Below are 118,208 nucleotides of genomic sequence, written 5' to 3'. Positions count from 1 at the left end.
TTAATGGCTGTAAGTAGAGTTCTAAAGGGGATGAACAGGTCATGGTAAATAATTCTTGTGCTGGCTTCTAAAATAAATCTGAATAAATACATATACTATATCTAGTTTACTCTAGTATATAGTATACAGTGGGGCAAAAAAAGTATTTAGTCAGTCACTGATCATGCAAGTTCCCCCACTTAAAACGATGACAGAGGTCAGTAATTTGCACCAGAGGTACACTTCAACTGTGAGAGACAGAATGTGAAAAAAAAAAAAATCCATGAATCCACATGGTAGGATTTGTAAAGAATTCATTCGTAAATCAGGGTGGAAAATAAGTATTTGGCCAAAAACAAAAATACAACTCAATACTTTGTAACATAACCTTTGTTGGCAATAACAGAGGTCAAACGTTTACTATAGGTCTTTACCAGGTTTGCACACACAGTAGCTGGTATTTTGGCCCATTCCTCCATGCAGATCTTCTCGAGAGCAGTGATGTTTTGGCGCTGTCGCCGAGCAACACGGACTTTCAACTCCCGCCACAGATTTTCTATGGGGTTGAGGTCTGGAGACTGGCTAGGCCACTCCAGGACTTTCAAATGCTTCTTACTCCTTTGTTGCCCGGGCGGTGTGTTTTGGATCATTGTCATGTTGGAAGACCCAGCCTCGTTTCATCTTCAAAGTTCTCACTGATGGAAGGAGGTTTTGGCTCAAAATCTCACGATACATGGCCCCATTCATTCTGTCCTTAACACGGATCAGTCGTCCTGTCCCCTTGGCAGAAAAACAGCCCCATAGCATGATGTTTCCACCCCCATGCTTCACAGTAGGTATGGTGTTCTTGGGATGCAACTCAGTATTCTTCTTCCTCCAAACACGACGAGTTGAGTTTATACCAAAAAGTTCTACTTTGGTTTCATCTGACCACATGACATTCTCCCAATCCTCTGCTGTATCATCCATGTGCTCTCTGGCAAACTTCAGACGGGCCTGGACATGCACTGGCTTCAGCAGCGGAACACGTCTGGCACTGCGGGATTTGATTCCCTGCCGTTGTAGTGTGTTACTGATGGTGACCTTTGTTACTTTGGTCCCAGCTCTCTGCAGGTCATACACCAGGTCCCCCTGTGTGGTTCTGGGATCTTTGCTCACCGTTCTCATGATCATTTTGACCCCACGGGATGAGATCTTGCGTGGAGCCCCAGATCGAGGGAGATTATCAGTGGTCTTGTATGTTTTCCATTTTCTGATGATTGCTGCCTCCCACAGTTGATTTTTTTCACACCAAGCTGCTTGCCTATTGTAGATTCACTCTTCCCAGTCTGGTGCAGGTCTACAATACTTTTCCTGGTGTCCTTTGAAAGCTCTTTGGTCTTGGCCATGGTGGCGTTTGGAGTCTGACTGTTTGAGGCTGTGGACAGGTGTCTTTTATACAGATGATGAGTTCAAACAGGTGCCATTCATACAGGTAACGAGTGGGGGACAGAAAAGCTTCTTACAGAAGACGTTACAGGTCTGTGAGAGCCAGAGATTTTCCTTGTTTGAGGTGACCAAATACTTATTTTCCACCCTGATTTACGAATAAATTCTTTACAAATCCTACCATGTGGATTCATGGATTTTTTTTTCACATTCTGTCTCTCACAGTTGAAGTGTACCTCTGGTGCAAATTACTGACCTCTGTCATCATTTTAAGTGGGGGAACTGGCTGACTAAATACTTTTTTGCCCCACTGTATATAGTATATGTATTTAAAGTTTCACTGATATGTCACTGTAAGTTTCTGTTGGGTCCTAACTATGATGTATATGCATTGCTGTGCAAACATACAATTTCTTAGGAAAAGGCACACGCCTGTTTATTCATTCAATTATCTAATCAGCCTATCACGAGGACCAACATGTAGAAAATCCTTTAGATACAGGAAAGCCAGAGCACACCAATTTTGATGGTGACTTCGTTGTTGTTAGCAGATGGAATCATTTGTGATGAGCAAAAAACATCAAAGAATACACCATCGGGCTCTGATGTCAGCTAAGAGCAAAGATTACTATCTGTAACATGCACCAGCTCACAAAGAAAAGCTGTGTCTAACTGGATTAACGATTCACTGAGGTCAACGAACGGCTGTCATCGGTCATTTATTGAAATTATTCAAGGTACCCATTACTATCAGAACACTTTATTGATCCCAAAAGAAATTATTATCACTACAAGTATCATTATCATTAAGCACTGCCCAAAATGAAGTGTAACACCTAATTACAAGAACTGCTGGAAGCAAACAACAAGGATACAGTCAGTACTGTAAGGTTTTTAAGGTGCAGTGTAAAACACCATTATGTGGCTAAATGGTTTGACTTTTATTAACATAAATGAATTTACTCAAACCTCATTGTTCAAATACAATTTTAACATCAGCAAAGGTTAAAGTCGGTTTTCTTGTATGTGTAGCTGGAGTTAATATGGGAATTGTTGGTGAACTAGAGGGCAGGGTGCTGAAAGGATGATGATGATGATGATGATGATGATGATGATGGGCTCATGTTCAAAGACAGTAGATACAGAAAAGTGGCTTTGATATCTTCTGGGTGGGGTGTCTGGGAGGGAGACGGTTGTTTACAAAGGGGATCTAATCCCACTCGTGATCTGCTGTAGCATTCGTCATCACATCATTAACTTCAAACTGCATCACTGCATTAACCAAACAACCTGGATATGTCTGACCTTATATGGTCTGGTGGCTTTTCTGGTATGAACTTCAGTGTGGAGTGGGCCTCAGAGTTATCTTTGCAAGAAGATGGGCCTCTTCCTCGATTATGCTTATCATGATTCATTTTCTGTTTGTTTATTCTTTTTTTGTGTGTTAATGTTACATTATCTCAAAAGTATACTTTCATTTTTGTTTATAGATTAGTTTCCACACAGAAACTGAACAACGGAGGCAGTCAATGGAAAAGAAATCTGTGCTTTCCGGAAAGTGCCTGATTGCACCATAGTGATAAAATTCATTTAAACATGTTTTTCTCTTCTTAAAATAGCAGCCAGTGATTCTTTTTCTCAGACCAGCAACATTTCAACTATAGTTGGAGCTTTATTTGAAATGGGTGTAGGGATTGTTAACAGGACATCCACCATCACATGGGCAGGAAATGCTGTTCAGACAGAAATAAACAAGACATATAAGGGAAACAGAGGCACTGCTGACATTACAGCTACTGCACATCATTTTCTCACCAGGAGAGAGGAACACCATCACTAACGTCGCTTACTGATATCCTCAATAAACAAAAATTGTGCCTGTATTTTAAATCACATACTTTTTTCCTCAGAATACTCTGTTGCAGCCTTTACAAACTCTTTACTGCAGTAGCCGCAAAACTGAGAAACACTACTTCATAATACCAGCAGGCTTTAGACTTTTACTACGCTGGTTTATGTGTGGCTGGATTACATACTGAAAAATTCAAGGTACAGCTGTTCGTATTGCCAAGAAAAATATTCTCATATAGTAAAGGAGAAGTAAATCGTTACATATTTCACACTGTTTTCATAATTCTATAATTATACCTGATTTTTATTGAATGTCCTCGAGCTACCTATTCCCTGTCGCCATTGCTTTAACTGACCCAGGGTCAGTGTAAAATACAATCCTAGCTGTGTGAACAAAGCCTGGCTCCTTTAATCCTGCATGAAAAACCTCAGGATGCAGGCTATTATTACTCTTTCCTGCTGGCACACCTGTCACACCTGAGAGTCAGCTAGAAGCAGACTGCCAGACTCTGTAATACTGCAAATGATCAGTGACTCAGGTTAACACTAAACTTTAAACGGCACCTCTGTGTCTCTGTGTGCTGAACATTTAGGATTGAGTCAGGCTGCATTGACTGTGGGACTTTAATGTGTTGAAAGCAGGTTGAAGACGGCTCAGAAACATTTGAAGATTAAAATTTAGCATTATGGCTGCTGGTGGTTTGTAAAGCCTCTACTCAGCTGTATTTTTGTTACTAATTTATGTTTGTTGTTGTTTAACACAGATTTCAGAAGAGCAAATATGCTTAATAGTTTAACTAGATTTCATTTGTCAGTGTGGGACTGCTGAGTCACCTGAAGAACTCATTTCATTCATTCTCCACATGATGTTCATTTACAGAAATGTTTCACAGGAACTGATTCCTCCCAAAGGTTGAACTAGTGTGTTTCCATAGATTACCTCTGTATGAATGTACTTCTTAAATGAAGGCAAGTGTTTGTCCTTTTTTGTTCCTCAGGTACAGTACGTGATATCAAGGGCAGGCGGTCAACACTGGGGGTAGACAAGAAGCAGATGTACTTCCAAGAGGGAGCTCCAGTGAGGTCAGAGGTCAGAATCTGAAACAGCTCAGGTTTATATTTTAGGGGTTATAAAAAAATCAAAATGTATTTATAAAGAAACCTTTAAATAATAGTCATAATTATGATTATTATAAGAAATATCAAACATTTAAGTGGATTTTCTGTTACACATATTGTGTTAGCCCTGCGATAAACTGGCAGCCTGTCTTTGTCCTGTATCAGCTGGGATAGGCTTCATCCTCCCGCAACCCTGAATTGGATACATTGTATTCCAATTATGTAATCTGATCATTTACAAACTCAAGGTATCTAATCAAAATGTAAGTAATAATTATAAAATGGGAAAGCAGAAATAAGTGTGACATAAATGTAAATGTGTGAGCTGACATAGAGGACAGCTACATGTAGTCTGAAAAACCTTTGTTGTCAAGTTTGCAGGTCTATCAGCACAAGACATTCTTACATAGAAGAGTCTGTTAAAGTCTCTAACTCAGTGAAGCATTATTGGTCCCGTCTGTTTGGATAAATATAGTAAGTTGATGTTTGTCCATTTATTGACACATTTTCTTAAGTGCTTATCCAGTTCAGGATCACAGTGGAGCTGCAGCTGGATATGTTCATTAAATAAACCTTACAAAAGTTAACAATAAACCTGCATCCATGTACGTTGTTGTCCACAGGATGAGAAAATCAAACTGGAACACTGTGGAACATGTTAATAAATGTTTGTGTGTTTATGCCTGTGTCTTTCACAGGAGGCGCTGGAAGGTTTCCCTAATAGTTCCTGGTGAATCAAAGCAGAACCATAAAGGTTGCTGGACTGCATGATGGCCTTACCCCTGAGCAGTCATCCTGTTAAAGGAGGAACCACTTAGCTGTTTTCAAAGTAGCTGATTAGATTTAATCTCAAGTAAGCGATTAACTGTTTGTTCGTTTGTTCTGCCACTTAAAGAGCATTTAAGGACGTCTTTTGAGTGTCCAGTTGAATTAATTCTACTGGCTCTCGTGGTCATTTGTTATTATAGACATATTTTTCATATTCATCCAGCTATTTAGTAAATTCTGTCTATTTAGTAATATCCGTCAGCTATAAAATGTAAAATGTAATATAAATATCCCTGCTGCTGCGGAGTCGGGGCGGTCTGCCTCCCCCCACCGCAGGGAAAAGGGAAACACCACCTGGGTCTGGGCGCAGTTCCCCCCTCCAGGGGCAAGGGTACCTAGACCCGGTGTGTAGAGTACGCTTGGGGAGTGTGATCGTGTGTACAGCGTCTCTTTATGTCTGTCTCCACGTTGGTTGAGTGTGGAGTGAGTGCATATGAGAGCATGAGGGTGGGAATGGATGTTTGTATATGTGTGTGCCTGTATTTCTGTGTCTATATGTCAGGTTGGGTGTCAGGCGCCACCTCTCTGGGGACATCTCAGGCCCTCCAAGGTTTGGAGACCTATCTCCCCCTACCACCACTTCCCCTGCCAGTGGCGGACTCCCTCAGACATCGGTGCGTTGGTGGTTCTTTGTGTCCGGGGATGGGCGTCCAGGTACACACCGGCTCACTCCTTGGCAGCCGCTTATCGGGGCCTGGAGCCTGGGGCTTGCTCGGGCCACTTCGGAGGTGGGGTGCCCCCGGCCTCTCGGCCTGGGGCTCGGTCACTCAGGCACGGCTGGCTGCCGGCGGAGCTCAAGGGCGCGTCACTGCAACTCCCCCTGGCTTCTGCTCTGCGGCTGCTGAGTGAGCCCTCATCTGGGACTCTCCTCAGCTCTTACTGGGACAGTGGCGCGGCTGCCCCTCTGTTGGTCTTCCTTGGTCTCTTGTGTTCTGGGGGCCTCTGGATGTCTGGAGTTTTGATCTCCTCCATACCTGCTTCATGCCCTGGAGGACGGGGCTGTGGCCCCCCCACACCCTCTAGCAGATCATTACATGAAGGAACCTTTTAAAAAAAAACAAAAAAAAAAAAACAAGCGCGTCCATGCTCACAGGCGTACACACGGGTGATCACACCCACAAACTACACCCTTTTTGGCTCCTACCTCAAAGCACACTGTGTTCTGTTGATCTTATGTGCTGCACAATAATGTTTAATATTTAGTATTTACTGTCATATTCCCATATATCATTGTGATGTTGTTTATTCTATTACTCTTGTTCTCTTCTGCTTGTTTTCTTTTTTCTTTCTCAGCAGGTGACCCAGGTGATCGATATATGCATTTTTTTTTCTTCTTTTTTTTTTCTGCTCATTCTGTTGGTTTTTGTCTTTTGCCCTTCTCCCCCGTCCCTCTTCTCAGCTGTTTCTCTTTCCCTCTTTCTTTCTACCCTTCTTTCCCCCAGTCAAGTGTGTCCTGTATTCAGTAAGTGAAAATAAAATGAACAATAAAAGGTAAAAAAAAAAAAAAAAAAAAAAGCTATAAAATGTAATATAAATATAAAAATATCTAAATATCTCCTGCACTTTATATTTTAATGATGTAAGTCTGTTATCGTGTTACATTAGCATTCCTCACATATCAATGAGATGCTGTACAGTACAATCCTACTGACACAGCAGAGGGATAACGACAGCTATTCAACATCGTTACACGACACATTCGAGCTGCATGACACAGACAAAGTGACTAAATCATCTTTTTTGTGGTTTATTGTCTTCAAACCAGCAGACAAAGCTGATTGCAGAAGATGTCGGAGAAGAACTTCAGGCCGTGTACTGAAAAGGTATTTTTTTCTTGTTATCAAAAGACATTTGGAGTGGCAGCTTCTACAACTGGTTGCACTAAAGTAAAGCTTACAGTCTAAGAAATCACAGTGTTGATGTTCAGCACAAAGAGAAAAGCTCACTTGTTTGAATTTATTTACAATCATAGTTTTATAAATTCTGACTGTAAACATCTTTTACAGCTTTGATATTGTTTGACACTCGATATCAGGTGATAGGGTTTAATTTAAAGGTTTCTGTGTCCCAATGAGCCATTTACACTGATCAGTGCCACTTTAACTGTAACACATTCATTATTTAGATTCAACAAAGAAATAACTGAATGTAAAAATGGCAGCCCTCAGGCAGGTTTATAGAGATATATGCATGCATTATGAAATTTATGTATCCCAGATAATTGTTATTCATCTAGTCATGGCATACCCACCTCTTCCTCCCAAGTTAACTGCAACCCAAAAGAACTAGTGGGGCTATTTACACACTCACAACCAGTGTGGGGTAAAAAGAGCCACCAAAAAGCTGTCAGCCACAGATGTGCTATAAGAGTTAGAAACTCTACTTATGGAGAAACTTTCTAAGTCTAACAGGGGACAGGTACTCCTGCCCAAATAACATGATATAACCCCACATACAGCCCAGCCATAAAGTGAACCAAGTCATTTAATTCAAGACAGCATGGGACCAAATGCATGTAACCAGCCTGCACCAACCTGGCATTTCTTCCTCCTGAATTAAATGAATGAATGGATGAAAGTTAAATGACTACAAACCTAAAGCCACTAGTTCCCACACTGGAGCTCCCTGATACTGTGTGTTAACCGTATTTAGCTTGTATCAACAGTTGTAACAGGCTAAGCCACTTGAGACACTGCATTGAATTTGTTCCTGTCTTAATGGTTTCAGCTCAGATGTTCTGCTTTTTCATTTCAGTAGATCAAAGCAGCTCGTGCTCCTTCTGCTTCCAATTTAGAAGAAGAAGAAGAAGAAGAAGAAGAAGAAGAATGCTTTCAGCGAAGTGGCGTTCATGGTCTCAGTGAACAGTCATGGTCACACACTGCATGTGGTTTTAAAAGCAACATGTCTGTTCAGTACAACGATCGAGATGTGTAATATTAGTGCAGCTACGGTTTGTTTTTGAACATCAGTTCTGTTTTCTACTTTGATCACTTAGACCAAAAAAGTGTTGTTTTCAGATTCCTGTTCCTTTTTTTAATTACAATTAGTTTCACATAAATGTTAGTGTTTCCTTTTATGATCTTTTAATGCTTACACTACACTGTACATGTCTACATTAGAGACATTTCTGTTTCCTGTTTCTGTTGACTCAGAGTTGTGAAATGTTCTTTTATTTGATACACAATATGAAGTTCATAATTTTCTTACAAATAAAACTCTAATGACAAACATGAACAGCTGTGCTTATTTCTGAGACATGAGTTTTTGAATGTGTTCATATTTAGACAGTGTGCATCTGTATGCTGAAACTGTAATGGTGAACCTGAGGTGATGGTCAACAGAAGGCAAATATACATCAATATAAAACAATATTGAAGTAATGTCTTTACCCTCTGCAGAGTGTGGATGCTGTGCACACAATCACCTTATTCACTGTAGTAAACATGCACCGCTAGCTCACGTGACTGACTGTCTCCATGGTTACATCGTATATTATTAGCTGTGTAAACAGCTTCCAAAGATACCGCCATAGCTCTCTGCAGCTGTAACACTTTCACACTTTGCAAATCATTTCATGTTTTTGATAGTTATGAAGACAGAATATGTTTTTAAGGTCATGCTAGGCGGTTGCTATGGTGGTTGCTGTGGACTTGGGTGGACTGCGTCCGATTCCTGTTATTAGCTGTCCGCCGCAGGAAGGCTGCGTTCCACTTACAAGTAGTGACAGTCTGCCGCAACTCGAACTCAAACCCCTCTTTGTTCTTTAATTATAGGCCTTTTATAGCCATTCATGACACGCACACACACACATAAAGCATTTTGCCTCACCATGAGAATGGAACTTTACCTAAGCTAACCTTTAAAATATCTGATATAGGATAGAAAAATGAAGCAACCAGAGATTTAATGATGAAGACTCTGTAGTTCACGTTTTACAGTCCTGAATGACTCTTTGCATATGATTTATTGAAGAGGACTTTAGAATGCACTTTACATTTAGACTGTTGCTGTTTCATTTTTTACATTGTTGCGGTGTTATGTCATGAATAAGGTTCACCTGCTGGGGGTTTGATGGATCAGCTGGACAACAGTCAAAGACAGACTTCATTCATCATATGCAAGAATCCTAGTTGGATTTTTGTTGTCACTCATGTTTTTGCACCAAATATTGAAAACAATTCTGACAGACTGGATACCTGGTCAGGGTGTACATTACCTTGTACTCAAGTATTCCAGGACAGAGCCCTGCCCCACCATGAGCCTGGGTGGATACGTGGTTATTAGTATAAAAGGACCAATACTGAATTTGAATATTTCATGAAAATTGAATTAAAATACAAATTAGTAATAAGGGTTTCTCTGCGCCCTTATCTACTCCATACTCAGCTGCGGGCAGAGAGGGTGACAGGAGAGGATGGCACTGAAGAGAAGATGCTCGGTTTCTGGAGTCTCCTGGTCCTGTCAGTATTAGTAGGATGCATCTGCTGTGTCTTCTCGTGGATGCTCACCTACCTTGACTCATTCCAGCCTGGTATGGATTTCCCAACACTGTGGACAGTGGCCCACGTCAGAGACGTTTAATATTGAATACATATGTCTGAATTGCTAACCCTAACCCTAGCTCAACAGACCACAATGCCCTGGACTGTCAGTATTATTACATGCTGTGAACATAAGTACCTTTGATCACAGTTTATGTTGTAAAAGAGAAGGAATATTGAAAAAAAGATCAACATTGTGATATTATTTCTTCCAAACTGACCAGAAACATGCTTGTCAGACTCTCACAGCAAAGGATCAGACTCACTGTGCATGACGGCTCAGGCCAATGATGTCTGTTAGATTGTCAGTTGTTTAGTGCTTCTGTACAGTTAGGGTCACCTTCTCTATTTCAGAATAATTAATATGTGGAAAACACTAAAAGTTGATTGTCTTCCAATATTCTAGCATAATTAAAAAACTTTGACTTTGTAAGTACATATTATTAGTCCTAATGCCAGTATGAGTCTTCATAACTCCTGCTTTGAAATACTGAACTTTAAAATTTACCTGATGAAAGATCATTTACAGTGGCACTCTGTCAGGATCATTCTGACTATAAGATCACTGTATTAATCTGAATCCTTCTGAAATGTGCTGTGAATGAATGCTGATGCAACTCACTGTGGGAAAGCTGTTAATAAAATGAATCTGTGACACATGCAACACATTCACAGAGGAAGAGGACACAAAGGGAGGACACGCAGAGGCTGTGTTGAAGTCAGAAATCCAAATCTTTATTAAAAAACAGGCGGCGGTTACAAACAGGAAGACAAGCAGTCCATCAAACAGTCTACAGGGTCAAACATTCAGAGAATTCAAACAGCAGTAAAAAATAACCGGACACTGAAAAACTTAAAGCAATGTGTGACGCAATAGAAAGAAGCAGCGCAGACTGAATTATCATCAATTACAAAAGAGAAAAGCGCCGATTTCTAAGGATTATTTTCTTAAATGCAGTTAGAGTGTGGCTGGTAAAGATGGAAACATACAGAATGTAAACTGTGTGAGTTTGTGAACTTTGTTAGTAACAAATGAGGTAAAAAAAAAAAAAACAACCAAAACAGACAAAACACAGAAAGAGGCTCTCAGTATTCATTCATAATTAGAAAGAAACATTCTGGTCGTGGATTTTTACAGTCTTAGTTCCGCTCGCTGTCATCATTATAATCATCATGATCAATGGCGAGGTCCTGAGGTGGGTGGGGCTGTCTCTGGTGATGCCACCATGAAGGAACAGCATCTGGCACGTGTTGGTGAAACATCCCAGTACACTGGTGTAGTTTCCTCTCCAGCTGTTTGACATGTGACACTTGAACATTAAGGGGAAGAAGAAGAAACAGTGTTAGGTCAGGTGACCACATGGTTTCTAAAGTAACTGACAGGAAGTAACCAGGCTGTCAGAAATGGATGGCATGTGTTTAGAGTTACTGGAGTTGGGTAACTCTACTTACCAAAAGCAGAAGCACACAGATGAAGGATCAGATGCTGAATGCTGCAGGAACATGCTTATGTGCGGTGGTCATTCAGTGCTGCTCCGGCAGGTTACACAGTCCAAGACTGATATGCTGCCCATCTGAGAGTTTGAAAACACACATGCAAAGATTTATTTTGTGTTACAGTCAAAGTTGGATGTTCATTTTTGTCCTTTAAAAATGTTTGTGTATTTGAAAGCACTAACATTTAAGGATGACTTGGATCGTCTCCTTTAAAGGGGAGACAAGTGTATCCACTGATCTACGTCACTTTACCTGGATGATGACTCCTCTCCCCCTCACTCAGAAACACTCCTAATATAACCAAGCAAATAAATAATATTGAAGATTTACTTACATCATTACAAAAACATCAAAAACATCTCCCTTTGATTCTATTTCTCCATTCCTGCTGAACATCAGGCAACAAATATCTCAATAAATCACAGTAAAATGTAAAGCACATGTTTTCTCTGCTTTGTCTAACCTCTGCAGAGCCTCTGTCATGAAAAACATATCTGTAAGCATAAAACAAATATACATTTCATAAACACGTCACTGGACAAACCTCGGTCAGTTGATTTCCTCTGTGCAGTGCAGACGAACATCAGTCAGCAAGTGACTCTGCTGGTTCTTCTGAGGAAACACCACCGTCTCTCCACACCGTCACCATCTGTGAGCACAAACTGCTGCTCTGCCAGCATGTAGGAAATCACATATCACACACACAGGGGTGAAGAAACATCAGAGCTCAACTTTGGATACTTTAGATCTAAACAGATCAAAGTAGCTCTTAGTTTCAACAATCAGTGAACAGACAAACAATGATACCATACTGATTCTGTATGAATACAATATGGTATTTTCAATACAGGTGTCAAATTAATTTATTAAAACTAATACAGATATATGTATATTTTTTTTGATAAATTCATTTGCTAAATTATAAGAATATATTTTTTTTCATTTAACAATTGCAACTGAAAGAAATTAAATATTGAACAAAAACATATTGTCACATTCTGAGCATGCTCAGCACGCTGACAGACTTGAAGTTGCTACAGATTTTAAGAAGTGATAATTATAGGGAAGAAACTTCTCTTTTTCATCCGTTTAATCAAACATTTGATGCCTTAGATGTCTCAGTCCTATAGCATTCTGCAACTACAACTAAGCTGAAGCTTGGATTTGGCTGCAGGTGCCCCTGTACATCCTTCTCAGCAGCACACATGTGGGTACCATTTAATCGCACTTCTTCCTGAGCTTTGCTTCATCACAAGACCAAAGGTGGCATCCTGTGTCACAGTCTTATCATCATCCAGAAGAAACATTTGAAGAAACATCATGGAGAAGAAACATTTACGCGCCTCCTGGTTTTGTTTTCTGATCCTGCAAAAAGACTGAGGACAACAAAGCCCAGAGAACACGAGATACACAACATCCAACATTCAGACTCAACAGCCTCCATAAATGAAGAGCACCAGGTTGGTTCAGTTATAGTAGATATGAGCATACTTCACATTCCTGGGTATGAATAATAATCAAGAGACAAACTTTAAAGATGCAGAGCATGATGTCCCATCATCAGACTGTAAACAAACATCCACCAGGCTTCTTTGCTGGCAAAATTGATGATTCTCCTATCAGGGATCAGTAGCGTGTATTAACCTGTGGTACAAGCAGCAGTCACTGAAATATTACTGTTTCAGATAAGAAATCTAGGACATGGGTGGGAGGGATCTCTGCAAACTGACTTAGGTCTGCAAGTGTGAAGCTCAACAAAAATCTGACTCTCCAGTCACAGACAAACAAAAACTCCAGCTGGGAGATAGAAAATGCTGTCTGGGTCCTGCTGGATGTTGCTGGTCAGAGTCCACACATTAGCAGAGTGCTTCTTGGTCCCACTGACCCATGTGGACAGCGACTGTGGAGAACTGTTCTGGAAAACAGAGAAGAGAATTAAAATAACAAAAAGTAGCAGCAGTTCAGATCTGATTTAATTTAATTTCCTTCACACAGCACATTTGTCCAGGCTGACAGGTAAACATAGAATAACATGACAGGTAACATGACTCATAGTAGAGATTCAGTAAGAAAGATTGCAGGCTCTAATATTATTACCACACAATCCAAGGACACACCAACAGCTCAGATTTGTAGAACTATTTAAACAAATGTCTTCTGAATATTCAATTCAGGTTCACAGTGGGAGGGTGGGAGGTGTCGTGGAATTTTTTTAAATAAAGTCTGCAACACAGAAAGAGCTGTGATCAAGCTATTTATTACTGCGCCAACACACATCAAACATCACAGTTCAGTCATGTCAGCGCTGCCACAGAAGTGGTGCTCCTACTCCTTTATGCATTCCAAGGAAGAGGGAGGAAGTTACAAATGGATCCTACCACACTTCAACGGATCAATGGTTATGCTGTTTTGTGGCCTTATCAGCACCTGTAAAGGGAGTTGTTTTCTCAAACTCCTGACGCTGAAGTAAGTTCATCTAGTTTTAGAAACTTTCACTGAACAGTAACAGTGTCACAACTAAGCATATGCATAAGCACTTAAATACTTTAAATGAGAATAACAGAAAATTTCTATTACAGGAGCTAGAGCCTGTCCCAGTAGTCATAGGTAGAGCACACCTGGACAGGTCACCAGTCTGTCAGAGGACTAACACAGAGACAGACACCAGAGTAACAAATCTATTTAAAATTAATGTAAGTTTGCTGCAGCTGTATGTATGAACATGTGTTTCTGTGCTCACAGTCCACCTCTCAGGAACCTGCAGTTCACTTTAAGTCTACTTTAAACAGACCTCACAAAAGGCTGATGTGGCTGGATCAGTAGTCTGATTTGAGTACGATACCTTTGGCCAGGGATTAATCTGGTGCATCGCTTCACTGCAGTCTTACGTATTTTCCCCACACCTGAATAAAAAAATACTGATATATACAAATAACAGCTTCAGCTGATGCAGCCTGACTCAATCCTAGATGTTCAGCACACAGAGACACAGAGGTGCCGTTTAAAGTTTAGTGTTAACTTGAGTCACTGATCATTTGCAGTATTACAGAGTCTGGCAGTCTTTGCATGATGTCCACGTCACTGTACGTTTCTAGCTGACTCTCAGGTGTGACAGGTGTGCCAGCAGGAAAGAGTAATAATAGCCTGCATCCTGAGGTTTGTCATGCAGGACTAAAGAAGCCAGGCTTTGTTCACACAGCTAGGATTGTATTTTACACGGACCCTGGGTCAGTATAAGTATCATACAGTTTAAACGAAGCACTGAAACTTGCACATATTTATTATAGATGCACTGAAGCTAATCGAGATATTTGCTGTCAGTCTGTGGCTGCGATTAAACACTTTACTGGAAACTTTATTAACTAGTAACTTCATCAGTCATGACAGAAGCTAATATTTCTGTGCTAACACCGTTTAAACAGTAACAGCTTTACTCCAATATAAGCTAACGTTTACACCGTAACTTTAAGCTAGCACCATAAAGACGGTAAAACACGTAATAATATCTACAAATGCATCTTAAAGCTGTTATATTAGCACTCTGTGTATTACTAACATAACCACATTAATATTATTGACACTCGCTGACTTTTAATAGTCATTCTATAAATGCTGTCCGTTTAAACGGTCTTACCTGTACACTAGGGGTGCAACGATACACAAAATTCACGGTTCGGTTCGGTTCGGTTCGATACTTTGGTGTCACGGTTCGATATTTTTTCGATACAAAAAAATGTTCATGCCTTTTTAATTTGTCATTTATTAAAATTATAAATATATATTTTAACTCAAAAGTACAGTTTTTAAATTTAATGTTGCTGAAACAAAAGTAATTAAAAAAATAAATATATCTCAGGGCTCGCAAAATTTCAAAATCCCTGGTAGCCCTTCAGGCAGGGACTCTTCAGTTTTTGGTAGCCCAAAATAAATGTAAGTAGCCCGAATAAAAAAGAGAGCAATTTTTTGATTGATGTTTTGTTTCCTGTTTTGTTTCCTTTACAATATTATACATTAAAGTATAATATTGTAAAGGAAACAAAACATTAATCAAAAAATTGTTGAAAAACAAATTACAACATTGTATAAAAATTACAATCATCAACTCAAATACTTGGTTTTAATTGAACAGAAATTTCTATGAACTTGTAAGAACTGTGTAGGACATGAATCAGTCTGTGTCAGATCCTGAATTTGAAATTTCCACTGAAGTCATGGGTAAGAGACAAGTGGAACCAAGATCGAGGGCATTTGCTTTTTGAAGTTTGCAAAGACTGCTAAATTTTGCCAGTGGTAGTTCACTCTTTGCAACATAGTAGCTGTTCTAAACAGATTTTCAGGTTTATTTTTAGTATGTTATTTGCAATTGGTGTTTGTTCTGGGAAAGATATTGCAGACTGAGCAATAATGCATTTCTTGCATTTCTCATGGGTTCTAATGGGGCCTTTCTTAAAATGACTGGTCCCAGTAACAAAGGCGCTTGTCGACTCAGAAATCGAGAGAAAACCAACAACACACCCGGCAGAACATTATGTTATTTACACGGGTGCACATAAGTGGTCCGCATGTGCGCATTCGCTGTCAAAATAAAAGACACGCACCAGATAAGAAGTTGCAACGCGCGTTTGCGTCCATATAAAAAGCACTGTTTTTGTCCGCTAGAGTGGGATTTTCACGGCACATTCCGCACCACATCTCTGTGCGTTCATCATTTGTTTGAAGCCAGCTCACCTCCTGCAACCACTTTTCCGAGAATACGCGCTTCTTTTGTGGTTCGGACTCCTTCTGACATTTGTTTGGAGGTGGAGGAACACCAAAGTAATTGCTTAAAGGAGCTTCTTCGACATCTTTAAGAGTTCTAAACAGATGTCTGTCCTCCTCCAGAAAATCTTATTTATGCAAACACGCGTTGCAACTTCATATCTTGTGCACGTTTTTTTTTTGTTTTTTTTTTGACAGCGAATGCGCACCTGCGGACCACTTATGTGCAGCCCTGGTTATATAGCTCGTCATATTGCAGCCACAGAAATTCTTTTGTCCATGAAACCATAAAGCTGCAGTTTCTTTTTGCCTTATAGTCTGATTTGTCATAACTTTTCCGTTTTGTGGTAAGCTTTTCTTTGGCTGTCACTTCTTCACCCTGACCTGTCTTATTTGGCTCAGCAGAACTAAAATATATATCCTGCTGCTTTTACACACACACACACACACACACACACACACACACACACACACACACACACACACACACACATATAACAGTCAGCGATTCTCTGTGTGATCAACCTCTCATATGTTTAAGCTTGCTGCGGGAGATTTCACTTGTCATGTTTGCATAGTAAGCTAACGATTGATAAGACGATGTCAGAGGAATTGGTGCGCAAATTATCATCACTCACCAATCAGTGCTGTCGCTCTCTATACACAGTTCACGCGATTGCAAAGTGAAAGCAAAAAACAAGCGCAAATTCTAGCTCGATTTCAATATGTCACATATTGACAGTGGCTCACCGATGCCAATGACATAATTACCCAGCTACATTTCCGAAAGAATGCAAAAGCATTGACATATATTTTTCCTTCCTACAATAGCCTGACGGGCAGGGCAGAGATAGATTTTGGTAGCCCGACTGGAAAGATCGCTAGCCCCAGGACGTTGGGCTAGCGATTTTGCGAGCCCTGTATCTGATTGAGGAATCACTCATCTTTGGAAAAGAGAGTTTATTACAGAGAAATGGCTCTTTCCAAAATAAAAGCTATACTATACGCTTCTTCTGGGCTATATTCTGAGCAGCATATTGTAGCGGGTCAGGGCTGTTCGGGGTTCTGTTTGTACAGTTATGTTTTGTTTATGTTGCCATAGTGACGGGTGACGCCCTCTCGCTGCGATGGTGTGTCCTTCCGGGGTCAGAGGGCGCCCTGTGTGTTGTTGTTGTTGCTGCTGTGCGGTTCCCGCGCTGAGCAGTTAGCTAGCGGCAGTGTTCTTCTGCAGATGTCAACGGTTGTGCTCCCTGGCTAGCTCATGGGAAGCAAGACCAAACGATACCTCCGTCTCCTCCTTGTCTGAGCTCGCCACATTGGTGTCAGAAGTGGGATGATGGTGGCACCCCATGCTCTGACCCGAGTGACTTTCCCGCAAATTCAAACGCGATTTCAATATGTCACATATTGACAGTGGCTCACCGATGCCAATGACATAATTACCCAGCTACATTTCCGAAAGAATGCAAAAGCATTGACATATATTTTTCCTTCCTACAATAGCCCGACGGGCAGGGCAGAGATAGATTTTGGTAGCCCGACTGGAAAAATCGCTAGCCCCGGGACGTCGGGCTAGCGATTTTGCAAGCCCTGTGTTACAGGCATGGCCCTTTAAGGATGAAGCCTGATGGGAAATGTATTCGGGATGTGTGTAGCGGGACTGCCTGGTGTGTGTGTGAAGAGAGAGAGCGGAGAAGGGGAAAATGTAACGGTTAGCTACAGAAGAGACGAAAAGAAAATAAATAAAAGGAATATAATAACTCCCTCGACAGCCAGAGTTGTGTCGGCGATGCTTGCTGTGAGTAAACTGTTTCAGCCCACTGTACGCGGTGTTCGTGCCTTAGAGAAGAAATAAAGTTCGGTGAAGCAGTTTCCTACGCCTCCTTCGATCTTTTTGCTAGCGGAGTTGACCTGTATAGTAAGCTGTTGCCGGCTACGAGTCAGTTACGGAACCTTCAAGTAACTGCCAGAGGTTTCCTTACTACAGTTCGGGGCCGCGGATCTGGCGCGGTAACACCTGTATCTGATTGAGGAATCACTCATCTTTGGAAAAGAGAGTTTATTACAGAGAAATGGCTCTTTCCAAAATAAAAGCTATACTATACGCTTCTTCTGGGCTCTCAGCAGCATATTGTAGCGGGTCAGGGCTGTTCGGGGTTCTGTTTGTACAGTTATGTTTTGTTTATGTTGCCATAGTGACGGGTGACGCCCTCTCGCTGCGACGGTGTGTCCTTCCGGGGTCAGAGGGTGCCCTGTGTGGTGTTGTTGTTGTTGTTGTTGTTGTTGTTGCTATGCGGTTGCCGCGCTGAGCAGTTAGCTAGCGGCAGTGTTCTTCTGCAGATGTCAATAAACGGCTGTGCTCCCTGGCTAGCTCACGGGAAGCAAGACCAAACGATACCTCCGTCTCCTCGTTGTCTGAGCTAGCCACAATATTAAACATATCAGGTCCCCATAAGGAGAATCATGTGCTAACGGCTGTCTAAATGACTCGGGTAAAGTTTGTAGCATGCATGCTTGTTGTTTTTGTCTGCTTCCACTTGTCTTTGCACTAGGATGATGTCGGCGTAAATGTGCAGTCATATTCGTTGTGTTCCCACTAGTGCTGTCAGCGTTAATCTCGTTGAAATGACGTTAACGCCACAACACGGCAAATCTCCATTAACGAGCTACCCCTGCGTGGGGCTAGACGGCCAACACGTTAACGAGCTAACTGCGCTAACACACTAGTTCCCACCCATGTAATTGAGCATTGCGTGGCACATCCAACATACTGTTTTATTTTAGTCCATGACGCACTTACCTTCAGGGTCATACCTCACATGAAAACCAAAATAATTCCAAACGCCAGATCTGGGGCCCGTTCTTCGTACCTCGCTAAGTAAGTTAGTTGGATTTGATTGTTGACGATTTCGCCTGATCTTGGATTGTTCGGTTCCCCGAAGCTCATCCGGGACTTGCTGTCATAGCAACAGAGCCGTAAGCGTAAACCTGCTCGGGAGCAGGTTTACTTTATGTAAACAGGATTAGATCGCGGCCACGCAGGTATGTCCGCTTCATTTATACGAAAGCAACAGCGATATTCCACCACTGTTTCACCATAAATAAATATTATCAATGTAACTAAAGATAATGCAGCACCTGATCCTTTTATTGATTTCACACAGATACATACAGGTCATTTCCTAAAAAAGGGAAATGTACTATTAACATTCTATTACATGTATGTGATTATTACAGATGTAATTCATATTTCAGAGAAGCAATTGCAAATTACTTTGTGTAATCAAGATGAGAGACCACGGCTATAAAAGCGAAGGTGGATTTGGGAAGCCTGTCGCAGTCATATCCTGTCCGTTTACGCGAGCAATCCATTGCGGAAGGTGCAAGATTGATAAGGAGAGTCCTCAGAATTCAGCGTATATTGCGGGATAGACAGGATCCTTTAGCTCAGCACGACAGTGTGCTCATTGAGAGATATCGATTTTCCCGTGAGGGTATTATTTACTTAACCAACTTGTTGACGAGGGGGTGCAGGACCACCACCTGTCTTTTTTTTGCTCTGCCCTTTTCTTGGTTGCTGTTATAAACAAACAGATTATTCCAGGGTCTCTTTCCAAGAGACTAAAAGCAATATAAGTGATAAATATTACCAGTCTGTAGAATATTCTTATATTTCACTTTTACTTGTTCCCATGTTCTAGTGGGTCCTGTTGTGGCTCTAATGTGTAAGGGGATATAATATAACATAATATAATATAATGTAATATAATATTGGATAATATAGTGTAATATAATAAATCTACCCTACCGCCTACTGGTGTTGGCCAGAGGGGCCGATGGCGCGATATGGCAGCCTGGCTTCTGTCAGTCTGCCCCAGGGCAGCTGTGGCTACAACCGTAGCTGCTTCCACCAGTGTGTGAATGTGAGAGTGACTGAATAGTGGCATTGTAAAGCGCTTTGGGTGCCTTGAAAAGCGCTATATAAATCCACTCCATTATTATTGTTATTATTAAATTACTTACGAGTTTAATTTGTCAGCAACTTTCTGCCAGCCCTCTCTCCTTGTTTTTGCAGCCTTTGCAGTGTTCCCTTGCGTTCTGATTAAACTCTGAAATTCCTGAAATCCCTCACTCACGAGTTCTTGCTCTGCTGCCGAAAAATACTGAGCCGAGCGCGCTCCGTCGACATTTTCGCCGACCAATCAGAGGGTTGCCGATCAATGTTTCTACTATCGATGCGTAGCCCCTTTTATGACACCCAGTGATGTCACATTACTGCGTCCAGCTGTACTAATCGTCAACAGCAGGTGTGTTCGGAGAACCGGATTAGCGAGCTCACGGTTAGCGCGATGGTTTGGTCTTGGATGTGTCATTTGATGTTGGATGTAGTGAGCGACGTACGAAGAACGGGCCCCTGAATGAGGGTGGGGGAGGTTCAATTTGCCATGTTGCAAGGAGAGCTTAACTTCTGTCTCGCTAGCTTGCCCTGCGCTCTTCCTTCTGACGATGCTGTCTGTGTTGAGCGCTCAGTGGATCTGCGCTCGACAGTGCAGCCTAGGCGGAGTAGTCAAACGCAGATTCACTGAGCGCTCAACACAGACAGCATCGTCAGAAGGAAAGTTGATAAAATAAATTACAAATTTTGTATTGTTCGATACATATGCGTACCGAACCGAAAGCACTGTATCGAACGGTTCAATATCGATACGAGTATTGTTGCACCCCTACTGTACACACTGCTGTATCCACCGGATTCCAGCCAAAGTGGATTCTGGAGTCTTCCACGCTCCCGTTAGTGATCATCTATCTGGATGGATGAGAACAACCTTCTGAACAATCTAGCAGGAGATGGCCCATATCTATGGGACTGATTTGTGCTAATAACGCCCATTGTATGGACTGATAACAGCCGAAGCGGGTGAATAAAGTCACCCAGTAGCTAGCTGTGCCATTACCCAGCATACATCACTCCCTCTGTAAATGCAATAAACGATACAAAAGTAATAGCCTATAATTAATTCCTCTGCTGTATCTGCTGTTTCTCAGGTAGTTGTTTACATAATATAATTTATTGTGTTCTGTATACGTCACTACAATGTGATTTGGAAAATGTCTAAATATACCGACAACAGGCACTTCCGCGGCAATCTCTTCAATCGGAGGACCCTTCACGTCAATTCCCGACGCGAGGGGGGTACCCTGCGCGTCCATAAGTGAAGCAGAGGGAGCCTGACCATGCGTCACACGTTTGACGAGTTGGGAGTGAGAACGTGTTGCGAAAACACATATGTAGTTTTTCATTTAAGTTATTATATTATACAGTGTTGGTGATATCCAGGCAACAAAACACAGAAACTATGGGCTAAAAATCAAGTTCTAATTTCATCTGTGTGATGCATCAGTAACCTCAATTTAATAATTAGAGTCTATTAGTCTAATTAAAAGGAGTGTTCTTTAATAGCAATAAAAGTTAGAACAGATAATCCTCACCTGCAGTCACCAGAAAATGGACCTCATGGTTGTATATATAAATGTGTGTGTGTGTGTGTGTGTGTGTGTGTGTGTGTGTGTGTGTGTGTGTTCTCTTTTAAGTGATTTTATATATGAAGAAGCACCCCTGTGGTCACAGGTTGTCAGAAGATCTGGAGGCCATAGAGTCAAGTGGGGATTCATCCCATCATCAAGTGCTATTATTTTAATCATAGCTGCATGGGTTTAATTTCAAAAATATGACTAAAGGAGAAATTCATAGGAAAGACTGTGGCTGGGCTTAGTGCAGTGCGATAGCAAATTTTGAAGTGTGATTTTACAGGTTTTAATCTTTTGGTGTTGTGACTTGTATAACCAATAACAACACCAAAAAAATCAAAATGATCTCAATCAGACCTGATTGCTTTTATTTTCATAGTGGTGTCATTTTGTTCACCTTGCATAGCATTTGGCTAAACAGAGTGAAGAGGAGAGTGACGACCTCTAATATAAAGAAACCAGGATGGTCACACTGGAGGAGACCAAGTAAAGAGAAGAAAATGATCAGATTTTTTTCAGACTCATAGTAGTAAATGAAGCCCAGAAGAGAACAGCACAGACAAAACAATATACTACAAAAACATTGCAAAAAAGGAATTCACAAGATAGATATAGAGATATGTTGGACTCTTATCATTTAAGTCCAATGTACAACTAGCTAAAATTCTGTGAGATGGAAGTTTACTAATAGCATGTTAGATGGTAAATGGACTGGTTCACATATAGCACTTTTCTACTCTATTTGAGCACTCAAAGCACTTTACACAACTTTCCTCATTCACATTCACACACATTCATACTCCGGTGGCTGCATCAGAGAGCAACTTTTTTGGCACGCATGCTGGAGCAGACTGGGATCACACCAAGCTTCTGATTCATAGGTGACCTGCTCTACACCCGAGCTACAGCTACCCCAAATTTAAAAAAAGTTAAAGTTGAAGCTTGATTACGAATGGAGCTGATGACAAGTGAGCAGCAGTTCATAGAGAGAAAGAACTCTACAGATGCAATATTTGCTTTGAGTGTTGAAGAAGTGTAGAGAAGGTCAGGAGTAGTTGCACTGTGTCCTTGTAGATCTAGAGAAAGCAGATGGTCAGGTACCAAGAGAGAAACTGTGTGCATACAGAAGTCAGGAGTAACTGAGAAATATTTGAAGATGTGAGGCCAGTGTAGGTCACTTTTGAGGACAACAACACAGTGGTAAGGTGTGACGGATGGGTTCAAGGTGAGTGTGATATTACATCAGGTACCTTATTTATTCAGTTTTATTTCAGATAGTTTCCAGAGTGTGTTTTCTTGTTTAGAACTTTTTGCTTACTTGAAAACTGAGTTAATAGTTTGTCTGTCCTTTTGGACTTTCAAAGTCTGTATTCCAGACAAAGTTAAAATAAGATTTTTGAGCTTTGCAGATAGGCTCCTTCTTTTCAGTGCTAAAATTATGGATGTGTAGCTTTAGTGTGCAGAAGAAAACTTAAAACTAAAAAAAATGTAAGTGCCCTAACTATGAGAAGGGACATAGATATGGCCCATGTGGGGAGAATACACGTTTTAACTGTGGTGGGTAGCACAGCATTATAATATTAACAACAACTCTACATCATGTAGAGAAAAGTCCATAAATGGATAACATTATTTTTTCACTACATATTTAATCAACTGTACATATTAAATTAAACACAAAAAAGAAAAAAGAAAAAAGAACTGTGTAAAGGTAACAGAGAAGTTGTTTGTTTTTTTTGTTGCATGGATATATATAGATATAAAATATGATGTTGATAAAGGATGGGGGAAATTCAAGAGGACCAGTAGAGAGGATCATCTGATAATGTTACAGTGGAGTGCTTGAAGTTTATAATGGCAAAAACTGAGTAATGGACACTAATTAATGGAAATTTAAAAAAAAAATCCTTAATGATGGAAGTAACACACGAGTAGGGATGGGCAAAGCGAGGCTTTTCTATGCAGCTGTGCAGGACTTGGATTGAGGTTTTGAAACAGTCTGACACCCTCATCCATAGCGACACCTAGTGGCTTTTTAAAAAAAAAAAAAATCTATCGCCACATCTTGGTAACCGTGTTTGGTGAAATAAGGACAAGCTATGCATAGTTCTCAATAAGGCCACTTATTAGACCAGTCTATCAATAGTTATTAAGTGATTAGTGATTAATCATTGTTTTGGGGGAAATCTCCATAAAAACAAGTAAAGAAAAACACCAAGATTGTTCAATATCAGACTCCTTAAACCTGGATGACTGAGAGCTTACACAGATATATGAGAAAGATAGCAGAGGATCAAGAGCCTACTTAAATTGAAGTTAAATTTGTTCTTTTTTTTTAACTTGCTGTAGTACAAAAGAACATTAACAAAATTCTAAGACAGACAAATTTGATTGAGAGCATAGGAGGGGTTTCCTTAGTGTGTCTGTCTGTGTGTGTTATTTTTGTTTCTTGAGAAATTCTATTCCACTCCATTCCACATGGCGGCGCTAGTGTCATTTTTGGGTGGTTTTCTGGTCACTCACCAGTGTTCGAGTAACGCGGAGAAGAAGAACAAAAGAAAATACAACGAGGAAGAAGTGCGTGTGGCTGTAGTCTGCGTTAAGAAAAGATTGTTAAGCGGATCTGGTAATAATAATTTGCTTGTAAAACTTTTTTAGTCCCAACTGGCCTTTTTGTTTCTTTTTATCTGTTGCCCTCTTTTCAATCGTTTGGTTTGGCAGTGTGTTTTCGAAGTTTGAAATAACAGCTAATGTTAGCATAACAGCTAATGTTAGATATCTCTGCTTATATCATCAGCTGTAACAAAATAGTTTCCCAAATATGAGACAAATTATGAATTTTGTCATTTAAATTAGAAAAAACCCGAAGGACAATGACTCGCCATGGAAAGAACTGCACAGCTGGAGCTGTCTACACATACCACGAGAAGAAGAAGGATACAGGTGAGACATCCTCAGTGCTGCGAGTTCTTGTCTTTGTTCTCTCAGATTAGTCCGGTCAGAAAGAGGACATGATTTTCTGTATAATCTCTAGTCATGTCATTATGTAACTCTGATCCTGCTCAGCGGCCTCTGGTTACGGGACGCAAAGTGTTCGACTTGGCAGAGATGCAGTCAAAGACTTTGACTGCTGCTGCCTGTCCCTGCAGCCCTGTCGGGATCCTGTTGTCACGTATGTTTTTTACTCCAACACACAAACACCTGCACACAGGGGATCAGTTCATCACTAACTGAATAATTACAGTAGAATTTTGAATAGAGTGGTATTCCTTTATCCTTTATATATAAAAATGTGGAAGGAATTTTCATTTTATATAAACTCTCAACAGCCTTAATAAATGAATACATTCATGAATTTATTTATAATGAACCTTAGATCATACTACGCAGTTTCTTTAATGAATTCAGTTCTTTTTCGTCACGTGGTTCTGTAGTCTTTAGGTGTTTGGTTTTTATAGACCTCTAGCATCTGACAGAGAGGAGCAGAGTGATCAGGTGGTTTCTTGGTGGAGACGAATTCTAAATTATATTTATGGATAGCTACAGGCAAGAGGCTGTGTCAGTGACATAGTACAGGATGTGTATAATGTTCTGAACTGATTTAACAACAACACTCTGCACGGCTTTTTTTATTAGCTACAGAGCAAATTGTGAACTACTTGCAATAGAACAGGAGGAGCTGCTGTGACAGGTCTGTAGGGGGAGCCGTCATTCTTTAATACAACTGTGTTTGCAATCCTGTGGAGCTCCAGAGTTGATATTAACATATTCAACTTTTAAATGATTTCATTCATCATGGGGGGGGGGGGGGGTGTCTCTCCGAGCCAGCATGGCCTTACGTGGAAAAGTAATTTCCCCTCCTAGTGACACCAGGCCTGATTACTGCCAGACCTTTTAAAACAGGAAGTCAGTTAAAATGAACTTAAATAAATAGAACAAAGTGAATTTGGCTAAAAGTTCTCAAAAAGCAACACAGTAGTGGCAGGTTTAAAACATGTCAACAATGTCAAAAACTAGTAACAAAAGCATTTGAAATGGTGGGTTTGTGCACCAGATCTGCGTAGTATTTTTGTGAATAAGGCTTTACTGCAAGTGACCTATTCTTATAATAGGACAAATGAATCCAAACCATCGTCAGCAGAATGACTCCACAGCACAAAAAAACAACCAGATTCTTTCACTGTAGACATCAGACTGTAAGATTTTTCCTTTGTAATTTAAACGAAATTAGTCCGTCTAATCCAGGGAGCCTTGGTATCAACCAGTTACCACAGTTAGCCAGGTCAAACAGATCTGGCATCATGCTTGTTTGGCAGTCGTGCAGTCTTGCAAGTGATCAGCAAACACACACCAACTCCATCTTATTACAGGTCAGGAGACTTCACCTAGTGGTCAAGTTCTGTGCCACAGCATTCTACAGTTTCTGACAAATAGACCTGAGCTCCCAAGCTTTATATATTTTTAATTAGTTATTAATCATATTTAATTGAACTATGAGTAATTATAATAAGCTCTAATAAACACACACACATTAAAGCATACGATCTAATGTTAGCATATGTGTAACACTGTCATGTTTCTGTTTGTGTGACCAGTCCAGATGGATACCTCTATGAAAAACAGGCCATTCTTGAATATATTCTTCACCAAAAGACACAGATTGCCAAAAAGATGAAAGTAAGTAACTCACTTAACTGTTCTTAATTCCTCACAGGTGCTTGGACAGTCACGTCCACAGCTAAACACCATGGGGTTGTTTTATGAATCAAGGCTTAATCATCGGGGTGTGTGCTATTTGTCACTGGAATCTACATGTATTCATTTGGTGATGTAGAAAATGTTTGATATTTTTGATTAGACAGAATTAACAGAGCTTGTTTGATATTTAATACCAAAAATACTGAGTAGAAAGTTGAATTTGACTTTGGCAATAAGGTGATTTCCACATCAGACCAGAAGACAATGAGTAAATTTTAAAGTTTAAAGTTTCAGAGCTCTAATGTTCAGCTGTACATGTTACACAGCATATAGCATAAAAAAACTCTATTTAAAATATTAACTGTTGATGCATTTTGTGCAGGACAAAAGTTAAATGACTTTTTATACAAGTGCACACAGACCCTGAAAGAGCGCACTTAAAAAAGAAGGTTGATGAGCGCCATTGCGACTGGGTTTTTTTAGGCTTTGCTAAGCCAGCTAATCCAAACAGAGCTTGGATATGTTGAACTTGCTTCATAGTCACTCCTGTAAACAATGAAACAAACAACATAAAATCTACACTGCAGCCAACACATATGAAAGAGCTTTCTCTAAGAAATAATGGCCTCTTGTCTAGAACTGTGAGTGCTTGGCTTTATTTTCTTCCTTGATTTCTTCAGGCGTACGAGAAACAGAAGCAGGCGCAGAGGAGCAGCAACCAACTTGAGTCCAAGTCAGAAGAGCGAGAGAGAGTGGAGAGGTTTAAAACAAAGGAGAACAGCATTGTATCTAAACCTATCAACCCCTTCACATCTGGTGCGTGCATGACTGTCAAAATATACCTTACGATGTTGGCCACAAGAGGGAACCAAAGCTCAGACTCTACCCCACAGACTCTGCGCTATGGCTGCTGCTGTCGTCACTTGTGTTGTTTTAATGCACCCAAACTCTTTTTAAGACATTTTTTATAATGAATACAATTCTGTCAAAACTGCTTTTTTCTTTTTTTCAGGTAAGAACATTGGAAGTGAGAAGGACGGGACACAGAGCAGCCCTGGAGAATTATCCAGTGCTGCCACAGCTGCAAGTTCCAGCCAGAGCCTGCCCAGTTTTTGGATTCCCTCACTGACACCAGAGGCCAAGCCCACTGCTCTCAAGAAACCAGTGAGTGACTGATGATGTTTCTCATGCCGAGGAAGGAGTTGAGCTACACTGGGTTTTTTTGTTGTTTTTTTTTAAACAGACCGGTGAAAGAGAAACAGGAACACCTCTTTGTTAACTACCCGCCATGAAATTACTTAAAAATGCTGGTGTAATAGACCTTGGAGCACAAGTGGGCCAGATTTGTGTGTGTTTGCCAGGTTTACCTGTTTACTTTATTAGTCAGTGTTTTAGTGTATGAATGTTTACTCTGCGTTCCTCTTTTTGATGTTGACCCTCTTTCAGAGGCCAATGTCAGGTTGACCTGACATCATGATCATGTGGAAACATCTTAGGGTGTCACAGAGTTCCTACAGCTTAGTGACTACGCTTACTCAAATATATTTACTGCTAAATTTGAGTATTTATGGGAAGTAGTTATTAAAAATGTAATGGCATAATTTTGTAATGGCTGCACTTTTCTGTCCATCTCTAACATCTGTCAGAGCAAGACTGTGTTATGTCCAATGTCTGGAAAACCCATTAAGATGAATGAGCTTATCACAGTGCGTTTCACCCCCTTGGACCCAAGTCTGGATCGAGTTGCCCTGCTCACCCGCCAGGTCAGTTTACTCAGCACACAGAAATAGATTGTCAGGCTTAGAGCATCAGAAATTTTATCTCATATATGCAAGCCCTCAGACTTGGTAGCTGTTAGCATGTTTTTCTAAAACATTACATTACACGCTTCTTTGTAGCTGTGAATACAAGTTATTTAAATTGAAGAATAAACAAAGCAGGTGTAGTCAGAATTTGAATTAGAAGATTCACACAGGAAGATGTTAGCTTTCTCTATGGCAGCTCCTTTTAACAGCTGTGTGTGTTATTGGTTAAGTCAAGTTGTTTTGTGTCTTAGATGAAAATTCTGTGAGTAATCAGTCTGGTAACTTCACTTTGTCTTGAGGCTGTATAATTTTGTCATTTCTTTCCAGGACAGGTACATATGTACAGTGACCAAAGACGTCTTGGGCAACAGTGTTCCCTGTGCTGTTCTTCGACCATCGTGAGTGCCACCTGTATTTGTTTATGAACAAATTTAGAAGTCCCTCTGACCATGCGTACCAACAAATGACAGCCTGGCTGTCTTGAGAATTAGAGCACAAGTCTTTAAAATTACTTTTACTAGTACAAATTAATACCAGTAAGCCCAGTCCCACCTGTCCTCAGCAACCTCCGTCCCTCGTCTATAAGGGTTTTTCATAAATCTGCTTGTCTGGGGGATCATTGAACACTTTGGTTTTAACACTCAGCTCTCTCTTGACCATGACAGACCGTGCGTTTGTACTTCTTTCTCCTTAAACCTCGGGTTCCTGTTATTCCATTTTCTACAGTCAGGCTTCTCTCCTACAACATTGTCAACGTGTTTCTTTATATCGAGAAATGTGGGCAGGGCAGTGTGCAAATTGTGTGGAGTTTTCACATGGCTGCTGGTTACGAACGATTCCGAGTTACAACAGAATCAGCTGCTACGCGTCTTTCATAAATCAGACAGAAATTTTGAACACAAATGTATGTTTTGCACAGGATAAAATCATTTCCACCCTAATGTTAGTAAATGGGGTCCAATGTTCTCTGGAGTGTGAGGGGATATGTAACATTAGGGCTGTTCGATATAACCATATATATCGGATGACGATATAAAAACATCTATCGTTTCATTTTACACTATCGTTTGTTTCGTGGTGTCGCAAAATAAACTCTTTTCATCGTTTTGATGGTCACTGTAGTGGCTATATTCATTTCTTAAAGTTCTCTCTTTCTCTTATAATATAACCACGCTAAGGACGGACAAGCACCTGTTTTTATGTGTTGTCGTTAGCAACAACGACGGTAAAACCATTACGTGTCCGCTTGTTTATTTTCCACATAAACCTTTCAGAATAAAGCTCAAGATCCTGTTGAGACTTTTCAAAATAAATTGAATCACGTGAAAGAGTATGCAGAGTATTTACAGATGAGAAGCAAAAAAGAGCCGTCAGGTGCTAAAAAATAAACCTTAGACTCAAACGTTAGAACAGGCTTTTCCCCGCAGCACGCCGTGTAATAAATACTAAGTGTAATAAGCGGCCGTTACAACTTATGTCTAAAAATGTATAGTTTCATGCATCGGTTAAAACACTCGACTCCAGCTACACGACACCCAGCTGGAAACACTTCACGCAAGTCGAGCTGCCCGAGATTCGCAGAACTTTCAGAAAATGTAAAATGTTTGTGATTTATATCGTTATCGGGATGATAGATGTCTTATATCGGGATATGAGATTTTGGTCATATCGCACAGCCCTATGTGACATGTGTCCTGTGTTCAGGGGCGCTGTGGTGACGCAGGAGTGTGTGGAGAAGTTGATCAGAAAGGACATGACTGATCCTCTGACGGGAGACAAACTTTCTGAAAAAGACATTATTCCACTGCAGAGGGTATGTGAAAAATAATTCTAACAGTTTTTTTTTTTTAAAGGATTTCAAATGTTTATTTTTGAACACTCATCCCAATGTTATGAATTCTGTTGCTGTCACTCAGAAATCAGAGGTGTCATGCTGCAACCTGGCAGACACAGAAAACGTGGTTCGCTGTTTGAAAGCTGATTTTTGAGGAGCAGAGACTTTTTCTCTCTTTAACTGTACTGTGGTCCTTTGTGTTTTGAAAGGGTGGAACCGGCTTTGCAGGTTCTGGGATTGACCTCACGGCCAAAGAGGCTCGTCCAGTGATGCAAGCGTGAGGCGACCGAAGACTCCACAGTGGTGCTCATTCTGTAACTTTCTAACTTACTTTATAATGTCTTATGACTTTTTGCTTGACAGTATTTCCTCCTGAATGTATTTTTATTTTGCTGGAAAATGCTTCCGCTGACTGTACAACACAGATTTGCTGAAACTGCCATCCAAATGTTTCTTACAGATTAATGTCAACAATTTCCTTTAAATAAATCAGCATTTAAGGCTTAAATCCATACTATTATTATTTGGTTTGATTTATTTTGTGCTCAGGAGGCACCGCAGGTTGTGAACTAATCAGAAGGTTAGTGGTCCACACACTTTAGTGTCTTTGATCTCCAAATTGCTCCTGATGCTTAGCCGAGTGTAAGGATGTGCATAAATATGCTGTATGAAAGTGTGTGTGTTGTAGGAAAAGTGCTTTGAGTAGTCAGAGCAGAAATGTACAAGTACCAGTGTATTTACATTTTTTCAGCTTTTATGGACTACAGGTAAGTTTAGTTATAAATAAAGCAATGTCTCAATGTTTTTATTGTGTTCATATCATAGATGGAATTTACAATCCAATGCATTGTCTGACAAACTTGAGTGGGTGCTCTAAACATGCATGAAGTCCTGTTCTAAGCAGATCTGTTGTTGTTTAAATTTGAGCTGCTTCACTGTTCATGATGGAGATCTTCACATCGGGCCTCATTCACTTAGATATGCACAGTAATGTTCTTACTTTGAAACATGCTTTCTTGACATTTTTGTCACTGTGTGTATGTTAGTGAATCAGTCAACTGGGCTGTGTCCAAACCTGCAGTCTCCATAGTACCACAGTACCACACCCCCACTTCCCACGCTTTCCTCGGGTGAAGTGGAGAAAGCAGTAAGAGAGTATGCCCTGCTAAGGCTAAAAAGTAGATGAAACTCTGTAGAAACTCAAACAGTAGTTTCTTGTAACACTCCCTGTAGCTCAGAAAATGTATACAAAATTTAAAGAATTGAATTATGAATAAAAATGTATTACTAATAAACATGTACCCCAGTTTAAAGATGAGTCAGTTTTGTAAGATAAGTGTGGCCTTAAGTGTTTTAAATTTGTATAGGATGAATCAATTCAGATAAGAAAATATTCACAAGTCATAGATTTTTGTGTAAAACATTTGTATATGGGACCAAACTGAAGTCACAGTTCATCACGGCCATCCACCCTCATCCCTCCATAGTCGGTCATTGTACTGGTCTTGATGAAGTCCATCTTGTCAAGTATCTCAGGTAGACTCAGACGGCCATCCTGATGAGCAAAGTAGAGGGATGCTTGACGCAATTTGAATTGAACTGAATACTTTATATTCTTATGGAGTCTAACAGTAAAATCTTTACTTTAGAACAAATTATGTTTGTAGGCTAATCATTTTTACAATGTGTACTGACCAAGCGCTTCATTAGATATGATTGTTTGAACATTGTTATAATTATGTTACAGTACAGAGAGATACATTAGCATTTCCAGATATCCGCGGAGGCTCAGTTTGAAACTTCACTGTGCAGCGCTCTGTTCCTGTGTTTTGTTTTTTTCAGTATTAAGGCAAAGGATGCGAATTCATGTTGCAAATCAACACACATTAAAAACTAATGCAAAACAAGCATCACCTCATCTGTTCCCAAATAATACATTTTAGTTTTAGCAAAGCATATCCTGCACGTTATTCCAAAAGGCTTCCTTTCAGTGTTTTTGTTTGGACTTGATTTTTCTTTTCACTGCTGTGTAGAATTGGTCGGGACATTATGAAATCTCAAAGATCTATTTAAAATTCACAAAATTGCTGAAATTGAGAAAAGCAAAATGATACGTTTGAAACTATATGCATGAGAAAAAAACTGTATACAATCTGAGAATATAGCACAACTACTCGATTGTCCAAGTGTATATGTATATTGCTGTCACATGACATACATTCAACAGCCACTTTATTTGGTAATGCCTGTTCAACTGTTTGTTAAAGCAAATAACCAGTTGGCCAATCTCATGTCAGCAACACAAAGCATTTAGGCAGGTGGACATGGCCAAGTCAGCCTAAGAATCACAATGGGGTAGAATATGATTTATGTGATTTTGAATGTGGCGATTGTTGATGCCAGACAGGGTGCTCTCCCAACTCTCAGGTTTATGAAGAATGGTCTAAAAAAGAGGAAATATCCAGCGAACGTCAGTTCTCACCGCTCACTCAACTGCACCTTAAAGCAGATCAACCAGCTAAGAACAGGAAACTGAGGCTACAAATGGACCTGGATAAATGCTGTACTCCAATATACTCCAGTCCTCAGATCTCACTTAGAGCAGAACACCTTTGGTATTTGGTAGAAGGGGAAATTTGGATGTACAGCTGACAAATCTGCGCCAGCTGTGTGATGCTGTGAAGTCGATCTGGAGCAAAATCTCAATCTTCATGACGTGCAAATATGACACAAGATTTAGAGTATGTATGCATTCTATTTCTTTCAACTAAATCTCTTTTGAGAACATGTTTATATTTGCTTTTAACTGACAGGCAATTTCACTGTTACTACTGACAGTGAATCGGTCTTGCTCTTTCATAGATAGTTGGGGGTGGGGGGGTTATTACTGTACATCAATACAGTAGCAAATAGTCTTTAGTAGGGAAGTATGTGTAGAAACAATAAGAAAGAGCAATACTGGTTTTTGTGCCAAAGTATTTAACCCTTGGTGGAGCTAGTTGCCATGCTTCCTCACTTCACTGTATTGTCTTTTGCAAAGAAATACATTAAACACTTTGACACTTTTTTCTAAGCTGCTTATTACTGAATGGCATTTATTGAAATAAGCCAGTGCACTTTAATGTTCATGACATAGTCATCTGCCGTGTTGAAGACTACTTAGCTTAAACTGTACACTACAGAAAACAGTTTGATACCATAATACTGTAAAATTATAAGTCATAATTTCAGCATGTCCCTCTCCAGAGGAATGCATCTGTTTGTAATGGATGTGAACGATGGAAATAATCTTTTATTAAAATTTACTAATGCAAATGATGGTCTGCTACCCAGATAATTCAGATCTTCTCATTCTGATTATTGTAGGCTCTACCTTACAATATAAAGCACCTTGAGGCGACTTTTGCTGTAAATAAGATTGAACTGAATCTCTGTCTGAAATGGTGGGTGATAGACAAAAATGATAACACTAATGATAAACACACATTTTGTTACTGGTTTGTCCCCTACACTTAATGCACACTGTCTGTCCTCTATAAATTACCTTTTTTTTTTCCCCGCAGTGACTTTGGAGAGGATACGTATTTGATCATCAGTCTGCCTAAATGCGTGTCCCCTCCCCAAGGTTTAAGCTAAGTAGTCTGAGTAGTCATCCTGTTGGGCAGGCGACATGGACACCCAAGCTTGTGAATGCGATAACTCAAGAACAAGGAAACACAAGCGTTTCAAATTGATACCAGAGGTGCATCTAATACAAACACTGGACGGGTTGAATCCCAGTGATCTTGATCTCAAAGTATCTTCTGAATGCAATAACTCAAGAACAAGCTGCTGTATTATTTCGAAATTGATGTCATATATCTGCCAAAAGCCGCTAATATTTTATTTATTCATGTGCATTTGTTTTTATTTAGTTATCGTCTTGTTTCATCAGGAAAAAAAGGTCTTCGAAGGTCCATGATAAAATGCCCAATGAAATTAACATTGCACCAGAGCGATTGAGAACTGTAAGAGAAAAAGAATGTTGTACTCAAATGTACATTGATTATTGTGTAATTATGTCTTCCAGCAAACTGATGCTTTCCTAGAAATTCCTAATTAATCCATTAAAAATAAATTAGAGCGATTTGTGGAAGCCACCATGTTTTAGTTCTCATCCATTCCTAAGTTTTGACCTTGTAGTGTGTACAAACGTGCTGACTGGCTGCGATTGAGAAAAAGGAAAGTGGCCGGCCACAGCCATTATGGTGTACAGTCTAAATGTTATTTTTGGCTAATTGGCTAAAACATATTTGTCCTGCAGCAGCCACCGTAGCTAGGATTATACACAAATAATTCAGTTGACTACAATCTGCAACTTACTGTCATCTAGCAGTAATATGTTTTTTGTATACTTTATAAATCCCCTGTAGGGAAATTACTCTCTGCATTTAACCCATTCACTCAGTGAAGCAGTAGGCAGCCACCAATCCAGCCCCCGGGGAGCAGTGTGTAGGGACGGTACCTTGCTCAGGGGTACTTCAGGGTAGCCATTCGGTGGATTTGAACCCCCAACCCCCAAACATGGGGCGAACACTCTACCTTTACACACTGCAACTCTAAACTTAATCACGAAAAAGGCAGAAACCAGCAACTATCTTACACAATTCGAGAACAACTCTGACAATTATATTTGTAATAATTTAAATCATAATGTGACTAAAGAATAATAAGTACAATTGTAGAAAAAGAAGACTTTAATCTCTCCCACACCCTCCCATCCACACACTCAGACAAACATTTGATAGCAAATTTTGACATGCTGCTTGTTATAAGAACATTATTGATTACACAACTAAAACAGCATAATCCAGACCCAAGTCCCACGCCTACTCTGATATCCCCATAGCTACATTTTCATCAAAGTTCATCGTGCTTCTTCGTTAAGTCTTCACCATAATTGGTAGCCTGACTGCCCACAAACATGTTCCAGTTGGCTAGAATCTCCTTCTTGGTTATTCTCTCATCCTGTTGTTTGGTCACCAGATTCCATCCATTGGTTTCATTGATTTAGTAGTTTGAGTGAGAGAAGGAAAAGAAGGAGTAATGAAGAAAGCAAGAGACAGAAAGAAGCTTGTTAATAATTAATCCAAAATTAACACAATTATTTCAAAGACAAGTGATTTTAAGTTAGCGCTGTGTTGACCAAACTCTCCAAAATGCTGGAACTCTTATACTTATTACAGTACTGTACAAAGGTCTTGAGCCACCGCTCATTCTTTATATTTTGCTGGAAAAAGTAAAGGGAAACAGGTGCAGCAATTTATTTAAAAATTCAAAATACATGGAAATGATCAAAAAGAATTAAACCAACTTCAAAGTGCTTGAATTGCACAAACGTTCACCAGTAATGATTGTAATATGTACTGTTAGAAAGAGGGTGTTTGAGGGTATCACATGGTTGTCAGTAGGTAGCATAGGAGTAACAATGACTCCAGACATGCCTGCAAAAGTATGACACGAGTAAGACTATCATATGGTCTTCCCAAGGGGACACTAATGGGGACGCACTGAGTACTTGTGAACATTGTAACTTTTGCATTGTATTATTGTAGGGTCTTTACTGTTTAAAATAAATTCCAACTCTTGTTGTCATTTGGTGCCTTATAAATAAAACTGATTTGTATCTAAAACATCATGTGTAACTATGAATTTTAAAATTTAGTTCAAGCTTCTAAATCCATTACTTTGGTCTATAGCTTTTCGATACACCCTGTACAAGGGTTAGGGGTTAGGGGAGCATACAAAATCACTCTGTACAGCATATACAGGTAAAAACAGACTGTACAGTTCTAGTCTGCAAGTCATTTATTCTTCAAAAGAAACTTAACACTCTCAAGCAAGTTTTCTTGTCATTTCTTTAAGCAGCGATTCTCCAGGCTTCCTGAAGGAGATTCCAAACTTCTTCTTTTGATGTTGTGTTCTCTATCAAGACAATCCTACACTGCTTCTTTAATGTTAATGTCTGGGCTCTGGGGAGGCCAGTCCACTGCTACTGATAGGCCTCCATTGTGTGTTTTTTTTCTATTCAGGTATGCAGTGTGTTTGTGATCGCTGTCATGCTGGAAAATGAAGCTGTTGCCATCACACTTTCCAAAATGCATGGCAGATCAAAACTTGACTGTTCATTATTTCACCAAGTTTGACAAGATTGTTAACACCACTGGCTCATATTCATTCTGAAACCATAACAGACTATCAGCTGTGTTTTACAGATGGCTATTCACTGTTTTACCTCTCTCTTGATCTCCTCCACACATACTGACAACACCTTGAATCAATCATTTCAAATTTGGGTTCATCATTCAGACCTGTTGTTGGCTCTCTTCCGCAGTATGTCTTTTATCCTGTCTTCTTTCTCTCTCCCCAACCGGTCGCAGCAGATGGCCCCGCCCCTCACTGAGCCTGGTTCTGCCGGAGGTTTCTATCTGTTAAAAGGGAGTTTTTCCTTCCCACTGTCGCCAAAGTGCTTGCTCATAGGGGGTTGGTTGTTGATTATATAGTGACTTGAGGCGACTGTTGTTGTGATTTGGCTCTGTATAAATAAATTGAATTGCCACTAGCTTTTAATTATACTACTTTGGTTTCCCCTGTTTCTCTTCCTTAAGGACAGCTTTTGACAATCACCTTTCCACTTTTTCAATCATTTTAAACCCAGTCTTTGTACCTGATCATTTTCAAAGACAAACTTTGAAAGACCTTCAGGAAGCCTGAAGAAGTATTGTTCAACACCACCTTTAACATGTACAAGAAAGTCTTGGAAACAAAATACACGGATATAAGAAGGGGCTCAAGAATTTTGCACAATGCTATTGTTTACATGGAAGTATGTTTGGCAGCTGCCACTATTTTTCATGACGGACCAAATAAAGTGCTGTATTTTCGTCGGCTACACCTACATTGTTGGAAAAATGAACTGGTAAATAAACGTAATTGCTCTGGTTTTTAATGTCAAAATAAAGCCAGAAAAAAAGCTACCAGAATTAAAAGAATTTAGAATTTAAACAACGATTAGTCTACCTTGTCAGTGTCTGTCTCGTGGATCAAATGTTTGGCTTCATTGTCAGCATGGTCAACCTCTCCAGGCAAAACCCACTGTCCTACTTCGTCAGCATCCAGGTACCCATCCTAAACACAGAGAGAACATTTAAAAGTAACCGTAACAGTCTAAAACCTCCTAAGTGGCACTGAGAATCTGCTACCAGGAGTAGCAGCTTCTTAAAGTTGGACCAACCCAAAAACCTTGGAAAATGCTAGTGGTTATAGCAATGTAGCCATTGCCTGTTCCATTTTATCTATATAGTACCAATTCACATCAACAATTATCTCAATGTAAGCAATGTGACCATTTTTTTTGAGGCTGAAACGAATCCTTTTACTTTTATGGGTTTATGTCAAATTGGTACCATAACTGTGTTTATAGGTATTATTTTTCTTAATGAAAAAAATCTGTTTCATTTTGAAGAACTAAGGATCTTTTACCTTATTGGTATCCCTGATCTCCGAGAAATGTTTCTTCTCTGTCTGGACCCAGTCAGGCTCACTTTCCCCATCCTCGGCTGTGTACATATCACCTGTGAAACAAGAATAATACACACATTTAGGACTGACAGCCTCCAGTGCAGAGAGTAGCTGCTCAAATGGTCAAGTAAGTAACCTACCGATGTATTCTTTCAAGTTGATCTTCCCGTCCCCATTCTTATCAATGTCCTCCACAGTTTCCTGCATAAGAATATCATTCAGTTTTCACAATTAAAAATCCAGTGATAGACACAATTTGCCCCATTTACATTTACATCCCGGTAATCAGTAGTAGGCTTTACCTGAATTACCAAATCTTTCATGTAATCAAACTCCTCAGGGTGAAGGAAGGCAGTGAACTCCTCATGTGTGGCAATGCCGTCACTGTCTCGGTCAGCCGTCTTAAAGCGCCTTTCATCTCTTTTGAGCATGGACTTATAAGTCTCCTTGTCATCAATATCATCAAACTCCTCTCCTAAGAAAAGAAAAGATTCATTTTCAGCACATCATTGTCTTTTGGGTGTGGACAATCCACTGGCACTTGGTTGACGAGAAACAGAAAAGTAGTAAAGCACACAAAACTCAAACTATGGGACAGAAAAGGCCAAATTTAATGACAAGCAGTAGTGGTGTATAAACACAAAGGAAGTGAAAAGGGGTGACATGTTTCCCAGCATATTTCTAAATACTTAGAGCTAGTTGTATAGTAGAGAGGTCTCATAGCTGAAGGCTCTGCCTCTACTTTAAGAAACTTTAGGAAACACAAGTAAATCTTCACTTTGAGAGAAAACAATCAGTGATCGAGTGATTGGGCTTTGGATGGAACTTGCGTTGGAATAATCCTAACTCTAGAAATTTGAATCATTTGCATTTCCACTTGCTAAATAACACTGCGCCCTTCATCCACTGTGCCGTTTACAGAAATCAATGTTAGTCTCTACTGTAATTAAAACATTTATTTTCCACTATTATGGTGATACTAAAAGCAAAAAGCGGAACAGGCAGAAAAGGAGATTATGGAAATTTGATCAAATAGGGAAAAAAGGAAAAGAATAAAAATCGAACTATTAAGGTTTCACACACACCCAGATAGTAGCCATAGGTGGTGTTTTTATACTCCTCCCAGCTTATCTTGTCATCTTGGTTCTTGTCGTAGTCCTTCCAGTGTTTGTTAACATTTTCCTCGATGTACCTCCTCTGTCGGTGTTTGATCCAATAATGCAGCTCTCCGTGGCTGACGTAGCCATCCTTGTCAGTGTCGATACGGTCCACTATCTTCCTGTGAAGGGAGATGGAGAAGTTTCAAGTCATGATTATGTCTAGTGTCCAGACTATTGTATCAAATGCTAATTTTTATATCCAACTGTCCTATTTGGGCTCTAGTCAATGTGGAGTATGTGAAATTCTAGTCTGAACTGGGTAATGAGTCTTACTAAGTGCTGAAATGCTTTAGACCACAGGCTACATTCACCAATACAGTATGTTACACCCATGACAAAATTCAAATAACACTGGATTATAAACACTGACGTCTTTCGACTGTGAGAGGAAGCTGGAGTACCCATGGAGGCATAAAGAAAACATGCAAGCTTCATGCTTCTTTATTAGATTCAACCAAATTATTGTAGCCACTTTGTCATGGACTGTAACATATTAGATATTAGATACAGTATTAGAGATTCTGTAACTGTTTTTTGAAATGGGAATTACATTTTGACTAGAGGCACATTCTTTAATCGTCTCAGGGTACTTTCATCGAATGGTAAAAATTCTGAAATGGAGCATACTTAGACAGAACAGCTATAAGTTTGTCATTCATTCATTATTACACAGAATCGAAAGCTCCAGTTAGATTAACACATTAGTATCAGCCTAGTTTTATGCCTTAGAGCCTAGCTACAATTTACATTGAATATAAATTTAAAGTCAATAAATTATGAAAAATTAGGTTTAAATATCTGGTGAAAAATCATCCATTTGTTCATGACAGTGCAGATTTCTGACATTTTGTGTATATTTAGGTGAATGTGAGTGTAAAACTTAAGTTAGACTTGTATCCACCTCATATTGTGTATCTTTCTGAATTTTATACGTACGTATTTTTATTTATACAGTAAATAAAGTCAAAATTATATTTTTTCATGTAACTGAAATGTTTCATTATTTGGTTTAAAACCATTAAGAAAGTTACAGACTAAGTAAGTATACACGTTTTATACAAAACATGTGCATACTTACTGCATTTGATGTATTTTACCATGTAATATATGTAATACATATTAGGGAATTTAACACATGCATATGTGTGAAGAAATGGCTTTTATTTTTCGCCACACCATGGAAATCAGAATAAGATTTCTCTAGAGCCGCCCCTGAGGCAGAACTGGATAGTTTAGAAAATCTGTGATAGTATGTCCAACTTACGCTAATCTATCTTTGCTCTCCTCAGGAGTCAGCTGGTCAAAGGTCTTGGCCTCTTCTTTACCCAGGAAGGCCTCATGGTCATACTGGAAATTGTGAGCATCATCATGGGCGTGGTCACTCAGATCAGGCTGGTGATGGATGCGCTTCTCCTGAGCAGGCACAGCAAAGGCAACAGCGGCCAGGAAGTAGAGCGATGCTAATGAATTCAGCAGCATCATAACTGACTTCAGGGGGTGAAGAGAAGACAAAAAGTCAAATTCACATGGAGAGCACAGACCATATGAGAGAACACAGCACAAAGTATAACACACAATACACTATTACAAAACACACGTACACTACTCAAGGAATAAAACACAATAGCTGAAAGTTGCAATGTATATATATATATATATATATATATATATATATATATATATATATATATATATATATATATGTATATATATGTATGTATATGATATTTATAAATGCACAGGGATATAAATGAATAGGAGACAACGAAGAACCAACAACATTTGAAGACTGTACTTCATTCAACAAAATAAGTACAACTCATTTTACTGACATACAATTTGAGTTCTTCAGTCTTTTCCCAGCATTTTTTCTGAGCTGGTCATTCTTGTTTATTTCTTTGCTTTAAAAGTCGTCTGCAAGCTCAATAGTTCAGGAGCAACAATGCATTATTGACACTGATGAAAAAAGAAAAATCTGGTATCCGCAGCGTCAAATCACAGTAAACGATTCATGTCATCATGAGGTAAAAGCATCCATAATCACTTTCTCGCTCTCTTAACATTGAAATTCATTTTTAAAGTTCTGATAGAATAAATACACAAAAGCTCTGTCATACACCACACATCACTTTTTACATGCAAGAAAAAGATGAACTCACCAGCTTTGTTGCGCCACTTTTTACAATATACAGGTAGAGGGTCACTCCAGAAACAGTCCGCGTTGGCAAACGCTAACTTTAAATAACAATGGCAATTGGGCGGGTTTAGATACACAGCTATCCAATCATCAGTGCCTTAAAGAAAACTCTAACCAATAATAAGTATGGAGGCGGGGCGGGAGGGAAACGTTTCAAGGCAAGTTCTTATTGGCTTCTTACCGCCACGTTGTCATGCAAACGGTCCACGTAATAACCATCATTCGCTCCCGTCGAGGAATCGAGGCGAGGGATCGTCATGTGGTTCACATACGCCCTATTTCCCGGAAGTGGTTAGGGAGACATATGACAGTACGCGTAGTGCGCGCGTGCACGAAAAAAACAAAAACAAACAAACAAAAAAGAAAACGATCATGTTAGACAAACTTAGGCTGCTACAGGTGAAACTCGAAAAAATTACAATACCATGCAAAAATCATTGATTTCAGTAATTCAACTTAAGAGGTGAAACTAATATATCATATAGATGCATTACATGCATAGCGAGATATTTCAAGTCTTTATTTGTTATAATTTTGAGGGTTATGATTTACAGCTTATGAAAACCCCAAATTCAAAAGGTCAGAAAATGTGAATATTGTGTAAAGGTTCAATATTTTAGGCTCAAAGTGTCACTCTCTAATCAGCTAATTAATCTAATAACCTGCAAATGGTGCAAATGATTCACGAGCCTTTAAATGGTCTCTCAGTCTGGTCCAGTAGGAGTCACAATCATGGGGAAGGCTGCTGACATGACAGTTGTACCAGAAAACCATCACTGACAGCCTCCATAAGGAGGAAACCTCAAACGGTAATTGCAAAAGAAGTTGGACATCAGTGCATCAAGAGCAGCCACACACAGACAGATCCTGGACATGGGCTTCAAATGTCATATTCCTCTTGTCAAGCAACTCCTGAACAGCAAACAATGTCAGAAACGTCTTAAAGAAAAAAGAACTGGTCTGTTGCTCAGTCCTCTTTTCTGATGAGAGCAAATTTTGCACCTGATTTGGAAACCAAGATTCCAGAGTCTGGAGAAAGAATGGAAAGGTCCAAGATGCTTGAAGTCCAGCGTGAAGTTTCCACAGTCTGTGCTGATTTGGGAAGTCATGTCATCTGCTGGTGCTGATCCAATTCAATTCAATTGAGTTTTATTTATATAGCGCCAAATCACAACAGTCGCCTCAAGGCGCTTTATATTGTAAGAAAGACCCTACAATAATACATACAGAGAAAAACCCAACAATCATATGACCCTCTATGAGCAAGCACTTTGTGGACAGTGGGAAGGAAAAACTCCATCTGCTGCGACCGGTTGGGGTGACAGGATAGAAGACATGCTACGGAAGAGAGCCAGAAATTAATAACAAGTATGATTCAATGCAGAGAGGTCTATTAACACATAGTGAGTGATAGTGTGCTTTTAAGTCCAGAGTAAACGCAGCCATCTACCCGGACATTTTGGAGCACTTCATGCTTCCTTCTGCAGACGAGCTTTATGGAGATGCTGACTTCATTTCCCAGCAAGACTTGGCACCTGCCCACACTACCAGAAGTACCAAAACCTGGTTCAATGACCATGGGATTACGATGCTTATTGGCCAGCAAACTCGTCTAATCTGAACCCCACAGAGAATTTATGGCGCATTGCCAAGAGAACGATGAGAGACATGAGACCGAACAATGCAGAAGAGCTGAAGGCTGCTCACATAACACGTCAGCAGTGCCACGGGCTGAGAGTGTCCACGCCACGCCGCACTGAGGCAGTAATTCATGCAAAAGGGACCCAAACATATGCATGATTATACTTTTCAGAGGTCCGACATTTCTGTATTTAAAATTCTTGTTTTATTGATTTCATGTAATTTTCTGAGCTTTTGAATTTGGGGATTTCATAAGCTGTAAGCCATAACCATCAAGACTATAACAATTATAATACTTTCACCTTTTAAGTCGAATTACTGAAATAAATGAACGTTTGCATGATATTGTAATTTTTTCGAGTTTCACCTGTAGAAAATAAAATATGACACTTTAAATGATAGCACTTTGTTAGTATATATTGAGTACAGAAATTCAGTGTAATATAGGATTAGTGTCATAGCGTATATAACACAGTTAAATAAAACTTTAAGTATTTAGTATAATTCAACCTTAAATGATTATTATTTTTGGAGCTGGTGGCATATTTTAAGCTGTGAGTTCCCCTTTAAAAGTTTTTGCACATTTAAAATGAAAAATAATTCTGAGGGGCACGTTTTTTTTTTTCTTTCTTTGTTTTTTCAGATTTGAATGACACCTAGCTGAATACCATAACCTATCAGTCCATTTACAGTTCTATGATTTTTATTAGGTCAAAAACCTTTCAACAGAAACAAAAACTCAAGTTTCTCAAAACTTTATTAATCACAGTACATGGACAGAATATTTTATAGACAACAATCTATAATAATTACATCAATGACCATCAATATTAAATCACAAGTGCAAGTATTTAGTGTAAATGGGTTTTTTTTTTAAGATGATCACAGATCCTCCATATAATGCCTGACAACAAGAAGACAGGCACCATTGTCTAAATCACCATCATATTAGGAGACACCCTACAACCCAACCTTCATGTATGTTCAGTATTAAGTGTAGGATGATGATCTGACCCTGTGAACTGTTTTTTAATTCACTACATTAAGAGGGGTAAAATTTATGCAACGTAAATGTAAAAAAGGAGAAGAAATATTGTTTATTTGTATTTCGTTCTAATAGGTAAACAATAAAGACATAATTAGAAAAGACATGAATCACATTCCTAACACTTGCCTAAAAACTGCATGGAACATTTGCTACTACTGAGGACGTTCTACAGAAGCAGACTTTAAAAAATTAAAATGCCAAATATGTCAAAAGAATTTCAGCTTTAAAGTTATTTGGTAATTTATTTCAGCTTCACATTGAAACTAATGTGTGCTTTTGACCACCCTCTGTAATAGACCTGTGCGTTAAGTTCAACTCCCCCTTAACAAAATAGCTTATCTAGCTACAGTAAACTTTTACTTGGGTCTGTTTCGTTCTATGTGTAAACAGTGTAGATTGTAGCATAATGATTGTACGGGTTTAGTATTTGCTAAAGTGTTTATGCTTTAACTTTTTAATATGTTATTTTGAATCAATGACTGTGAGCACATTACCTTGTTTGTCATGTGTCAGACTCAGAAATGGTTTTATGCAAAGTGTAATGTACTTAAAACCCAAATAGGATGACATCGGTCTCGAGCCTATCCCAGGTGACACAGAGTAAAGCAAAGTACACCCTAATGTCACAAATAAAAAGTATTAAATGAAATAAAAAACAAGAGTCTTGAAAACAAAATGTAACCATATTTCCATAAAATGTCAAGCAGCAACAATGAAGCTCTTTTTCTTTAAGAGTAAAGTAAATGGTGTTACCAAGGCTCTCATTTGAGCAGAGGGCATAAAAAATGTTACACTGAAATAACATGCAGGCACTAAATTATCTATGACATTTTCATGGTCTATTTAAGAGTCACATTTTCTTGGCTACATCATTTCAAGTTTATTACTATTAAGAGCAACACAATAGTCATAACATTATGGACAGTTTTAACGGACAGTTTAGATTGATTGTGTTCATACAGAGAGTCAGCACTGACACTGTACTCTGTATCCAGGATAGGTGCGTGGCAGGATGAATGTATGCAGTGAGGCGACTCTTGCATTTGAGCACTAAAAGCAGCTTTATGCAACACTATGAGTCAACAACTAAAGTTCATTAGGAGTTAAGACATTTATTGTGTTTATTGCTATAGTAATTGTTACAGAATTACAACCACATGTGCAGTCGTACTTATGAATCTCATATATCTCAATTCATAAATGTAAAAAGGTTTAATGTTTTACATATTAGGGATATTTTCCCTGGTAATATTCAAAACAAGAGTGTTTTTAGGCCAGATAAAGAATAAAGCAAACTTTATGTTTCCCGATTCCAGAAATTAAGCAGAACAGTGCCACAAAAAACAACTAACGTTAGCTTTAGAGAGCACTTTAATTTGACGTAAAAACCAACACTTTTTTATGTGAATGTGAAATGAAATACTTCAGTATAAGTTATAATGGCGAGATTTTGGAAAATACAGCTGTGTGATGTCTCATCATCTCCAGAGCAGACTGGCCAACATTTCTGTACAAAGACAAATTGTTTAACTGTTTTCTTTAAGTAGTTGTTTTCCAGGAAAAAGTAACTTCAACCAGACTTGAATACATGTACATGAACAGAAATGAATCTTTATTTAAAAAGATTCTAGGCTTATTTTAACAGATTTAATTTTCAGAAACATGAACATTCTACAAAATTTGCATTTACTACAACTAGCCTTCTTTTAGCTGTAGCTCAGGGCTAGTTGAATTTTATTTTGTTTAGATTGTGCTTCTCTTTTCTTAAACTGTCCAGAGTTACGTTTTCCCCCATTCTGATTTAACTCAGGATTGTATATTTTTAGAAGGATTTTGGAAAGGATCTATTTGTGCTGCGCCAACACATCATTAAAAATATTGAGGAAGAGGTTCACATGATACTCCTTGAAAACCAGAGCTGGGCGGAATCTGATTGTGCGATCCCCACAGCCCCCGAGGAGGACGCCTGCCAACGAAACAAAATGGAACAACAATAATTGTTTTTTACAGAGATATCAGACAGATATCTAGCACTTTCAAATATGATTCCTTTGATGACTTCGCTGATTAGTTTCAGCTATATTAAAGATAAGTTAAGGTTACTGCTAACAGAAATGACAACATCGTAAATTTCTTTACCCCTTTGGCTTTGCTAAGCCAAAGGATTATCCTCATTATTGTCTAGTTTTGCAAATATCATAAACTTGCCTTCCATGATCTCCATGAGTGCAAAACTGAACCAAAGGAGCCATCATAAAAAAGAAAAACACCATATATTGATATGCTTTATACCTTTGTCTCTGGCCTTGAGCATGATCCTGTCACGTGTGGCATCATCACAGGCATCAATGGCACAGAACGTCCCCTGTCCTCGGGCTCGACTCAGTATGCTGGGGTACTGAGCCTGCGGAAAAAAGCCACGTAATTTATGATCACGACCATTCAAAGCATTCAAATGCAGCATTACGCTCAGTTAGTAAGCTTAAAAACCAGCAAAAATATTCAGGTCAATGATTAACAACCAAAGAATTTTGAAGTGATGTACTAACTTGAAACTTAAAAGCTAATAATATTTTTTTTAAATGCTACTGCCTCCATTCTCTGTCTCTCACACTTACATGTTTCAGATCAAACAAATTTTTGTATTAGAAAAAGACAACATGAGTAAATACAAAATACAGTTTGTGGCAGATAAGAGGCACAGCGCAACCACGTTTCCATGTTTTTCAGCATTTTATTATTACTCCGGTTGCCGTACACAATCGGCCGCAGCTTGGCAGCTCGCAGGCACACACAAACGACAAGAACCACAAATACAGGACCCGGTACAGATTTTGAAACTAGCAAGGTATGATTGTAGGTATGATTGCGATGCCGCGCAGGTGAGGTGGACTCACTTCTGCTCCACGGGCAGTTTTAGTTAAGGCAGGTTTTCAAACATGAACGGCCACGAGTTTGGACCAAGTTAATTAAAAAAAACAAAAAAAAAAACAGTACCTGTAGCTCATAGAGGCCATTCAGCAAAGCTTTGCCAGAGCGGGTCACTTCCTCCAGAAGATTTTCTCTCCGAATCACATTGAGAACCTCAGAAAGGAACAAGTTCTTTGACGGGTCACCCATCCATGTGTTAAAGATGCGGTAGGGCTGCGGAAAGCACAAGAACAAAACACTGGATACTGGGTAGTAAAAACCTAAAATAAAAAGAACAGCTAAAACTTATCAAAATGGGTAGGGAAGGGGGCTGATTCCTGTTTCAGCTGACACTGGGCAGGAACCCCTGTGATGCACCAGCACTCTCGACAGGCTGTATATCAGTGTAGAAACATTTATGTGTCTGCATCATGGCAACAAAGATGAAAACTACCAGAAAAGAATTGTGTCACAACACACCAAAACTGACTGCCAAATCATTCAGATAAACATTCAATTTGTAAAATTGAAATGATATTCCTATTATTAAAGTTATAAAAACTATTAATATTATGAAGAATAACAACAACAGACTTTCACAACTGCTTTTTTGTGAGACAGAATCTTTTAACTGTGACATGTAATATTGCCGGATGTGGTGCCTCTTCTATTTCCACCTCTGCAGGAAGCCACTCCCACACTAAAATGTTTAAACTCATTTCCTTTCAAACTAAGCTAACTTTTATTGGTTAGCTGATTCTAAATCTTATGTGGTGCTTTTCTCCTCTGCCTGAGCACTAAAAGCCTCATTCATCTAATCACATAGGCACTTATTTCTATGCTTTTTCTATGCAAGTTCTTTCTATCTAAAATTCACATGTATAGTCCAGGAGAGCAACTTGAGGTTGGAATTAATGCCCAAGGGTATTTGGCATGCAGACAGGAGCATCCGGGGATTGAACCACCAACCTTTCGATTAGTAGATGACCTGCTATTCCTCCTGAGCCCATTACAAAACTAATGTAATGTAGAACTTACAAAAAACAAATAAGTTGGAATTTAAAATTTAAAATTATTGTAGAAAAACAGACATAAAAATGTCAAACCTTGTCTGCCTGTAATTCATCCTTGTGGTAGTAACCCCCACTCAGAAGCTTCTTGCTGAAAGAGACAACGTCAGCAGGGTCGTCCATACCCCAGTGCTCATGGGCCCAAAACTTTCCTGTGCCTCCGCCACCAGTCTGGACCTCATCCACATGAAAAGCACAGCCATGCTGAGGGGGGAAGCAAATATACTCAGTATACCTCTGCCAGAAATTTTGAATCTCTGAACTCCAAAGCAGACAATCTTGACTTTTTCTCCTTGGTTCTGGATGAGAGCTGTGATGTCCGAGACACAGCTCAGTTACCACTCTCTGTACGTGGATTAACAAGGGTTCAATGAAAAAGACCATGACAGGGAATGCTTCAATCACAGAGGTAACTGCATGCTTGGACAGGGTGAAATAGGACACGCTGACACAACAGGGAAAAATGTTGGACCTTTAAAGCAGATCCAAGATAAAGTGACTAAAATAAACCCTGAACCTAAATTGTTATTTTGCATTGTATTGTGCATAAGGATGTGTTGTGTTGGTCAGTGCTGAAAATTAACCATGTTTTTGGTATTATAAGTAAAATGGATAATTTCATAAGGGCATGAGCACTCAGTCACACAGTTTGTCGCACTTTGCAACTTACTGACTGCTATGACAGAGGCTACAGTGTAGGACCTGAGAGCAGAAATTGTGAAAAGAAAGGCAAGGACATTCCAGTGACTTCAGATACAGAATGGAAGGCAGCTACTGCAGCTATTGCTGTTGATGTGACTGGAACAAATGTACAAACTAAACTCCAAAACAAAACAAACACTGTGGGTAATGAAGTTGAACAAATCCAGATACAGATCCTCCCTTGGTGATGATCACCTTTATTCACAATTGTTTTGGGGAATGTTAGTTAAAATGGAATCAAATCTTGGTGTTGTTATTACACAACACCAACATTGCATTTTTAATTGTATCATCTCCTCTTCCCAGTAGCAGTGTATAAATATATCACATTAATATTGAGCAGAATATTAAATTCAGCTTATTGGTGCAGCCCTCCAAAATGGTCCCAGTTTCTCATGTGGGCCCTTTCCACAACATTATCAAAGAAACTGTATACATATTTTTGAGACCATTTTCAGTTCCTGCTCTTCCTGCACCCCTTTATGATTCCCATGGACATATCTATACATATCTTTAAAAATATTTTAGCAACATTAAAACACTGTAAGTCTAGAAAAAAAGCCCCCAATTTTTTTTTATTATGATTAACTCCCACATACAAACCAGTCTGTCTTTAAAGCTAGTGTCTTACCTTGCGTGCAATATTGCGCAGTCTTCGGAAGAAGTCTGGCGAGGCGTGGTTATCGCCGCCTTCGGCCTGAATCGGTTCAATTACAATTCCTGCTACAGGTTTTCCCTTCTGTCTCCACTTCACAATCAAATCTTCCACCTTGAGTTGCACACAAGAATTCCAACATCACACACAACATGGCACTTTTTTGTCAAAGTGATATAACTTAAATCAGTCATTCATAACATTAAAGCAACATTAAAGTTCAAGTTCAAATTTTATTCGCCACATGCAGTGGCAGGTTGCCCTGCAGTGGAATGAACCCGCCCCCCGACCTTACACACACAACACAGACATCACATGGGGATACAAGTCAGAGAACGGTTGCATTACAGAAAAACCACTGAAATGTACACTACAATGGGAAAGTACAAGAGGAAAAAAAAGAGTTCTCTACTCATGCTGGGCTATAGGAGAACAGCTGGATCCACTTTCTTAATTCTCCGATAAGCCAGATGTCAATTTGTCCTGTGATATCAGGTATCACACCTGAAGTTGGGAATTGGTTGATCGTACTAGTTTTTCAGCATACAGTGTACAGCATCTTCACTGAAACTCAGAACAGTGTGCTTCTATGTAGAGCCATATGCAGGAGCTTACACTGTTTTCTAATGCTTTCTACCCGCATAATTGAGCATGCGACAAATACTGTATGGCCCTAGCACCGGCTGACCAGTTGCCTTTTGTTGGACCATTTGTAGTAGGTACTAACCACTGCATACCCAAAAGACAGTCTTTTTTCTCATTATACCCCATGTTTTGACAGGTGCTAATATAATGTGATCAATTTTATTTTCAGTTTTACTGTAATGTAAACTGCAATATGTGTAATGTCATGAAAAAACAACAATTACTTAAACTTCAAAAATACAATCTCAAAAAATTAAAAAAATGAAAAGAACAAATTAAAAAACACATGAGATCTCATCACATCTAAAATAAAAATCATCCTCAAAATTAATAATTTCATGGACTAGCTAATGTGTTATTGCAGTATCAAAATGACACTCTGTATTTTTATGGCCCCCAATGAGATGATGCATGGTGTCCTGGAGGACCTTCTTCCAGATTTGGATTTGGGCAAGTCTGAGATGCAACCTGGTGGTGTCGAATGGACTGAAACATAGCATGGGGGGCATTCACTGGTATCAACTCCTTCATTCTCCAGCAGTTGCCTGCATACTCTTGCCACATGAGGCCGGACATTGTTATGTACCAGAAGAAACCTAGGACTCTGCACCAAGTATACCTAGGGCTCTGGCAGTGCTTGTCCTGTTCCACCTAGGGGTGATCGTGGCTCAAGAGTTGGGAGTTCGCCTTGTAATCGGAAGGTTGCTGTTTCGAGCCCCGGCTTGTACAGTGTCGGTCGTTGTGTCCTTGGGTGAGACACTTCACCCATTGCCTACTGGTGGTGGTCAGAGGGCCCGGTGGTGCTAGTGTCCGGCAGCCTTGCCTCTGTCAGAGCTACAATGTAGCTACAATGTAGCTTGCCATCACCAGTGTGTGAATGTGTGCGTGAATGGGTGGTAACTTCGTGTGTAAAGCGCTTTGGGGTGCTTAGGGACTAGTAAAGCGCTATATAAATACAGACCATTTACCTTGCACAAAGGAGCAGATACTAGTTCTGCTGATAGGTTAAAAACCTTCAACTCAAATCAAAACTGTTATATATTAAAAAAAAAAACATTTTGCTTCCTGTGATGACATTTTGGTCTGTACCTTATGGTTGTTCACATATACTCATATAGTATCTTTTCTGTGTATACATACAGCCTACCTCCTCCAAACAACGAGCCTCTTCCTCAGCGTTCTCTCTGGTAAACTCATCCAGTGGGTACTGTAGTCTGGGGAATGGGGCAACAGGCCAATCAAATGATGGAATGTCCAGTTTGTGGATCGCTTTGGAGTGTGTTGTTGCCAAACAACCTTAACAAGGCAACAGCAATGAATTAGTAACAAATCCACAAAGTTAGAATATGCCTTTTGGTTTTATCTTTCCAAAAAGTCTAATGATTGCCATCATCCACTGGGAAATTTGCAAGTTTGCTCACTTACGAAAAAATTAACAATCTCTAACAGTATCATTTTAATAGACAAAGAATAGCAACCAAAAATCCAGAAAAACACATTAAATAAAATGAATAAATTTGCACGTCATTGACTGAAAGTATTTGATCTCCTACAACGCAGCCAGAATTCTGGTTCCCAGAGACTGACTGAAATCTGGCAGACAATTAATCAATCAATTATACATACTCCTAATATTCACTTGCTATGTGTTCACCGGTCTATAGACTCAGTTTGTTCCATTCAAACCTCCTCCGGTGGGGAAGGATTGTAGACTTCCCCAAGGCTGGAATGGGTTACAAGACCATCAACAAGAAGCTTAGTGAGAAGGTGACAACTGTTGGTGCAATTATTCCAAAACAGAAGAAATAGAAAATAGTCGCCCTCAGTCTGAAGCTCCACATTAGATCTTGCATGCACCTCACGGGGAGAGCATGATCATGGTAAAGGTGTAACACAGTAAGCTATAAAGGATTAAAATCATGTGGTGCTTGTAAAGTTTCCCTGCTTTAGCAACTGGCCTGTCTACAGCGAAAATCTAAATGATTCAGAGAAGGCTTGTGTGCTTTTGTCAGACGAAGCCACATTCAAACTGGAATAAGGAGAAAGAAGAATGCTGAGGATTACCCAAAGAACATTATGGTGGAAATACTATGTGTCAGGGCTGTTTGTCTGCTAAGGACACTTCACTGCTTTGAGAGGACAATGAACGTTATCATGTCCCAAAAAATCTTGGAAGAGAAGCTCCTTCTCTAAGCCAGAACACTGAAGAGGGCTCGTAGATCTTCCAGCGAGACAATGTCCTAAAGCATAGCACCAATGGAACATAGAAGGGACTAAGGAAGAAGCAGGTAAAGGTCAAAGAGTGGCCTAGCTAGTCTCCAGACCTCAGTAGAAAACCTCTGGGGGAAGCTGAAGCTTCAATTTGCTAAGCAGCAGCCAAAGAGGAGTGCAAAAATCCTTTCTGAAATGTGTGCAAATCCAGTGAACTACAAGAAGTAAAGTACTAACCAAAAAAGGTTTCTCCACCAAGTAATACGTTGTGTTTTGTGTAGCGACCTGTATTTTTATGTATCATTACTTACTTAATGACATGCAAATAAGTTTACAACTTTTATGTAATTCATTTTTCTGGAGTTCTGGTTGATAATCTGTCTCTCTTCATTAAAATGAAACTACCATACAATTAGAGATTAATTTCTTTTTAAATGAGCAAACTTACAAATTCAGGCAAAAATCAAATAATGATTTCCCCAGTTGTACAAAGAGCACACTGACTTGAGTCTAAAGTTTCAAACTGACATCATACAGGATTAAATACATACAATGCTTGTGTATCTGTGAAAAGCTATAAAAATGCTACATGTGGACCCTTGAGCTTTCAATTTTTACATGTTTGAGGTGTTATTAATCAAACTTCTATTTTTATAGCACAGGCTTTTGTATGATAACAGCTGGGTTGTTTTGCATCACTGAGCAATCTGCCTGGACCGTTTCCAATCCCTCAGATGAAAAAGTATTTATAATGTGCCAGTGTATTATTATGCATGAACTGTTTTACAATAAAACAGTTGTAGTGTACCAGCTCAAATTTGGGTATAAAAACATGAATTCAGTTTGTTATTTGTTCAATAAATACCACTGTAATTGTTTTATGACAGGTGCTGTTGTTTTAACAGTAGCAAAAATGTATACAGTATTTAACATACCTAATGTTCTTCCATGGAAACCCCCCATGAAAGATAAAATACTGAGTTCTGGACAACCTGGTGCCTGAGATCAAAAGACATAAGGATTCAATGACACTAAGCAAGAGAAAAGACAAACATCAAGTAATAAGAAGCAAATATTGAGTCCAATATGGCAGGAAAGTGGTGAATAACTTAATGAATAGTGAGACCTGGTTGATCATGGAGGTGTTCAGTTCTTCATTAGTTGGTGTGTTTGGGCCTCGTTCTTTGTTCTAAGTAAAAAAAAACCCCACAGAGATTAAATTCATTTTAATTCCAACTTGTTGGTTTACATTTTTTTTCCTACTCAATACAAGACATTTTCTACACTACCGTCTTTTTAAGGACAGCTATCTCCTGTGGTGACCTTTTGTTTGCTTTAGGTTTTGTGTTTTTGTCCGAGATTTGGATTCAGTTGTCTGTTATAGTGTTACGATCAAATAATATTACTGATAATAGAACATCACAGAACATTACTACAAACCCAATTCCAATGAAGTTGGGATGTTGTGTAACATGTAAATAAAAACAGAATAAAATGATTTGCAAATCCTTTTTTACCGATATTCAATTGAATACACTACAAAGAAAAGATATCCAATGTTCAAACTAATAAACTTGTTTGTGTTGTTGTCGTGCAAATCTTCACTCATTTTGAATTTGATACCTGCAACATGTTCCAATAAAGCTTGGACATGTTTACCACTGGGTTATATCACCTTTTCTTTTAACAACACTCAATAAGCGTCAATAAGAACTGAGGACACTAATTGTTAAAGCTGTGTAGGTGGAATTCTTTCCCATTCTTGGTTCATGTACAACTTCAGTTGCTCAACAGTCCGGGGTCTCCATCGTCATATTTTGCACTTCATAATGCGCCACACATGTTCAATGGGAGACGGGTCTGGACTGTAGGCAGGCCACTCTAGTACCTGACTCTTTTACTACAAAGCCACGCAGTTGTAACACATGCCGAATGTGGCTGTGCATTGTTCTGCTGAAATAAGCAGGGATTGTCTGGCTTGGATGGCAGCATATGTTGTACCTTTCAGCATTAATTGTGCCTTCACAGATGTTACCCATGCTATGAGCACTAACACCCCCCATACCATGTGGTCACCAGATATAATTTAACATGGTGTTAACAAATTAAATCAAATTTGCACTCACTTACCCTATACCAGATAAAAATAGCTTTGTAAGCATTTTCATTGGAGCAAGCACCACAGGACATTGTCTGAACACGAGTCATTCCACTAGGTGCCACCTGACAGAAAGCAAAGTAGGAGTAACAAGGATTATCATTATTATCATTGCACAGCTACCATTATCTGCAGAAATAGCAATAAAGGCAAATAATACATTATGGAGTTACATGAAAACTAGAATGTAAGAACAACCTGTACACAAATTTAAATTCTAAATGTGTGTTAGATAGTTGTTATCCATGAATTTTAAAATGTACTGTTTTACAAAAAAAAGCAGAAAAAATATTAGTGTGATAGCTCAAATTTGGGTATAAAAAGATAAACTCAGTTTTTGTGTGTTTCTCACTGAGAGAAGACTTTCGGTGATTTTGTCTGGAAAGTTCTCAGGTGGCAGGATTCCCAAGGCTGGCCGATTCACAAATGTACTCTGAAGAAAGACAAAAATATCTAGTACATGCAAATACGCAGAGTCTTGTTCAGACTTTTTCAAAAGGATGTTACATGTACTTACATATATGTCCTACTTGTTAAATCCCAAACCAAAACAAATATTAGGATTTACATTCACTTTAAAAACCATTTGTTGTTTTACACCTCACCTCTCCTCTGAGAACATACAGGAAGCTCAACATTAGACATAAGAATGATGAAAACACTCAGTGGACACATATGTTGGAGGTGCCACTTTCATGTTCCAGTCAGAATATTTATAATAAAACAAAAAACAGAATGAGATTTGAGTCATGGTCCTTTAGCCCTGAGTTGAATTGTTGTCTAATGCCTTTATTTTTCAGTGCTGTGTCCACTTAATACTACACTATATAACTTTCTAACACTTATTAATAAAAAAAAGCATAGCATTATTGAGGCACTGCAAATTATTTAATCCCAACACAGGTTATTCTATCTATATAACCATATGCTTAGCTAAAATTGTGATCTATGAGTTCTATGGAGGTAACTGTGTCTTGAGATCATGGATGATGATTCTACACCAAAAAATCATCATATGATCATTGTCCAGCTTGCTTACACACAGTGGCATTGTGAGGAAAGATTGTAACTGCTGTATGATGTCAGAACTGTGGTAGCTTAGCATAATTTACCCTAAACTGCTCTAATGGAAATCACAATTGTCTGTATAAAACACAGAATGCAATTCCTTTGACTACTGTATACTTAATCATTCACTGCAATGCCATCTGCTCCATATCTTTATTTTCCCTGATAAAAGAAACGAACTTACCAAATTGTTTGGATTGGTCATCACTTTGAGGAGAGCAGGGTGGTTGTAGCCTATAGGAGCACACAACAGGAGTGGTTTTACAAAGGAAGGTGCATCGCATACACCATTTCCTTCAAGTATGCTATTAAAATAAGTATTATTAGTTTTATTGGAAAGTATACAAGTAAACTACGTATATCCCTGTTATCGTTGGACAAACCACAGTGGAAATGCAAAGTAGCTCAGTGTATCAAAATTGACTCCGACAGTAATACAGTACAACAAGTCTAATGGCAGCAAAGTGACCACATATATAATTGATCCAATTGTATCAAAAGAACCAGTAAACACCATAGTTATCTATGATTTGCCCTGCTTTAAAAAATAAAAAAGCAACATCATGATAGTTAATCAGTATTTGTCTGTTAAGCTCCTCGTTTGCACCAACAAGACGCTTGCCATATATGTAATACTGCCTTTAAAACCAGTTTTCAATTGAAAAACAGATATAGATTACAGATGAGACACAGTAGTCCCCATTGCTTTTTAGACTTGAGTTAACTAGATGAAATGGAAAAACATTTGAAATCATAAATTATGACACAAAAAACTTTCTTAACATTAGAAAAATTAATAATGATAATACATTTTAAGCATGCAGCCATTCATCTACACCAGCGGTCCCCAACCCCCGGGCCTCGGACCGGTCCGTGACTCGTTTGGTACTGGACTGCGAGAGTTGAGGCTCAGGGCTGAAATGTATAGTTTTCAGGGTTTTTAATCGGTTTTCAGCGTTATTTTGTTATCGTTTTTATCATTTACTCGGTTTTCCTTGGTCTTTTCATGTGTGTTATGAATAAATTTTCTTTTTTTCGGTACCGGTACTAGTTTTATTTTGTTGTATTTATCCGCAACACCTTAAAGGCCGGTCCATGAAAATATTGTCGGGCATAAACCGGTCCGTGGCGCAAAAAAGGTTGGGGGCCGCTGATCTACACAGCCAGCTACATATAGTTTTTTCTGATGGATGTTAAGGTAGACTCCTTTACACACACACACACACACACACACACACACACACACACACACACACACACACACACACACACACACACACACACACACAGAGAAAGAGTACAAACTGAGGGCTTATATGCAAATTATGTTTTTCATACTAACTTGTCTTAAGTACAAAACCATTGCACTTTACACTGAGTTAACATAGCCTGGCAGAATTTGTGATTTTTTTGGCCATTTTTCAGACAATATAAATTAAAATTCAAAAACGTCTTTCACTCATGGCTCATGGCTGGGTGAAACCATTTATTATCCAACCATAGTGTCTGCCCTTTTTCAATGACAGCTATGCAATATAAAATAACATTTGTTATGATTATAGATTTCATCCCTGTCTCACAATTCAACAATCTAAACTGAAGTTATTACATAAATATCTGTACTAACCAATTGGGATGGAAGAAATCTGAGTGTAGATATCCAGCATGCGATTCCCATCCACATCCACTAGGTAGTTCCCTTTGCTCTCCTCATAGTTACAGAAAAAGTTGATGGCACCAGTATTCTGGGGAAAAACATGTTATGTATTAAAAACCTCACATGGTACTTACGATTAAGAGTATAAAGATATTCATAAATTATTCTCGAGTCTGGAATATGATAACAAAAAGTCTGTAAAGACAAAAGCAGCAAGTTATTTGCTATAAAAAACAGTGCAGTTTAACAAAACAGCACAGTTTAGCATATGTTTAGAAAATAAATTCAGCCTATTATGGTTCTTGAAGAATCTTATGTTGAAGGTAAACATAACGCCTTCAATTCATTCTGCATTTGTAACCTTTTAACAGTCTTTCTAGCATGCTTCAAAGTTTCCTTGAAAATTATTAATAACTTTATTGTTACTACAATACAAACAATTAGAATAAAATTATATCAAAATCCACACACAAACACCTGCACAATATGAAGACATCACTTGCATAATGCCATCTCTGGTATCACTGAGCTTCAGATACGACAGAAGCACCATATAACCTTAAGAGTCGATGGTGCTAAAAAAAAGAGGGAACAGCATATTGTGCTCCAGGAATTATTTATGTAGTTCACTGACTTAACATACTTACAGACCCAATCTACCAACACACACACAGAAGCATGGCATAGTCATTGTAGCTAGAGAAAAAGTATTACAATTTCAAGAGAATATGTATTACTATCAATTAATATTTAAAGGCAAACATGTTAGAATAAGCTGACAGAGCTCTCGTAGGACATCCTATCTGTATGTCATACTTAGATGCGGTTTTTGCTTATTTTGGCCTGAATACAATGAGCCATTTGAACATTTGAGGTCACAGTTTGTCTGACTGCCTTTCTAAAACATGTCTAGGTTTGTGTGTGTGTTCCACATTTTTGTTTGTAATGCTGAAAAGTTTCATACAATGATGAGTGTAGTTGTTGCCTCAGTGTCACTACATACCTACTAACTACAGTAGAGACCTACTACGGAAGATAAAGTGACTTTTAAAAATGATATACAGTGGGGCAAAAAAGTATTTAGTCAGCCACCGATTGTGCAAGTTCCCCCACTTAAAATGATGACAGAGGTCAGTAATTTGCACCAGAGGTACACTTCAACTGTGAGAGACAGAATGTGAAAAAAAAAAATCCATGAATCCACATGGTAGGATTTGTAAAGAATTAATTCGTAAATTAGGGTGGAAAATAAGTATTTGGTCACCTCAAACAAGGAAAATCTCTGGCTCTCACAGACCTGTAACGTCTGCTGTAAGAAGCTTTTCTGTCCCCCACTCGTTACCTGTATGAATGGCACCTGTTTGAACTCATCATCTGTATAAAAGACACCTGTCCACAGCCTCAAACAGTCAGACTCCAAACTCCGCCATGGCCAAGACCAAAGAGCTTTCGAAGGACACCAGGAAAAGTATTGTAGACCTGCACCAGACTGGGAAGAGTGAATCTACAATAGGCAAGCAGCTTGGTGTGAACAAATCAACTGTGGGAGCAATCATCAGAAAATGGAAGACATACAAGACCACTGATAATCTCCCTCGATCTGGGGCTCCACGCAAGATCTCATCCCGTGGGGTCAAAATGATCATGAGAACGGTGAGCAAAGATCCCAGAACCACACGGGGGGACCTGGTGAATGACCTGCAGAGAGCTGGGACCAAAGTAACAAAGGTCACCATCAGTAACACACTACAACGGCAGGGAATCAAATCCCGCAGTGCCAGACGTGTTCCGCTGCTGAAGCCAGTGCATGTCCAGGCCCGTCTGAAGTTTGCCAGAGAGCACATGGATGATACAGCAGAGGATTGGGAGAATGTCATGTGGTCAGATGAAACCAAAGTAGAACTTTTTGGTATAAACTCAACTCGTCGTGTTTGGAGGAAGAAGAATACTGAGTTGCATCCCAAGAACACCATACCTACTGTGAAGCATGGGGGTGGAAACATCATGCTATGGGGCTGTTTTTCTGCCAAGGGGACAGGACGACTGATCCGTGTTAAGGACAGAATGAATGGGGCCATGTATCGTGAGATTTTGAGCCAAAACCTCCTTCCATCAGTGAGAACTTTGAAGATGAAACGAGGCTGGGTCTTCCAACATGACAATGATCCAAAACACACCGCCCGGGCAACAAAGGAGTGGCTCCAGAAGAAGCATTTGAAAGCCCTGGAGTTGCCTAGCCAGTCTCCAGACCTCAACCCCATAGAAAATCTGTGGCGGGAGTTGAAAGTCCGTGTTGCTCGGCGACAGCCCCAAAACATCACTGCTCTCGAGAAGATCTGCATGGAGGAATGGGCCAAAATACCAGCTACTGTGTGTGCAAACCTGGTAAAGACCTATAGTAAACGTTTGACCTCTGTTATTGCCAACAAAGGTTATGTTACAAAGTATTGAGTTGTATTTTTGTTATTGACCAAATACTTATTTTCCACCCTAATTTACGAATAAATTCTTTACAAATCCTACCATGTGAATTCATGGATTTTTTTTTCACATTCTGTCTCTCACAGTTGAAGTGTACCTCTGGTGCAAATTACTGACCTCTGTCATCATTTTAGGTGGGGGAACTTGCACAATCGGTGGCTGACTAAATACTTTTTTGCCCCACTGTATCATGTTATTAAAATGCAATATACTAAAAAATGTTCAGTTATTAATGTACAAACATAATCAGTGAAATAATTTCCAAAAAAAATATGCAACCCCTGAAAAACACACACACAAAAAAAAAAGACCAGTTCACCAGTTTCCAATGCCAACTTTTGTTCAATAAATATTTTCTGCATATCCACCAAAAGCAGCCAGCTTGTTATAGCCTGAACATGATTAAAAATATTGAAATTTGTTCAGGTATTTCTTTTAGATTACAAAGTTGCTGAACATCTTGCAAATGTGATGACTGCATAATTTTTGCCAGCGGTTGTAGGAGATCAGTATCCAGAACCAGTATCAACCGAAACAAGGCATTCAGTAAAAACAAATAAATAAACTCATATATAAAAGGATGGAGAAGTACTCTTGTTGTATTTATGCTGTTGTAGACAATCATGCTCAACTGTAAGTAGCAGAAACCACAAATACTAACACACACATCTCACCTGTATTTGTCCCAGTTGTTTCATCAGCTCCTAGAAATAGAAAGAGAGAGAAAAGCTTTTGATTGCAATAAATGTGTCTGTGTGTGTGTGTGTGTGTGTGGTGTGGTGTGTGTGTACACCATTACTTGTGATCGTGGACCAGGGACTGTAGTTGTCATGGAGGGTCCATCGTAGTCAAACTCCACCTGTGTCTTTGCTGCTGCTTTGCTGACATATCTGCAACCTTGTGGAGAAACCACAAAAAAGTTCATAAATGTGTGGGTGTGAGGGGTGTAATATTTGGTACTTATTTTGTGGTCATGTCCTGGTGTTTTACATGTGGTGCCAGCCATGATAGAAACAAATAAAGTGCTGGCAACTTTTGCTTCTTTGTTATGATTTTTTAAAGGCAAATATACTCTAATACTGTCCCTAACTATGTCCTCTGTCCTGGATAAGCTCAGGGCAGCTTGGGAGCAAATAAGGAAATTTATATTTTTCCATAGTTATATCTCAAACAACTATACAACAAAATCCATAGTATCTGCCCCGACCGTTACAGTGTCCTCTATCCCGGTAACTCTGACTCACAGTTGAAAAACAAGATAAGCCCAGAAACTAGTTCTTACTGGTTCTGGACAATTTGGGGTCATCTTTACTGAGCTAGCGGTTACAGCAACAAGTTCTGTGAACTGAAATAGCTCATCTCATGAATGACTAGGCTGTTAGTTGATCTACTATCAAACAAGCAAAGATAAGGTTTAAAGCTCATATCAGTGCTCCGCTGGACATTTATACCAACCGTTTATGAAGCAGTTGCAGGTGAACACTTTCTTGAGATAAATTTAGTTGCTCCAAAACACACATTTATATATAGTTAGTCCACACGCTTGGGAACAGCAACACTTTTTTGTGATTTTGCTTCTGCACACAACCAGACTGGAATTAAAATGAACAAAATAAGTCTGTACTTCAATCACATCTTGAAGGGCAGAGCTTCAACTTTAAATCCACAGTTGTTGTAATGCATTAATTATTTATAGCATATTATACAGTCTAGACAGCTTCCTCTTTCACATTGTTTTACTATATAAAACAGCCTTTATGGAGACGCCTGTCACAAATCCAGTTTATCGGATAACGGCAGCTGTCTGTAGACAGATTTTGCCAACGCAATAGTGTCCCATGTGTAGTGAATAATTTACTTGTTACTCAGATTTACAGTAGTATGTCTGGCTTCGTGGTTATGGACAGAAGACCTTTGACACACCACTCAGTCACTCATCTTGGAAAAGCACAAACATGTGTATTGATAAGCACATCCTCCTTCGGTTTAAACATTTACACTGATTACACAATGCTATTCTGCTTTCACTGCTTTACCCATGAGAGGTATTAAAATTGTATTTTCAGATGAGACATTTCAACTAAAAAAAATCATCTGAAAATTCTTAAAGTCACTTTGAAATAAGCAATACATTCCTCACATGTGGAAAAGCTTAGCCTATTAGCTGTGGCACTAATATGGCTGGAAGAATAAGATTAATTTACACAATGGTCCAAACAGTTTTAAGACACTCTCCAACACTGGTAACACATCTTTACCTACTGAATGTTATATCCTGACTAGAAAACAAGGATCTGGTGTAGTGCTAGATTTACCTGAAGCACTGAGCCACACGTTTTTCTGCAGAGAGAAAGCCAGCTGACGACTGATCAAGGAGGTTGCCATGGCAAAAAGCCACAGTCAAAAAGTGTGAGAGACAGGCAAAAAGTGTGCTCAGCTTCTAACGTCTCCAAGTCACCTATAAAAACAAAGGAAAGAAAGAGGGAAAGGGGAAGAAGGGGGAAGGGGGGATCAGAGAGAGCAGAGAGGTGCAAAAAAGCAAACAAAAAAAAGCACATTAACTTTATTAAATAAACAAGAATGTGGCATCTGTCACAGCAGAGGAGTCAAAAGTGTAGGTTTTTTACAAAGTCATTCTAGCAGCAAGTCTCATATCTATGCAATCTTGGATTAAATCCTGGGGTATCTTGAAGCCACTATCTAAAAGAATGGAGAGAGAGCCAAAACTCTTTAATTTAATAATCACCAGAACATAAAAACAAACACGGGGTAGAGAATGACCAATCAAAATAATTGCAAATGGCTTCAAATAGTTTGTGATTTTGAACCAAAATGAGGTTTTTCAGTGACTTCACATCCAGTGATGGGTGAGTATTCCCCTTTATCCCTAAACTATGCTTCTTCTGTGGAAACCTGTGAAGCATTCTTTCCACACCCGACCATATTTAACTGAATTCTGTAGGACCCCAGCCTCGCTGTACACATATAAAAGTATTTTTTCCTTCTCCTTACCAAACCCCTCCCACACACAAGTGTTTGTGTCGTTACTTCCAGTGCCACACTCTGCTTGACCTGTCTACAGTGTAACACATTCCAAAGCAATGTGTTACTGTAAACACATTACATTCTTCAGTAAAGTAGTAACATATTACGTATTAAATTTAGTAATTACATTACAGTTACAATTATGTGAATATGAGCTCTTGAGTTGTTTGCACACTACTGGATGGAAAAAAGAAAATCAAATATAAATGTTATTTTTAAGTCAAGCGACAGCACTGGATTCACCGCTGACATCAGGTGAACTCCAGTAAGCCCTGGAAAGTATGCTCAATAATAAGGCTGCAGGTCCAGATGGATTTCCAGCAAAGAATTCTGGCAGCAGTGTTCCACACAATGTTACAGGAAATATAAGAAAATGGCAGACTACCAACAAATATGAATTCTGCCAACGTCTCCTGCTAAAACCAGGCAAAGACCCTGTTCTTCCCACCAGCTATTGTCCAATATCCCTTATCAAGGTTGACATGAAAATAATCTGCAAAGCTCTCTCAAAGAAATTAGAGAAGAAAACCTCCCTCATAATATATCCTGACCAAACTGGTTTCATAAAAGTCATCAACAGATACATGTAGATCACTTAATTTAATAGACTATTCGTGCAGTAAAAACATTGAAACCACAATATTGTCTCTAGATGCAGAAAAAGCGTTTGACAGAGTGAACTGGAAATTTTTATTTACACCTGCCCCTGCGGAGGTCCTTCTAGGGCTCTCATGGTCCACTAGATGTCTGTGGCCTGGATCTCTTCCATGCCTGCTTAATGTCCTGGGGGCTATGGCTACCCAGACCTACTATTAGACAGTGGTGATTTACTGGGAACACTATATTATATTCATATAGTATTATTCAAGGGTGTTTGAGAGTTTGATGATGTTAAAATTTGGGCAAGCCCACTACCAGAAGAACTTTTTGTTAAAATATTTGTTATTTTTTAAGGTAGAGAGTAGCACTTTAACTACTATGACAATAGTATTCTATGATAAAAAGAACTAAGGGTAGAGTGAGGCAAAGGCAGGGATGGCTGTATGCACTTTCTCCTCATTCATCATGTGTTATGTAACACTGTCTGCAGGAACAGGAAAAATCCAGTTATCTGCTTTCACAGGCTAGGAAACCTTGGCGCTTGCACACTGCAAGCACAACATACAAAGACATGCATGCACAGACAGACGGTTTCTTGGCAACGCCTCATGAACTGGAAAAAACTGGTTTTGATTGTGAAAGTTACACAAGACTGCATCTTCATATGCCAAGGGGGAGAAGAAGTTCACAGTTTGCACTGTAATAAGCTGAAATCTGAACTCAACAGGAATTCAGCAGCACTACTGTCAAATGAAATAGTTAAAATCATATGGACTTTAGTTGTGGATTATTAATTTATGTTGAGGCCCCATTCATAATAATGCTAAGTAAAAGTAATTATGGGAAGTTTTACTTTCCTGGGTTACTGAGACAAACAAACATGTTTAAAGTTGTTCAGAAATATCTCCTTTGAGCACTTGATGCAATCGAGGCTGTTAACAAGTGGTTCAGATGCTCTTTAAACACTGTAACTGTTCATTTACTTTCCTAGTCAAGCGCTGTGCAGGTGTTGTTCACATAAAAGTAAAATACATGACTATCACAGGTTCATGTTGTTCAGTCATTGCTATTTCCCAGTGACAAGAACCAAGTTAAAATGCAACTGACATTACCACCCTGTCACTATGGCAACAGCCCAGGCGCTAAATGAATATAAAGACACATTTGTATGTTTCTTGTTTCCACTGAGTAAGATTACAGAAGTGGGGCATATAATATTTCTCCTCATAATTGACAAATTTTGACAAATTTATGCCATGCAACAATCACTTTAAGTTTAATTAGCATTTGTTGAACATGAAAACCACATTGATCAGATTGATTTTATTTATAAAGCCTCCTTACATATGAAGAATCCCAGATCCAATGAACTCTATGAAACAATCATTTGTTAAAAATTCATGGAAGAATTTTTAACAAACATAAAAACATAAAAAGCCATAAGGGTGTTCTACTTTATTCTGGGGAACAAATGATTTTGTCAGAAAAATTAAATCATAGAACAAGAGTAGCTGGTGTTTGACATGCTTCCAACTGTGACGTCTGCCTTCTGTGTATGCATGTCTGTGTCTGTGTCTGTGCCTGTGTGTGTGTGTGTGTGTGTGTGTGTGTGTGTGTGTGTGTGTGTGTGTGTGTGTGTGTGTGTGTGTGTGTGTGTGTGTGGTGTGTGTGTGTGTGTGTCTCAACGATAGGGTTTTAAACCAGTGACCAGTGATCAGTAGAGTGAAGATATTTGCCCTGGTCATTATTTTAAAAACCTGCACAAGCAAACTGGGAAACATATACACTATGTACTGTTGGATGATTTCAACTCTGTGAATATCCATTCATTTTTCTATATAGGTCAATCTATTTTTCCCTTTCTGTATCCAAAATGTAAATTAGCACTAATGTTGTTCAGAGCTTTGGTGGCAGAAACCAGTGTTAATCCTGTTAATGCCGCAGTAATATCAGGTAATGGAAGTGTGAGCAAACCTTTTTGTTTATGCATTTTTTTTTAAAGAATGGGAGTGGTGATTCTATATGAGATATTTTTGGTCCCACTCAGTAGTAAAATTAAAGTTCAATTCAATTTTATTTTATTTATAATAACAACAACAGTCGCCTCGAGGTGCTTAATATTGTAAGGTGAAGACCTTAATTGTTCTACAATAAACCTATAGGAAGGAGTAATATGTGTGCAATAAAATGTGCAGTAAAATCCAAACAAAGTACCAAAACACTGCACAACAAATCAATAAAATTATTTTATAAAAAGGCAATGAAAAAAGTTAAACGCTGAGTTATTCAGAGTCAAACGCAGAGGAATAAAATTTTAAAAAAGAGTTTTAAAACAGGCAGTAATTGGGCCATCCTAACATGGGCAATGAGCTCATTCCACAAATTCGGGATAATACCTGAAAAAACTTGTTCATCCAGGTTTTAAGGACTCCTACAGATGGAGTCAGTGGTGCTGATGCATTAAAGGTCTTAAAACTGATCAAATATTCAAAAATGAACAGGAAGCCAGTGGAGGGACAATGGGATGTGTTTATGCTTGTGAGTACCAGTTAAGAGAAAAACTGCAGCATTTTGGATTGACCAAAGAAAACATTGCAACATAAAGTGCATTATAATAGTCCAATTGCATTGTTATCAGAGCATGAAGGAGATGCTCAAAAACTTAAAATAATAATGTGGATTTGGTTCTGGATATTGGACTAAAGTGATAAATGCTTTAATGAAAGAATCTATCTTATCTAGTTTAAAATTACAGTCTTGTTTCACACCAAGGTTTGTTACTGTGAGTTTAGCTGCAGAGGACCAAGTCCAAGAGAGGAGCAGCACAGGCACTGCTGGGTCAGAACATAATGACATCATAAAGCTTTCCATGTTTTCATCCATCTCCCCTAAACCATTACTGGAGTGTTTAAGGGAGACATTTCTTTTTATAGGCATGCGTGCCAGGCACATGGAAATGTGGAAGGCCATCTTTTAAAATTAAAAAAAAAAAAAAATCAATGCCAGGCACTGAAGGTAAAGGGAAAAAAGGATTAGCCAGAGAACTGATCTTTGTGGGACTCCATATGACATAGATCACCAAGATGGTAAGAAGGTTCTATGTGTTAAAAGAACCTAAACCACTCTAAGGCTATACCTTTAAGGCCCACATAGTGTTTTAATGAACCATGAGTGTGGTCTATTGTGTCTAAAGCAGCAGAGCACAAGAAAGTCAAAGTCACTTAAAAAGTAGTAAAAGATCATTAAGAATTAATAAAAATACAGATTTTGTGCTTAAGACGACTTTAAAACCAGTTTGGGAAACATCCAGAAACACAATCTAATGTTTAAGAGTACAGTTTTCTCTTAAATATTTGAAAGAAAAGGGAGCTTCAAAATAGGTTTTTAAATCAGAGAATATACTGCTGGAGTTGTTTGAAATAAGTAGGCATGACATCAAGTGAGACTGCTGTTAATGGTTACCAAGAAGAGAACTCCAGCAGAACCAGCTATCCGTTGTGACTAGCAGGAACCAGCTATGTTAAAAATGAACTCTGCCAAAATTATTTCAAGACTACACCAATGACTCATCCAGGAGGTAACAAAAGAACCCAGAGAAACATCTAAAGAACTAGACGTCTCAGTTGGGTCATAATTTAACAATAAGAAACAGTTCAGTCATCAGCTTAAACCCTGAAGGGTTATGCAGACAATGATCCAAAGGTCACCAGAATGTCCACCTGTGAAGCGTAAGAAAACCCACCAAAAAACAAAACCAAACTGTTCTCCAGAACATCTGAATTATATTTACAGTTTTTGTGTGATTGTTTGTTTGTTTTGCCTAAACCTGCAGCATTTCTGCCCTGTCCTTAAACAAACTGAACTTACTTTGACAACAAATCTGTTGTGTAATCAGCTGTGCGGTGGTACTATTGAATACAGCAGCTAAGAAATCCAAAGCACAGCTACTAACACTGAATGTATCTAATGAAACTGTAAATATATGAAATGTTTTTGTTCTGAGCACCTAAAATACTACATAAGGCTGTGGTATGAATTCTGAAACAGAACAAGGACCTCTATGAATTCTGAAGTCAGTATACACCTACTCACAAAAAGATACATCCTCTGATTAAGGTAAATACCAACTGTCACATCCATGTTAGCATCAACAACAAAGTAAATGTTACTGTTAACTGCACCGCCTCCAAATATCATGTAAATTTGTATTTTAATCTCTGCATGCCGCCACGGTGGTGGTGTACAAAGGATTGTTTTAATACTTGGATGAAAATGCAATCGATGGAGTCTAGTCTAGCGGGCTTAAGACTTTTGCACAGCAATGTATACAATATAGATTATAGCTATGGGCTAGAGTCCCAAGAAACTTAACTTAACATTCTCTGCAGATTCTCTGCTGACACCTTATTCCCTCCTCTGCACCACAAACCATCTCTACCTAGCCTCACTAGCTTTCTCTCCAAAATGCTTGACCTGAGTTGTCCTTCTGATATACCCATTTCTAATCTTGGTCATTCTCAGGGAAATTCTTAGCATCTTCAAATCTGCTACCCCCAGTTCTGCCTCCTGTTATTTTGTTGCCACAGTCTTTAAACCATATATCATAGCATATCTCACTCCCATCTTGTAAACTTTCCCTTTAAATCTTGCTGGAATCCCTCTGTCACAAATCATCCCTTACACTTGTCTCCGCCCACTCCATCGTGCCTGAAATCTCCTCTTCATCTCACTTGTGCACTGTCTATAGTTTCACTATGCTAGTATTCTATTTGTAAATCAAGATCTTCAAAGTTCAAAATGTTAACCCATTGAGAGAACAGCTCGACACTATGTTATGTAAAAAAAGGCCAGGCAAACCAACTGTGTTAAGTACTTAAGAAATCAGAGGGCATTAATGTTTGGGGGTTCCAAGTCATTCCATGTCAAATCATCCAAGTCTTCTGCTCAACCTTCTGGTGTGTTAGTCGACTTTCAGACCTCTGCAAGCTGTTTGAACACAAATATCTCAAAGACTCTTAAAGAAAAAAGGCCTTAAATTGGGATCCCCCCACTGACATGACCGCTGTTGCACCGGGAAAACCTCCACCCGCCCCACTCCTGCTAAACAGTTGACAACAGAGTTAAGAGCGACAGGACTCGGTGCTGCTGAATCTTTGATTCTATTTATTGTTTGCTGAGTTTAACTTATTTTATATGCTGGAATATGCAGAAAATAGGTTTAAATATTAAACTAATGTCTTAAGTGAAAGACTGCTGCATATAATTTCATATTTGCTTAATGCAAAGTGCATAAAGTTAAAAGATTAAAACTCATAAAACAATTTTTTAAAAGAGACTTTTTCATTTGAGCCAATTTTATATGATGGATTATGCATAAGAAATAGAACTGGGCTGAAAGGTCTATTGCTTTATATATATATATATATATATATATATATATATATATATATATATATATATATATATATATATATATATATATATATATATTTTTTTTTTTTTTTTTTAAATTACAGACTACACAGTGGCTCATTCAGAGGAAGAAATGATGTTGACCTGCTGACTTTATAAACCATTACAAAATCATTACAATTATGTCGTACACTCACAGCTGATTGATAAACCAGCAACCATAAAACCAGACTATATATGACTGCAGAAACAAGCCATAATGCAATCACGCACATGCATTATTACACGCATTGCAATCTATTTTGTGATCTCATTTGAGAGGCAGCGAGCACCTAATGCAGTAACACTTTAGGCTGAAATGAAAGTGATCATCACCATCACCCTCTCCTCTTTGTGTTGTTCATTGAGCCCCTGAGACAATTAGTAAGGTAACAAAGTTGTTGTTTTCCTGATGGAGCCAGAAACAGAGTTTTTACAGAGTTATGGCTTTCTTTGGAAAACTGTCAGGTTACAAAATCAATATATGAAAAACACAGGCTTTGACATTAAAATGTATTGACTCAAAGAACAGCTACAGCTTCAATCTCTGTTGGGATGCTGAATTGCTTAACTACCCAACAAAACTTTCACAAGCCAATCACAATCCCTTATCCTATTAAATAAAATCAAACTTGCAAAGATGGAACCTTATACCATTTTTAAATCTAAACACAAAGATTATCGCTGTCAACATGAATATCCTCCCCTGCCTTTCATACATCCTTGAATCCTATCAGTAGACATACAGTAAGCGATAATCAGTTTAGCAATTGGGACAAAGGGATTATCTGGCAGGGAAAGAAACCTAGAATCAGTTTCAGCGTGTTGCAGCTGGGAAAAGAAAGAAGGGATGGCTCTACCATGCTGAAGAAGCTACTACCTTGCAGCACAATCAATTCCTCTACTTCATTGGTGCTGTGGAGATCAGGGAAATTATTTTACTGCTATTGTTAATAATCATCATCATCATTACGATTGCACTAATAATATAATCTACAGTGTTGATATTGCATTCAGATGTTTAAACTAGAGATGGCACGATACCACTTTTTTATGTCCGATACCGATATCATAAATTTGGATATCTGCCGATACCGATATGAATCCGATATAGTGTGTTTTAATCAACAAAACAGTTTTTTTTAAATATCTTGCTGCATTTTGTATAAGTTCATACTCAAGTTTAAAACAACAACTACACTAAAGCTATTCTGTTATACCTGTATGCAAAAAAACCCCAAAAATAAATAAATAAAAAATAGGGAACCACCCCTCACGCTCCACCTCATGATGCTTAATCGACGTAATCAACCTTAATTTGATGCAGTGTGAAAAAAAAATGCACAGAAATAAATTATTTTTCAATATATTAAAATATTAAATAGATTCAACATCTTTCTTCAACAAAATTGCAGACTGCACAGATGGTACCTTCCCAAAGGAAAAAGTACTATAGCTTACTAGGGTATATATATTAGACTTAATAGTTACTATATACAGTAATGGACTTCTATTCATTTTGCATTAAATTAAAACTTTGGGTGTCAGATAATTATTTATTAAAAGCTAGACATTTTAAATGAGAATAAGAAAGAAAAGTATGTCTTTGTGATCCCCTTTTCCCTGTTAATGCCCTATCGGCCCCCCTGGCTAAACTTTGCTAGATCCGCCCCTGCACAGTTACCAATGTCAGCTAGTAAAAAAAGATCCTGGTGTAGAAAGTAATATTAAATAAATTCTAACAACAGCTTATCAAGCTTAAACGTGCTGCTGTTGTTTATCCGCTGGTTTCCTCTTTCTGGTGCAAAGTGGGCCAAAAGCAAACAAGAGAGACGGACTCACGACAGAAAAGCCGATCAGCTGATCATTAAGCAGTTTCATGATTGAAGTAGCAGCAAGAGAGGGAGGGGGAAGAGAAGAGGCAGTCGCTCCATATATCCTTTGTTAAGCTTAACGCAGGAATGCTTTACAAACATTCAGAGATGGACTGACACACTTGCTTTACTTCTCTCGGGATAACTTTGTCGGAGATGAAATGCCGGGTTGCTAGCGAAGCTCCAAATGCTATCCAGACCACCAACAGGTCCTGCATGCCACAGCCGCTCTATCACGTGATGCATACTGCTCCGACGTGCTAATGTTCTGAGGTGAGTTACGGCGTGTTGCAAGTTTTGTGAGGTGCTTTCGTGATATTTAATGGATCGGATTACATTTTTTAATTTTTCTCCGATATCCGATCCAGTAATTTAGGTCAGTATCGGACCGATACCGATACGTAATATCGGATTGGTCCATCTCTAGTTTAAACATATTGGCACCCAATTAGCCTTTATTACAGGTGCAGTTATAACCACTTTAAACTGTTGAGTTGAATCTATAAGCTTAAATGCTTTTGAATGCTTGTTATAATCTTAAGTGTGTATGTGCTGATTTTGTTGATTCTGACTACACTCTGTGCAAAAGTCAGGCTGACAGGAAATTGCAGGTTTGCAGAGCGTGCTTTTACAGAAGTGCAACGGGTGAGATGACAGAGCATTTAAGGACGACACACACACACACACTCAGTTAGAGAGAATCATTTATAGGTCATTGTTATTGTGGTTTTGAGAGGTTAATCATGTTGACTTGTAACTGCGGGTTGGAGAAGCGGTAGTCAAAAGGTTGACACGAAACATCTGCCATGAAGATAGAGACAATGTTCCTTTTCAAACTGTGTTAAAAGTCATTGTGGTTTTGAATTGACGTATGCATATATCGTATCTGATGACGCATGAGGGGGCGTCATTAAATTCAAGCCCTGATGGTATACTAATCAAATGCTTATGCTTTGATTAGTCGGAGATCAGCGCTGTCTGCAAACGGAGCTGGTCCCCCCCCCACGCGTGTATTTCATTAAAATCAATTGTTTGACCAAGTTCTGGACCATGGTTGTTTGTACTCTCCTTCCTCAATATTTGAACCTTAACAGTGCAATAAAGACTACAAAGTTTAATGGAAGGAAACTACTAACTGAAACTTGAATCCTTACTTAGGACCTGTATTTCATTCACACAAAAGGGTAAATTTCATAGCCTTTTCTTTTTACAGGATGCAGTTTGGAGCAAAACTATTTTTTAAAATATCTTTAATTGCAGAACTATTACGTCCAGAATCATACTCCTGTAAATTTAACAACATCAGAATGAGAGTTCCAAAAAATTAAAAAACCTTGCTTTGAATAAAACTTTAACTAAAGGGATATGTAAACTATACAATACGCTCTCCTTTGCTAACAATGACAATACTTCATTTGTCAAAGAGAAATGGGAGTCTGAGGTGGGGGTTAGACGATCAGAGCAAGCCTGGGGTAGTATTGGCAAATGCCAATGGTCTTCAACTAACAGCTGACTTGGAGAGAGCATTGTTGGAAGACCGTGATGACACATTTCAAAACCCTACATCAAGACAAATATAAGAACCCAAATGTTCAATGTCGGAGACACTGCAGTTTTTATAAGGCTGGAAGATAAGTTGTCTTTTTACTCATTCACAGGTGGAAAACCTTTCTGGGTTATGTCAGATTCAGACACTTCAAGTGTCAAATCTGAAACTGTGACTTCACATATAAAATAATGACTTTTCTTGGTCGTATTTGCCAATCCAACAGATAACAGTATCATGTCTTTGACAGTGATCTTTGTCCCTGCAGTGTCACCCTCTGAGCTAGAAACAACCTGGAAACTGGAAACACATAAACACATTGTGGTAGAACTTTGTATAATAATGTGTGGTGGAAACATTTTGTACCATTTCTGACTGACGCTGTTCTTAAATAAAGAATTTCAAACAAACAAACAAATAAAGTAAAATGTTAAAATGGACCCTCAAACAGGCAGGCAGTGCTCTCGCATCCATGTTCCAGTTAAAACCTGTGCAGCAGCATTTTGCAAAAGCTGAAGACGAAACAGAAAGAAGTGACTAACCACAACATGCAACAGACGATACTAAGTATCATCTGCATAACACCGGAAAGCAATTTTGTGCTTTCTTAGAATGGAACAGAGGAGCAGCAGATACTTCTTATTCCTATGGAAGTAAGGATGAACTTAGTTTTTAACACACCACTTCAGCATTGATTACGTTTCCTAAATAAGTAATGGGATTTTGATTTATGTTTTGTTATTCATATATATATATATATATATAAAAACAATGATACAACCAATATATGTATATCGTTCAGGTTTACTGTTTCTATATACCCAAATTTAAGACCAGATTACATTTTAATATGTCCCGATTCATAAAAGTGATTTACCTGCTTTTATTTTATTGACAGAATGCACATCAGATTTTTGAGCAATCCCAATTTAAAGAAATTATTAAGGAAAAACATCAGAGGAACTTTTTTTTTTCAGCTACTCGTTCGTACATAAAATGTTACACAGACATAACGCGATTATGTTTTCTCTGTTTATCATTGTGATACAAACCTGGGCCAATAATCTATAAAATAAAACATTTCAACTCCTTACTTCAGTTATACAGCAAGTATTTATCTAAGAACAACCAGAACAAAATAAATTTGTTAATATAGTGTCTCGTGTCGGTAATGATAGCGAGTAACACCTTATTTTATATATCGTTATTCTGATAACCTTTAAATTCGTTCATGTCGCAGTACATGTTTGATGCTTTTAGGAGTCGCTGTGAAGAGTCCTGATTTGAATACATGTAAACAAGGTATTGATTACACGGCCGCCCTTTGCTGCAGACTGGAGTTGCCATAAACCAGGACAATAAAGACAGTATGTGTGTGCTATTGGCATTCCGCTCTTCTGAAAAATCTGGATCCCACTGGTTCTGGCTGGTTCACACAGAGATTAGAGGTTCATGAATCGTAATAGGCTGGCCAATCCAAACTAGTAATATGTTAAAATGAGACAGACGTTTCATTAAAAGCTATCCAGTCGAGGCTGCTGCGGGCTGCTGCAGATCCCAGTGCACTGACGTTTAACAGACCTGACAGAATCACGATGTGCCAGTTCCACAGCGATTGTGATCTCATCTAAGCTACCCATGTGAAAATGATAAAGGCTTTGAGAACACTTACTGATGATCCAGTGACAACAGCAAGATCCACACGCAAAACTGCCGGAACCACTGCTGTTGCAAAGAAGCAGTCTCCTCGATTTCTGCAAAGCCAGAGACTCCGCCCACCCTGACAACATCATCCACCAGGAGCGAGGGCTGCTCCGTACAAGAGGAGGGGCTTATTGTCAGTCCGAGAGAGAGAGAGACCTTGTTTTTTCAATCTAAAGGTACGCTGAGGTGTGTGTTACAAGACGATTATACATTTCGTTGAAATGAAAAATCCCAACAGGATAATTAATTATTGTTTTCAGTGAGAAAAAAAAAAAAAAAGCTTTCTGAGATCGATGAGATTGGCTGCTATTTAACAGCCAATCAAAAGAGTCTCTGCTGGCACGAGAGTGGAAAAAGGCGTGGAAACGGAAGGACACTGGCATTAATTTATTAATCATCACTGTGTCTTTTTATTGTCTTGTTACGGCAACAATTGGGTGTTGTGTGACTAGGAGAATGAAGTATGTAGCCTAAAGCGCTTTGAGTGCTTTTTCTGGCGTACTGCAGCATAAATAAATAGTGTAAATAAAAGTATATAATTGAGCAAAAAAGCTTGACGTTTTTTGAAGAGCTGAGTTTTGACAAGTTTCTTTAAAAAGTCTTCCTTCCTTTTGAGTTTTGTCACTTCTGTTGTGATTTTGTTCAGCCGTGTTTTGCTTTTCCCAGCTGTCTCCACTTCCCTAATCACCCTTTTGTGTACCGGTGTATATATAGTCGCTGTCTCTTTTTGTCCCCTGTCAGAGTATCAGTTCTGACAGAGAACAACAACAACAGTCCTCCACGCACTTTATATTGTGTGGTAAAGACCTTACAGTTATACCAAGGAAACCCCAATAATCAGATGGCCCCAAATGAGCAAGCACTTGGTGACAGTGGGAAGGAAAAACTACAGGAAGAAATCTTCAGCAGAACCAGGCTCAGGGAGGGGCAGCTGTCTGCTGGGGGTGAGGAGAGGGAGATGGGAGAAAAAGAAACAATTTGGAAGACATTAATAATAACCAATTATTCAATTCAGAGTGGTATATAAAAACAGAAAACTTTTTTTTTTAAAAGCTGACCCTTTGGAGGAGCTCATCTCGGTGTGGTTCCAGTTTAACTCAGGAGCAGTCTGTTTATGGGGTGAATGTGATCTGACTTCAGTTTGAACCAACCAACATTGCAAGTCTGAGCTAACAAAAAAAAAAACAACTTGTGGCAATGTACTATAGATATGAAAAGGTCTGTATGGGCTAGCACTTAGCCGTAAAATGAATGGAAATTCTCCATGTTCTCCAGTAATCCAGAACACAGAACCGTATTCCTGACAGAAGCAAAAGCGAAAGAGTAGGTTTACAAATTGTTAGTGAGACTTGGTTTGATGTATTGTTGCCCCTGGCCCAATGCACCTTTGCCCAATGAGTGGACTGAACATTCTCATGTGGTTAGTAGTGACACATTGTGGTTGGCTTACAGTTCACCTGGATTCTCTGTCCGAAAAGAAACCAAATCACAGGAAAAAAGCTGCCAGGCAGCAGACCACAGAGAACATTCATGGATGTAATGAAGGATGACATGTAGATTGTTGTTGTAACAGAGTAGGAAGATGGAGGCAGATGATCTGCTTTGGCAACCTCTAAAGGTAGCACCTGAAAGAACGTCTGCCCATCTTTATGTCTGAGAAACTCGGCCTCTCTAAGATTTTTTTCCATAATACCCAGTCATGTTACTGACATGCTGCCAGTTACCTGAATTAGTTCCAAAATTATCCTCCAACTGTTTTTAGCATCACTTAGGCCTAGACTAGGCTGTATACAACTGGCTGTAAAATCAAGTAGCCATTCCTGTTATTATTTGAAATCTGCAGTCTGAGGTGCGTAGCTGTCACATTGCAATGTAAGTTCTTTTCACCCAGCAGAGTACGCTGGGTGATTTAAAAAAAAAAAGAGCTACACAAATCTTCACAGACCCTCACACTCACTGATAATTTATGTCACCCAGACCTGAGCGGATTTTCTGGTGCAGAACATATAATCCCAGTTTTTATTTGCTTTTCCAGACTTTTGTACCCTTGTCTCATCACTTGGAGCGATGATAAATCAGTCCAAAGTATTTCTGAGCGATCACTTACAAAGAATTTGAAGATGGAAAAGAAAAAAAAAAGAATTTGAAGATGGGTGTGGAGTAGTACAGTTAGCTCTAGAAGGACTCTTGTAGAGCTCCAGCGAGCCATAGATGTTTTACTTTACCTCTTATTAATTTCATTCTCTTTCTTCTTTTCATTGACTTTAACTTATTACTCTGTCTGTGACACAGTTAAGACTCGGGTTGAATTACAAATGATCAAGAATCATTAACATGACTACTGCGTTTAATGATCAACTCCCAACTGAACAAAGAAAGACTAAAAATCAGACAGTTAATCAGAAATTACCCGAACCCTGGACATGTGGTGACAGAAGTTACAACGAAAGAATTTCTGTGCTCAAAAACACCAACAAGAACAAACGAAAAAGATTCCAAACACATCAAACATCTAGACGGTGATGTAATCACATCAAGTTTTCAAGACTTTTTTCAATATAGAAACTTATTTTTGCATTAGAATTGTAACAAAAAACCCAAAACAAAAACAATAAAATTAATCTTCATTTCATTTAAATGCAAAGCAGCAGAACAATAATTATCTAAAGTATAAGTGCAATTAGTTTTTAATCTTCATTCCAACCATTCTTTACTCTTTACAGTAAACCTTCCACCAGCACCGGGCTCAAAGCAACTAAGAAAACATCCAGCTAAATTTAGGGGTTTGACTTTTGTTCTTGCAGAGGCAAAACCACCATGTCATGTTTGCCAGTGATTTATGTCGTTTTATATTGGTAGGGTTGAAGATAAGTGTTGTGACATTAGCTAAATTTCTGTTTCAATAAAGCATCAATAGTGCATCTACCATAAACCTTAGTAAATTATTTTTGTACAATTCATTTAAAAATGTGTCCCCAAAGTAATAGCTGGAAAAATAACCATTTCCTCTCCTGTCACCTAATTTTAATAATAAAATAATAAAACACAAAACCTCTTCATAAATTATTATTTGATGCGCTACTATAGAGTCAAGGAAAACAATCCATTTTGTAAGTAGTAGAAAATGCATACAGTATGTTCAAGTAGCCCGTAAGTAAGAGTAAGACATAAGATACAGGCAACCAGTGAAACTGAAAAAACAAAGCACCCTAACCCCGATTGTCCCTCTGATATAGTACTTACATTTTAAGGATAATATTTTGGAGAGAAGAGTATTCTCCCTCATACAGTGAATACCTGAGGCAAAGCTTCTCTGTGGCAGAAGCCCACTTTTTGCTCAGGTTCCATTATTGTGTAAAAAGTAGTTTTCTAGTGTAGTGTTTACACTTTTGCTTGGCAAGTGAAAGTTTGCTGGTTCAATTCCAGCTGGACACACATATACCCTTTGAGACTGAGTCAGGAAAGGCATCTGGCATACATCGCTCTGTAGCAACCCCTTGTGGTAAGAGATGAGTCAAAAGTACATTTTGTGAATAAAAACGGGAACATCTCACATGTCCCATAATCAGATTCTGCTTCACACAGCTCTGGCTAATGTACACTATGTTTGTTAATAGGGTAAATGTTTCTATAGAAAAGATTGTTTATTGTTGTAAAATTCAACTTGACTCTTACTGTATGTTAATGCGCACATGAATGTTTGAAGGCAATATATCAGTTGGTATTTTACATATGCATATCATGCATATCATTTGCTTCAACCATTCACAGTAAGGGGGTCAAAACTAACTTTAAGCTGCTTGATTTCCAGAGTTCTAAGAAATATTTTGTTTAAAATCTGAAACGAAATCTATAATATGGCTGCTCCTCTGCTCTGTAATCCAACACCAGATGAATCAGCTGACAGAAACTCCAGCCCGTCCCCCGTTTGATAGAAAAATCTACACTAAAACGTTATAATCAACTGACAGGTAGCACCGATGACTGCCTCAGCTGATCATAATTCAATGCACCTACATCTGATGGAAAACACTCAACAGTCATTTTGAATTTGATGACAGCAACATAACTTGGAATTTGGCACAGGTTCATACTGAGTAGCATCCCAGCTTCTTTTAACAAAATCTGTAAATGTCTGGGAAACGAGGAGGCTTGACCTTTGGGAGACGAGAGCTGCCCTATTCTTGTCTGAAAGAAGAGTATCTGCTCAACAGTCCTGGGGTTGTCTTTGCTGTATTTTCTGTTTGTTCTGAACTGTTTGGAATGCTAGCCACAGAGATATTCTCAAATTGCTCCATAATTTTAGAGTAAAGCTGTTTTTTGCAGATTGGTGAACCTCTGTCCATGTTTACTTCAGAGAAACTTTGTCAATCTAAGAAGCTCTTTTCATACCCAGTCATGCTACTGAATTGTTGTCAGTTAATTACTGCAGTTGCAAGTTATCCTGCTTTGTGTCACTTTTCCAGACTTTTGTTGCCCTATCTCAGCTTGAGACACGTTGCTGCCATTACATTTAAAATGAGCTAGCATTTTTCTTGAAATGATATATTCTCAGTTCAAACATTTGACATGTTTTCTGTGTTCTGAGTTTGAGATTTGCAAATCATTGCATTCTGTTTTTATTTACATTTTACACAGTAACTTTTTTTAAAGCATCTTTTAGGCTGGTTGCTCTAAGATGGTTAGAAAACCTGCAGAAACAGTCATCCTATCTTGTGCTCCCTTCTGCCTCTTGGCCTTCAGGGTGCATCTCTTCTGAGGCTTCCAAGTCATCGATCTCAGAAGACGACTTCAGGTTTTTCTCTGGTACCAAATCGCCTGAGGTGTGATGTGGCATCTCTGGTGTAGGTGGAGAGATCGGAGGGTTGATGCTGCTGCCGATCCCAGTAGGATTTTCCTCCTGGAATGTTGCCTCAGCCTGTGTGCAGCTGGTTTCAGTCGAATCTGTGCTCGCGCCTGCACGTCGAAATAACTTCTGACCTGTGGCACAAGGCAAGTGTGATGTACAACACAAATCAGTACCTGCTGATTTCATGAAAACACTAAACTGGTCAAGATATAAACCTGTAAGCTCTCTAACGATGAAAAGTAGATCTTTCAAAGAGAAGAAGCTATTCTTTAAGAGAGAAATGGACTAAATATGCTGAGACCAAATGCAAAGTACTAATGGGCTCCATGAAATCATGGTCATGTGGATTTACTTTTCGAGGTGAAACTTTCAAAAACTACTGAAAGCATTCAGTGACAAAAATATAAACCAAAATAATAGAAACAACAAAGATTACCATGACATGCAAACTTGTGGGTTTGCTCATCAAAATGCTCTCAGAATGAAAAAGTCATCTTGTATCTATTTTTATCCAGACGGTGCTGTGAAGCTTTCAGCGCCTCTGCTAGATTTCGATTGCTTCCTCAAAGTCCTTTTTCCGGCTCTTGTACTTGTGCCTCTGCTATGCTTTCTGGATGTTCTCCACTGTGTCCAAATGGTGACATAGGAGACATGAATTTGTATATCATGTTGGACAAAGCTTGTGATGGTATGGCTGTTTAATGCACTAAGCTGGTGTACAATGCCATGAAGAGGGTAAAACATCCTCTTCTTTTTGCCGCTTGAAAGTATGTAAAGTGTTCTCCCTCAGACAGACCAGCATGTTTATAGACCTCTCTATTTACAGTCTGACACTGAGATGATTTCATGGGAAAACAACCCGGTGAATGTCACATATAACTAAAAAAAAAAGGTTTTCTCCTTGTCCTGACAGTTCAATTCAATTCAATTCAATTTTACTTATATAGCGCCAAATCACAACAAAAGTCGCCTCAAGGTGCTTCATAGATACAGAGAAAAACCCAACTATCATATGACCCCCTATGAGCAAGCACTTTGACGACAGTGGGAAGGAAAAACTCCCTTTTAACAGGAAGAAACCTCAGTCAGAACCAGGCTCAGGGAGGGGCGGCCATCTGCTGCGACCGGTTGGGGTGAGAGAAGGAAGACAGGATAAAAGACATGCTGTAAGTGCAGACTGAAACCCAGCTCTGTATGTTTACTCTCTATGCAAGTGGTCAGAAACGGGTTTCCAGGAATCTGAAAATTGCACCTGACCTGGAAGTAATCCAGATGCATATGCACACAACCTTGAAATAGAGACGGTCCATATTTAAGTTTTAATAGGCAATGTCTCTAAACTTTGTTACACCTTGTATTGGCAAGAAGACCAATAACATACTGAATCTGTAAAGTAGCTTTGTATGATTGAAAAGAATCATTTTTATTTTACACTGCTAGCTCCACACAGAGGACAAAGCAAGGCCTGGTTTTAGCACCTTCTTCGTTTAAGTGAACTTTCTTCTAAATTACTGCCTCTGCAAGCAGACTCGAACATCACAGGGGTGAGGCTCCTGGATCTGAAACGGCCAAATAAAGGTCCCTCTCTTTTTGACTCCGCTAGCTTTGAGAGTGGAAAAAACATAAATAAACTTGGCGCCTAGAGCAGTCTGAAGCTGAACTTTAGTCACACGGTGACGATTTATGCATAGTCAAATAAGGACAAGCAGAACAGGTTACCTTAAACTTGAGCAAGAAAGCTGACAACAGGAAATGATAAGTTAATTATTATGTGGTGGTTAGTGTAGACATATTGCACAAAGTGCTTTTATTGGCGATCTGCTATTACCAGAGCGAGTGTGAGTGAAAGGCAGGAACTATCTTACCTGGCAGTTTCTTTGATGAAGAAATGGGAGTGTCCTGCAGGGATGGCCTGTCAGCTTGGGCTTTGGTGGAGTAAGTCACTTCTGTGGAATCCAGAGAACCTAAAAACACCCAAGTCATTAACCAACTCATGCTCTGTATGTTACACATACTGTAGATTTGCTATATTTAAACTCAATTAGTTTTTATATGTAATCAGTGACTCAAATACTTGAAGGACCTGGAACAGGAATAACTGTTGACAGAATACGTCGACTAAAACAGCAAGTCAAAGAAATGTGGTGGGTGTTAGCAAATTAAATTCAAGCTGTAAAGTTTTTAAAAGAGAAAATGTAACTCTCTCAAAAGCTCTTCTTCTAAATTCAGTCTGAAACTAAGAAACATTCAATGAAGAACCTGAGAACAAAGTATTCCACTTTACCTACATAAACATGTGGTTGAAACAAGAATAGCTTTGTGGGTTACACAGAATGAGTCTGTCCTAACAGAGAAATGGACTACCTGCTGCAAGACTGAATGTCCGTCCCTTTATGGAGCTTTGGATCGGAGAGAACCAGTTTAACACAGAGCCAACCACAGGAAGCTGTCTCAGCATTCCCTAGAATACACAGCAGGAGTTACAATTCATCATTTCAACACACAACTCAGTCTAGGCACACTCCCATTTATTCATCTGTACTGGAACACACAGTGAAGCAGCGAGCAAATCTTTCAAAAGTGTATACAAGCACCAGAACTTGTGCTTTTCTCTCTGAAGCTATTAATCTGAAGACAAAAAGAAAGTTGCTACTTCCAACACAGAGAACATTTAATTCCAACCGTTGGATAGAGACTGAATGGAGTTCAGAGCTGATTGTCTTGATTTCTGTTTTTTTTTTTTCCTTTGGGAGGCTCTTGAGAAGTTTTTAAGTAATACTTTTTTTGTTTTAAATAGTAAAACTGCAAAAAAAACTTCTCAACATCACAGGTACAAATTTTAGTGACCATTAAGTTATGTATGGGCAACAAGGATTGAACTTGACTTGTGAAACAAATGCAAATGGAAAATTCAACATTGCTTTCACATTTCTTTAACTGCGTCCATTCCCATGAGTTTAATAGGAATAGTGATTGGGCTTTGTCTCTGTGTACCTGCAAGTTGATGCATCTTTCCAAATCTCAGCGGAGACTTGATATCGGCCACACAGTGTAAAGGAATCCATCACATAGAAACTTGTGGTTTTATTTTAAATTGGTTTCCCAGTGAAATAAATTGTACTGATTATTCTGAGGTTCCTGACAAACTTAAAATTGAGATCTTTTTGCCTTATTGGAACAACTGAACAAACACTATTTGTTCCCATCTTTGCAGTTTGGAGGAAAGTGGAATTTACATTTTGATATATAGGTGTTATCACAGTTGATGGATTACCCTTTTACCCCCTTGGTGATGTGGACATTCATGGGAAATGCCTAGAGTAGTAACATGCCCTACACCCATCTTGGTTGAAACAAAAGGCACTGCTTCTACAATGACTTCACTATACCCCTGTTTTCAGATTAATGTAAGCAGTTACACTAACACAGACCGAGAACAGGAGGAGACAAAAAACATCTCTATGTTTGAAGCTTATCATTCATTTCAGACCCTGAAAGTCAGCTTACGCTGGGCTCACCAGTTTTGGTACTTGTATCCACTTGTGAATGATTTAACCTATGATCTTAAGTTACCTACTCCACTACAAACATGCACGCGCACACACGCACACACCCACCTCCTCCACGAGTTTCTCCTCATTAGCCTTTTGCAGCTGCAGCTCTGCCTCCAGGATGCCTTTCCTCACCACCTCTGTCATGTTCTGCAGCAACTAAGCAGAAAAGAATCACTGCTTTATAAACGTAAATGTCATTAATGAAGAATAAGCCAAACCTGGAGTTCAACTCGTACCAGACATTTTGACATGTTTTTATAAAAGTATTAGCAATAAATAACCATTCATAAATTCCAGATGACAGTTTCCCTAGGCAACAATCTTATTAACTTTGAATGTAGCTATAACTTAAGTAAATTACTTTTTGAATGCTTGGATATTTATATCACCTAGGGCTGTTCGATGTAACGATATATATCGGATGACGATATAAAAACGTCTATCGTTTCATTTTACGCTATTGTTTGTTTCGTGGTGTCGCAAAATAAACTGTTTACGGCAATATTTTTTTTCATCGTTTTGATGGTCACTGTAGTGGCTATATTAATTTCTTAAAGTTCTCTCTTTCTCTTATATTTAATATAACCACACTACAGACGGACAAGAGCTTGTTTTTATGGGTTGTCGTTAGCAACAACGACGTTAACACCACCGCATGTCCGCTTGTTTATTTTCCACATAAACCTTTCAGAATAAAGCTCAAGATCCTGTTGAGAATCTTCAAAATAAACGGAATCACGTGAAAAAGTATGCAGAGTATTGACGGATGAGAAGCAAAAAAAAAAAGAAAAAAAAAAAGAGTCGTGAGGTGCTAAAAAATAAACCTTAGACTCAAACGTTAGAACAGGCTGTGTAATAAATACTAAGTGTAATAAGCGGCCGTTACAACTTATGTCTAACAATGTATAGTTTCATGCATCGGTTAAAACATTCGACTCCAGGTACACGATGCCCAGCTGGAAACACTTCACCTACCTTAGATTCACAGAATTTACAGAAAATATTACATTTTTTGTGATTTATATTGTTATCGGGACGATAGATGTTTTATATCGGGATATGAGATTTTGGTCATATCGCACAGCCCTAATATCACATCAGCCTAAACTGTCTAGGATAAGGTTGAGCGATATGTACAATTTTTCCAACTGACATTCATCAGTCCAATAAATGATAGGGTCATGCAGGTGACTTTCTGATGGGCGGAGCAATGTAATCATGCACAGACTGATTTGCGTGTTTAGAACACAGAACAAGTCCAAACATAGAGAAACTAGCTGCCAAAAAATACAAAGCACCAATTTGGGATTTCCTTGGCTTTAAACCAGATGAAAGAGGTAAACCCAAGGATGTAAGGCGTGTGCCACTTTGGTACAGTTGGATATAAAATTTGACAACGAAAAAAGCCTGCACCTGCTGCATTATATGCACTATTAATATCGATAAAGAGAGATGAAAAATACTGATGAAGAATAGAGATGGAGTGTTGTCAGAACACTGGTTAAGTTTATTAAATTCACTCAGTTAAGTGATTTCTCATATATGCTAATCTGTGCAGATGGTAAGAGCACACAAGCTAGTTTACCCTCAAAGACCAGAGGTCTATTCACACATGCATGTGCAAAGCCCCAGAAAAAAGCTGCTGGCTTCTCAGCTTGCCCGGCTGAAATCATTGTTAACAGGAGACAGACAAAAGAAGTGCAGCTTTCAGTGACAACAGCCAAGAAGATGGCAGTAATGTAAAGGATGGATGCAAACGGGCGAGGGTTTCATGAAACCGCTTTCTCAGATCAAAAGCAAGAGATCACTTTATTTCAGTGAATTTGTCACTTTTTAGATTTGTCACTTCATTAAGTCAAGTATCATTAGCCAAATGCTCCTTCAGTTCCCAAAAGCAAACAAGTAGAGAGTTACAACAGAGATAAAAATGGTTCAGATTTTTTCAAATCTATTAAAATCAGTGAACAAAAAGTAATGCAAATAAAAAGATATAACACTGCTATAACTTCAGATATAAAATAAGGCAGAAATATCAGAGATGTTTAGATGGTTAGTCAGTTTGTGTTAGTTGACAAACAATAGTGTGCTACCTTATAGCTAGCTGCAGATCTATGGTTAAGCTAATGTAAACAGATTGGCAGCTTTGCCAACAATACAGCAACAACTGAATCAGAACTGGGAACAAGTTATTAACTGCAAATGCCATCTAAAGATTTTCAAATATTCTGCAAACTGAAAGCAGGACTTACCTTCCCGCTCTCCTCTATGTCCCTGCCCAGGGCAGCTATTGTATCCACCAGGTCTGAAACATCAACATCATCTGTCACCATTCCCACAAAAATGCAGCCCTGCTCTGTCACGAACTCAGGGCCTGAGAAATGAAACAAACAGAAACAGAGGAAAGAACAACAGAAATGGTTAAAACAGTGTTTTGTTTCTTTTTCCAAAAGCCTCTCAGATAAGTAGAGGTACCCACCAGTGGAAAACAGGATGTCAGTGTCAAGGTCTTGCAGTTTCTTGAGTAGCTCAGTGTTAATTTTCTCCTGCTCCTGCTTCTTCCTGTCCTCATCCATTCCATTAGCCTGCATCTCATACCTGAACATCACAGCATCAATCACATCCACAAGTGTGAAAACTACTGAAAACAAACAGATTTCTGTCTTTTTGTCTTTAGCAGTATTCTCAAATTGTCACAAGCAATTTGAGAATACTGCTAAAGACCAAAAGACAGAAATTAAATATGCAACATTGATAGTTTCTCTTAGAGTGATGATAATTTAACTAATTAAACAGATAAAGGCTTTAGTTATGTGACACTGAGCTTCCTTTCTTCTCATGTCTGCTATGCTAGTGCTATGGAACAACAGCAAATTAGGACATGATAAGATGAAGGAATTTTAATAAATATGGTTGTCTGGCTTCATCCATCAATATCCATTGACCAGTGCAAAGAAATGCCCCACCACAGAGTTCCTTGGACTCGATGCTCGGCTTTCTGCCTTGATGGCAATAGACCTTAACTGCATACATGTGTCCCTTTCTTTACCATGTCCAGTCAGAGTGTGACCAACTTTGGCAGACTAATATCACTGACTTTAATTGATTTTGACATTAGCCATTTGCTTCTTTATCAGTATCGAGATTTGTAACAGCTGATTAAGGAAAATTTGAAAATAAAGTGGAAATGGAAGAACACCCCTTATCCATGTCATGAGTGTTGATATTGCATGGTTTTCCCATCGAGGGTACTCTCCAACTTCACTGTTGGCAGAACAGCTCTTTGGATTGGCACAAACACTACAACCAATCTGAGCAGAGTTGTGGGGAGTGTAAAAAATAAATAACTACACACAACAAATGTATTTACTTTGTGTGTCTGAAAGCAAAAAAAGACAATATATCACCAAACATCAGTATTGTATTGGAATGGGTCTTACAAATGCTGTATCAGCCAGTCTCTACAAGTCATTAAATTACGGTTGTGGACTTCAGTCAAGTTCCTACAAGGACTAACAAATCATCTCACCTTGTCACTTACTAGTCAATGGAAACTGAGCCATGTATAAAATAACAAACATATGCACTGTCTTGATACAACTAAGATATACAGGCTGTGAAAAAGTTTTTCCAGATTTCTCATTTTTTGTGTATTTGTCATACTTACATGTTTCAGATCAATAAAAAGATGTTCATATCAAACAATGATAACTTGAGTTAATACAAAATGCAGTTTTTAAATAATGGTTTCAATTATTAAACAACAGAATCCAAATCTACTTGGCCTTCTGTGAAAAAATAACTGCCTCCTGAACCTGATAACTGGTTGTCAGGCTTTTGACATCCTGGATAAGTCGTCGATGCGCTCGTGGGATGATTCGCACGATGTGTTGTTATTTTGAGATTTTAGTCTTTTTACACAGGGCAAGGGCCAATAAAGGAAATCATCATTTAAAAACGATATTTTGTATTTACTCAGGTTATCTTTCTCTAATATAATCATTTAAATATATTATATTTAAGTGCTTTTTATATAGCACTGTATAAATCATTTTACGTCTTTGTTTTGATCTTACTACTACTACTGATTAATAAATATGCAAATAACATATTTAGTAAAGAACTTCATGTAAGCTGCATGCACCCTTACCGGACAACTCCCAGTCCAGGCCAGGCGAACTCGTTTATGTATCTGAGTGAGGGTGAACGTTTGTGTGTTTCCTCTCTGAAGTCTTCTCTGAGGGACATTGTGGAGCTCATTACAAATACCAGCTCTGTCATTTTCTCCACAATGGACTCAACATCCTCTTCCCGGGTCCCCAGAACTAGAAGGGAATGAGAAGTGAGAGTTGCATGTCTCCTAACTACTCAGGTGGTAGTTATCTGCTGATCGAACAGTCAGTGAATTGAGCCCTACCCGATAAAAAGTGTTTAGGCATAGATAAAAGCATTGCATAAATATGTATTGTGTGTCACATGTTATGCTGCATGTGACATCATTCATCATGACCGGTTTGGTGGTGGGTCGGTGATGATCTGGGGAGGCACAGACTTCTACTGGATAGCAACAGCAGCCTGAACACCAACTATTACTATGTCCTTTTTGTCAAATGATGTGGCATCCTTGGTACCCAGCCTGCATTTTCCCCCCACTGAGATCTGATGTGCTCTCTAATTGTTCTTCCCCCTCCCCCCTTTCCTTATTGAAGTGTATATTGTATATAAGTAAGAGCAGAATGTTGTAACGTGAACACAAGTTCATGTTACCTGCAGCTGTCAGGAGGGGACTGAAGCGTACGCAGGTGGCCTCGTCTTCAAGCTCCACCACATCTATTCCACTGGTGGGAACAAGTTCAGCCAGCTCTTCACCCAGCTACCCCAACAGAAAAAAAAATAGAAACAAAATACATATATATAATTCAGTTTGCTGAAGAAACAAGAAGGACAAGGGACCTATAGGAAAAGGTTCAGTTTAGACAAGCTCACAATTTAAACAATGTAAACTGGTACAAAGACAAAATATCAAATGTAGAAATTAAAAAATCTTTTTCTTTTAAAAAAATGTTGCTAGACAATATTGCATATAAAACAAAAAATGGCTGCAGCTCTAAATTTAGAAACATCCTGTCTCAGAGTGATGCTGAAAAACTAGTTCATACATTTATTACTTCTAGGCTGGACTACTGTAATTCATTATTACTGGTCTGTCCTAAGCCAAACCCCTGAAAAGCCTTCAAAATGCTGCTGTACTGTCAGGGACTAGAAACAGAGAGCAGATTTCACCCATTTTGGCTGCTGGCTGAAAGTGAAGGTGGTTCTTGGGGTATATAAAAGTAGATTGGGTTTTTTCAGGACCCTCTTCTGTGGAACCAGCTCCCAGTTTGGATTTAGGAGACCATGTTTACTTTTAAGATTAGGCTTAAACTGTTTGTTCTTGATAAAGCTTATAGTTAGTGCTGGATCAGGTGGCCATGTATCCTCACTTATTTATGCTCCAACAGACTTAGGCTGCTGGGGACTTCCTGTGTCGCAGCAGATGGCTGTCCCTCCCTGAGCCTGGCTCTGCTTGGGATTTCATACTGTTAAAATCCATTTTTTTCATTCCTAGTGTCAACAAGTGTTTGCCAATAGGGGCTCTTCTCACTTTTGGGGTTTTCTCTGTACTATTGTAAGGTCTTTACATTGCAATATAAGGCACCTTCAGGCGACTGTTGCCTGGTCTGATCAGTTTTAACTGTAAAAATCACAAATGATCGTGAGTAACTTGATCCTTGGCATCACTGATGGTATAAATACATTATAATAGTGTGTCAGGCATTTTTTGGCATGCTTTGATTACTAATATGAGGCACAGTTGTGCCGTGTCCTCAAATCTTTCAGTGACCTTTCTGTGTGGAGTCGTGCGTTTCCTCTGTGCCTCCACAGGTTCCTTTGGCTTCCGTCCACCAGAGGTGGGAATTAACAAAGTACAAATACTTTGTTACTGTACTTAAGTAAAATTTTCAGGTATCTGTACTTACATGAGTAGTTTTTTTCTGACCACATTTTACTTTTGCTCCCTACATTTTTAAACAAATATCAGTACTTTCTACTCCGTAAAACAGACTCGCTACTTTTGGTTTGACACATTTTAGGGGAGTTAGTTTTTGTTGCCACACACCGGAACAACCTCGGGTGTCCATACATTGAGGTTGTGGTACTTTGGCATCTAGCGAGTCCTACTGAAGAGGAATGAGCATAAAGGTAATGACTTTTCTTTAAGTGTCAGATCATTTCAAATGCAATTTCTCTACAGCTCAACAAACATCAGCAAACGCACAAACTGTTTGTGTGCAGTTTGTCTGTGTTGCTAGCTAAAGGTCCAGCTGCTATATTTCACAGGGAGAGAAAAAGAAAGAGTCAACTTCTCTCAGATAAGAAAGACGGGACAGGAGAGAGCTTAGATTTAAAGGTAAGGCCTGCTCAGTGGGATTTGATAAACAACACTTTTAAAGCTTACATGTGTGATGTTTACAGATATTTTATTTTGAAAAGGTCGAATGTAAGGCGGAAGGAAATTAGTAGAAGAAAGAACGAAAAAATGTTATAGGAACAAGTTAGCGCTGCAGACTGTATTGCCGCTGCAAGCCTGAGAATTAAAGAATGGAACTGAGAAATACTGAAGGTGTCATCATTAATGCTTGAGGCATGCAAACATTACAACATGCAAGTCCTCATGTTTTAAAATCAGATACTGGGTTTGCACATGTGACATTTTCATATTGTGAAACATCCTGCAAAACAAAGTAAGCTATACTATCTGTGCTATTTAAGGTTGCATGAAAATACTTGCTTAATAATAGTTTAGTGCAGGATAAACAGTTTAGTTTGTTGTACTGTGATGCAAAACCCCCCCGCAAAGAAACCCAGTGTGTGACTGGTGCACAGTGACTGTGGATTCATGGTCAGAGTTAGTTTACATCAAATGTAGCAGATTAATATGAATTTTAGCTGATGATCCTTAGATCCACTGACTGAATTCCACCTTGATACCAACTTCATACTATCTAGAAAAAAGCCATCATAAACAGTGTAGTGTCAGTGTAATGGATCTGCCAGGACAACTCATGAAACATCTGCTGATATGTTGTTGAATTAAGTCGTGAACATCCGCAAAGAGCACAGACTAATCTACTGGAGCTCACAATAGAAATGATTGTTAGTGATGATTCTTTTCCCCACACTGAGCCATTACAACCAGTTTTAGGGTTCCCCCAGTTCCTGAATCCACTTTAACCCCTGACTCTGTAAAGGCAAAGTGACCCTCTACAGTGTAGCAACAGAAAATAATATATTTTTGAAGTTAATATAGGACAAGGTTCAGTTAGCTTTGCACGAATAGAAACCTCCCCCAAAGAGCTACTTTCTGACTTTGAGTATATTTCACACCCAGTACTTTTTTACTTTTACTTAAGTAAAGAAGTTCAATCACTAATTCAGCTTTTACTGGAGTAGTTTTTAACAGCGGTATTTGTACTTCTACTTAAGTACAGAATGTCCTTACTGTTGCCACCTCTGCCTTTCACTTTTGTTCTGGAATGTTAACTGGAAATTGTAAATTGACTGTGGATGTGAAGTAGATACAGTGCTCAAAGTGTGTAGCACTATATGAATATGTGGTTAAAATGTGACTTGTAGGTAAGACAACTGAGCATTGTTTAAATGCACAGTTGTAGTCAATATGGGTATTGCCAAATTTGAGCGCTTCAGTGCTCGGGTAGAGTAGAAAAGTCCTATGTAAGAACCAGTCCATTTGCTCTTTACCATTTGTCCATCTGTTGATGACCACAGTGTCTAATAGGTTGTGTCAAAGCTCAAATCATCTGAAATTGGTTTCAAATATATCAATGAGTCCACTGTACTGAGATGACCTCCATAAATAGAACACATCTGGGATGTGTCATCATAGATGTCCATCAGAAAAGGCTGCAACAACTGTGTGATGTCAAGAACTCTGAGGAATGTTTTTCAGCATCTTGTTCAATTTCATTCACGAAGATTTAAGGAAACAGGGGTCCAACCCAGTAATAGCAAAGTGCTCAGTGAGTGCATGATGGACACAACACTTCCATGTCACCGTTCACATTTTCTGTTTTAACTGATGTTTTAGACACTTACATGGGATAGTAGATTGGAGCAGCTTTGACTAGCATAGACGCAAATGTGCAAGCTACAGTACATGTTAAAAAAAGAAGAACACTCACCCATCTGTTGAAGGCATCAAGGACCTCTTTTTCTCCAGCACAGAAACTCTCACTGGATGCTAAACACACAATACAGAAGGAAGCGAGATCGATATCTGTGTATGGTGATCTTATTGTTTGGATGTCACATCTCAGTCATTTTCATTTTGATAGTTGATTCTTCGCAAGAGCAACAATGCATGTAAAGACTGTATGCTTTGAAGGAGGGAAACTTTGTTCTATTTTTTTAAGTGGTGTTGAGCAGGCTTTCACAGTTTTCCTTTGCCCATCAGCACCTTGTTATATCTAATTCACACAGAATAAAGGCAAAAAACACCTTTGAATACCAGACTTCAAAAAGTCAGGCAACTATTCCTGAAGATTAATTAAAGACATTATAAAATAGCAAGAGAGTTATAGAGAGTTCTGTTTTGCCTTATTTAGTGTATTTCAATGTTTTTCTATATTTTGAACTGTTATAATAAATTGCTCCAACTACTTCCTAATTGGCTATCAAAATATAAAGAAATAAGAAGAGGTGGGTCAAGACATTTTACAGTATCGCAAGTTCAATTCAGTTCAGTTGCTACAACTACACATGTTTCTTTTCCAGCTATTTATTAATGAGTGACTTATGTATATATATGTATATATTGTACTATTCTTAGTTAGCGTATTGTCTGTCTTGTTAATGTTGGTTTATGTTGGTTTATAATGGAGCACTGTAACAAAAAAAATATTTCCCCCAGGGATCAATAAAGTATTCTGATTCTGATTCAAGAGTTACATAGCGTTGTAGTTTATTAAAACAGAGGGCAACATTTTGGAGGACAGAGGAAGATTGATGCAGCAGGTCTACACCAGCAAGTAGAAGAAATGATGACGAAATGTCCCATTCCCAAGAAATGACAGTCCATTCATCATCCTCAAACTTTTCAACACCTTAATATCATTGCTAATGGGAGGTGAACTCAAATTTTTTTAAAATCACAATTTCCATACCACATCGCACATTCACATCCTCCATAGATGACCTGTTGATTGATAGACTGTAGCTTTCAAACACTGGCTGCTCAAGTCATTAGCTGGCAATATTTGCCTTGCTGTGCTCAAGTTTCATAATTATTCATCTGTCTTAAATACTGTCTTATCTTATCCTTAGTCTTTAATAGAACTTCTGATTTATTTTTGCATTTTGAGAGCATGAAAGTCTTACCAGTACTTTCTTCTTGGTTAAATTTGAATAGCACCACAGGAGAGTCTGATTCATCCTCAACCTGTAGGACAAACAAAGATACAGGTCAGGCATCCTTACTCACATCGTAACTTTTTAACATGGAGAAACAGTTAACATAAAATGAAAGGGTGCAGTGTAAACACATATTTAAGCATCAACGCTTGGTGTCCATGGTTTCTGAATGTATTATGTCTGTGGTAATGGATGGACATAGAGGTTCTGTATTACTTATCAAGTAATATCTGTATGGTGGTGGTAAAGTGAGTCCTTGTCTCACAGTATGAAGCAGCCAAATCAAAGCTCCAGCTTAGAGGATTTAGCTGGTCAAATAATATGGCCACTAAACGAACACTTTGACCAATAAAGAACTGGTTAAATGTTGGTTTAACTTGATGCCAGCTAGTTTTAACTGGAAACATGATGCCATCATGAATGGATGTATACTAAACAAATGAATAAAAAAAATATAAGATGGACTGAAACACAGGATGCAAAACATCCTGAGGAGATATTTTGCATATAAATGCATTGGCTCCCTTTAGATCAGTGGTCCCCAACCTTTTTTGCACCACGGACCGATTTAATGTCAGACAATATTTTGACGGACCAGCCTTTACAGTGCCATGGATAAGTACAACAAAATAAAATGATAGGACCAAGACGAAAACTGTGGTATTTTGTAAATATAATAATAAACGTCAATTCACTGTGTAATTGTGTAACTTTATTAGCAGCGTCCTCCTAAAAATGCACCAACAACATTGAGAGTAACATCCTCCTCTCTGCCCCTTAATGCTCTCTGGTTGCTATGGTAACGCACAAATATTTCTTTCAAAATAAGACACACAACGACAACACGGGAAAAGACCCAGGGAAACCGAGTTAATGAACACCCAAGCCTCAATTCTTGCGGCCCGGTATCAAACAACTCATGGACCGGTACCGGTCCGTGGCCTGGGGGTTGGGAACCACTGCTTCAGGGCAACTAGTTCTAATGAGAACTTAATCAGTTCCCTGCAGGTCAAGTAGAACCAGTGGTCCATGGTTGCCATCAAATGATCATTATAGAACTCCGAGCAGCATTGCTCCAATATCACTGTAAAACCGTTTTTTAAAAGTCTGAACTGCACAGCTGGACAAAGCAGTTTTGAGAATATAACACTACATGCGTGTTTAATGTTAGAGACAAGCTTAGTGGACTAGCCAGAGTTCAATTAAACAGACAGTTGATCTCAGCACGTGGTACAAGTCATCTTTTGCTAAAACACAAAGACAGTGACATTCAGTTGATAGGTTAAGGCAAGCATCATGCCTGGGAACTGAACTGAAATGAAGGTTACTGTTTCTGCTTTTGATGTAAGGGTCATAATTAGTTCAAATATGCTTGGGTTGTTAAAGACACATTGTTCTTTTATCCAAGTGAAATTTCAAGGCATGGGTGAACCCCTTCAATCTGGCAGAACTGGCCATTCATTTTTATATTATCCAAGTTTTTCACACCTCCAAACTAGGGGCAGTAAGTAGATAGGGTTTTGTTCTCAGCTTGTATCTTCTTTTAAACAATAATAGCTATCATATTGCAAAACCAAGGATGCCTCAAGGAAAGCTCTGAGAATGTTAGTAAGTAGTAGAATTCATCTCAGTCCTTTATACAACATGCCTCATTCAGACCTATTCATAAAGGAACTTTTTTCTACACCTAAGTGCCTTTTACCTAATATTCACACACCTTACTTGCTCTACAGCAATCCCAAGGTTTAGAAGGACAAAGGTAAGGCTTTCAAAACTAAAAACATTGAACCAACTCTCAAGCAGTATGACGGTCTGGGGCTATTCTGCTGCTAGTGGTACTGATACATTGCACAAAGTCAGCTGAATAATGAAGAAAGGGGGCCTACCTTGAAAATCTTCAACTTGACTCCAATCAACAGCTAGACAATTGAAACTTACACACTAGGGTGTTCCAACAGGATAGTGATCCCAAACTCATATCAAAACTGTTTTTGGAATAACCAAAGCAGGCTAATATTAAGCTTCTGGCCTTTCTAATGCCCTGACCTCAGATTTGTCCATTATACTTAAAAGCTGTGTCTTTGCCAGAAAACCAAGCCATTAAAATGACATATTTATGTGTATGCATATATCTGAGCCCTTATGTGCACGTTTGATTAGAGGAAATATCCAATTAAAACCCAAGTTATTAAAGTTGTATGCTGCATAATCTCCCATCATGAAAAAAGAACAGTTCAAAGAAATAATTAAAAGCCCAAATTTATATGTAAACTCCTGACAACAACCCCATAACTGAGGATTATGCATCATGTTTAACAGCTGAAGAAATACCTTATTTACTACTTATTTCTGCAAGCTTAGTGGACTGAAAAAAGTTTTAGTTCTAGTAACATCAATACTCTTACATCGACATGTATTTAAGTGCCAAGTAAAGGCACGGGTGCATGACTCAATTATTTTTTTCAAATGCAACAACTCGAGTGTAGAGAGGCATTCTCTGAAGTACCTCAAAGAACATGCCTGAGTTATGAATAACATAAACAATTAAGAAGAAGTGGTCCATCCATTAGCCAATGAAGACTGTTGAGCTGATGTAGGTGAAGGGAAATGGTGATTAATAGTAAGAAGAAAATCAAAACAAGAAAAGGGAGGACAGAGGGGACTGGGGAAAGAGTAGAGAGGAAGATGGGCAGAGGCTTGGCCCCACGTACAATAGACAGCATGAGAGAACCCAGAACATCCTGCAGAGAAGCCCTGGAGATGGGTGGAATCGGCGACACCACACCCTGGAACCAAAGTAACCCACACTGACTATAACTACAGTTATACAAACATACAAAAAGGAAGTCTCTCTCTCTCTCTCTCTCTCTCTCTCACACACACATATGCCCATAGAGCTCATTAGCAGAACACTAAATGTTCACTGCATCTGTATAGACTGTGATTTTATGCTTCATATTGCTTTTACTTTCCCACGCTGTCAAACTCAATTCTGTCAACATCACTCTCTCAGAGTCATTTTCTTTCCAGCCTTATGAAAGTAATCAGCCTCTGTTCCACGTGTTTTAAATCTTATTGACCATTTGATCAAGTTGCCACAAATAACCACAATTTACGAAAAAGACTAGAATGAAGTCATGGACCCACTATTAATCAAGTGTGTCATCACATGAGCCAAAGTGTGAAAAAAGGTGTGGTTTATTGCCACCAAAAGTTTCAGGTGAGAACACCCTGTCATGCGAACTATGTGAACTTCTCGTTCAAACCATCTGTCTTACAAAACATGAACAGTGGTGTCCTCAAGTGAGTGACCTTTATCCTTTGAGTCTAGGTGTAGAGCTGAGCCTTGTCCTGTCAAGGTAGCTCTTCTATGTTTTGCTATCTGGCTGCTGTTGTTTCTCCAGTGTTGAGGTCTGTGCACTCCTTGCTGCATTGCACAGTATATAACTATTTCCCTTAGCTTTTTTTTTTTTTTAGGGAGTTTTGTCGAGTACTTGTGTTGAGCCTTCCATCCTCCTCAAATCCAACAGCACAGGCCAGAAACAGAAAACGATTATCTTTTGTATCTTTCAAGATGAACTTTTTATTTCCACTGAGTTGATGTGAACAGCACAGGTTTTGACCCAAATATCAAAGGTTCGATATAGTGGGTCATACTGGGGAGCCCATGGCACATTCATGCTTTTGTCTATAGAAATCCTCGTACTTAAAATATGTGGCAGTAAGGCAGAGGGCTAACAGTGTGCAAATCTGATCAGGGATAAAGCTGGTGTGTTGTGTAAGGAGCTGTCTTGCTGTATTTGCCTTTATTTGACAGTCTGCACTGCCTCTGTTGTGGTTATACAAGTAAAAAGTGAGACACCATGAATTCATCTGGATTTTTGTTTGCTGGTGAAGTAGAATTTTTTAATGTGATAGGTGTTCTGCCACCAAGGAGCTGCCTCAGTGATGGATGAGTCACCTTCCTCATCCTCCTCCTCTACTTCCTCTATTATATATCACTGGGATTAAGAAGGTCCGTAAAAAGTATTCCGTTTACTGTCTAACAATATACTTATTTGAAGTCAGGAGCACTCCACCCTGTCATGGGAGCTATGTGAACTTCTGCACTATACACAGTGTGGTCCGGTGTCCACCATCCGGTTACCACCATGACAGGTGGTTTGTGGCTGCAGCCCAGTGCAGCAGCCTCAGCAACAGAGGTGCTGCACATGATTCATTTGAACTCAATGTCCCTAGTCTCCCTTGGAATGCCACCTCTCCCTTTAGAAGCTCTGCCTAAGGTGCAAATTGAAGATCTCGGGACCAGGGCCTCTGCTCGGCATTCCCAGACCACCCTCACTATATGTTTAGGTGTGCCAGGTCTGTCCAGCATCCTCCCCCACCGCTGATGTTGAGTTGGATTAGGTGGTGGGGGAGAATGCTGATCAGTTGACAGCTCAGCTCAGCCCCTCTCTTGGACACCCAAGAGTCCAAGAGGGTCCTGGTGCCACATGTACTCATGGACACCTTTAGGTTCTAACACGGTATTTGTTATGGACAAAGTGTGGTTTGCACAAGAGTCCAGTAACAGAACATCACTCAGGTTCAGATTAGGCAGGCCATTCCTCTTAGTCACGCCCCTTCCTCAGGTCTCACTGAGTCCCCAGGTGAAGCACTCTCAAGCACCCCACCAAGGGTTTTCAAGGCCGGGTACTGTGAACTGTCATTTGGTGCATAAATGAGCTAACCCCCCTCGTCCACTGGAAAAACCTCCAATATACAGGCAGCAAGGTGAGGGGATACCAAGATACCCACCCGAGCCCACTGCCTCTCACAAAGGGCAACTCCAGACTGGGACATAGTCCAGCCCTCTTCAGGAGACTGGTTCCAGAGCCTAAATCCTGTGTTGAGGTGAGTCCAACTATATCTAGTCATTATCTCTCAACCTCACACACTAGCTCAGGCTCTTTCCCCACCAGAGAGGTGGGGAAAGAGCATCCTGCAGGTGGTAAGCATACAGGAGTGTGGACCCATGTCCCTTCTTCAGGCTGCACCCGGCCAGGCCCCATGGGTTGAGGCCTGGCCCCCAGGCGCTCTCCCTCAGCTCCCCTGCACGGGCTTGGCTTCAGGTTGGGGGTCCAGTAACTCCATCCTGGGAAGGGTGAACGGTTCCCTTGATCTTACACTCATACGGGTCTTCTGTAATGCTCTTTGTCTGGCCCCTCACCCAGGACCAATTTGCCAAGGAAGACCCTACCAGGAGGCAAAAGCCGCCTGACAACTAGCCCGTGGAATACACAAAACCATCTTCATGTTGGGGGTCACTAATCACATCCTTCAATAATGACTCATGCCACTTACCTGTGTGGCACCTCGCATTGTGCATTATGAATATTCCACATTATATTCCAAACAAACAAAGAAGAAGAACATTAAAACAAATCAGTGTTTAATATGTTACAAAAAAGTTGAAATATGACAAATTCATATCCAAACAACTAATAACTTGCGAATGGAAAGTGTCACGACAAGACTTCCGTCTCTCTAGCAACCTTCTCCACCTTATGTGGTGTTCCCAGGCCAACCGAGAGACATAATTTCTCTCCAGCATGTCCTGTATCTATCCCCTCGGTGGGACATGGCCAGCCTGCACACCTTACCTAGGATGTGACTGCCTCAGCTGGCTTTTTTGATGTGGTGGAGTAGCAGCTCTACTTGGGGCCCCTCCTGAATCACTCAACTCCTCACACTATTGCCAAGGGAGAGCCCATCCACCTTTAAAAAAGCTCATATCGGCTTCTATCCACATTCTCATTGTGTTGTCTTTAAAAGAACTAACAACAATAGTGTTAACAAAAAGATCAGACTTTTCAACAACAATGCAGAGAGCTGCATAACATTTATGACACAGCTATTTACCCAAACTGACCATCAGTTAAAATTAACAATGAGATTAAACAACTAGTATGTGTGACCATAGCAACGATCAGATATCTAGTCAACTAGTCGTGTACAATCCTACTGTGCATCCTAATATTTAATTTATCCCTTACTTTTGTCTTATTCAAATGTTACTGGCAATTTATGTCACATTTAAAAATATATATATTTTATTCAGTTCTGAGCTAATAAGATTCAAAGGTTGCTTCCAATTTTCAGCATTTCAGCATTCAGGATTTCAGCAGATCCCAAGATATATATATTTTGTTTAAATCACACATTTTACAAATAATTATTATACATAAAAACCTGGCCCTAATACACCATAATAGGGATGGACCGATCCGATATTACGTATCGGTCTGATACTGACCTAAATTACTGGATCGGATATCGGAGAGAAATAAAAAAATGTAATCCGATCCATTAAATATCAGGAAAGCATCTCACAAAGCTTGCGACACGGCGTAACTCAGCGGCTGTGGTCTGCGAGACCTGTCGGCGGTCTGGTTGAGCATTTGGAGCCTCGCTACCAAACCGGCATTTCATCTCCGAGAAAGTTATCCCAGCGAGAAGTAAAGAAAGTGTGTAAGTTCATCTCTGAATGTTAGTAAAGCATTCCCACGTTAAGCTTAACAACTGATATATGGAGCGACTGCCTCTTCTCTCTCCCTCCCTCTCCTGTTGCTACTGCAATCATGAAACTGATCAATGATCAGCTGATCGGCTTTTCTCTCTTGTTTGTTTTTGGCCCACTTTGCACCAGAAAGAGGAAACCAGCGGCTAAACAACAGCAGCATGTTTAAGCTTGATAAACTGCTGTTAGATTTTATTTAATATTACTTTCCACACCAGGATCCTTTTCTACGTAGCTGACGGCTGGTAACTGTGCAGGGGCGGGTCTATCAAAGTTTAGCCAGGGGGGCAGTTAGGCCATTAACAGGGAAAGGGGGGCACAAAGACATACTTTTCTTTCTTATTCTCATTTAAAATGTCTGGCTTTTAATAAATAATTATCTGAATCTTACACCCAAAGTTTTTTATCTGATGTAAAAGAATATAGAAGTCCATTACTGTATATAGTAACTATAAAGTCTAATATATCCTAGTAAGCTACAGTACTTTTTCCTTTGAGAAGGTACCATCTGTGCAGTCTGCAATTCTGTTGAAGAGAGATGTTGAATCTATTTAATTACTCTTGAAAATAATTGATTTCTGTGCAATTTCTTTCACACTGCATCAAAATAAAGTTGATTACGTTGATTAAGCATCATGAGGTGGAGGGTGGGGTGTGGCTCCCTATGTTTTTTTCTTTTGCTGGGAGTTGGCAGCCCTATTAGTTAGGCTGCTAAATTTTTCTGCTAAGTACTCTTTAAAATACCAGAATAGGGAGGATGGTGCAGGTTTAAGTTTATTAGATTGATCAGTATTGCTGAACTATGAAATATTTTGGGTGCAGTGTATTATTTGCATACAGGTATAACTAAATAGCTTTAGTGTTTTTTTTATTAAACTTGAGTATGAACTTATACAAAATGCAGCAAGATATTAAAAAAAACAGTTTTATTGATTAAAAAATACACTTTATCGGATTCATATCGGTATCGGCAGATATCTAAATTTATGATATCGGTATTGTGTCGGACATAAAGTGGTATCGTGCCATCTCTACACCATAATACACACCCATCTTCACATCTTTCATCTTAAAAGGTATTTTGTAATCCTGTTGATATTTACGGCTCATCTTGGACAATTTTTGTCACACACTAATTTAAATACTTTAACAAACTATTACTTCAGCAAATGATATTCAGTTTCATCATTGCACACTGCAAAATTGTGGCGTTTTTTTTTTTTTGTTTGCTTGTTGCGTTGGGTTTTTTACTGAGGTGCATCTGGATATTTTGTAATCAGTTGCTAAAAACGAATTCCTTCATATTCATTAACATTACTCGTAGAAGCCATCCTTCATTTTGAGCTAAGTCTGCACATTTTAGTATGGTACACATCATGATTAATTTCAGAACATGAAAAATTCACCTACCAATGTTTTGATACAGGTTAGAGATTGTACTTTCTGAAGGAACAGCTGGCTCTAGGAGGGAGACAAAAAGAAGTCAAATGTGCAAACATGTCATGCATTCATTCCTGAAATAAATGTAAACTTTTAACCAATCGCCATAGGACCCTCTTCCTGTAAACAGACAGTTGATTCAAGCGAGCAGTTGTTTCAAGAGCAGACAGTAAATCACTGTGATTGCAAAGCCATCATTGCAAAGCCATTGCAAAGCAATCATGTGTGTAATCATGCACACAAAATGATGGCTTCTTTGTGTTCTACACATGGAGGTTGTTGATATGGGGAGGAATGAAAACGACTTATTGGTTCTTTTACTAGTTAGCTAACATAAACTAATGTTAGTCTATTGAACCAATGAACCGATCTTGTGACATATAACATTCTGTACTGACAGAAGACTCAATACTGAATCACAGGCTCCTCCATGGTCCTGAAACTGTACAATGGCTATGCAAAATAAAGGGCATTGGTTGTAACTGTGTTTTCTGCTTTGACAAACCAATAAGGCAGTCTTTAAGATGACGCATTGACATTTTATATAGGAAATGTAGCTATGTACATATCCTAGACATATTTCCTATATTAGTAATCCTCACCAGAGTAGTAGCGTGTTTTATCTTCTGAACAATTCCATTGTGACCAAGGTACTGTAGGGACAGCCAGAGAGGCAGTGCCCGTAGCTTCTCCACAGGGTGGCTGGAAGTTAAACCTGCTGCCAGAGACTGGGAGACACAGTACAGAGACGCAGAGCAATGAGGGAGTTGCACAAACATAATTCCCAAGACCCCACTGGATCACCAAAAGATGTCACAAAAGTGATCACAATATGCACTCTTTCAGTTTCTCTGAAAATGATGTCAGCCCACCAGTGCAGGGTCTTCATGTCTGTAGAGGGTGACAGCAGTCACAGCCGGCAGTCCTAGCCACGGACCTGGTGTCAGTGTCATACTGTCACTTCTGGTGGCTGCCTGCAGAGACATGAAAGACCAATACCGATACACAGAACTTACATTAACACTTACAAGAATGGCGCATACATTGGAGGCTGTGGGAAGGAGAGAATCAAGTGCTCTTATTTCTGTTGAGTTTCTAAACTTTCACTTGTATCTTCAAAACAAATTAAAGGAACACTTTTAATCAGTGAAGAATCAAGACATTCAAACTTTTGGGATATATCTGGTAAGTAGTAAAAGGGGTTGGTCATCAGTTTCAACTGCTCTAGTGTTAATGAACACAAGTGCACTAGAGGGGCGACAATGAGACAACCGCCAAAGCTGACTGTTTTACATTTGACTGGGGTCAGTGTCACTACTGGCAGCATGAGATGGTATCTGGATCCTATGGAGGTCCCACAGGTAGTCCAACACCTCCAATTGCCAAAAGATTGTCATAGAAGGTAGTACTGGTAACAGTAAAGTGCCCAATATCCTCTAGTTTGCCCTGTGCTCACTGCCTGGCAACATGGATCCTAACTGGCATTTACCATAGGACACAAGAACGGGAATCCGGTAAAAAAAAAATTTTTATTAAGTCCTGATATGTAAAACCTTTGAATTTCAATGGAGTGTGCTTTCTTTTTTTACAGTTGTAGTATAACCCCATATTGGATAGATTTTAATATAAGTTTACCATGATAGAAGAGGTGACCTGACCCAGTGCTAGGGTTGCCAGATTAACCCTGAAAAAGAAAACACATAATCAGCTAACATTACAGCAGCGATGTAAATTTTAAAAAAAAACAACTCCACTTTTTCTTCAAGAATTAGTGCCAAAGAGCAGTGCAAACCAAGCTTTTGCTATAATTGTACAGGTAAGAAAATGGATGAAGACAAGAGAGTTAGACATAATTGGGATCACGTCAATACACAGCTAGATTTCTGGAACCGGTCTCCTGAAGAAGAGCTCAATTTTGTTCTTTTGAAGTTGTCTTTGGTGAGAGGCAGCAGGCAGGGGTGGTTTGGTTTGGTTAGGCCACGAATATAGGCTTTCAGTCTGCCTCAAAGCAATTCTGGCAAACCATCAGGGGGAAGTGTTGCTCTACTTACCTGTCTATTTTTTGCAGATGACGTGGTTATGTTAGCCTCACTAGGCAAAGACTGGAGAACCTCCAAGTCTTAGGCCATGGTTCTCAGCTGGAAAAGGATGGAGTACCCTGTCTAGGTTTCTGGGGCTTTATTCAAGAGTAAGGAGGGAGTTGAGTGAGAGACAGATAGCAGAATTGTACTGATTGACTATGGTGAAGAGTGAGCTGAATGTGAAAGTAAAGATGACAATTCACTGATTGAGCGACTCTCTTCCCTTTGATATGTCCTTGAGCTCTGGGTATTGACTGAAATGATGATATTGCAAATACAAGAAGTGGAAATTAGTTTTCTCAGAAATGTAGTTGAGCTCTTCCTTGGAGAAAGGGCTAGTGATAAAGAGCTCGTCCATTGAGAAGGGGCTTAGAGTGTGGAGAGCAAGGAGCAGTTGGGGTGATTTGAACGTATGACTGGGACGGCTCACTGATGTCAAATGTTTCACACATGTCCGTGAAGGTTCACAGTCATCCAGGTCATGGTAGTCTATGCCCAGAGTCAGGTCTGAGCATATCTGCTTAGACTGCTGCCTCAACAATAACCCACATAACCTGACAGATAGTGTTCGGATTGATCCAAACAAATTGGCTTCTTTTTTTCAGCTGCTTGGCAGCAACCAAGTATCATTTTCGAGCCACCATAATATCACAGAAGCTGGGTCATCGAAAATGTACTTTGCATGAATATAAAATCAGTCTAAACATCCATTTGAAGTTGATTTGTTTTTGCAATCCATCTATTTTAGAGGTTGACAGGAGCTACCCACCCCTCTACATGAAGCCACATGTTGTACTGATCACACAGTTCCTTCAGTCGACCTAACTTGTCTGTGTGCCCTGCTCCAGGGGTACCTGAAAAATTAAAATAATGGATAAGTGGAAGAGAATGGATGGTTGGATGAATGGAAATATACCAAAAACATATAATTAAGTCACTGAAGTTCATATTCAAAATGCAGAGTATTCTCTGCATTCTGAATTGCTGTTTTACCATCAAATGTATCATCTTTAACTCTTTAAGCACAGACATATATAAAGTGCAATGTATAAACTGTGACTGTCATTTACCTGCATTGGCAATCAGCAACAAAGGAAGCTTCCCTGCATTTATGTCCTCTTTGATGAGTTTTTCCAACAGGGCAACATCCTGACGATGACAAAAAGGATCCAAGCCAAAATAGTTTTTATCTAAACTACCTGACAGATAGGTGTATGTGTTTTTCTAATCTGTGTTCTCCTACCATTTGGTGTTGGGATCCAAAGAGGGTGTTGCATGGCACTGTGCACAAACTGGAGAGAGGCAGGCCAAGCTAATGATACAAACACTGGCATGAAAATCACTATCTATTGTGTATTCAACTGGATGAAGTACAAGAGATCCTATATAATGGTAATACTGTCCTTCCACCCCCCCCCCCCCCCCCCCCAAAAAAAAACCCCAAAAAAAACAAAGGAAAAATGAAGGAAAAAGTCTGAAGTGTATAAGTTACAATATTATTATTTCAGGTTTGATTAAAAAAAAAAAGTGGAATCAAAGGATAAAAGCAGTGTCATCTCTGGTGCCTTTCCCCTCGAAGCAATCATGCTAGGTAAACACATTGTTACATACATTGACAAAAAATGTATGATTAATCACCCCAAAACTAAAGGAATAGTGCTCTACTTCTAAAATTAGTTGGTAGTGTAGGATTGGATCTGCCATTACCGTGACTTTAGGTGTATTCCTATAAAGTATTTACACACGCCTTTTTTAAAGCTCGTGTGTCCCAGCCATCCTACCTGGCTGCACAGATGCTGTCCGAGACCAGGCCTGCAGGAGGCACTCTGATAGATGACTGGCTGCCTGGTGTTTAGGACCACATAACCCTCAGTGGCATATTCTTCATAGCGAGCGTTGATAACGAGCCGGCACACTTTTACAAGGCCATCCCTGTCATCCTCATGAAAGCAGGTAGACCCATTCTCATACCTGAGGAACAGATGAGCAGCATGGACGGTTGGACAGTGCAAAAGGATTAAAGTAATAGTCCAAATAAGCAAATTTCATTATGAGAAATATTTCTGTTGTTTTGATTCAGCAATGCGCCAGGGCAGCTGTGGCAACAATGTAGCTTGCCATCACCAATGTGTGAATGTGTGGATGACTGAATGTAGTGTAAAGTGCTTTGGGCTCCTTAGGGACTAAGTAAAGCGCTATACAAATACAGGCCATTTATGACGCTATGAGAAAGACTTGATAAAGCCAGGTTAGGATGAGAACACTTTGAGAGTGTTCATTGAGAAATATAGAAAAGGCGATAAAGAGCTGCACTGTGCTGTTGTAGATCTAGAGAAAGCATACGATAGGGTGCCAAGAGAGCAACTGTGGCAGTACATGAGGAAGTCAGTAGTGGCAGAGACGTATATATGAGGCCGGTACAGGACATGAAATGAGGACAGCAACACAGTGCTGAGATGTCTAGTGTTACAGATGGGTTCAAGATGCGAGTGGGATTACATCAACAATCAGTTCTGAGCCCCTTCTTGCTTTCACTGGTGATGGATAGGTTAACACTTGAGGTCAGGCCGGAGTCTCTGCGGTGTTCGCAGATGTATAAGAGAGCGTGGAATGGTAGAGATAAAGTCAATAGAAACAAGACAAATATATGCGTGTGAATGAGAGGGAGACAGGTATAAGAGTGAAGCTGGATGAGTTTAAATACCCGTGGATAACCAACCGAAGCAATAGACAGTGCACAAGAGAGGTGAAGCAGGGAGTGCAGGGAGGGTTGACTCGATGGAGACGAGTGAAGAACTGTTAAAAATTAGATGCTAAATATAACGGCAGTATATTAGGACTCTGTTCTATATTGGCATATTTTTAAGATTTTATTTTAAAAAATAGCAAGCTCATTTGCATGAAGAGGGGAGCTGGAAAGGTGGCCTCCAAAACATAATGTAGAGGTGCCCCTGGTGCCTTCCTCGTCAGGCCTTGCAAAATCAAAACTTGCTTTGTAGAAACAATATCAATTCAAACAATACTTCTTATTCTTCTGTAAATATTTCATGAAGTCTGTAGCGAAAAGGAATTGGTCCTGTTATTATCAGTCTGAAGAAGTCACCAAGTCAGCATGTTTGTAGACCTCATTTTCAGAAATCTTTTAATAATTAAGACAAGATGTCATATGGCATGTGCATGATGGTGATTTCCACAGACACACAGCTGCAGGGTCATACCTGAAGAGCCTGCAGAGCCACAGGGTGGTGTCAGACTGGATCCGAGTGGTCAGCTTTCGCAGTTGTTCTTTGTCCATCATTGAGATGTAGGCTGCCAGGCTGTGACCCAGCAATGCCATCTGACCGTGTTCACCCACATTCTGCATCCTGTTGAACACAGCACTTTCTGATGAGCCTTTTCTGATTAGCCTTGTGCGGACTATTATTGTGAAATGGCGGTATGTAAATAAAACTGACTTACTTCTGACTGGGTTTATCCTCTTCATCCTCCTCTTCATGAATAAGGTTATGAACCAGGCGCAGTACAGTGGCAACATCCTGACCACTGCACAGGAGACATGAGGAACAGTTCTCACAGTTCATATCAAATGTACTATAATGTACTGAAGTGAGTGGAGCAAAATCTAAAAGTCCAACAACAAAGCGTTCCCTGTCAGCTTCTCTCTATCCCTCCCTTTATATTCACTTTGAAACTTGTTGAGAAGTAGGACTTATCTTTGCCTATTCAGAAAATATTCTGCCGTCTCTCGTTTCCAGTGCTGATTCACTGGTATTGCTGGTATCAGTTCAGTGACTTCAAAAAAAATAAAATTTAAATCAGGACGCACAAGTTTAAATGTATTTTTTTCTCTGATCCACACAGACTCAACACTGATAAATGGAGTGCATCTGGAAAGTATTCCCAGTGCTTGATTTGTTTCACATTTAACCATGCTACAGCCTTTCTCTAAAATGGATTACATGTTTTCCGCACACAAAAGATGTCTCTGTACATTCCTGCATCGTTCCTGCTGCCCCACAGCATGATGCTGCCACCACCATACTTCACTGCAGGGATGGTTTTGGCAAAGTGTCGAGCAGTGCCTGGTTTCCTCCAGTCAGGCTGTCATGTGTATTTTACTGAGGCTTGGGTTCCATCTGCCCCCTCTACCATACAGACCTGACTGGCAACAGAAATGGCTATCCTCCTGGAAGGTTCTCATTTCTCTACATAGCAATGCTGGAGCTCTGTCAGAGGTCCAGCTGTAGGAAGAGTCCTGCTGGCTCCAAACTCCTTCATCATGGAGGCCACTGTGCTCATTAGGGCCTTTAATACTGCAGAACTTTTCTGTAGCCTTTCCCAGATCTGTGCTTTGATACAATCCTGTCTTAGAGGTCCTCACACAACACACTGGACTTTATGGCTCAGTTTGTGCTCTGATATGGGACCTTATACTGACAGGGGTGAGCGTTTCCAAATCATGTCCAGTTAACTGAATTTATAACAGGTGGACTCGAATGACAAAGGCAGTGAATATTTATGTTGTTTTTTTATTTTTAAGAAATTTGCAACAATTTCAAGCAATTTTTTTTCACATTGTCATTATGTATAGAGGTTTACATTACTACATTTTAATACATACATCTCATAAGGGTAACACGATAAAATGTGGAACAAGTGAAGCACTGTGAATTCTTAACAAACGCAGTATTGTGAAAAAAGAGGATTCCATGTTCTTTCTCCCACATTAACAAGACAATTAGAATTTACTTCTGTATATCACAACTGCCAAGAAAACAATCTTCAACCTGAACTGCCTGTGTGTGAATATGAGTGTATGTGTTTTTGTCGTGTGTGTGTGTGTGCCTTACTCTCCCTGAAGGGGTCCAGGGATGCAGCTTCTGCTGAAATGCTGTCTCTCTGTTGCTGCCTCCGGCTCTCTAAATAAACAAACAGATTTTGCAAAGTGTTACTTCGCTTTCCGTGTTGTAATATTCTGCCCTGCAGTTGACTGTACTCTGTATCTTAAAAATAAAGGTAATTCAGATATGAAGTAGTTTTATATCTTTTTATTATGGCATTAAATGTCAATACAAACACGTTTTAGTGCAGCAGTAGGTTTGTGTAAGTGCAGTTATCATTTTACAGCCCAGCAGCTCAACATTATGATGAGTTTCCAATGTCCACAATTAAACTTTCAAACCCAAAACAAGAATCTACCTCTCTATATTCCAATAACTCAGACTTGTATGTTGCGGTCCCATAATGCATTGCATTGGTGAGGTCACAATCCCTAACTCAAGATAATTGCTTGGTAGTTTGCTGATATTATTTTGTACCTGCAGTGTGATGAACTCTTACCTCTGTTCCTCTCCCAGGAACCTCATGGCTTCACTCAGATTTTTTCCCACTTGATCCAACGTGGAGTCCACCATATTCTTTAATATGCGAGTGCTCGCTGGAAGAGATTTAAAAACACTGACATTTTATAATCATCATTACTGTTTCAATTTCACTTGTGTGACAAATTTCATTCACTGAACGTGCACATGTACATTCAAGCACACTGATTTTCTGCAGACTGTACAACATGGTGGAGGTTCCAGTGGTGTTATGAATGTTGTCAAACAGATGGACTGGCACTTCTATAGCTATTACTTGTATAGTTTTGGAATCAAGAAACCAAGAAAACGATTCCTGAAAGTTACCAAAGGACAAGAGCGTTTGCCTGCTCAGTGTGTTAACAAATAAATGCTGTCCTTTTGTGTTTACACGCTTCAATAAATCGCTGCGTCTAAGCAAAATATAAAGAACTACTTTATGCCATAGGGAAATGGATAAATGATCTATTCTACTAAAAGAAATTGGGTTCAAATTAAAAAGTTTGAAAAGAAACATGCAAAGACTGGGATGGGGATTGTTCCAGCCATGTCATAGCACTACCAGTAGTGTAGTGTAATGTAAACCACAGTGGAAGCTTTTATAAAGTTCAAAAATATCCTAACACATTTATATTATTTACATACTATCTCACAGCTGATTGTAATGACAGAAATTACACATGTATTCCTGGGATTCATTTTCATTTTCATGTCTCTGACAGAAGACATAAAATACTTTAGATTCCACAAGTGCAGCATTACAGTGATTACAAATGCAACAAATAGCTACTGTGATTCTTAATTAATCTTGTCATTACCTTCTTGATGAACTATTTAATTCTATTAAATATTAAGAAACACTGAAAAATGCTGCCCGATAGCTCACAGTAACACATTGTGATAGCTTCTCTAATTAAACCAGCAGCCACTTCACTAACACTTGTAAATAAGAGATATCTATTGTTATAGAGTACATACATAATAAATGAATAATATGGGGGTTACAATCCAATGTACTGTATACACATCATTACATGCAAATTCATCTTGTCTCTGTAATACAATAAAAACCACAGGGGTATAGTGAGGACTAAGATTTGAGAAAAAGACTTTCGCAAAGTGAAAATATGTTTGAAGCACAGACTTTCAGCTTTCATTTAATAGGTTTTTCTTAAAGAGTACTGCATTAAATGTTTAGCAATTACAGCCACGTTTATACACCGTTTCTCATTGGACATTGTCAGTCATTGCACAACTGACTGACAAACAGATCAATGACGAGGTGAGGCCCATTCCCTTTTATTCCATGACAGATTAACCAGAGAGTTTAATCCAGCTACTGAATATTTGGCAGCTGTTCACTGTAACTCTGAGGTTATGTACTTGACAGGCTTACATTTCATTGGTAAAATACAGTAGAGCATTCAAATGTGTGTGGACTATCTGAACTTCACTGTGTTTACTCTGCACAGCTGCTGCACAAAACACACTTTTATGAGCCTAATGTTTGAAACATTACTGCAGAGATACAGATGGAGGTGTGCCCACATCAAACACCAACATTAATATGTTACTAATGTCATATTTTTCAAATATATTACCAGTATATATATAAAACTGCTAATTGTGACCTAAATACCAAAGAGAAATATACCATCTATTAAGTCATCTCCTCCCAGTCAGACACGTCTGAAACACCTCACTTAGCAGTCAGCCAGGATGCATCACATTCAGATGGCCAAACTACCTCAGCCGTGGTTAAGATGCAGCAGGTGGTTTTCTGATCTCTCTTCACTTATCTGAAGAGAGCCAGACAGTCCCTTTTGGAGAAAGCTCATTTATACCACTTTTATCCATGATGTCATTCTTTTGGTCATGGCTAGTGGCCACAGGTGAAGATAGTAAGGTAAAGAGGCACAATCACACGTCATCCACTCACCCCGAATCAATTTTTCACGAGAGACCCTGCCAGATGCATTGTACCACGTAAACACAGCTACTGAAATCACATGCGTTTATGAGGAAATGCTCCACAAAGGGGATTTCATACAGTATACGAAAACAAGATAATGTTTGAATATTGTGCATTATTACATTATTGTGTTCAATTAAAAAGAAAAAATAATCACAAAAACGATTAATTATCAATAAACATAGAAGCATAGAAAGCCCTAAATCAAATCCATATTTGCTGTACACACTTTTGCATTGTGTTTGAATTAAGTTTTGACTTGTATAACAGTTTTATTTTATAATAATACAATGGCCTCTTTTAGCCTGCTACAGTGTTATTACTGTATTAGAAGATAGTGTAGCTTCAAATAGAAAAAAGTTTACCATCTGCTCCAAATCTATGCTCTGACAGGCGCACTGCTGCTGTCCTGTTGGGGGAGGAGTTTCGTAGATGTCACATCAGGCTGCTGTCCCTTCCTGGCCTGACAGCAAAGCAGTGTCACCAGCTGCCATACCACCTTAGTGTACATTATGGCGAGGGCTGCTCCATAGGTCCCCTTAGAAATACAGGTTTGGTAGAGGTTCCACCCAGAAGACGGCGAGAGGACAGCGCATAGGAGCAGTGCGTCCGCGCGGGCACGCGGAGCTTGCAGGACACAGACACACACGAGCAAGCGCGCCCACCCCGCTCGGTCCGTCACACACAGCACGGACCGAGCTCTCTCTCCTCTCTTTCACTTACCTTCACTACTCAGCTGACAGGCTGGCCGGCTGTGCACCCCGGACAAACGGATGCAGAAAATCTGTAGCTATGTCACGCCGCAGTGTCCGGTCTGGAGAGCTGCGTGCTGAAATGTTGAATTGGACACGTATTTACTGCTCCGACTTCTTTTAGTTTCCTGCAGACTGAACCGGAGAGTTTACTTCCTGGACCTGACGTGCGACGTGCCTTCGTTCCACGCTGGCAACGCTGACGTCATGGTTTTGTCACAGGACTGTCCAGGTGGCATTTTTTAAAATTTCTATTTTAACGAACACAGAAATAAAACAGTAAAATTACAAATAAATAAGTAAACAAAAATACAAAGCGTGTTAAATCGCAGACTACTCCTTGGGAGGACATGTTTTTTTAGTGAGAAAAAAGTGATCCAAAAGGAGTAAACTTTAAATTTAACAGAGAAAAACCCCAAGGTAACGAGTAAATAAAATTAACATTTTAACTTTTTTTTCTTGGAAATTATCTCATGGTCAGTAGGGGTGGGGGGAAAAAATCGATACTGTGTAGTATCGTGATATTTTGTTTGCTAATAATGTATCGATACAGGGACAGCAGAAATCGATATTTTGTTACAAAAAAAGGTTTTGTGGACTGGAACATGCTCTGACTTCAGAGCATGTTGATCAGCTCCTTTTTCTGAGCAAGAATCCTGACACTGTCCAAATGTGTTTAACTTTTTTTATGGCAGCAATAAACATTACAGTTTACTTATTTTAATTTAAGACGTTTTATTTTAATTAAGTTTAAAACTTTTTTATTTAATGTAAAATTATATTTTGTTTTAATTTACTTTCAAATTCTTCTGTTGCTGAAGGGGCTGCATAGTTTTCACAAATTGCATAGTTCAGAATAGCTATAATTGTACCAGATGGTTGCATTCAGTTAAGTTGGACTAGACTGTAATACAAACCGTTCAGTTTGTCAACAATAAAACTGACTGAAATGAGAGAAAGACTGAGTGTGAGACTTTGTTATTAGATAAAAATGAATATTGATAAAGTTTACCTTTATGTACAGAATCTGAATATTGCAAAATATTTAAAAAAAATTGCAATAATATCGTATCGTGCGTTAAGTATTGTGATAATATCGTATCGTGGGCTGTATGGTGATTCCCACCTCTAATGGTCAGTGTATCTAATGCTAAAGAAACAGTGTTGTAGCTTTAAGTGCCAAACAAATCAATAAATAAAACAAGTTTGTTTCTGTTTTTCTTTTGTTTTTGTATTAAGTCTATTTGTTTGAGTGTGCGTCTGTTTTATTTAGATGCTCTCTTGTCTCCAATACTTCCCCTGTGATTTTGCTCACCTGTCTTGTTCTCCCAGCGGTCTCCACTTCCCCTGATTATCCCTCTTTTGTGTCTACATAGTCCCTGTCTCCTCTTGCCTTCCCCCCAGTGGCTCCCTGGGCCAGTGTTTCCGAGCCTTAGTGTGCTGTCTAAGTTTTAGGTTTCAGTAAGTTTATAGTTTTCATCTCAGCCAAAATGATTGTCTTGTGTTTTTTTGTTCAACTCTCACAATCTGCATTTGCGACGCTTCCTGAAACACTGAAACGCTCGGAACATCCGTGTCGGGCTTTGAAAGAATGTGAAAGCCATCTCCACAGTGACATCTGCTGGCCAATTTGACTATCGCCACAGCATGATGTTCTGTGAAACAATGACAAAGAGAAGACACAATTCAAAACAAAACTACGTCTTATACCAGCTTGGTATTGATGGTGGTGCCCACACGTGTGGGAGGAATCCCCGCACAAACAAGTCAAGAAAGATAGTGAGGCTGTTATAGACAGCAGGCTGTGATCGTAATAAACAGTGTGCCTCAGCAACATTCTTATGGCGTTATTTTTGTGCCACTATTCAGAGCGCATGTAAAAATAAATTGCAGGTGCAAGTGTTGCATTTTGAGGAGAAATTTATTTTGAGCGAAGAAAAGCTAAATTTGAGTGAACAAAATTCATTGCTGCGTGCAAAAAATGTATTTCAGTGTTTGCTATTATCCATACACACACACACACACACACACAATAGCAGCCCCTGTCGCTCAGTTTTTGCACTTGCTAGCAATGTGTTGCTTGCCCGTGCCCCTCAACTCTTTCTGTACACCGTTATATTTGTGCGCTACAAAACCAGCCAATCACAGACTTGGATGCAAAAAAAATCTGATTGGCTGTTTTGGTCTCTATGCAGCTCGAAATGACGAAATGCAATATCTCAGAATCCATTTCGTCCAAAACTCAAACGAGGCAGTGGCGGAGGAACACAGAGTGGCAGCGTTTGAAATATCACGCTTTCTGGGTCACAAAATAAACTTTTAAGATATTTTCATGTGAGAATGGTGCTGTGTAAACTTCATATATTTGCTTGATTTATCAAGACATCACATATTTGCATAAGTGCTCTAACGTTTTCGGAGATGCCTGTTACCCACCAGCTGACCTGGTGGTCACTCGGGTTAAACATAATATATAAGGCTGAACTGACAAAAAAAATCACTGACTACACCACCAGGTATTATAGGAAAAACCATAAAGCCTTTGAACTAAAACAAACGCTGTTGTGACAGTGATGTACACTGTCTTGTTGGTATATATGTATGATTTGTATCACCTTCATGTTTCCCTCTCACCACATATCCAAACCGATATCATGGCCAGCAGCTTTTACAGCTGTGGCTCCAGCAAACATCAGCTGATACTAGAAAGTAATATTAAATAAATTCTAACAACAGCTTATCAAGCTTGAACGTGCTGCTGTTGTTTAGCGTGACATCCGCTGATTTCCTCTTTCTGGCGCAAAGTGGGCGATAAACAAACAAGAGACGATCAGCTGATCATTGATCAGTTTCATGATTGAAGTAGCAACAGGAGAGAGTGGGGAGAGAATGAGAGAAGAAGCAGCAGCTGTGCACCAAAGACAGAATAACTCCAGCTTTGTGTCTTTCTCATTGTAGCTGAAGTCCGGGACGAATCGCGTTCCTTTTCCCCACAATACGGATGTATTGTAATTGGTCCAGCCCAGAGTTGATCATGACCAACTGGCTAATCCACCACCTTTCATTGTTTATACCGTTACAAAGACAAACAAATGAAGGATACAAAAAAAACAACAACAGCAATAGAATAATATTAAACACAAAGTGAACCCGTCTTCCTTCATTAAATAGGTTCTTTTAGATGTTAAGGAGGAATTGACTTAACCAGGCTGGCGGAGAATGAAGACAACCGGACACCTGCGGCAGATGGGGAATCAGTGAACTTTTATTGAGACAGAGACAACCTCTCAACACAGCTCACATCAGGAGATTCCTAATATTTGCTGTGAGGATGGGTATATATTCTCTAAAACTTACAGGAGGGGGTTGTGAGGAAAGTGCTGCATTAGCAGAAAAACAACTCCATAAAAGGAAATCGGCCTTGGGTGTTCTAGTCTCTTCGCTTGCAGATATCTTGCACCTGCAGGATGAGGCGATCGCTTCTTATCGCTCTCAAGGCCAAAGTCGTGAGCACATTTTTATTACACAGTTGCACAGTAACTTTAAAGCTGAACAATATTTAAAGCTGAATAATGTTTGATCAGATTATATTTTCTTCAAATCCCCCTTTTGACCCATCTTAAATGGGTCAACACACAAAAATAAGTAACATTCAAAGGAACACAGAGACGTGTCGAAGCCTGGCTCGAAAAACTCCTCGGGTCTTATCATTTGTCTTTATCTGTCATTGCAGATGAGGAGAAAAGAGTCCAGGCACCACCCTGCCCAGGGGTCGGCTGCAAGCAGTCTCGGTTCCCGACGAAAGCAGTAACAGCTGTCCTGCACACAAGGATACAACGAGTCAGTGCAACCAGGGTAGTGACACAAAATTAACAGTTCCTGTAACTCAGCAACCAAAAAGGATAAGTAATGATAAAAATGTGGAGAGTACAGAGTATACTATAATAATGAGAGATATAAACGTGAAAATGTGAAAGAATAAATCAACCGTAAAATAAACCCAGAACGGTAACTGCTAAGGACATTCAAAAGTGAATATGGTAAAACGTGAGGAAGGGGTGTGGAAAAAAACAATTTATATCCAGTGGTGGGAGTACACATTCGCTCAGGCTTAAGTCCGGAGACCCTGAGAACATCGCTTAACCCTCACAACCCGATCAGACACAGTTCAACCAGATATATCCTTCAAGAGGAAGTGGGTGAGGGAAACAATTAATAACAAGCCTAATACAAAACACCACAGAGAAACAACCATTCTAGAAGCATTTAAACAAGAGAAAGACGATAATGTTCGTCACCCTCACGATCAGAGTTTTCATCATCCGTTGGCGAGGAGGTCAAGGCCAGATCCTTTAGGGTAAAAATTAAGCCTGAAAGATCCGGTTTTTTTGCTATTCTGAGCATATTTTGGTTTCTCCAGTGCAAAGCCTGACCCCTAGAGTGCTTGGACCAATCGAGGTCCGTTTCTGACACTAAACTGGACCACTTCCACTGATGCCAACCTCCCAGGGTTATATACCACACTGAGGAGGAGAGATGTACTGCAAGGTTAAAAAGATCCCCCCCTTGGTCTTTGGTGACGGGAGTGACTGGGAAGCTAGCGAAATCTATTTCGACTACCCAACTTTTATTGTTGGGGACACAGAGAGTAATCATTCTAGTCGTACTTGGGGTACAGGAGGTAACCGTGTCTCGTTTCTTTCTAACTGGATCGGGCTTGGGCAAAACTGGAGAGGAAGTGGTGGGCAAGACCCTAGGGGCTACATTTGTCAGATTGGGACTGTCAGAAGGGGGCGAAGCTTTTGAACTTGAAGGTGTCAGAAGTGTCGGGGGCCCTTCACAGATCAGGATTATGCCAATGGGAATGAGACCCAGGGCCAGGAAGCAAACAAAGACGCAACATCTTTGCCTGCCTGTCATTTCAGGGGGAAAGGGCCAAGACATGTTTACTTAGCTTGGATGTCTTCTAATAGAGGATGATGGGGCAGAGAAAGGTGGTCCAGTTCCCCCCACCTCGCCAAGGGCGTGTTCTAGGAGTTAAAGAGCAACAAAAAGTATCAGTGACACAACTTTAAATGAGCTTTCAGCGGTTAAAACTATTGCAATGTAAAATGTAAATCTTAAAAACTCAAGCCAATATAAAAGCAAAGTCATAAAAGATGTTAAAAATAGAAAAATAAAAATGTTTAGTTCAGTATGAAGAACACCCCCTTTTGTAACCAGCCGGCTTGTAGGTTGAGTTTTGGCTCCCTCAAGTGGTTGGTGATGCTGTTGCAGCTCCTTCTGACAGGTCCTTCTGCACCTCTCTCAAGGTTCTTCCTGGTTCGGTGGCAGCAGCGCACTGTGTGTAATGAAACCAGGTGTCACCTTTCCCTTCGAGCCTGACAGCGTGGGAGGTCCGCTCTGTTATGCGGTAAGGGCCTGTCCAGCGAGGCTCAGCCCACTTTCTCTTTGTGACTTTCAGGAGGACGTAGTCCATTCCAGGTGTAGCCGCCTCTTTCAGCTCTTGCTGGTTTCTTTCAGCGACCTGTGAGGAATACTGGGCAACAAAACTGCGGAGCATGTTATAATATGTCCTCGGATCGAGGTCTGAATCAGCTTCATCCGACATTAACAGGCGAGAGGAGGGGCCAGGAAAAGGCCTGCCATGCTCCAACTCAAATGGAGTGTAACCAGAGGTTTGATTTACTGAGCATCTTATGGACATTAATGCAAGAGGCAATGCCTTAACCCAATCTAATTTGGTCTGTGCACAGATTTTAGCCAATTTAGTTTTTAGAGTTTGATTCATCCTTTCCACTTTCCCCTGGGATTGGGGGTGGTAAACTGAGCCAAACTTATGTTTCAAACCTAATGCGGCTTCAACCCTCTGCAGATCGTGGTTCCTGAAATGTGAACCATTGTCCGACCTTATGACCTCGGGAAACCCATGCTGTGGTATATAATGATTAATCAGACACTTCACCACAGTTCTACTGTTTTCACTTGCTGTCGGCCAGGCTTCTGGCCAACCTGAAAATGCATCCACAGCCACCAGCAGGTACCTGTAACTACCTACTCTGTCCACCATGTCTGTGTAATCAATGATTATTTCTTTCCCTGGGCAAAGTGGGATGGGGAAGTACCCTGCTATTGGCTTGAAGGCGGGCTTGATTCCAAATTGGTTGCACTCCTTACAGGTTTTAACCATGTATTTTGTCATGTCTTTTAGATAAGGGTGCCACCAGGCGGCTAAGTTCCTCATCATTTGTGCAGGTCCCACATGCCCCACTCCATGTGCCTCTTCCATTGCTGTCTGTCTGACCCCTGGCGGTAGAATGGGCCTTCCATCTGGGCCACGCCAAACATCTGTGTTTGTGGCCCCTCTTGTTACCCATAATGATTTTTCCTGGGGGCTGGCTTTGTCCTGTAACTCTCTGATTGTGGCTAGGCCTAGTTGTATGGGTGGTCTTTCTGGAGGGGGTGTGGCTTCTGGGTCCATTACCATAATCAGGGAGGGTAAGTAACCAGCTGTCTGCTTAGCTACTAAGTCGGCCTGTTTGTTACCTAATGCCACTAAGTCCAATCCGGCACTGTGTCCTTTGCATTTTACCACTGCCACCTTAACAGGTAACAACAGTGCTTCCGCTAATTCCCTCATTTCTATCTCATGTTTAATAGGCTTTCCGCTGGCTGTCAAAAAACCAGCTCTTAGCCACTGCTTGAGCTCCACATGCACTGCTCCCACAGCATAAGCTGAATCACTGTATATATTCACTTTCTGTCCCTTTCCCATCCTTAAGGCTTCAATCACCGCTCTCAGTTCAGCTCTCTGTGCAGACTGTTGTCCTGTCAACTGCTCTGCTTTCACTGTTTTCCATCTCATGTCTGTCTGTTCCACTATTGCCCATGCAGCCTTCAACATTCCACTTTCAGTTCTGAAACAACATCCATCTGTGAACCAATCTTTTTCTGCATCCATTAGAGGTTCTGCCTGCAAATCTGGCCTGATTTTCTCCTGTACCTGCACAACCTCTTCACACATATGTGGTTCCCCTGATCCCATGTGATCAGCCATGTTTATGCCTTCATGTGAGTAGGTGATGTGTGGTGCTTCCAAAATGGTACTGAGGCGTCTCTGCCTGAGTGAAGTGAGTGTGAAGGCCTGTGAGGAGACGTAGGCCACCACACTGTGTGATGTCAAAATTTTTAGTGGGTGGTTCATCACTATGTGTGCTGTTTTCTGAATGATTTTTGCAAGTCCAGAAACGTGTTGTGTGCACGGTGGGTGGCGTTTTTCAGTGTTGTCAAGCATTACGCTTACATATGTCAACACTTTTCTCTCTCCCCCTTTTTTCTGGAACAGGATACCATTGATATGGGTTCCAGTTCCAGAAACATCAAGATGAAAAGGCAAAGCATAATCTGGCACAGCAAGGTCAGAGGCGACAGAAAGCTGTTGTTTTAACTTTATAAACGCCTGTTCTGTTTCTGTAGTCCATGAGAGGGGAGCAGAGAGGTTTCTCATGCCTTGTTCATTTACCAAAACGCGCAAAGGGGAAGTAAGGCCAACATAGTCTGGGACATAGGTCCTGCTGTAACCAGTCAGGCCCAAAAATGACAACATGTCTTTTACAGTTAGAGGTTTTGGATGGTGCAAAATGGAGTTCCTGTGTTCTGGGGACAAGGAAATACCGGACTGTGAGACCATGCGGCCTAGAAAAGAAACCTGTTTTCTTGCAATCTGTAGTTTGTTTTTGCTCACTTTAAAACCTGTGTTGGCCAGGTGGTGAAGTACCACTCTGGTGGCCTCCAAACAGATGTCAGCCGTGGGGGCAGACAGCAAAAGGTCATCCACATATTGTATTAACATACAGTCAGATGGTAGTGGGCTGGTTTGTAAAAGTTCTTTCAAACACTGATTAAACAGTCCTGGGGAGAGGGCAAATCCCTGTGGTAAGCGAGTGTAACGCCATTGTCGGCCTCTAAATGTAAATGAGAAAATGTCACGCAGTGACTCACGAAGTGGGAGGCAGAAAAAGGCATTAGCCAAGTCAATGCAGGTGAACCAGGCATGAGATGGTGGGAGGTTGGTCAAGGCAACATAAGGATTAGGCACAGGCAAAGTAGGAGTGCCAAGTAAGGCATTAATCCTTCTCAAATCATGTGCCATTCTGAACTTCCCCGTGCCTTTTTTCTCAACGGGTAGGATGGGCGTGTTCCACTTAGAGCAGGAGGGCTCCAAGACACCGGCAGTGACCAAACCAGAAATTGTTTCTGCAATCCCAGCCTCAGCCTCCGGTCTGTGTGGGTACTGAGGCTGCCACAAAGGGGTAGCAGATGACAGTTGAAAAGAGACTGGCTCCACATCAACTAAACCTACATCTGTGGGTCCAAGGGACCACAAACAATCTGGAAGAGAGTCGAGTAAAGGCGCAGCATCACAGTGGTCTGTGTGTTCTCTGCCATGTGACCCGCTGACCACTCCATGTTGCAGTGTTGAGGAATTAAAGCAATCATTTAAAATTTGGTATGTCTTGGTAGATGGAGAAAACAAAACCTGTGGGAGTTTTGTAGGTGTCCAGTCAGTGGCCGCAAGGGAACGTTTAACCATTCCACCCAGCTCCTTAGCCTGGTGTCCAGGATGTAAGGCCAGTGACACATGGGGAGCTGCCTCATCAGACATCATGTACCACTGTAATTGATCTGTTGTAAAAGTAACCGCTGCTGCCACTCCCTCCGGTGCCGCAAAAATGCACGACATGTTCAGAGACCAAGCCCGCCCCTCACACTGCTTTTGGAACATGTGCTGGTACCAGGTGGTGTCATGCCTGTCATAAAACAGTGTAACATGAGGTGGGTCAGGGGGAGGGACATAAGGATGTAGGAGTGAGAGCCACGGCCGCCATTGCTGAAAAGCAGTCCAAACTCCTGGTTCAGCAGG

General features: G+C 39.5%; 4 protein-coding genes and 2 long non-coding RNA genes across 8 annotated transcripts; 2 read left to right on the top strand and 4 right to left on the bottom strand.

Annotated features, from left to right (window-relative positions):
• Positions 1–10,464: 10,464 nt before the first annotated feature.
• LOC147331968 (uncharacterized) lies at positions 10,465–12,053 on the bottom strand. Its single transcript, XR_015128924.1, has 4 exons — positions 11,788–12,053; positions 11,426–11,534; positions 11,199–11,320; positions 10,465–11,056 (listed from the first exon to the last, which is right to left on the bottom strand). It is a non-coding gene; the product is annotated as an uncharacterized LOC147331968 (long non-coding RNA).
• An 11,955-nt stretch (positions 12,054–24,008) lies between these two features.
• On the top strand, positions 24,009–31,719 carry nosip (nitric oxide synthase interacting protein). Its single transcript, XM_086288321.1, has 10 exons — positions 24,009–24,156; positions 24,387–24,473; positions 24,597–24,702; positions 26,126–26,207; positions 26,909–27,044; positions 27,241–27,392; positions 27,875–27,991; positions 28,361–28,431; positions 29,738–29,846; positions 30,077–31,719. The coding sequence occupies exons 1-10, from the start codon at positions 24,009–24,011 to the stop codon at positions 30,146–30,148; spliced, it is 1,080 nt and encodes a 359-aa protein (XP_086144447.1). The 3' UTR covers positions 30,149–31,719.
• rcn3 (reticulocalbin 3, EF-hand calcium binding domain) lies at positions 30,664–40,874 on the bottom strand. 2 transcript variants are annotated; one of them, XM_086288323.1, is made up of 8 exons: positions 40,747–40,874; positions 39,852–40,075; positions 38,513–38,706; positions 37,730–37,902; positions 37,568–37,628; positions 37,389–37,480; positions 36,927–37,034; positions 30,664–31,422 (listed from the first exon to the last, which is right to left on the bottom strand). In XM_086288323.1, the coding sequence occupies exons 2-8, from the start codon at positions 40,067–40,069 to the stop codon at positions 31,315–31,317; spliced, it is 954 nt and encodes a 317-aa protein (XP_086144449.1). In that variant the 5' UTR covers positions 40,070–40,075; positions 40,747–40,874; the 3' UTR covers positions 30,664–31,314. The 2 variants fall into 2 exon arrangements, with proteins under 2 accessions (XP_086144449.1, XP_086144448.1); XM_086288322.1 differs by lacking the exon at positions 30,664–31,422 and adding an exon at positions 34,586–34,874.
• Positions 40,875–43,164: 2,290 nt separating this feature from the next.
• On the bottom strand, positions 43,165–73,356 carry abat (4-aminobutyrate aminotransferase). Its single transcript, XM_086288320.1, has 16 exons — positions 73,219–73,356; positions 61,346–61,488; positions 59,830–59,927; positions 59,705–59,734; positions 56,520–56,637; positions 55,077–55,126; positions 54,177–54,257; positions 53,797–53,889; positions 52,793–52,855; positions 52,602–52,665; positions 50,603–50,751; positions 48,787–48,924; positions 47,490–47,657; positions 46,471–46,617; positions 45,766–45,877; positions 43,165–45,439 (listed from the first exon to the last, which is right to left on the bottom strand). Exons 2-16 carry the CDS (start codon positions 61,413–61,415, stop codon positions 45,318–45,320), a joined length of 1,503 nt encoding a protein of 500 aa, XP_086144446.1. The 5' UTR covers positions 61,416–61,488; positions 73,219–73,356; the 3' UTR covers positions 43,165–45,317.
• LOC147331964 (uncharacterized) lies at positions 69,967–90,658 on the top strand. The gene is made up of 2 exons (XR_015128746.1): positions 69,967–70,273; positions 77,994–90,658. It is a non-coding gene; the product is annotated as an uncharacterized LOC147331964 (long non-coding RNA).
• Positions 75,331–109,466, bottom strand: pdxdc1 (pyridoxal-dependent decarboxylase domain containing 1). Of its 2 annotated transcripts, none has more exons than XM_086288318.1 (23): positions 109,257–109,466; positions 106,542–106,638; positions 106,052–106,120; positions 104,661–104,744; positions 104,420–104,566; positions 102,983–103,172; positions 102,445–102,513; positions 102,272–102,350; positions 101,971–102,055; positions 100,756–100,804; positions 99,993–100,094; positions 99,723–99,848; positions 99,091–99,141; positions 91,089–91,149; positions 89,894–89,952; positions 86,418–86,523; positions 85,801–85,975; positions 84,130–84,248; positions 83,903–84,024; positions 81,717–81,809; positions 80,464–80,560; positions 79,965–80,063; positions 75,331–78,230 (listed from the first exon to the last, which is right to left on the bottom strand). In XM_086288318.1, the coding sequence occupies exons 2-23, from the start codon at positions 106,613–106,615 to the stop codon at positions 77,959–77,961; spliced, it is 2,328 nt and encodes a 775-aa protein (XP_086144444.1). In that variant the 5' UTR covers positions 106,616–106,638; positions 109,257–109,466; the 3' UTR covers positions 75,331–77,958. The 2 variants fall into 2 exon arrangements, with proteins under 2 accessions (XP_086144444.1, XP_086144445.1); XM_086288319.1 differs by lacking the exon at positions 109,257–109,466 and adding an exon at positions 108,899–109,231.
• Between the last annotated feature and the right edge of the window lie 8,742 nt (positions 109,467–118,208).

Source organism: Aulonocara sp. 'chitande type north' Nkhata Bay, linkage group LG4 (assembly GCF_057382095.1).
Source record: "Aulonocara sp. 'chitande type north' Nkhata Bay isolate Kocher_YH1m ecotype deep benthic linkage group LG4, A_spYH_male_GT1.1, whole genome shotgun sequence".
Lineage (NCBI taxonomy): Eukaryota > Metazoa > Chordata > Actinopteri > Cichliformes > Cichlidae > Aulonocara > Aulonocara sp. 'chitande type north' Nkhata Bay.
The sequence above is the reverse complement of the archived record's forward strand: the minus strand, read 5'-3'. Positions and strand labels throughout refer to the sequence as shown.

Bases quoted from the DNA above. Each gene is read 5' to 3' on its own strand.
- nosip (XM_086288321.1), top strand. From the start codon at position 24,009: ATGGCGGCGCTAGTGTCATTTTTGGGTGGTTTTCTGGTCACTCACCAG. The intron at 26,208-26,908 runs GTAAGTAACTCA...TGATTTCTTCAG, and splicing joins AGATTGCCAAAAAGATGAAA to GCGTACGAGAAACAGAAGCA. The intron at 27,992-28,360 runs GTCAGTTTACTC...ATTTCTTTCCAG, and splicing joins TTGCCCTGCTCACCCGCCAG to GACAGGTACATATGTACAGT.
- rcn3 (XM_086288323.1), bottom strand. From the start codon at position 40,069: ATGATGCTGCTGAATTCATTAGCATCGCTCTACTTCCTGGCCGCTGTT. The intron at 37,903-38,512 runs GTGTGTGTGAAA...TTCTTTTCTTAG, and splicing joins CACCTATGGCTACTATCTGG to GAGAGGAGTTTGATGATATT. The intron at 37,629-37,729 runs GTAAAGCCTACT...ATTCTTATGCAG, and splicing joins TGAAAGATTTGGTAATTCAG to GAAACTGTGGAGGACATTGA.
- abat (XM_086288320.1), bottom strand. From the start codon at position 61,415: ATGGCAACCTCCTTGATCAGTCGTCAGCTGGCTTTCTCTCTGCAGAAA. The intron at 45,878-46,470 runs GTACTGTTTTTT...TTTTTTCCGCAG, and splicing joins ATGGCCTCTATGAGCTACAG to GCTCAGTACCCCAGCATACT. The intron at 45,440-45,765 runs GTATAAAGCATA...TTTCGTTGGCAG, and splicing joins GCTCAAGGCCAGAGACAAAG to GCGTCCTCCTCGGGGGCTGT.
- pdxdc1 (XM_086288318.1), bottom strand. From the start codon at position 106,615: ATGGTGGACTCCACGTTGGATCAAGTGGGAAAAAATCTGAGTGAAGCC. The intron at 104,745-106,051 runs GTAAGGCACACA...TCTCCTGTGCAG, and splicing joins CCTGGACCCCTTCAGGGAGA to TGGTCAGGATGTTGCCACTG. The intron at 99,849-99,992 runs GTGGGCTGACAT...TGTGTCTCCCAG, and splicing joins GACATGAAGACCCTGCACTG to TCTCTGGCAGCAGGTTTAAC.